At 39.2% G+C, this 110,079-nt stretch overlaps 1 protein-coding gene and 1 pseudogene across 13 annotated transcripts; one reads left to right on the top strand and one right to left on the bottom strand.

Annotated features, from left to right (window-relative positions):
- Positions 1-308: 308 nt before the first annotated feature.
- CFAP206 (cilia and flagella associated protein 206) lies at positions 309-75,731 on the bottom strand. 13 transcript variants are annotated; one of them, XR_010116017.1, is made up of 14 exons: positions 75,518-75,724; positions 64,011-64,123; positions 63,290-63,373; positions 60,061-60,151; positions 58,052-58,240; positions 57,105-57,263; positions 55,519-55,727; positions 40,798-40,917; positions 38,599-38,797; positions 36,249-36,389; positions 32,407-32,600; positions 5,746-5,889; positions 2,318-2,608; positions 309-622 (listed from the first exon to the last, which is right to left on the bottom strand). XR_010116017.1 is itself a non-coding variant. In XM_063619116.1 (13 exons), exons 1-13 carry the CDS (start codon positions 75,678-75,680, stop codon positions 2,378-2,380), a joined length of 2,034 nt encoding a protein of 677 aa, XP_063475186.1. In that variant the 5' UTR covers positions 75,681-75,725; the 3' UTR covers positions 2,161-2,377. The 13 variants fall into 13 exon arrangements, 12 of the variants coding, with proteins under 12 accessions (XP_063475186.1, XP_063475178.1, XP_055113935.1 ...); XM_063619116.1 differs by lacking the exon at positions 309-622 and having other exon boundaries at positions 2,161-2,608; positions 36,249-36,386; positions 75,518-75,725; XM_063619108.1 differs by lacking the exon at positions 309-622 and having other exon boundaries at positions 2,161-2,608.
- Positions 15,638-22,799, top strand: LOC129463781 (hsc70-interacting protein-like; annotated as a pseudogene).
- Positions 75,732-110,079: the final 34,348 nt, after the last annotated feature.

The following is a 110,079-nucleotide window of genomic DNA, read 5'->3' as shown; positions in this document are numbered from 1 at the left end:
TTAAGCAACTGAGGCAAAGGCTGGGGGGAAGAGGAGGCCAGATGACAGGATCAGATTTATGCATGAGAAAACATCCTGATGAACCATATAAAAAAATGGAGACAGCAGTGACCCAGGCAGTAAGACAAAGTCCTGCAGGGGAGGTGAGAATAGGAAGACATGAATCTCAATGACAATTCAGGTCAAATGAACAGGGCTTGAAGGCTAGTAAAGTGTAGGGGGAGAAAGACAGGATGTTTTTAACTTATGCTACTGAGTAAGGCAGTGATGCCTTTGAAAATAGAAGAAAATAAAGAGAAAGAAACAAGTTTGGCAGAGAAAGTTATTTTGATCTGTGACCTGCTGAAATGGGGGTGACCATCAGACATTAAATTCAGCATATGGTTGGAAATCTTCAGAAGGACAGGGCTTGAATAGATGGTGGAGGTCCAGGGAGAGGATGAGTTTTCCATTGGATGTAGCTCCCTTTATTCAGTTGTACTTACCAGGTGACTGTCTGATATTAAGATTGGCTTTTCAAATTGGATTTGGTATTTTTATTCACTTGGCCATTCTACTTCCAAGCCTTAACTTGATAAGCCCAAATTGCAGGTTACAGCCATTCTTTTCTGTGTTTAGGAATCTTGCGGAATCAAATAAGGGTTAATTGAACAGATAAAATGACATTCCTGAATTTGTAAATTTTAGTATCACCCCACTCCTCCAGGCCCTGCCTTAACAGCTAGCCAGTCTATCTTAAACATCATTTGTAAACTAAAAGGTATGAAAATCACAAAACCTTAGAAGTAGGTTTGTTTGAAGTTTACATGCAGAAAATGGGTTTCAAAGCATATTCATAGTATAAATCACATTTAAGCAGCCAGGTGCGGTGGCTCACACCTGTAATCCCAGCACTTTGGCAGGCCAAGGTGGGCAGATCACTTGAGGTCAGGAGTTCAAGACAAGCCTGGCCAACATGGCAAAACCCCATCTCTACTAAAAATACAAAAATTGGCCGGGCGTGATAGTGCACGCCTGTAATCCCAGCTACTTGGGAGGCTGAGGCAGGAGAATCGCTTGAACCCAGGAGGCAGAGATTCCAGTGAGCCGAGATTGCACCACTGCACTCCAGCCTGGGCAACAGAGCAAGACTCCATCTCAAAAACAAACAAACAAAAACATTTAAGCTACACAGAAAGCAAATTATACAAATGCCTTAGTAAAAAGTCACCTGAGCAGAAAAAATATGCCAAATACAAATGACCTCCTAGCTACTAAAGCAAGATAAACAGCCCTTCCTAGAAGCTTTATTATCCGTGAATAATATTAGAAGTATGTAAGAGAGTAATAAAACCACAGTTCTAAAATATAGCTATCAGTAATTCATGGGAGCTTTAAACACAACTGCCTATGCAGTCAGGCAAATAAGGCAAAGCAGTGACGTGGGAGGCCCATGAGGCAGCAGGAACTAGATTAGACAATGGAGGATTGAAAGTGCCTGCGTTATGAATGGGCAAAGCTACTACTTGCAGGAATGCTGGCCAAGTGTTAGCAGATATTCTGATTTCTTCTTTTTTTGAAGGGCCAGAAATACAGATTTTATGTCAAATTTCTACATTTTGAAAAACATCATGTGAGGTGGGCATGGTGGCTCATGCCTATAATCCCATCCCTTTGGGAGGCCGAGGCAAAAGGATCGATTGAGTCCATTAGTTTGAGACCTGCCAGGGCAACATGATGAAACTCTGTCTCTACAGAAAATTGTTTTAAAAATTAGTCAGGTGTGGTTACACACGCCTGTGGTCCCAGCTACTCAGGAGGCTGAGGTAGGATTGCTTTAGCCCAGGAGGTCGAGGCTGCAGTGAGCTGTGATTGTACCACTGCATTCCAGCCTAGGTGACAGCGCAAGACCCTGTCTCAAAAAAAGAAAAGAAGGAAAGAAAAAAACATCATGTGGACCTTTGCTCCAATTGTTCCAAATTAGTAAGGTTTTGTTACATATCAATTTAATCTATGTTAACATTTAATAGCTAACAAAGCTGAAAATATTGATTAGGTTTTAAGTTTGTAATGTTTAACATTAAATATGGTTTAGAAATAGACTTCTATTCCAGTAATAATCATATTTATGTCTACATGTTATCATAATTTCAATGTTAATGCTGACAAATTTTTCTAACAAATAAAAGATAAATGGACAGTTTTATTTTTCAATTTTAACAGAATGAAAAATGTGTTACAGAAAACAGTTTGATAAAATATGGGAACCCAATAAACAGTCACACAACCAATGAATGTGCCACCCCTACAAAATTAATTTGTATAGATGTTAATATACCTTTAAGTACTTGCTATTGTTCATAACTGAGTAGCACCTATTTAAAAACGTTGTCTGTAATTAGGTTTCATCCACATCTCTAGTTAAGTTCACCTTGACCTCATTGGTGATTTCGCTCTTTCCTCCACGAAGACCAGCCAAGTAAATCTGAGGCCTGGGCACCCCAGTGCTGTCTTCCCTCATGGACTGGGTGCTAGTGTCCTTTGGACGGTACACCTGGGAACAATTTTCTCTTCTCAAGTGACTAAGATCAGTTTGTACTGAGTGAGTAACTTTCTGGCGCAAATTAGCCTAAAGAGAAAGAGAATACAGGAATTAACATTTCTCTAAAGAACAAATAACATAAAATATTATCAGATACCAGTTAATATCTGCCTATTTGTGTCTTCAATCCACAAGAAATTAATTCCATAACATAGCATTTTTTCTATAAAACATTGCAAAATCTAGAACATAATAGAAAATTAAATATCCCATACCAAGATGTAGAAAAATATGTAAAATGTTGAAAATTGACCTCAAAAAACATACAGATTCAAAATTACAGTGAACTCAACCAGTTATTTGTTAACATAATCTAATTCCTTCATTATTATACTTTGAGATTCATATAACTTGGATTTTTCCACTATACTTGGTTTTTTTTGACAAAAGTTTAAGATTTATACAGTATTATCTTTTAAAAATGGACTTCACCCTAGATTTTTAACATAAAAGGGTCTGATGCTTTCCATCTGTATTTTACAGTATTCTACATTTTGCTTACTCCCTTTATAGATTACTAGTAAACATGAAGTTAAACAGATTACTCAGGCTGGGAAGCAAGGAGGAGCTTATAAAAAGAAGAATAAGGTTGCTGCGGTTATAGTAAAGACCAAGAAAAAACTTAAAAGGCATTATAGCATGTGAGTGAAGAAGGCGACACCTGGAATTAGAGGAAACATTTCAGAATTTGAGATACTGCAGGTGACTGAGAACCGAAACTACTTCCCAACACCCAGGTTATTGTCCACATTAATATGACTTTGCTATTCCATTGTCTTCATTAGCATAATTTTACCATTCCTAGAGACTCTTGCCTAAGCAAATAACTTGATTGCTTATTTCAGTACTACCTGAAAGATGTGTCAACTCTTCAGTAGTAAGCATCAAAACACAGTTTCAGTCCTAAGAGTCTGCATCCCTTGCCTCAAAAAATCTTCTTGCTATTCCCACCAATGCTGGACTGCTTTTTCATGATCCTTACCCAATCCGATTCAAACCCTCCATCCTACCCCCAGTCCACCTCAGTCATTGGAAGACCTGCCTTAGCAAACTTCAAATTCTCAATCAATTCTGACTTTGCAGTTCCTCTTCTGAGACACTGCCAAAGCACTGTTGAGGTGGTGTTTTCCCTTATGGCTGTAAGCAATAAACTCAGCTTTGTCTTATCCACAGGTTGGGTAGGTGGCACTTGGGGAGCTGGCATTCAATATAATACAGTTCTAGGGAATAATAAGGCCCAAGGTGAGAGTCAGAATTAAGTGGAGATTGAGGAATGGGAAGAGAGGGCTCAGTCAGTATGAAGTTCAGACCCCTGAATACTCCATTCTCTTAACATTTCCAGTCCATACCTATGCTGCCACCTCTATCCCTCCTATCCTATCCAGCCATCACTTCCCTCCTCCTCTTTGCCTATTTGTATCTCAAAAGCAACCTAAAATGTCACCTATGTTAATTTAGTAGAATTTTCATTTCACTTCTGTTACACCACTTACAAGGAGGTACCACTTACAAGGAGGTACTGAAATAATTTTAGGCCGGGCGCCGTGGCTCACGCTTGTAATCCCAGCACTTTGGGAGGCCGAGCGGGCGGATCACGAGGTCAGGAGATCAAGACCACGGTGAAACCCCGTCTCTACTAAAAATACAAAAAAATTAGCCGGGCGTGGTGGCGGGCGCCTGTAGTCCCAGCTACTCGGAGAGGCTGAGGCAGGAGAATGGCGTGAACCCGGGAGGCGGAGCTTGCAGTGAGCCGAGATTGCGCCACTGCACTCCAGCCTGGGCGACAGAGCGAGACTCCGTCTCAAAAAAAAAAAAAAAAGAAATATTTTTAATGTAACAATATCACTTGCTAGAACAAAGTAGTGGGATATATATGTTACCCAATAAGTCTGATGAACTCAAGTGAGTTTAGTAGATAATAGAAAATAATATGGGAGTTGGGCATTTCGTGAACTACAGAAGAGTAACTGATAGGAAGGAATGCTAATGGAACAATGATCTGGAAGATACATGGGAAAACTGATCCTTCCTCATGCCAGGGAACTGAAAAGCTGCCACCAGAGTGAGTAGCAAAGGAAATAATGTGGTCAGTGGGACCGAATACACACATGGACTGAATATACAAATGGACAAAGGCTAGACCATATATGACAATAGAACTCTTTGACTTGCAGCTTCTACATCAACCAGTCAGGGAAGCCAGTCTCAACCTCTGTAGCTGTAGCAATTGACCCAGAATGTTGAGGACTTAGCCAACTTCTCCATTTTTTGGCCCCTTCTCCCCCAGCTCAGGACCAACCAGAGAAACCTAGATATGCTCACCAAACCAATTGCATAAAATGCCCTGCTTCTAGTTAGCCTGCTTCCAGCTTTCTCATATTAACAAACTACAATCAGAACATCTGAAGGCTTCCCCCTTTTCTGACTACGAGGCTTTCTCACTCCCCTGCATGCTTTGAATCTACCAAACACAAGTGACAGTGTCTGACTCCCTTGCTATAGCAAGCTCTAAATAAATAGCCTCCCTTTGTTCTCATTTGGGTAGGCATTGTTTATTTCCACACCTGATTTCAGTTAAAGAGATGGATAAAATATACTAAAAAGGGGCTACAGACATAAAAGATTTTATTTTTTCCACACTATAAATATTTATTGTTTAAAATGACAAGATACCATAAAGGGGATGGTGGGAGGAATTTCACTGAGTTGGACAGGGATGAGAGTTTCAAAGACAGGCTTTAAGGGTAGGTATCTATATTGTAATTAAGGTGACTGAGAATCAGAAGGATGAGAGTGCCCAGGGTCTGGAGATAATATGTTGTTAAGGGGAAAATATCTATGCTTTAATAGAAAAGGTCCAAAAAATCAAAAAGAAAAAGAATGGTATACCTTAAGTCATTAAAGGAAGTTGGGAGTGCTTTAAATACTAGCACCAAGCTTTAAAATGGATGATAGACAAATAGATAGATATCATCATTGTTCTATATATGCTTACAATTAGAAAACAATCTTATAATGTAAACCTAGCAAGTTATAAATTATGATATTTTTGTTAGCAAAGAACTCTGTATAAAACTCATTATTTTATATCAATAACTTAATTTACCAACAACAGATTAAAATTCCCCAACATATAAATAATTTTAGAAAGTATTGTTACAAACCAATTTTATAGCTTTTCTTCTTAATTCCCATTCATTCCACTCATATGATCTCACAGTTGTTGGTGGCAGTATGTGTGTATCCGTCTGTGTGCTACTTTCACATTTTGTAATTGGTTTTATATAATGTTTGTCAGCATCTCTCATCTAAAGAGGTGGAGTTTTGTAATTAGTGCTTGTAAAAAGTAAACATTATTTACTGATAACTAAAATATTTAGCTAAAACTGACAAAACACTTAAAAAACAATAATTTTTGGACATGGAATATACTTGTAAATACCAATAAAGAAAACACATAATTAATGAGCTGAATATAATTGTTTTTCTGGGAATTATGGCTTCGAGATTTTGTTAATGTAGGGGATGTTTTCTTTTAATTTTTATTTTAGATTCAAGGGGACACATGTGCAGGTTTGTTACAAGGGTATATTGCACAATGCTGAGATTTGAGGTAGGATTGAACCCATCACCCAAGTAGTGACCACAGTACCCAATAGTTCATTTTTCAGCCTATGCCCCCCTCCCACTCTTTCCACTGTTGCAGTCTCCAGTGTCTACTGGTCCCATCTTTATGTCCATGTGTACCCAATTTTTAGCTCCCACTTATAAATGATAACATGCAGTGCTTGGTTTTCTGTAGGACGTGTATTTTGGAAGGAGAAAACATCCCTCATTCCCAAGTCAAATATCCCTCCCCACTTTGCACAACTGATAATATAAGTAAATACCTGTTGAAAATGGATAGAAATTGGCCAGGCGCGGTGGCTCACGCTTGTAATCCCAGCACTTTGGGAGGCCGAGGCGGGCGGATCACGAGGTCAGGAGATCGAGACCATGGTGAAACTCCGTCTCTACCAAAAATACAAAAAATTAGCCGGGCGTGGTGGCGGGCGCCTGTAGTCCCAGCTATTCGGAGAGGCTGAGGCAGGAGAATGGCGTGAGCCCAGGAGGCGGAGCTTGCAGTGAGCCGAGATCGCGCCACTGCACTCCAGCCTGGGTGACAGAGCAAGACTCCGTCTCAAAAAAAAAAAAAAAAAAAGAAAAAAAGAAAATGGATAGAAATTAAAAATAGCTTTATTAGGTAAAAATCACATCTATTTGAACTATCAAAACCTGTTTAAGACATATGTTGAACTCAAGCTATGCATACATAGCAGGTTATTATCCAAGGTTTTTGCTTTGTTTTTAGTTGAATATACTGATTTTCTTTTGGGGGAACCCAATATTAAGAATTCACTAATTCCAGGCTAAACAAGACATGATGGTGCTGGACATGACATTGTTGACGTTGTTGGAGGGAGTGGTAGAGGTTTAAGGAACTTAGGTCACAGTAAAAAGGAGGGAGAAGATATTCTTTCCAAACAACAGATAATCACTGAGTGTCTAACATTTGATATGATATAATTTCTGACTATAAAATTGTCTTATGATATAGTTAGGTAGATTTTTAAAATGCTAAAAAGATAGTTAACAATACTGTACCATACAAGTAAATGGCAAGTAAATAATTAGACAGTAAGGACTACATGAAAAAGACAGGGATAAAATCATTTCTACAGATATTAAAGGTCACTGAAGGACAGATGGGAATTAAATATCCAGAAAGACAGGAAAAAAACAAGACCAGGTGTATAGGAAAAAATTACGCTTTAGTGGAAAACTAGGCATTATCCACATACGACATACCTTTCCAGTCGTCTGATTCTAGCCTTTCACTGTCCTTGGGCTATCTTTCAACTCTGTAAGTTATAAATGAGTGATAGCAAGACCAAATAATTTCTGTCTGTAGACATGCACAGTCTATCCTGTCTGTAGAAGTTCAACTGACTTCCCTTTCCCCATGTGGAAAAATCAGTGTTGCCTCCATTTACACATTCATTTGAATATTCCTGATCTATAAATGTGTCTGTTCTTAGAGTTCTCTTTTGAACTGGTTATAACATCTACCTGGTCCCCTCATTGACTAATGAATAGATTACTCTTAACACATGTTCACTTTTACATCTGCATATCTGCATGACAATAATTTTACCCATTTTTGAAAACCATCTTTTAACAAATAGAAGACTAGGTCATATAGAACAAGTTTTTTAAGACCAGTATATAACTCACAATTTTTCTGACAGAGAGGTCATGGAGGGAATTAGTAGAAATAGAAGGATAAAATGACATGTATGCCTTGAACACCAGTCCCCAAAATTGAATTTCATCTTACAGACAAAAAACAGAAGAGTTTTGAATTCAGAGTAACATGAATGGCATTTTCTAATTTGCAGAAAAATTATTAAAATTTTCTATTGTAAATTTTCCCCTCATAATTTTTCAAAGTAATTGACTCCTGCAATCGTTCGTTCTAAATTAGAATTTTGTATAACATCTAATTAAGCAAAAAATTACATGTATTAAACTTAAGATAGCAACATTTATAATACTCATCAAAATGAATTATCAGCTCCAGGAACTCTACAATTTGAACAAATTTGAGAACTACTGACTTGGTAAACTTAATTTGGTGGTATTTTTTAATTTTTATGGGTACGTAGTAGGTGTACATAATTATCAGGTTAGATGAGATATTTTGATACAGGCATACAATGTGTAATAATCACATTGGGTAAATGGGGTGTCCATCACCTCAGTCATCATGTCTTCATGTTATGAATATTCCAATTGTACTCTTTCAGCTATTCTGAAATGTACAACAAATTACTGCTGACTGTACTCACCCTGTTGTGCTATCAAATACTAGATCTTACTCCTTTTATTTAACTATATTTTTGTACCCATTAACCATCCCCATTTCTCACTCCCCACAGCTACCTTTCCCAGCCCTCTGGTAACCATCATTCTGCTATCTCCATTTCAATTAGTTTAGTTTTTAGCTCCCACAAAGGAGTGAGGACATATGAAGTTTGTCTTTCTGTGCCTGGCTTATTTCACTGAAAATAATATTCTCCAGGTCCATCCATGTTTTTGCAAATGACAAGATCTCCTTTTTTATAGCTGAATAAGTACTCTATTATGTATTATGTACCACATTTTCTTTATCCAGTTGTCTTTGATAGATACATGGGTTGCTTCCAAATCTTGGCTACTGTGGATAGTGCTGTAATAAATATGGGAGTGCAGATATCTCTTTGATATACTGATTTCCTTTCTTTTGGGTATATACCTAGCAGTGGGATTGCAGGATCACATGGTATTTCTGTATAGTTTTTTTAGGAAGTTCTATACTGTTCTCCATAGTGGCTTACTAATTTACATTCCCACCAACAGTGTACTAGGGTTCCCTTTCTCCATATCCTCACCAGCATTCGTTATTGTCCGCCTTTTTGATATAAGCCATTTTAACTGGGGGGGGATGATATCTCATTATAGTTTTGATTTGCATTTCCCTGATGATCAGTGATGTTGAGCACCTTTTCATATATCTATTTGCCATTTGTATATCTTCTTTTGAGAAATGTCTATCCAGATCTTTTGCCCATTTTTCAGTTGGATTACTAGATTCTTTCCCAATTGAGTTGTTTGAGCTCCTTATATATTCTGGTTATTAGTCCATTATCAGATGGATAGTTTGCAAATACTTTCTCCCATTCTGTGAGTTGTCTCTTCACTTTGTTGTTTCCTTTGCTGTGCAGAAGCTTTTTAACTTGATGTGATCACATTTGTCCATTTTTGCTTTGGTTGTCTGTGCTGGTAGGAAATGACCAAAAAAATCTTTGCCCAGTCCAATCTCCTGGAGTTTCCCCAGTGTTTTCCTGTAGTATTAATAGTTTCATAGTTTGAGGTCTCAGATTTAAGTCTTTAATCCACTTTGATTTGATTCTTGTATATGGCGAGAGATAGGGTCTAGTTTCATTCTTCTGCACATGGATATCCAGTTTTCCCCGCACCATTTATTGAAGAGACTGTCATTTCCCCAATGTATATTCTTGGCACCTTTGTTTAAAATGAGTTCACAGTAGATGTATGGATTTATTTCTGGGTTATCTATTCTGTTCCATTGGTCTATGTGTCTTGTTTTTATGCCAGTACCATGCTATTTTGCTTACTATAGCTCTGTAGTATAATTTGAAGTTAGGTAATGTGATTCCTCCAGTTTTGTTCTTTTTGCTTAGGATGGCTTTGGCTATTCAAGGTCTTTTGTGGTTCCATATAAGTTGTAAGGTTATTTTTTCTATTTCTTACAGAATGTCATTGGTATTTTGATAGGGATTGCATTGAATCTGTAGATGCTTGAGTAGTATGCACATTTTAACAATATTAATTTTTCCAATCCATTAATATGTTGCTTTGTGTCCTCTTCAATTTCTTTTTTTTTTTTTTGAGACACTGTCTCACTCTGTTGCCCAGGCTGGAGTGCAGTGGCACGATCTCAGCTCACTGCAAGCTCTGCCTCCTGGGTTCACGCCATTCTCCTGCCTCAGCCTCCTGAGTAGCTGGGACAACAGGCACCTGCCACCACGCCTGGCTAATTTTTTTGTATTTTTAGTAGAGATGGGTTTTCACTGTGTTAGCCAGGATGGTTTCGATCTCCTGACCTCGTGATCCATCTGCCTCAGCCTCCCAAAGTGCTGGGATTACAGGTGTGAGCCACTGCGTTCAGCCAACTTCAATTTCTTTCATCAATGTTTTATAGTTATCTTCATAGAGATCTTTCACTTCTTTGGTTAAGTTTATTCCTAGGTATTTAATTTTATTTGTAGCTATTGAAAATGGGATTACTTTCTTGATTTTTTCAGATTCTTTGCTTTTGGCATACAGAAATGCTACGGATTTTTGTATGTTGATTTTGTATTCTGCAACTTTACTGTATTTGTTTATCAGTTGTATTAGTTTTTTGGTGGAGTCTTAAGGTTTTTCCAAATGTAAGATCATATCATCTGCAAACAAGCATAATTTAACTTCTTCCTTTCCAAGGTGGATGCCTTCATTTCTATTGTCTGATTGCTCTAGCTAGGAATTCCAGTACTATGTTAAATAACAGTGTTAAAAGTGGGCATATTTGTCTTGTTCCAGATCTCAGAGGAAAGGCTTTCATTTTTCCCATTCAGTATGATACTACCTCTGTGTCTGCTGTATATGGCTTTTATTGTGTTGAAGTATATTCCTTCTATACCCAGTTTTTTTGAGGTTTTTTAATCATAGAATGATGCTGAATTTTATCCAATGCTTTTTCAGCATAAATTAAAATGGTCATATGGTTTTTGTCCTTCATTCTGCTGACATGATGTATCACATTGATTTGCATATGTTGAACTATCCTTGCATCTATGGGATGAATCCCACTTGGTCATAATGAAAGACCTTTTTAATGTGTTGTTGAATTCAGTTTGTTAGTATTTTGTTAAGGATTTCACATCAATGTTCACCAGCAATACTGACCTCTAGTTTTCTTTTTTTGATGTGTCTTTGTCTGGTTTTGGTATCAGCATAATACTTGCCTTGTAGAATGAGTTTGGAAGTATTCCCTCTTCCTCTACTTTTTGAAAGAGTTTGAGTAGGACTGATATTCATTCTTCTTTAAATGTTTGGTAGAATTCAGCAGTGAAGCCACTGGGTCTCCGGCTTTTCTTTGCTGGGAGACCTTTTATTAAGGGTTTCATCTCCTTACTTGCTATTGATCTATTCAGGTTTTGTGTTTCTTCATGGTTCAATCTTGGTAGGTTTGATATGTCTATGAATTTACTTCTTCTGGGTTTTCCAATTTATTGGCATGTAGTTGCTAATAGTAGCCTCTAATGGTCTTTTGAATTATTGTGATATCAGTTGTAATGTCTCCTTTTTTATCTTTGATTTTCTTTGGGTCTTCTCTCATGTTTTCCTAGCCTGGCTAAACTATTGACTAACAATTTGTCTATTTTGTTTATCTTTTCTTAAAAAAAGTACCTTTTCATTTTATTGATCTTTTATATTTTTTTCATTTCAATTACATTTATTTCTGCTCTGATCTTTATTATTTCTTTTCATCTACTAATTTTGGGTGTGGTTTGCTCTTGCTTTTCTAGTTTTTTAAGATGCATGCTTGGGTTTTTTATTTGATGTCTTTCTACTGTTTTCATGTAGATGGTTATTGCTATAAGCTTCTCTCTCAGTACTGCTTTTGTGTTTCCACCTTTATTGTTTCAAGAAATTTTTAAATTTCCTTCTTAATTCCTCCGTTGACCCACTGGTCATTAAGGAGTGTATTGTTTAATTTCTATGTGTTTATATGGTTTCCAAAGTTCCAGTCTGGGTGCGGTGGCTCACACCTGTAATCCCAGCACTTTTCGAGGTTGAAGCAGGTGGATCACTTGAGGTCAGGAGCTCAAGTCCAGCCTGGCCAACATGGCAAAACCCAGTCTCTACAAAAATACAAAAATTAGCCGAGCATGGTGGTGCATGCCTGTAATCCCAGCTACTTGGGAGGCTGAGGCAGGAGAATCACTTGAACCCGGGAAGCGGAGGTTACAGTGAGCAGAGATCATGCCACTAAAGTCCAGGCTGGGCGACAGAGGGAGACTCCATAAAAAAAAATAATAATAAATAAATAAATTAAATTAAATTAAAAAGTTCCTCTTGTTATTGATTTTTAGGGTGTTTTTGTTTTTGTTTTTGTTTTTTGTTTTTGAGACGGAGTCTCATTCTGTCACCCAGGCTGGTGTGCAGTGGCACGATCTCAGCTCACTGCAGCCTCTGCCTCCCAGGTTCAAGCAATTCTCCTGCCTCAGCCTCCTGAGTAGCTAGGATTACAGGCATGCACCACCACACCTGGCTATTTTTATATTTTTTTAGTAGAGACAGGGTTTCACCATGTTGGCCAGGCTGGTCTCAAACTCCTGACCTCATGATCTGCCTGCCTCGGCCTCCTAAAGTGCTGGGATTACAGCATGAGCCACCACACCCAGCCAATTTCTAGTTTTATTCCATTGTGATTAGAGAAGCTACTGATATGATTTCAATTTTTTGATATTTTTAAGGTTTCTTTTGTGGCCTAACATATGGTCTTATCCTTGAGACTGATCCATGTGCTAAGGAGAAGAATATGTATTCTGTTGCCTTTGGACAAAATGTTCTGTAAGTATTTGGTCAATTTGGCCTACACTGCAGATTAAGCCTGATGTTTCTTTGCTGGTTTTCTGTCCGGAAGATATATCCAATGCTGAAAGTGGGATGTTGAAGTCTCCAGCTATTATTGTTTTGGAGTCTATTTTGCTCTTTAGCTCTAATATTTGTTTTATATGTCTGGATACTCCAGTGTTGGGTGCATATATATTAATAACTATTACATCCTCTTGCTGAATTGATACATTTATCATATAATGATCTTCTCTGTGTCTTTTTATAGTTTTTATCTTAAAATCTATTTTATCTGATACAAGTATGGCCACTCCTGCTCTTTTTTGGTTTTCATTTGCATGGAATAACTTTTTTCATCCCTTCATTTTCAGTCTATGTTTGTCTTTATAGGTGAAGTGCATTTCTTGTAGGCAGCAGATCATTGGGTCTTGTTTTTTTAAATCCATTCAGCTACTCTGTCTTTTGATTGGAGAATTGTTTAGTCCATTTAATTCAGTGTTATGGATAAGTAAGGGTTTATTATTGCCATTTTGTGATTTGCTTTCTCATTGTTTTGTGGTCTTCTCTTTCTTCCTTCCTTCCTGTCTTCCTTTTTGTGAAAGTGATTTTCTTTGGTGGTATGTTTCAATTTCTTACTTTATATTTTTGTGTATCTATTGTAGATTTTTAAATTCGAGGTTACCAAGAGGCTTGCAAGTAACATCTTATAACCCATTATTTTAAACTGATAACAACTTAACTCTGATTGCAAAAACAAGCAAAGAAAAAACTGATAAAAACTCTACACTTTTTCATCCCCCACTCTGCCACTGCCGCTTCTTAACTTTTTGTTGTTTCTATTTAAATCTTATTATACTATGTCTTTAAAAGTTGTTGTAGTTACTATTTTTGATAGGTTATTCTTTTAGTCTTCCTACTCGAGATATGAATAGTTTACACACCACAATTACAGTGTTATAACATTTTGTATTTGTCTGTGTAGTTACTATTTATGAGTTTTGTGCCTTCAGATGATTTGTTATTGCTTGTTAATATCATTTTCTTTCAGATTGAAGAACTCCCTTTAACTTTTCTTATAGAACAGGTCTGGTGATGAAATCCCTCAGCTTTTGTTTGTCTGGGAAAGTCTTTATTTCTCCTTCATGTTTGAAGGATATTTTCATCAGATATATACTATTCTAGGATAAAAATTTTTTTTTTTCCTTCAGCACTTCAAGTATGTCATGCCATTCTCTCCTGGCCTGTAAAGTTTCCACAGAGAAATCTGCTGCCAGATGTATTGGAGCTCCTTTATATGTTATTTCTTTCTTTTCTCTTGCTGCTTTTAGGATCCATTATCCTTGACCTTTAGGAGTTCGATTATTAAATTTCTTGAGGTAGTATTTGGGTTAAATCTGCTTGGTGTTTTATAACCTTCTTATACTTGAATTTTGATATTTTTCTCTAGGTTTGGGAAATTCTTTGTTAATATTTCTTTGAATAAACTTTCTACTCCTATCTCTTCTCTACCTTCTCAAGGTCAATAACTCTTAGATTTGTCCTTTTGAGGCTATTTTTTAGATCCTGTAAATGTGCCTCATTATTTTTTATTCTTTCTTCTTTTGACTCCTCTGACTATGTATTTTCAAATAGCCTGTCTTCAAGCTCACCAATTGTTTCTTCTGCTTGGTCAAGTATTTATTGAGAGACGTTGATACATTCTTTGATTTGTCAGATTTTTCAGATCCAGAATTTCTTGTTTTTAATTATTTCAATCTCTTTGTTAAATTTGATGGGATTCTCAGTTCCTTCTCTGCATTATCTTGGATTTCATTGAGCTTCCTCAAAACAGCTATTTTGAATTCTCTGTCTGAAAGGCCAGGCCACATATCTCTGTCACTCCGGAATTGGTCCCTGGTGCCTTATTTAGTTTGTTTGGTGAGGTCATGTTTTCCTGGATGGTCTTGATGCTTCTGGATGTTTGTCAATGTCTGGGCATTGACAAGTTAGGTATTTATTCTAATCTTAGCAATCTGGGTTTGTTTGTACCTGTCCTTCTTGAGAAGGCTTTCCAGGTATTCAAAGGGAATTGAGTGCTGTGATCTATGACTTTGGTCATTGCAGCCATATGTGTATCGGGGGCACCCCAAGCCCACTAACACTGTGACTGTTGCAGACTCATAGAGGTACTGCCTTGGTGGTCTTGGGTAAGATGTGGGAGAATTCCCTGGAATACTAGGCAGAGGCTCTTGTTCTCCTCCCTTTCTCCCAAGCAAACAAAATCTCTCCATGTTGCGCCAACTGGAGTGGGAGGAGAGGTGCTGCAAGCACCCCCTTGGACACCACCACTTGGGCTGTGCTGGGTCACACCTGAAGCCAGCAGAGTACTGGGTTTTGGTACTGTGGCAACTATTTTCTGGCTACTGCTGTTGTTTATTCAAGGCTCAAGGGCTCTTTAGTCAGCAAGTGATAAATCTTGCCAGGACCGGGCCTCCTGTTTCAGGGAAGCGGATTTTTTTTTTGAGATGGAGTCTCGCTCTGTCGCCCAGGCTGGAGTGCAGTGGCGTTATCTCGGCTCACTGCAAGCTCCGCCAGGGAAGCGGATTTCTTACTGGCCCAGGACAGATCTAGAAATGCCCTTCAGGAGCTAAGGCCCAGAATCAGGAACTGTAGGAGTTTGCTTTGTGCTTTATTATACTGTGACTGAGCTGGTACCCAAGTTGCAAGATAAAGCCGTTTTTACTATCCCTCTCCTTTCCTCAAGCAGAAAGAGTCTCTCCTTGTGGCCACCATAGCTATGAATGTGCTGGATCACACCTGAAGCCAGCATGTACTGGGTCTTGCCCAAAGCCCATGGTGACTGCTGCCTGGCTACCATTGATAATTATTCAAAACCCAAGGGCTCTTTGGTCAGCAGGTGGTGAATTCTGCCAAAACTGGGTCCATGCCTTCAGGGCAATGGGTTCCCTTCTGGCCCAGGGTGGGTCTAGAAATGTCATCCACAAACTATGGCCTGGAATTGGGGCTTCAGGACTCTGCTTGGAGCTTTATTTTACTGTGGCTGAGCTGGTATCCAAATAGCAAGACAAAGTCCTCTGTACTCTTCCCTTTCCTCCCAGAACTCCAAGCTGCACTGCCTGGAGTTGGGAAAGGGGTAATGCAAGCACTCCCTTGTCTACCGTAGCTGGTGTCTCACTGGGTCACATGCACCCAAGTCCACTGGCTCTGAGCACAGCATGGCACCAGGACTTGCCCAGGAACTGTAGTCTGTGTGGCCTAGACTGCCTTTCAAGTTTATCAGGACCCTAGTACACTATAGCCCATGATACTGGGGCTAGCCAGAACTCAGGTTCCAACTGCTGAGCTGGACAATTCCCTTCTGGCTAGGGCTGGTCTAAATGCTCCCGCCATGGGCACTGGCCGAATTCTACCCTGTACTGCTTTATGCTATGACAGAGCAGCACTGAATTCCAATGCAAGGTCCTAACAATCACTTTGCTCTCCCTCCACCAAGTACACAGATTCTCTATCTGTGTCACGTGGCCGCTACTGGGGCATGCGGGGAGGGGTAGTATAGGCAATTAAAGACTGTCTTTCCTACCCTCTTCAGTACCTCTTTCCTTGATGTGACGTTTAAAAAAGGTACTGTGATTGCTCTCCTGATTTTTAGTTCTTTTATGAAGGTGCTTTCTTGTGTAGATACTTGTTCGATTTGATGTTCCTGCGGGGGAATGATCACTGGAGGGTTCTATTCTGCCATCTTGCTCTGCCTCTCAATCTGGTGGTAATTTGAAGGGTGAAACATACCTTTTTTTTTTTTTTTTTGCCATAAGTAGCTTTGAGACTTTTTGTAGTAAGTGGCTATATCATAGCTCCAGAATTACACACACACACACACACACACACACACATTTTCATTTATTCAAAGGAAATATATACACACATTTATAAAGAAATGGTACATTAAAAAGTCACATGATACTACCCGAAGTGATCCACAAATTCAACGCAATCCCTATCATAATACTAATGACATTCTTCAAGAAATAGGAAAACAATCCTAAAATTCATATGGAAGCACAAAAGACCCAGACTAGCCAAGCAATCCTGAGCAAAGAGAACAAACCTGGAGGCATCACACTACCTGACTTCAAAATATGCTACAAAGCTATAGTAACCAAAAGAGCATGGTATTGGCATAAAAACACAGAGACTAATAGAATAGAATACAGAACCCAGAAATAAATCCACACATTTACAGCCAACTGATTTTCAACAAAGGTGCCAAAAGCACACACTGGAGAAAGGACAGTCTCCTCAATAAATGGTACTTGGAAAATTGGATATCCATATGCAGAAGAATGAAACTAGACCTCTATCTCTCACCATATGTAAAAATTGACTCAAAATGAAGACTTAAATATAAGAATCAAAATTATGAAACTACTGGAAGAAAACAGGAGAATGCTTCAGGGCATTGGTCTGGGCAAAGATCTTTTGGATAAGATCTCAAAAGCCCAGGCAACAAAAGCAAAAATAGACAAATGGGATTATATCAAACTAAAAAGCTTCTGCACAGCAAAAGAAACAATCAACAGAGAAAAGAGACAACCTACAGAATGGGAGAAAATATTTGCAAACTATCCATTAAGGGATGAATATCCAGAACTTACAAGGAACTCAGCTCAGCAAAAACACAACAAAAACAACAAATAATCCAAATTTAAAATGGGCAAATGATCCGAAGAGACATTTCTTAGAATAAAACATACAAATGGCCAACAGATATGTAAGAAAATGCTCAATGTCACTAATCATCAGGGAAATGCACAATCAGCTATCATCTCATTCCAGTTAAAATGCCTGTTATAAAAAAGAAAACAACAAATGCTGGTGAGGACGTAGAGAAAGGGAACTCACTTTTTTTTTTTTTTTTTTTTTTTGAGATGGAGTCTCTGTCACCCAGGCTGGAGTGCAGTGGCGTGATCTCGGCTCACTGCAAGTTCCGCCTCCTGGGTTCACACCATTCTCCTGCCTCAGCCTCCCAAGTAGCTGGGACTACAGGCACCTGCCACCACACCTGGCTAATTTTTTGTATTTTTTAGTAGAGACGGGGTTTCACCATGTTAGCCAGGATGGTCTCAATGTCCTGACCTCATAATCTGCCCACCTCGGCCTCCCAAAGTGCTGGGATTACAGGTGTGAGCCACCGCACCCGGCCCGGGAAAGGGAACTCATACACTTTTTATGGAAATGCAAGTTTGATGGGAATGCAAGCCATTATGGAAAATAGTATGAAGGCTCCTCAAAAAGACTAAAAATAGAAATACCATATGATCCAGTAATCCCACTGCTGGGCATATATCCAAAGGAAAGGAAATTAGTATGTCAAAGAGATATCTGCACTCCTATGTTTATCACAGTACTACTCACAATAGTCAAGATATGGAAAAAACCTAAGTGTCCACCAACAGGAGAATAAAGAAAATGTGGTATATTTACACAATAGAATATCATTCAACCATAAAAATGAATGAAATCCTGTCATTTACAGCAACATGGATTGAACTGGATGACATTATGTTAAATGAAATAAGCAAGGCACAGAAAGACAAATACCACGTTTCACTCATGTAGGAGCTAAAAATGTTGATCCCATAGATCATGCCCATATAAGTAGGGAGTAGAATAGTGGTTACCAGAGGCTGGGAAGGGGAGTGGATGGGGAGAGGTTAGCTAATGGGGACAAAATTACAGTTAGATAGGAGGAATAAGTTCTAGTGTTCTAGGGCACAGTAGGGCAACTATAGTTAACAAAAATTTATTTTATATTTCAAAGTAGCCAGAGGAGAGGATTCTGAATGTTCCCAACACAAAGAAATAGTAAACATTTGAGGTGATGGATATGCTAATTACCCTGATTTGATCATAATATATTATATACATGTATCAAAATATTACATGTACCCCACAAATACATACATTTATTATGTATCAATAAAAATTTTTAAAAATTAAGGGCAAATGAAAACTCAAGTTAAAAAGAGATTCTAAAGCCAAGCACAGTGGCGTGTGGCTATAGTCCCAGCTAAATGGGAGGCCAAGGCAGGAGGATTGCTTGAAGCAGGAGTTTGAGGCTGCAGTGGGCTATGATCACACAAGACCAAACATCGCATGTTCTCACTCATAAGTGGGAGTTGAACAATGAGAACACATGGACACAGGGAGGGGAACACCACATGCTGGTGCCTGTCGAGGGTTGGGGGACTAGGGGAGGGATAGCATTAAGAGAAACACATAACGTATATAACAGGTTGATAGGTGCAGCAAACCACCATGGCACATGTATTCCTATTTAACAAACCTGCACATTCTGCACATGTATCCCAGAACAGTATAATAATAATAATAATAATAATAATAATAATAATAATGAAAATCTAGAAGAAATGGATAAATTCCTGGACACGTACACCCTCCCAAGACTGAACCAGGAAGAAGTTGGATCCTGAATAGACTAATAACGAGTTCTGAAATTGAGGCAGTTATAAATAGCCTACCAACCAAAAAAAGCCCAGGACCAGACAGATTTCCAGATGAATTCTACCAGAGGTACAAGGAGAAACTGGTACCATTTCTTCTGATATTCTTCCGAACAATGGAAAAGGAAGGACTGCTCCCTAACTCATTTTTTGAGGCAGTATCATCCTGATGCCAAAACCTGGCAGAGATACAACAAAAATAAAAAACTACAGGCCAATATCCCTGATGAACATTGATGTAAAAATCCTCAGTGCAATCCTGATGCAAACTGAATCCAGCAGCTCATCAAAAAGCTTATCCTCCATGATCAAGTTGGCTTCATCCCCAGGATTCAAGGCTGGTTCAGTATACGCAAATCGATAAACATAATTCATCACATAAACAGAACAAAAGACAAAAAACACATAATTATTTCAATAGACACAGAAAAGGCATTCCGTAGAATTCAACATCTCTTCATGTTAAAAACTCTCAATAAACTAGGTATTGATGGAACATACCTCAAAATAATAAGAGCCATTTATGACAAACACACAGCCAATACACTGAATGGGCAAAAGCTAGAAGCATTCCCCTTGAAAACTGGCACAAGACAAGGATGCCCTCTCTCACCACTCCTATTCAACACAGTACTGGTAGTTCTGGACAGGGCAGACAGGCAAGAGAAAGAAATAAAGGATATTCAAATAGGAAGAGAGGAAGTAAAACTGTCTGTTTCCAGATGACATGATCCTCTATCTAGAAAACCCCACTGTCTTAGCCCAAAAGCTTCTTAAGGTAATAAGCAACTTCAGCAGAGTCTCAGGATACAAAATCAATGTGCAAAAATCACAAGCATTCCTATACACCAACAACAGGCAAGCAGAGAGCCAAATCATGATATGAACTTCCATTCACAATTACCACAAAGAGAATAAAATACCTAGAAATACAGCTAACAAAGGAAGTGAAGGACTTCTTCAAGGAGAACTATAAACCACTGCTCAAGGAAATCAGAGAAGACACAAACGAATGGAAAAACATTCCATTCTCATTAATAGGAAGAATCAATATTGTGAAAATGGCCATACTGCCCAAAGTAACTTATACCTTCAATGGTATTCCCATTAAACTACCATTGACGTACTTCACAGATTAGAAAAACTACTTTAAAATTCATATGGAGCCAAAAAAGAGCCCATATAGTCAAGACAATCCTAAGCAAAAAGAACAGAGCTGGAGGCATCATGCTACCCAACTTCAAACTATACTGCAACCTACAGTAACCAAAACAGCATGGTACTGGTACAAAAACAGACACATAGACCAATGGAACAGAATAGAGAACTCAGAAATAAAACTGCACATCTACAACCATATGATCTTTGACAACCAATGGGGAAAGGATGGCCTATTTAATAAATGGTGCTGGAAGAACTGGCTAGCCATATGCAGAAAATTGAAACTGGACCCCTTCCTTACACCTTATACAAAAATTAACTTAAGATGGATTAAAGACTTAAATGTAAAACCCAAAACTATAAAACTATAAAAACCCTAAAGGAAAATCTAGGCAATACCATTCAGGACATACACATGGGCAAAGATTTCATGACAAAAATGTCAAAAGCAACAGCAACAAAAGCAAAAACTGATGAATGGGATCCAATTAAACTAAAGGGCTTCTGCACAGCAAAAGAAACTATCATCAGAGTGAATAGAGAGCCTACAGAATGGGAGAAAATTTTTATAATCTATCCATCTGATAAAGGTCTGATATCCAGAATCTATAAGGAACTTAAACAAATTTGCAAGAAAAAAACAAACAACCCCATTAAAAAGTGGGCAAAGGACATGAACAGACACTTATCAAAAGACGACATTCATGCAACCAACAAACATATGAAAAAAAGCTCAACATCATTGATCATTAGAGAAATGCAAATCAAAACCACAATGAGATATAATCTCATGCCTGTCAGAATGGCAATTATTAAAAAGTGAAGAAACAACAGATGCTGGTGAGGCTGTGAAGAAATAGCAATGCTTTTATACTGTTGGTGGGAGTGTAAATTAGTTCAACCATTGCAGAAGACAGTGTGGTGATTTCTCAAAGACTTAGAACCAGAAATACCATTTGACCCAGCAATCCCATTACTGGGTATATACCCAAAGGAATATAAATTATTCTGTTATAAAGATACATGCATGTGTATGTTCACTGCAGCACTATTCACAATAGCAAAGACATGGAATCAACCTAAGTGCCCATCAATGGTTAACTGGATAAAGAAAATGTGGTACATATACACCATGGAATAATATGCAGCTATAAAAAGGAATGAGATCATGTCCTTTGCAGGGACATGGATGGAGCTGGAAGACATTATCCTCAACAAACTAACGCAGGAACAGAAAAACAAACATCACGCGTTCTCACTTGTAAGTGGGAGCTGAACAATGAGAAAACATAGACACAAAGAGGGGAACAACACACAGTGGGGCTTGTTCAACAAGGAGGGGCAAGGAGAAGGAGAGCATCAGGAAAAATAGCTAATGCATGCTGCGCTTAATACTTAGGTAATGGGTTGATAGGGGCAGCAAACCACCACAGCACACATTTACCTGTGTAATAAACCTGCATGTCCTGCACATGTATCCTGGAACTTAAAATTTAAAAAGTAATAATAAAATAAATTTTAAAAATAAAAAAGAAAGGGGAGATGAAAATGCAGAGATAACAGATGATGGATCAGGCAGATGATAAGAAAGTGGCTGCCATCGAAGCCCTAAATGATGGTGAACCACAGAAAGCCATTGACTTATTCACAGTTGCCTTCAAGCTGAATCCTCTCTTGACCATTCTGTATGCCAAAGAGAGCCAGTGTCTTCAACAAATGACAGAAGCCAAATGCTGCCATCTGATATTGTAACAGAGCCATTGAAATAAATCCTGATTCAGCCCAGCCTTACAAGTGGTGAGCCTTACAAGTGGTTTTCACACACAGACTTCTGGGCCATTGGGAAGAAGCAGCCCATGATCTTGCCCCTTGTCTGTAAATTGGATTATGAAGATGCTAGCACAATGCTGAAAGAAGTTCAACCTAGGGCCTAGAAAATTGCAGAACATCAGAGGAAGTATGAGCAAAAACATGAAGAGTGAGCGATCAAAGAAAAAATAGTTGAAAAGGCTCAAAAAGAGCATGAGAGAGCCCAGAGGGATCAGGAACTCAGTAGGCTCTCTTTTCCAGCTGGCTTTCCTGTGGGAAGGCCTGTTAATGTTCACGGAGGAATGCCTGGAATGGCACGAACGCCTGAACTCAATGACATTCTTAGTGACCCAGAGGTTCTTGCAGCCATGCAGGGTCCAGATGTTATGGTGGCCTTCTAGGATGTGGCCTAGAACCCAGCAAGTACGTCAAAATACCAGTACAGTAGAAACGTTACGAATCTCATTAGTAAATTGTCAGCCAAATTTGGAGGTCAAGCGTAATGCCCTTCTGATAAATAAAGCCCTTGGTGAAGGAAACGCAACCTGGACCACCTAATGGATGTCGCAACAATACAAACCAGTGTACCTCTGACCTTCTCATCAAGAGAACTGGGGTGCTTTGAGGATAATCCCTACCCCTCCACCCCAAATGCAGCTGAAGCATTTTACAGTGGTTTGCCATTAGGGTATCCATCCAGATAATGTTTTCCTACTAGGAATTACAAATTTTAAACAGTTTTTAAACCTTAAAAATATTTAAAACAAATTATAAAAGTCTCTTGATTCTTTTTAAAAATTAGATATCGATAATAGCTTTGCATTGCAAAATGGAAACTCTTTGTGAGTAAACTAACAAACATAAATAACCTATAATCTAAAGAAGAAATGCTAAAGAGAATTAGAAAATATTCAGAACCGAACTATGATGAAAATAACTATGTTTAAAAGTATGCTGCAGAAACATGGATGCAGCTGGAGGCCATTATCCTGAGCAAATTAATGCAGGAACAGAAAACCAAATACCACATGTTCTCACTCATAAGTAGGAGCTAAACACTGGGTACTCATGGACATCAAGATGGCAACAACAGATACTGGGGGCTACTAGAGTGGGGAGAGAGAGAGGAGGGCAAGGGCTGAAAAACTGTTGGGTACTATGCTCACTACCTGGGTGACAAGATCAGTCATACCTCAAACCTCGGCTTCATGCAATATACCCATGTAACAAACCTGCACATTTGTACCCTGAATCTAAAATAAAGGTTGTAATTATTTTTTAAAAACTTATGTGACATACAACTCTCATAGTATAGTAAAAAGGAAATTTATTGCATTAAGTTAAAAAGAAAGGCTAAAAACTAATGAGCTAAGCATCTATCTTTAAAAGTTAGAAAACAGAATAAAATGAAGGAACTAGATAAAGGAAAATAATAAAGATCAGAGAAGAAAATATAAAATGAAAGCACTCATGAAATAGGGTCAATAAAGTCAAATGCTGATTCTTTAAAAAGACTGAGAAACTAGTGCTCTGGCAAGATTAATCAAAATAAAAAGAGAGAAGACTCAAATAAACAATATCTGGAGTTTAAAAGACAGCATAAGATAATGTACAGATTAAACAAATAGTAAAAGGATATTGTGAAATCTTCATGAGAATAAGTTTAAAAACTTAGATGATTTGAATAAATTCCTAGAAAAATACAACTTATTGAATCTGATACAAAAGAAATAAACTACCTGGAAAAAATTCCTGTAATCACAAAAGTAGTTAAACTTATAGTTTAATTTAGCATAGTTATAATGTTTCCAACCAAAGAAACCCAGAGAGCTTTATCAGCATACCTTACCAGATAATTCCAATTATGCATAAATTCTTTCAGAGAAAAGAAAATATAAAACATTCATACACATTTATAAGACATGTATAACTTTCACATCAAAACAACGGACAGCAAAAGAAAGGAAATGCATAGGTTAATTGCACTGAGGAATATAAATGTAAAACTTCTAAAGAGAAATTAAAAAGATGAATTCAAGAATGTATTTTTTAAATAAATAAAATAAAACATACCAGGTTGGATTGATCCCAGGAATGCAAAGTTGGCTTAATTGTAGAAATAATACAATTCACCACATTAGCAGATTGAAGGATAAAGGCCAAATGATCATCTCAAAAGATGCAGAAACAGTATTTGATACAATTCAATAACTATTCATATAAAAAACTCTCAGCAAATGAGATTAGAGAGGAAACCCTTAACCTAATAAAACAAAATCCACAAAAAGCTACAATGAACACTGCAATTATGAAATATCAGAAATATTATTTGGGGGGATAAGAAGACAAAGTTGCCCAATTTCGCTACCTCTATTTGATACTATACTAGAGTTGCTTGTCAATGTAGTAAGATAAGACAAAAGTAAAGAGTATAATGACATCTACAGTCCTCCACAGTATGTACTGCAACATTAGCTAGTGCTCACTCTACTCTCTAATGGTGAAACAACAGACTACAGGAGACTGAACTGTATCTGCCTCTATTTCCAGTCTCAAGTTCAACTTTTACTTACCAAAAAAAGAAAGAAAGAAAAAGCCAGGAAGAGTTTTTAATCCTTAAAAAATATCAATATAAAATTATAGCAAAAAAAGGAACGGGAATGTAACACATCCTGAACAAGTTGCAGCAGCAGCAGCAGCAGAAAAAGGTATTTCATTTAGTTGATTTACTGTGGTTGTTGATTGTTCTCTAGTCTCACAATGATGGAAGTTGTACAGTTTTTCAATGGGCCCTAGAAGCTGCTGGAGGTCCTCCTGGCAGCAACCCGATGCAAACCAAAAATCTGGAAATCTTTTCACTACTCCAAGATCTGAGGGTGACATATTTTGGAAGGATCTGCAATGTTCCATCGTAAGTGTGACAAAAACTGACAAACAGGAAGCTTATGTACTCAGTGACAGTAGCATGTTTATCTCCAAGAGACGTTTTATTTGGAAGACATATGGGACCAACTTTTGCTGAAAGCACTAGTTCCCCTGTTGAAGCTTGCTAGGGATGACACCGGATTTGGCTCAATGAAAAGCTTCTCTTATTCGCCTGAAATTTCATGAAGGCTTCTCACCAAGTGTGCCCACACCAGAATTTCCAGGAAGAAACCGTTTCTTAATGTAATTTTCCAAGTGGAACAGCATATTGTATGGAATGTGTGAATTCTGACCGTTGGTACTTGTATATACTTTGGATTTCCCAGAGAATCTGGCAAGCAAACAGATTAAACCCTGGAAATTCTGATAGTGAGCTTGACCAAGCAGTTATGAATCAGTCCTACACGAAAGATGGCATCACTACAAAGGATGTCACTCATGAGAGTGGAAATAGTGACCTCATACTAGGTTCTGCCACACTGTTAAATCCTTGTGGGTATTTAATCAATGGAATGAAATCGGATGGAATTTACCACACTATTCACATCACTCCAGAAACAGAAGTTTTTACGTTAGCTTCAAAACCACCTTAAGTCAAACCTTCTATGATGACCTGATTGGGAAAGTTGTGGAAGTCTTTCATGCAGGAAAAGTTTTTACCACTTTGCTGGTAAATCAGTTTTAAATGTCACACACTACTTTCTTTGCCCCTAGAATATGGAAGGTTTTAAATGTCCTGATTGCCAGAGTACTATGTTCAATGATTAAAATTTTGTTTTAACCAGTTTTGCTAAGAAGCGGCCAACAGCAGAGCTGATTAAGAAAAATGAAGAAAAATGAAAAATAAGAACACACATAGAAGGGTGGTGGTTGCTTTCTAGAGATTGATACACTAGGGCCAGGCTTTCTGTAACCACCACCTCGTCATTGTAAAAAGCCCCACATGTACTATAGTTTAATCATTTTGAATTTTATGCATTAGTATATCAAAGAGCTACATACTATATCTTCCATGAATACTCTCTTCCTTGTTTAAGTATTCTGTACCACTCTTGCTGTGAAAATGGAGTGCTTGTAGAAAAAACAAACAAACCTTTTACTATATGAAACTTTGTAACACTTGTGAAAGCAATTCAGCTTGGTTTAGGCATAGTGTAATATTTCTCCAAGTACCACCCAAAATTCCCTACAGAACTTTCATCCTCATTAGGTGCTGGCCTCAGCCTTACCACTGGACACATTACATTGCTGCCAGAATTTTACATCCAATTTACCTCCATTTTCTAGATATTCTCTACTTATGTTATCAAAACCAATTTCTACTTCATACAGATGCTTTCTGCAATAGCAATTAAAATTTTCCATCTATGAGTTGAGTCTTAAGAAAATGATTGCAATTATTCATTTTGCATATTACGATTTTAACATTATTGCTCCCTGCATTTGCAGTCCTCTGATTTATTTCTTCACCATGATGCCCCTGCTCCCCACAACGACACTCACTTCGTGTAATAAAGCAATATAGCGTTAAAAAAAATACAAAGTCTAGGGGAAAGAATTATTATTTGCATATATTGTGATGACCCACATTAAGAAAAAAAAACTAACAGACTCTAAATATCAATAGACTCTCAAATATCAATTATTAGAATTAGTAAGGGAGTTTATTAAGGTTGCTGAATATACAATCAATATGCAGAAATTAAACTGCATTTCCATAATATAAGCAATAATGAACTAAAATTCAATCCTAAGCATCAACAGCATTTAAAATAGCAACAAAAAATATAAAGTCCCTACAAATAAATCTAACCAAAAAAATGTGAAATTCCTTGATACGAAATATTATAAAACTACATTGATGCTTTGGATATGGAGACTCAATGTTGTAAAAATATCCATCTTTCTCACACTAACCTATATATACAAGGCAATTTCAACAGAATTCCTTCAAGGGTTTTTAATGGAACTTCATTATGTACTTCTCAAATTTATAAAAGTAAAGAGTCTAGTACAGACAAGACTTTTCAGAGAAGAAAGAATGTGAAAACTTACTCTACCAGATATCAAGACTTATAAAGCTATTGAAGATATCAGTACAGGAATTTTTTTAAAATTGAATAACTGAACATAATAGAGAGTGCAAAAATAAGCCTGTGGTTATTGATAAGACACTGTAGATCAGTGAGGAAAGGACAGACTATTAAACAAATGGTCTACGACAATTTCACCACAAATGGGAAAAAAATAAAATTGGATCTTTACCTCCCACCACAAACAAAAATAAAATCCAAGTGGACTAAAGGCTCTACATAATAGACAAAACATATTTCTTTTAAAAAAACGTAAGAATATTTTTGTGATCTCAGAATACATAAGAACTTAAGACATGAAGAAAAAATAATGACAAATTACACATTAAAATGAAAGACTTGTTCATCAAGAGACACCACAAAAAGAATGAAAACATAAGCTACAAACTAAGAAAACATATCTTCAAAACATATATTTAACAAAGAATTCATATCCAAAATATAATTTTGAAAAAACACTTCCTGCAAATCACTAAGATAAAGAGAAATCAACTAACAGAAAATTGGGCAAAATGAGGTCATTTCACAGAAATATATTATTTAGGAATACATATATGAATGGCAAAAACTCAACTACTATTTTAGAAACAGGTAGAGAATAAAATATAACTAAATCCATCAAGTTTTATGAAGGCATAATTAATGAAACTACTATAGGAAAAAACACTATGCAAATGGTATTTTTATTTATTTATTTTTTTGAGACGGAGTCTCGCTCTGTTACCCAGGCTGGAGTGCAGTGGCGCAATCTCGGCTCACTGCAAGCTCCGCCTCCCGGGTTCACGCCATTTTCCTGCCTCAGCCTCTCCGAGTAGCTGGGACTACAGGCGCCCGCCACCACGCCCGGCTAATTTTTTGTATTTTTAGTAGAGACGGGGTTTCATTGTGGTCTCGATCTCCTGACCTCGTGATCTGCCCGCCTCGGCCTCCCAAAATGCTGGGATTACAAGTGTGAGCCACTGTGCCCGGCCTGCAAATGGTATTTTTATTGATGGGACAATCCAATATAATAAGTATATAAATTCCCCCACAAATTATTTCATTAGTTTAATGCAATTCCAGTTAAAATTCCAGTAAGATTTTTTGGGGAAACAGCAAATTCATTAAGAAACTTACATGGAAAATTTTGAAAACTAAAAGGCAAAGAAGAGAGCTTCCTTATCAGATAATAAAATATATTACAAAGCAATAGTAATTAAAGCAGTGTGGTATTAGGATAGAGATGATAAATAGACCAATGCAACATAATAGAAAGCCTAGAAACAAACCTATTTCATATGAAAGTTGTTAATACAATAGAGGTGCATTGTATTTTGTGGGAAATACATTTACATTATTTAGTAAATCGTGTTAGGAAAACTGGCTTACTACAGGAAGAAAAATAAAATTAGAATCCTTTATTATCTCCAAATAGACTAAAGATCTCAATTTAAAAAATAAATTGTGTGAAAGTTGTCAGAATCAAAATGGTGTCACTTGTGTTAAAAACTCTGACAAATAGAGCCAGGGACGGCCATGAAAGAAGGGCTTTTGTGGCAAATCGGCCATGAAGGAAGGGTTCTCGTGGCAAATCCCTGATAAAAATAATCACAAAAGACTCTCCAAAAAACACAATCCTGCACAAAGGCCACCACAACCTTACACAGAAAAAATGTTTCTGTGATGACATCTGCCCAGCAACTGCCTGTCCAACCAAGCCAAGGATAATGATCCTTTTTTTTTTTTTTTTTTTTTTTTTGAGACAGAGTCTCACTCTGTTGCCAGGCCAGGCTGGAGTGGTGTGATCTCAGCTCACTGCAACCTCTGACTCCCTGGTTCAAGCGATTCTCCTGCCTCAGCCTCCCGAGTAGCTGGGAATACAGGCATGTGCCACGACACCCAGCTAATTTTTGTATTTTTAGCAGAGACAGGTTTTCATCATGTTGGCCAGGATGGTCTCGAACTCCTGACCTTGTGATCCACTCGCCTCAGCCTCCCAAAGTGCTGGGATTACAGGTGTGAGCCACCACACCCGGCCAGGATAATTATCTTAAACAATTATGTAATCCTCCTACTTTTTCCCTTAACAGACTTTGTCTTTCTTTACCTCTCTTAATACACACATGGTTTACTATGGCAAGTGTATTCCCATTGCAGTGCCTGGTCCTGAACAAATATCATTTCCTTTTAGAGAGTATCTGTTATTTAGATAGACAATTTAAAAAGAAGAAAATGGGCTGGATGTGGTGGCTCACACGTTTAATCCCAGCACTTTGGGAGGTTGAGGCAAGAGGATTGCTTGAGCCTAGGAGTTCAAGACCAGCCTGAGCAACAAAGTGAGGCACTGTCTCTAGAAAAACTAAAAAAAAAAAAAAAAAAAAAAAAAAAAATTAGCCAGGCATGGTTGGTGCATGCCTGTGGTCTCAGCTACACAAAAGCCCAAGGCAAGAGGATTGCTTGAACCCAGGAGGTAAATGCTGTAGTGAGCCATGTTCATGTCATTGCACTCCAGCCTGGGCTACAGAGTGAGCCTCTGTCTCAAAAAAATAAAAATAAAATGTGAAAGAATCATCTTAGGACAGAGGAGAATTTCTAAAATAAGATTTCAAAAAAGCACAATCTTTAAAGGAGAAAATTAATAGATATGACTACATTAAAATTAAAGATGTGTCTTCAATGAAGGATTCGACTTATAAAGTTAACGGAGGTGTCAGGCTGGGAAAAGACATTTGCAACTTTTATAACTTATAAAGGATTAATATTTAGAATAGACAAGGAACTGCCAGTCAACAACTTAAAAACAGAAACAGAAATGGAAAAAAAAACTGGCAAAAGTTATAAATATGCAACGTACAGAAGGGGAAACCTGAACAGATAAATAAGAAGAAATGTTAAACTTCACTATCAGAAAAATGCACAATAAAACAGTAATAACAGCCCGGTGCGGTGGCTCACCCCTGTAATCCCAGCACTTTAGGAGGCCGAGGCAGGTGGATCACAAGGTCAGGAGTTCAAGACCAGCCTGACCAAGATGGTGAAACCCCATCTCTACTAAAAATACAAAAATTATCCAGGCGTGTTGGCGGATGCCTGTAATCCCAGCTACTCAGGAGGCTGAGGCAGAGAACTGCTTGAACCTGGGAGGCGGAGGTTGCAGTGAGCTGATACCGCACCACTGCATTCCAGCCTGTGCAACAGAGCAAGACTCTGACTCAGAAAAAAAAAAAATAAGTACCATTTTAAATTCATCAAATTGGCAAATATTACAAACTGAGGTATTAACAAGTCCTCGCAGGATTATGGGTAACTGACAAGCGTGATAATGAAGTTAAATTGGTACATTTTCTGAGTAACTTTTTAGTGGAAACAAAAATTGTAGGCCTACCTACTATTTGGCTCACATACAGAAAGGCACTGTAGACAAGACCAATCTCTCATCACAACAGTAGGAACCTAGAAGGCTCTGCAGGATAGCTTCATTGGAAAGGGGAGCTGGAGTGCTACATCAACGATGTCATCACGATGTCAGAATAACACAATGTCAGAACACAGCACATCACGATGTCAGAATAACAGCACCAACTGAGCTGTCCATGGTCCTGACTGCCATACTCCCCCCACCCTCCTCAGATGACTTAATCCTTAGCTTGTTTCTGGTCTTCCTGCCCGTGTGTTCAGACCATCCTCTGTGCTCCACTGTCACCAGCCCAACAGTCCTCTCACTAATTATGGCTTGGATCCCTGCTAGCCAGGTCAGTGGCACAAAGCCCACCTGCTTTATAGTTAAAATGTTGATAAAAATAGCAAACAAGTCCGGGTGTGATGGCTCACACCTGTAATCCCAGCACTTTGGGAGGCCAAGGTGGGTGGATCACCTAAGGTCAGGAGTTTGAGACCAGCCTTGCCAACATGGTGAAACCCTATCTCTACTAAAACTACAAAAATTAGCCAGGTGTGCCTGTAGTTCCAGCTACTCAGAAGGTTGAGACACGAGAATTGCTTGAACCTGGGAGGTGAAAGTTGCAGTGAGCCGAGATCGCGCCACTGCACTCCAGCCTGGGCAACAGAGCAAAGACTTGGCAAAAAAAAAAAAAAGGAAACAATAGACATTTTAAACCATGTATTTCAAAATGTTTTCATTTTAGTGAGTTTAAAAGAGAGGAATTCAACAAGAGAGAGGCGAGACAGAAAGACCACTTAAGAGATGAACAACAGGCTGGGCATGGTGGCTCATGCCTATAATCCCAAAACTTTCGGATGCCAAGGCGGGAGGATAACTTGAAGCCACAAGTTTGAGACCAGCCCGGGCAACATGGCGAGACCCTATCTCTATAAAAAAGAAGTTTTTTTAAAAAATTAGCCAGGCATGGTGGCACTTGCCTGTGTCCCAGCTACTTGAGAGACTGAGGCAAGACGATCCCTTGAACCCAGGAGTTGGAAGCTACAGTGAGCTATGATTGTGCCACTGCTCTCCATCCTGGGTGACAGTGTGAGACCTTGCCTCTAAAAAGAACAAAAAAAGAGATGAACAATGAAAATGAGAGACAAAGAGGAAGAACGTGTGAATATACAGCATTCAAATGTGAGTTCCAAACCGGTAGAGATTTTTATCTGTTTTGTTTCATGAAATCCCTTATGCCAAGAATAATTACTGACACACAATAAGTGGCTTACTAAATAAGATGAATGAATTAATTAATAGGCACAGACATACAAGAAACCCACCTTGAGATCCATTCTGTGGCCTTTCAGACTACTACAATTTAAACCTGTTAAATAGTTTTGCAGCTGAGTATAAGTTACTATCTGTGTTATCTGTGTTGAGATCCTCCAATTTTAGATACAGAAATATACTGCAGCTTCAATTATTTATAAGTCAATGAAGTCTTTCTGATTCAGATTTTCCCCATTTCCTAATTCATCAATTTGACTCCATATCCTGTTTTCATTATTCTTTATTGATTCAATTAGTTTTCATCTTCAGATGTGAATCCCTTTCAGACAACCTGTAAAGACCCTCATCTGACTGGGAAGCATTCTACAACAAAATATAACTTTTAAATTAACTATATTTTTAAATGTCATAAATTCGTAAAATATTGATCCTGCTTACCTGAGAATATGGAATAAGTGTTTCAAACTGTTGATGAAGTTCCAATAGCTGAATTAACTCTGTATTTTTTTTGGCCTTTTCTCTAACTATATCAATATAATGTTCAGGATTTTCTGCAAATGAATATGCAGCATCTTTACTATTGAATGTGTAATATTTTTCTTTATATTTTAAAATTCCAATTGCTGGATTTCCTGAAAATAAAAAAAGAATTAGATATGAAATGTCTTGATCACTTATGAAATATTGTTATTCTGGCCAGGCACGGTGGCTCACGCCTGTAATTCCAGCACTTTGGGAGGCCAAATCAGGCAGACCACCTGAGGTCAGGAGTTCAAGAGCAGCCTGACCAACAAGGTGAAACCCCGTCTCTACTAAAAATACTAAAATTAGATGGGCATGGTGGTGTGCGCCTGTAATCCCAGCTACTCAGGGGGCTGAGGTAGGAGAATAGCTTGAACCTGGGAGGCAGAGGTTGCAGTGAGCTGAGATCGTGCCATTGCACTCTAGCCTGAGTGACAGAGCAAGACTGTCTCAAAAAGAAAAAGAAAAATTGTTACTCTGTGTTTGTAACATACCATAGAGCCATTCCTCATCCACTCCAAGTTTTTTTTTTTTTGAGACTGTGTCCCACTCTTATCAACCTGGCTGGAATGCAGTGGCGCAGTCTCAGCTCACTGCAGAATCAACATCCCAGGCTCAAGGGATCCTCCTGCCTTACCCTCCCAAGTAGCTGGGACTACAGGCATGTGTCCCTCAACCTAGCTAACCTTTTTTGTAGAGATGGGGTTTCACCACGTCACCCAGGCTGGTCTCGAACTCCTGGACTCAAGCGATCTGCTCACCTCGGCCTCCCAAAGTGCTGGGATTACAGGCATGAGCCACTGTTCCTGGCCCTTCTACTCCTTTTTTTTTTTTTTTTTTTGAGACAAAGTCTTGCTCTGTCACCCAGGCTGGAGTCCAGTGGCGTGATCTCAGCTCGCTGCAACCTCTGCCTCCTGGGTTCAAGCAATTCTCCTGTCTCAGCCTCCTGAGTAGCTGGGATTACAGGTGTGCACCACCACACGCGGCTAATTTTTGTATTTTTAATAGAGACGGGGTTTCACCAAATTGGTCAGGCTGGTCTTGAACTCCTGACCTCAGGTGATCCACCCACCTTGGCTTCCCAAAGTGCTGGGATTACAGGCATGAGCCACCATGCCCAGCCCCTTCCACTCCATTTTTAACATATCACTTATGCTTTTATTTTGCTAAAATGTTATAATTAGCATTTTAATTTATACATTTTTTAAATGATATGTGAAATCCATACTAATTATATTTTTATGTTAAAGTATGATTTTAAACTGTATTTTATGTAAAAATACCTTCCACTATTCAGATATAATAATTTAAAAAATCTTTTATGAAAAGCCACTTACTCATCTGGCAGATTTTTCAAAGCTACTTCAACTAACTATTGCAAGGACTATGTTTAAAATAACCCAGTAAGAACTACAAAAATGGGACATCTTTTCCAAAATGCAAATTTGCATATTAGCAAATATTTTTCACTGTAAAAAGATACTACATAGATAGTTAAATATCCACATAGTTTGTGGAAGTTGTATTAGAAAGAGTAACACTATCTTATTCATTTATTCTTTCATTTATCCAACAAATAGTTATTGACCATGTTCTTGGTGCTAAGGCTATAGAAGATAACAAATTCCCTGCTCTCAAAAAATCACAAATATATCATAGGCCACAGAGTGACAAGTGCTACATGAAAAAAATAATAAAGCACGTTAAATACATAGTAAAAGGAAGAAGTGTGCAATTGATATTTTAAATTGAGTGATTAGGGAAGGCTGAATAAAATGAGGCAGCAAGGCGATTAGCAACCTGGGAGGCAGAGTTTTCCAAGTAGAGTGCAAAGGCTCTGAGGTGAAAGTGGGCTTCAACTGTTCAACAACAGCAAGAAAGCAAGTGCCACTGGAGTGGAGCAAATGAGGGAAAGCGTGGTAGGCAATGAAGTCAATGAAGTCATCGGAAAAGGATCCTAACTGGTAAGTGCCAGTGTTACCCTGGGATTTAAGGCATGTGGTCTCCACTCCTGAATGGAAGAAGGGAAGTTCTACAGAATACATCTGAGGTAATGCAGGTTGCTGCTGCCCAGAAAATAATGAAGTAGAAATAATGTAGTAAGCAGAAATCGTCAGAATTCACTTATTCGGAGAGGAATATGAAACTCATGGCCCCACAAGCTCTTCTACTTTTCTACTTTGCCCTCTTTCTTCTTAGACCCAGAGTTGGGAGACCCTGGAAGGGACCATACAGACCTCCTGGTTGATCCTTTTCATTTTCCTGAGGAGAAACTGAGGTCCACAGAAGGTGTGAGATTTCATAAAGGTTACCTAGTTCACTAAGGACACAGGACAGGCTCTTCTGAACCCTAGCCCATAGCTTTTCCAACCACATCGTGCTTCCTCTGCCATCACCCCACATCCGTGTTTTTCCTTTCCCTTCTTATTTGTGTGAAACAGGGAAGGAAGGAAGGAATGGAGAGGGGGAGGCAGGAGGGGAGGGAGAGAGGGAGGGAGGAGAAAAAAAAGGAAACTATCTACAATCCACTGCATTTTACTTCTGCATGGCTCTTGATTGTTTTCTCCCCAGTATAAGTGACCCTCACTGGGCCTCAGAATATTACTCTCAATTTCCCACAGTAAACATTTTGTTATTCCCATTATCAAAAATGTAATAACATTTTTTAAATGAGCCAATTTTGTGTTCTCTCTAGCCTGTATACACACAATCCCAATAGTTATTTTTAATGAAAAAATACCCAATTGTGAAACATAACAAAAGAAATAAAGAAAAAAATAATGAAGAAAGAAGAAAAATAAGGTTAATGGTGTAAAGTAAATTAAGACACAATCTTGTCACACTGTTTTCATTCTAGCCCTGGCAGGCTTTTTCTTATTCACAATTCACACAGCACTTTTTGGATGATAATTTCTTTCATCTCTATCTCTGATTTATTCTTTATTTTGGAGAAGCTATAATAATATATACATCATAGAGAAATTTTACTTAATATTAGCCATTTCCTTATAGGCATCTAACAGAGAAATCCTATCTATGCCAGTGAAATATAACTGCAAAGTAACAAAGAATATTTTTTAACAAACATGTCCAATAAGTGTTGCTCTTTCAGTAATTACTTTGGAAGATGATATATTTTTAGTAATGTTGTGTAACATTTGTTTTGAGACAAAATCTCACTTTGTTGCCCAGCTGAAGTGCAGTGGAGTGATCTCAGCTCACTGCAATCTCTGCCTCCCGGGTTCAAGTGATTCTCCTGCCTCAGCCTCCCAAGTAGCTGGGACTACAGGCATGTGCCACCACGCCTGGCTAATTTTTGTATTTTTACTAAAGACAGGGTTTCACCATGTTGGCCAGGCTGATCTCCAACTCCTGACCTCAAGTGATCCACCCGCCTTGGCCTCCCAAAGTGCTGGGATTACAGGCATGAGCCACCGCATGCAGCCAATGTTGTGTAACATTTCTAGAATTCTTCATTGGCCATATGAGTCATCCCCTTGGTCAATGGTACTGCAGCATCCATATTTCATAACACATATACACTTTCCATTACTAATCACTTACAATTTCTTGCTTATGTCAATCTACCAGAGCACCTCCAAAATAAAGACTTTGTCTGGATCATCTTTGTAGATCCTTTGTTAGTTCACCATTAGATTCCATAAAGTTTTTAAAGTGAATATTCAAGTGACAATGACAGAACTCCATATAAAGAAAAAATTGGGGAAAGGAGAGCAGTCTCATTTCCAATGATATACCTGGAAGGAGAAGACCATCTGTTGCAGCAAACGTGTAAGCACAAAATCCCCGATATTGAATTAACAGTTTATCAAAATTTGCTGTTGTTTCTGGGAAAAGCCATTCTAGTTTTCTGAAATCTGCCACATTTACTCTATCTTCTAAAATAAAGGAGAAGAAGAAAAGCTTTAATTCAGTGAGAAGGTTAAATTTCCAAAATAAATCAGCAGTAGCTCATTCTAAACATTACCTTTTTATTGCTTTGTACTTTTCCCGATGGGCAAAAACTTGATATTCACAAAACCAGATTTATGAGGAAGTCTATTCAAGCAAAGAAGTACAAATGACCTCAGTGACATATAATGTCACATAAGTTTCTGGGGCAAACTTGGAGGTAGGACTTTGCTCCAGAATGAAGAACAGAAAGGAGAGGCCATTTCTGACAAGCATGCTCTGCTGCTGAGAGAAAAGCTGACTGGGGCACTTCCGAAAGTGTGTGGTGCTTCCTGCTGCAGAGTAAATAACCCAAGGAGGTGAGCAGAATAGACTGGCTGCTATGTGACCCAGAAAGAGATAGATTGACCTCATTCAATGTAGTGTTGTTCTTAATAATATGCTAGGTGGCATTAATATGATGCTTATAAACTAGGACTATTGCTTCTTGAAACAACAGAGAAGGTTCTGAGCAGACAGTCAAGAAAATGTTACCTGATTTTGATAACAAGGTGTGTAATCTTTGTTCTTTATATTTTTAAAAATTCTTCCTACTGTTGGTTAGCTTACCTATTTACATTTGATAAGCAAACTGAATAAATTTTTACACAAATAATACCATGTATTTTAAAACATTGTTCCTGAAGTTTCTTAGCTTTCACAATCCCACGTACACTTCTGTGCCTGGTTCTAAACCCAAAAAGCAGGCATCACAAATGATCTTGTGGCTACCACTAAAAGTAAATGCATAATTTAGAGAAAATAAATTCTCTCTCTTTTTTTCCTGATATGCCTGAAAGCCTCTAATAATGACAATATGTGGCAGGTGTAAATGAAATTCTTTTAGAAGAACACTGGCTTGACCAATTCACTGGAGCAGTAATTTAATAGTGTTCTAGTGAATAAAAAGTTCTGACGTATGGTAGAAAATGACCCATCTAAATCTAAGAAGTTGCAGGTAAACAGTCTTGCCAATATGGTTGGCTTAATATACACTGCTGGAGCTACTTTAACTTTTCAATTTCATTTAATATTTGCTTACATATGCTGCTTTAATGAAATGAAATGAGTAATAAAAAACTTGAACTGAAAGGATATATTTTAGTTTCTGATTTAGTTTTCAGTTTTTATGTATTCTAATAGTTTAGGAAATCACTGCTATATTTTTATTTTTCATCTTAAAAAATAGAATTTGAAAAGAAAATTCATAGAGTAAATTATTAATTTCATTTTCTGGAAAAACTCTCTTTTTATGCAACATCAACATCTCAAGTCCCAGGCTCTTTTTTGGCATTCCTCATAAATGTTAAAGTGTCTTTAGCGAAGATAGAAGGGTCTAAAATGGTTTAAAGTTTATTGATAAAGATTGTTTTTCTGTAAGAATCAATGCATCTTCTAAAGGACCTAAATAAGCTCAATTAATTTTACAGGGATAACATTTATTGGTTTGTAAATTCCCAACTTGAATCTGAGGTAGATATATAACAAATAACATTCTAAAGAAATGGAGCTTTATTTGCAACAAAATAGCAAGGATTAATATTCTTTTCTCCAACAAATAGTAATAAAATTACTAGGACTGCAATAGAAACACATCTGCACAAAAAATGATTGTTAACCAAAACATGAACAGTAATACTAGGAATGGTTATTGCTGGATAGTAAGTTATTCAGTTTACATTTTTTCTGTTTTCCACATCTCCTCTCATGAACATTAGTGCTTTTTTTTTTTTTTTTTTTGATATGGAGTCTCACTCTATCACCCAGGCTAGAGTGCAATGGCACAATCTTGGCTCACTGCAACCTCTGCCCCTCTGGGTTCAAGTGATTCTCCTGCCTTAGCCTCCCCGGTAGCTGGGATTACAGGCGCCCGCCACCATGCCCGGCTAATTTTTGTATTTTTAGTAGAGACAGAGTTTTGCCATGTTGGCCAGGTTGGTTTCGAACTCCTGGCCTCAGGTGATCCACCCACCTCGGCCCCCCAAAGTGCTGGGATTACAGGCGTGAGCCACCATACCCGGCCCTCATTAGTACTTTATAATCAAGAAAAATATTTAATGCTGTATCAGAAAGATATGAAATTTTTAGAACAAAAGAGTGACTTTATTCTAGAGGTAATTTTAAAAAGAAGAGGAAATAATGGATGATTTTCATTACCCATGTGTTCTTTCATTCTACACACATCAGTTTTCACAGTCACTCCATTAAGATGACATTGCATCACTCTCTCAGGGAAGTATAGTTCGTGAGCACCCAAGAATGGCTGAATGTGAGTGAATAAATTACTGAGGATACCAATCACAATAGTTTCGTCTTGCAAGCTGGTCCACAGAGTAGAAAGTGCAATGAAGATAGGCTGAGGAAGAGAAAAAAATATATTCAAAATGCAACTGTGTAATAAAATTATAAATCACTGTACTCTTTAAGATAAATACAATTGTCATTTGTAAAGAAGTTAATTCTCCCTAAGCAAAAGTCCTACGAACTTAGACAGTAGACTTTAGATAGAAATTTAACTCATAAATTATGAGAAAATAAACTTGCATTTTATTTCAAAGCATTTTATTTTAGTATGATTATTATAAAGTTAGTTTACTTTAAAAAGCCAAACACATGTGATAACCTAAGAAAGATTTGTGAACTCTTCATCTCAAAAAACCAAGGGAAAAATGTCTTAAGAAAAAAAAAAATAGGGCCAGGCACAGAAGCTCATGCCTGTAATCCCAGCATTTTGGGAGGCTAAGGTGGGCGGATCACCTGAGGTCAGGAGTTCAAGACCAGCCTGGCCAACATGGCGAAACCCCGTCTCTACTAAAAATACAAAAATTAGCCGGGCGTGGTGGTGGGCACCTATAATCCCAGCTACGCAGGAGGCTGAGGCAGGAGAATCGCTTGAACCCAGGAGGCGGAGGTTGCAGTGAGTTGAGATCAGGCCATTGCACTCCAGCCTGGGCAACAAGAGCAAAACTAAAAAAAACAAGAGCAAAAATAAAAAAAAAAAAAATAGGAGGGTGGAGCAAGATGGCAAAATAGAAAGTTCCCCCCACGCACCCTGCAAGGACACCAAGTTAACACCTATTTATACAGAAAAAAACACCTTCATAAGTACCAAAAATCAGATGCTGAAGATGTGTTTAGAGGAGAATGAACACAAAAGTGTCACTGAAGACCATTTTTTTGTTTGTTTTCCTGACTGATCATCTAATAAAATATAACAATATTAAGAAAGTAAAAAATAAATTAAAAAGCTAAATATAACTCATTATAATTAGATTTTTTTCTGGCCCAATCATTGCTCAAAAGAACCTGGAAAGTATAGAGATATATCTTGGGCCATGTTTTGTGAGCTGCAAGTTAAAGATTTTAGGCCAGTGAGATATGTTTCTTATTCATATTAAAGGTCACTGACTTACAGAACAAATGAAAAAATCAATAAGGCCCCACATCTAAGTTAAACAATTTAGCCTTTTGTTTCTTGGTTTTTAAACCAAATACTGGGGATGACTTCAGTAAGTTATTACAGCCTCATATCCTCTATAATAATACTTCATATAGGCCGGGCGCGTTGGCTCATGCCTGTAATCCCAGCACTTTGGGAGGCCGAGGCGGGCAGATCACCAGGTCAGGAGATCGAGACCATCCTGGCTAACACAGTGAAATCCCATCCCTACTAAAAATACAAAAAAAAAATTAGCTGGGCATGGTGGCGGGCGCCTGTAGTCCCAGCTACTTGGGAAGCTGAGCTAGGAGAATGGCATGAACCCAGGAGGCGGAGCTTGCAGTAAGCCGAAATCTCGCCACTGCACTCCAGCCTGGGCGACAAAGCGAGACTCCATCTCAAATACATACATACATACATACATACATACATAAAATACTGCATATACATTTTATACCTCCTTATCCAGATAAGGTTTGCCAGGTTTGTCCATAAAATGGTGCAGATAATCAGAAAATCAATATAAGTGAAGGCCTGGTAAACAAAGTGATTATTATCTGTCTTTTCAGAAAGGTCACAAGTTACATAATCTCTGTACTGGAGGCAATTTCTGACCAGCTACTATGAACACATTTTCAACCACAGTACAATGATTATTTCTGTTGTCACAGCCAATACTGATTTGGTTATCATACTACACAGTTGCAGTTCCTTCAGTAGCAGTTGCTTCTGTAGGGGAATTCTCTCATCCAACTTACAGCATACTATTATGGCAAAGTAACCATAAAGAACAGGATCAACTTATACAAAACATTATATTTTTAGAAATTAAATATAATTATAATGACTTGCGATCCAATATTATAGGGCTCAAAAGGAAATTCACCTTAAGGTCAAAGTTTATGACAAATACTTACAAAGACTTGTGATGTTGGGACCGCTATCTTTGATTTTATAGTCATTTTTAGTTGTTCCAGATGGGCTCCTAACTGTTTTGTCATCATTTCCACTTCTTGAGCACCAGTAATTATATCTGACTGTGAAAACAACATAATTTGCATTAATATTTTTATAATTATACTATAAAAATCATATGTGTTTCAGACCATACCTGCTTCCCACATCCTCTGAAAGTAGGCTCAATGACAGCAAGCAGTCTGTTCTCCGCAAGATCCTCAACACCTAGAACAGTACCAGCATATGTATGGGGCTCCCAAGATATTTGTGAAATGGATGAATCTTTTGAAATACAATAGATATAATTTTTCTTAAATGTATACAGGTATTCTTAGATTTAAATATAATTGCATTCTTGAGAAATGGATCCTCAAGAATCTGTTTTTGTATAGCTGTTATTTTCCTATTCCTCAATGATAAAATTAATTAGGGGTTCCTCTGAAAATTATGTTGATAACAAGATTTAATAAAATCACATTGAGAAAAACCTGTTAGGAGTGAGCCAGCAGGGCACTGCAGGTTGGCAAGCTAGTGAGATCTCACCTGTGATGTATGCCATATGGTTTAGGGGATATTCTTGAAGACCCTGTCATAGAGTTCATCACTGAAATGACTCACAAGGCAATGTGACTTGGAAGACAAGGTTGAGTACAAGTTTACAATATTGTTTTCTTGATTTGAAGGGACCCAAGGAAGTTTGCTAGGGTTGAAGACTTGATTACTATGAATGCAGAACTGAAATGAACTGGCAACCATTTGACAAAGTAAACTATGGATCTTGACACCTTTTGTACTTTCTGAAACTTCATTATCGTCTGGGGGAAGTACATATATTAACTGTATATTTTCTATAGTAAAGTCCTGATAGATATCAAGCCATGTAAATGAAAGATGGAGAAACACAAAGTTTTCAGCTTTTATTTTCATGCCTTCAATTTTACGGTGATCTTTGAGCCTTTAATCGCCTGTCTTTACATAATAAGCATACTTGAAATACTTCTTGGGTTTCAACGATCACACCTAATAAGTTAAGGTACCTTGTACTTTATTTCTTTCTGACCATTTATTTCTTTCTGACTTTTGACTATCTAAAGGATGAAGTAGTATTTATATGTTAGCTATATTTGTGCCATTGTAAGCTATACTGTAGCTATTTATTATGCAAGATCTAAAAGACATCTTTGACTTTATGATAACTAAGACATGCTTCATGTATCCTAAAGTTTTTAGACAACAGTAAACTGAAAGGTTATTAAAGGTAGTGAACTGGTTTGTGATCCTTCTAAGGAGATGATATAGAAAAATACGGTTCTTTGTAAGAATTTTCATCTGTCTTAAAAGATAATTTGTCTTAATATTCTTTTCTTCATATAACAAGAGTGATTATTTTTCAAGAAACTAAAAATTTCATGTGAATGCTTGTTGGAAGGCATTTTTGATTTAAAACCTTCTGAGGCTTATAAAATACCATCTGTTAAGTTTTAGGAGAACTCATTTTCCCATATCAGATTAAATCTTCTCAGAATAAATGCTTTCAGTAGCAAGAATAGTTTTAAAAGTTGATGACAGGATAAGCACTTGGGATAGTATTCTATTAATATATTTGTAAGTACTTGTTCATTGTGGAAATGTGTACTTGATTAAAACATACATGGCTATGGAAACTGCTTTTGCAGTTCAGGATATATAGGTTTGTGTGTATTTAGCTTATTGTAAAGCCCTTAGCTTAAAATAAGGATTAAAATTACATTTAAATAGATCACTGAATGTTATTCTTTGTGAAACTGAACTTTTCATGTGACACAAACATTATAAATCAACACTTGGGAAACTTTTACTTTCTTAATCTATTGATACAAGGAATAAAGTATGAAAAAATAAAAAAATCACATTGAAGAATGCAGAAAATCTTAAAAGTCACAGCATTGAAAGAAAAACAATATATCTGGTACAACAATCATGGTCTGAAAATAAGTTTCTAAACACTGAATTTCAAATAATTATATTTGGCCAAGCATGGTGGCTCACGCCTGTAATCCCAGCACTTTGGGAGGCTGAGGCAGGTGGATCATGAGGTCAGGAGATCAACACCATCCTGGCTAACATGGTGAAACCCCATCTCTACTAAAAATACAAAAAATTAGCCAGGCGTGGTGGCACGCGCCTGTAGTCCCAGCTACTCGGGAGGCTGAGGCAGGAGAATCACTTGAACTCGGGAGCGGAGGTTACAGTGGGCCAAGATCGAGCCACTGCACTCCAGCTTGGGCAACAGAGCAAGACTCCATCTCAAAAAAAAAAAAAAGAAATAATTATATTTATTCTTACTATGGGCTAAGCACCACATTAAATACTTACAAATACAAAAAGGGATAAGTACAAATGAGAAAATCAAAGAATAGTAAGGTAAGTAAATTGTCTAAGTATATGCAGCTAATAAGGGGTAGCATCATGGTGGATCCCAAACCATCTGGGCCCCACAGCCCAGCTCTTAACCACTATACCGTGTTGCCCAAGATGTCACCAGAAATGGTTGTGGTGTGGGTTTATCAGTATAGCATAAAAGAACGACATCTATCTGAAGAGAAAAAGGTGCATCTGAATTCTCAGACATTTATATGTAGCCTAATTATATGCTTTCTAGACTCTTTTAAATGACAAAAATAATTACTTCACGAGTACTATCAACTATTATCATTGTATTACAACTAACAAATTTTTATTCATAAATGTAACATGTATCCTGTTTTAATTTTACCCATACTGCTGTTTAAGCATTACTCCTCCTCCTGCTTTATTCTTCCATACACTATTATCTATTATATCAAATAGGTCTCTTGTCTACCCTCATAGAGTTTTTTCCCCCTTGCTTGTTAAGTTTTGTTTTAGGAATCAATATGAAAATGCAGTCTTTAAAGTCTTTTAAGATTTGTACAACAGCAACAAGAAACAGGAATACATTTGCATATGTTCTCCAAAATAAAAGTTGCGGTTAGGTTAGAGGGTGGAGCCAAGATGGCCGAATAGGAACAGCTCCGGTCTCCAGCTCCCAGCCCCAGCGACACAGAAGACGGGTGATTTCTGCATTTCTGCTTGAGGTACCGGTTTCATCTCACTAGGGAGTGCCTAACAGTGGGTTCAGGACAGTCGGCGAAGCGCACTGTGCGCGAGCCGAAGCAGGGCGAGGCATTGCCTCACTCGGGAAGCGCAAGGGGTCAGGGAGTTCCCTTCCCTAGTCAAAGAAAGGGGAAACAGACGGCACCTGGAATATCGGGTCAGTCCCGTCCTAATACTGCGCTTTTCCAACGGGCCTGGAAAACGGCACACTGGGAGATTGTGTCCCGCACCTGGCTCGGAGGGTCCTATGCCCACAGAGTCTTGCTGATTGCTAGCACAGCAGTCTGAGATCACGCTGCAAGGCAGCAACGAGGCTGGGGGAGGGGCGCCCGCCATTGCCCAGGCTTGCTTAGGTAAACAAAGCAGCCAGGAAGCTCGAACTGGGTGGAGCCCACCACAGCTCAAGGAGGCCTGCCTGCCTCTGTAGGCTCCACCTCTGGGGGCAGGGCACAGACAACTAAAAACTCAGCGAGAACCTCCACAGCCTTAAATGTCCCTGTCTGACTGACAGCTTTGAAGAGAGTAGTGGTTCTCCCAGCACGCAGCTGGAGATCTGAGAACGGACAGACTGCCTCCTAAAGTGGGTCCCTCACCCCTGAGCAGCCTAACTGGGAGGCACCCCCCCAGTAGGGACAGACTGACACCTCATTCAACTGGGTACTCCTCTGAGACAAAACTTTCAGAGGAACTATCAGACAGCTGAATTTGTGGTCTCACGAAAATCCGCTGTTCTGCAGCCACCGGTGCTGACACCCAGCCAAACAGGGTCTGGAGTGGACCTCTAGTAAACTCCAACAGACCTGCAGCTGAGGGTCTTGTCTGGTAGAAGGAAAATTAACAAACAGAAAGGACATCCACACCAAAAACCCATCTGTACATCATCATCATCGAAGACAAAAAGTAGACAAAACCACAAAGATGGGGAAAAAACAGACCAAAAAAACTGGAAACTCTAAAAAACAGAGCACCTCTCCTCCTCCAAAGGAACGCAGTTCCTCACCAGCAACGGAACAAAGCTGGATGGAGGATGACTTTGATGAGTTGAGAGAAGAAGGCTTCAGACGATCAAACTACTCTGAGCTACGAGAGGAAATTCAAAACAATAGCAAAGAAGTTAAAAACTTTGAAAAAAAATTAGAAGAATGGATAACTAGAATAACCAATGGAGAGAAGGGCTTAAAGGAGATGATGGCGCTGAAAGCCAAGTTTCGAGAACTACGCGAAGAATGCAGAAGCCTCAGTAGCAGATGCGATCAACTGGAAGAAAGGGTATCGCTGATAGAAGATGAAATGAATGAAATGAAGAGAGAAGGGAAGTTTAGAGAAAAAAGAATAAAAAGAAATGAACAAAGCCTCCAAGAAATTTGGGACTATGTGAAAAGACCAAACCTACGTCTGATTGGTGTACCTGAAAATGATGGGGAGAATGGAACCAAGTTGGAAAACACTCTGCAAGATATTATCCAGGAGAACTTCCCCAATCTAGCAAGGCAGGCCAGCATTCAGATTCAGGAAATACAGAGAACGCCACAAAGATACTCCTCGAGAAGGGCAACTCCAAGACACATAATTGTCAGATTCACCAAAGTTGAAATGAAGGAAAAAATGTTAAGGGCAGCCAGAGAGAAAGGTCGGGTTACCCACAAAGGGAAGCCCATCAGACTAACAGCTGATCTCTCAGCAGAAACTCTACAAGCCAGAAGAGAGTGGGGGCCGATATTCAACATTCTTAAAGAAAAGAATTTTCAACCCAGAATTTCCTATCCCGCCAAACTAAGCTTCATAAGTGAAGGAGAAATAAAATACTTTACAGACAAGCAAACGCTGAGTGATTTTGTCACCACCAGGCCTGCCCTAAAAGAGCTCCTGAAGGAAGCACTAAACATGGAAAGGAACAACCGGTACCAGCCCCTGCAAAAACATGCCAAATTGTAAAGACCATCGAGGCTAGGAAGAAACTATAGCAACTAACGAGCAAAATAACCAACTAACATCATAATGACAGGATCAGATTCACACATAACAATATTAACGTTTAATGTAAATGGGCTAAATGCTCCAATCAAAAGACACAGACTGGCAAACTGGATAAGGAGTCAGGACCCATCAGTGTGCTGTATTCAGGAAACCCATCTCACGTGCAGAGACACACATAGACTCAAAATAAAGGGATGGAGGAAGATCTATCAAGCAACTGGAAAACAAAAACAGGCAGGGGTTGCAATCCTAGTCTCTGATAAAATAGACTTTAAACCAACAAAGATCAAAAGAGACAAAGAAGGCCATTACATAATGGTAAAGGGATCAATTCAACAAGAAGAGCTAACTATCCTAAATATATATGCACCCAACACAGGAGCACCCAGATTCATAAAGCAAGTCCTCAGTGACCTACAAAGGGACTTAAACTCCCACACAATAATAATGGGAGATTTTAACACCCCACTGTCAGCATTAGACAGATCAACGAGACAGAAAGTTAACAAGGATATCCAGGAATTGAACTCAGCTCTACATAAAGTGGACCTAATAGACATCTACAGAACTCTCCACCCCAAATCAACAGAATATACATTTTTTTCAGCACCACACCACACCTATTCCAAAATTGACCACATAGTTGGAAGTAAAGCTCTTCTCAGCAAATGTAAAAGAACAGAGATTATAACAAACTGTCTCTCAGACCACAGTGCAATCAAACTAGAACTCAGGATTAAGAAACTCAGTCAAAACCGCTCAACTACATGGAAACTGAACAACCTGCTCCTGAATGACTATTGGGTACATAATGAAATGAAGGCAGAAATAAAGATGTTCTTTGAAACCAACGAGAACAAAGACACAACATACCAGAATCTCTGGGACACGTTCAAAGCAGTGTGTAGAGGGAAATTTATAGCACTAAATGCCCACAAGAGAAAGCAGGAAAGATCCAAAATTGACACTCTAACATCACAATTAAAAGAACTAGAAAAGCAAGAGCAAACACATTCAAAAGCTAGCAGAAGGCTAGAAATAACTAAAATCAGAGCAGAACTGAAGGAAATAGAGACACAAAAAACCCTTCAAAAAATTAATGAATCCAGGAGCTGGTTTTTTGAAAAGATCAACAAAATTGATGGACTGCTAGCAAGACTAATAAAGAAGAAAAGAGAGAAGAATCAAATAGATGCAATAAAAAACGAAAAAGGGGATATCACCACCGATCTACCATCAGAGAATACTACAAACACCTCTATGCAAATAAACTAGAAAATCTAGAAGAAATGGATAAATTCCTCGACAAATACACCCTCCCAAGACTAAACCAGGAAGAAGTTGAATCTCTGAATAGACCAATAACAGGTTCTGAAATTGTGGCAATAATCAATAGCTTACCAACCAAAAAGAGTCCAGGACCTGATGGATTCACAGCTGAATTCTACCAGAGGTACAAGGAGGAACTGGTACCATTCCTTCTGAAACTATTCCAATTGATAGAAAAAGAGGGAATCCTGCCTAACACATTTTACGAAGCCAGCATCGTCCTGATACCAAAACCTGGCAGAGACATAACCAAAAAAGAGAATTTCAGACCAATATCCTTGATGAACATTGATGCAAAAATCCTCAATAAAATACTGGCAAACCGAATCCAGCAGCACATCAAAAAGCTTATCCACCATGATCAAGTGGGCTTCATCCCTGGGATGCAAGGCTGGTTCAACATACGCAAATCAATAAATGTAATCCAGCATATAAACAGAACCAAAGACAAAAACCACATGATTATCTCAATAGATGCAGAAAAGGTCTTTGACAAAATTCAACAACCCTTCATGCTAAAAACTCTCAATAAATTAGGTATTGATGGGACATATCTCAAAATAATAAGAGCTATCTACGACAAACCCACAGCCAATATCATACTGAATGGGCAAAAACTGGAAGCATTCCCTCTGAAAACTGGCACAAGACAGGGATGCCCTCTCTCACCGCTCCTATTCAACATAGTGCTGGAAGTTCTGGCCAGAGCAATCAGGCAGGAGAAGGAAATAAAGGGTATTCAATTAGGAAAAGAGGAAGTCAAATTGTCCCTGTTTGCAGATGACATGATTGTATATCTAGAAAACCCCATTGTCTCAGCCCAAAATCTCCTTAAGCTGATTAGCAACTTCAGCAAAGTCTCAGGATACAAAATTAATGTACAAAAATCACAAGCATTCTTGTACACCAATAACAGACAAACAGAGAGCCAAATCATGAGTGAACTCCCATTCACAATTGCTTCAAAGAGAATAAAATACCTAGGAATCCAACTTACAAGGGATGTGAAGGACCTCTTCAAGGAGAACTACAAACCACTGCTCAATGAAATAAAAGAGGATACAAACAAATGGAAGAACATTCCATGCTCATGGGTTGGAAGAATCAATATCGTGAAAATGGCCATACTGCCCAAGGTAATTTATAGATTCAATGCCATCCCCATCAAGCTACCAATGACTTTCTTCACAGAATTGGAAAAAACTACTTTAAAGTTCATATGGAACCAAAAAAGAGCCCGCATCACCAAGTCAATCCTAAGCCAAAAGAACAAAGCTGGAGGCATCACGCTACCTGACTTTAAACTGTACTACAAGGCTACAGTAACCAAAACAGCATGGTACTGGTACCACAACAGAGACAAAGATCAATGGAACAGAACAGAGCCCTCAGAAATGATGCCGCATAGCTACAACTATCTGATCTTTGACAAACCTGACAAAAACAAGAAATGGGGAAAGGATTCCCTATTTAATAAATGGTGCTGGGAAAACTGGCTAGCCATATGTAGAAAGCTGCAACTGGATCCCTTCCTTACACCTTATACAAAAATTAATTCAAGATGGATTAAAGACTTATATGTTAGACCTAAAACCATTAAAATCCTACAAGAAAACCTAGGCAATACCATTCAGGACATAGGCGTGGGCAAGGACTTCATGTCTAAAACACCAAAAGCAATGGCAACAAAAGCCAAAATCGACAAATGGGATCTCATTAAACTAAAGAGCTTCTGCACAGCAAAAGAAACTATCATCAGAGTGAACAGGCAACCTACACAATGGGAGAAAATTTTTGAAACCTACTCATCTGACAAAGGGCTAATATCCAGAATCTACAATGAACTCAAACAAATTTACAAGAAAAAAACAAACAACCCCATCAAAAAGTGGGCAGAGGACATGAACAGACACTTCTCAAAAGAAGACATTTATGCAGCCAAAAAACACATGAAGAAATGCTCCTCATCACTGGCCATCAGAGAAATGCAAATCAAAACCACAGTGAGATACCATCTCACACCAGTTAGAATGGCCATCATTAAAAAATCAGGAAACAACAGGTGCTGGAGAGGATGTGGAGAAATAGGAACACTTTTACACTGTTGGTGGGACTGTAAACTAGTTCAACCATTGTGGAAGTCAGTGTGGCGATTCCTCAGGGATCTAGAACTAGAAATACCATTTGACCCAGCCATCCCATTACTGGGTATATACCCAAAGGACTATAAATCATGCTGCTATAAAGACACATGCACACGTATGTTTATTGCGGCACTATTCACAATAGCAAAGAGTTGGAACCAACCCAAATGTCCAACAACGATAGACTGGATTAAGAAAATGTGGCACATATACACCATGGAATACTATGCAGCCATAAAAAATGATGAGTTCGTGTCCTTTGTAGGGACATGGATGAAACTGGAAACCATCATTCTCAGTAAACTATCGCAAGGACAAAAAACCAAACACCGCATGTTCTCACTCATAGGTGGGAATTGAACAATGAGAACTCATGGACACAGGAAGGGGAACATCACGCTCCGGGGACTGTTGTGAGGTGGGGGCAGGGGGGAGGGACAGCATGAGGAGATACACCTAATGCTAAATGACGAGTTAATGGGTGCAGGAAATCAACATGGCACATGGATACATATGTAACAAACCTGCACATTGTGCACATGTACCCTAAAACCCTAAAGTATAATAAAAAAAAAACAAAAAACAAAAAACAAAATAAAAGTTGCATTTGACATGCAATACTTATTAAAACCTACAATTAAAAATATCCTAAGGCTGGGCCGGGTGCGGTGGCTCACGCCTGTAATCCCAGTACTTTGGGAGGCCGAGGCGGATGGATCACAAGGTCAAGGGATAAGAGACCTTCCTGGCTAACACGGTGAAACCCCGTCTCTACTAAAAATACAAAAAATTAGCGGGGCGTGGTGGCGGGTGCCTGTAGTCCCAGCTACTCGGGAGGCTGAGGCAGGAGAGTGGCGTGAACCCGGGAGGCGGAGCTTGCAGTGAGCGGAGATCATGCCACTGCACTCCAGCCTAGGTGACAGAGCCAGACTCCGTCTCAAAAAAAAAAAGAAAAAGAAAAAATAATAAAAAAAAATATTCTAAGGCTGGGCACAGTGGCTCACGCCTGTAATCCCAGCACTTTGGGAGGCCGAGGCAGGCGGATCACTTGAGGCCAGGAATTCGAGACCAGCCTGGCCAAGATGGTGAAACCCCGTCTCTACTAAAAATACAAAAAAATTAGCCAGGCGTAGTGGCGCGTGTCTGTAGTCCCAGCTACTAAGAAGGCTGAGGTAGAAGAATCACTTGAACCCCGGAGACAGAGGTAAACCGAGATTGCACCACTGCACTCCAGCCTGGGTGACAGGGCGAGACCCTGTCTGAAAAAGAAAAAAAAAAAAATCCTCTAGACCCCTCCCCCAAGCTGTATTTGCAGGATCCATTCAGAGTAGGCACACAGAGCTGCTTGCTTTTTTTCTAATAATGTCCTAGAAATTACTCTATTCACATTTTACTAAAAAGAATTTATTCACAATCATCTAGAGTTTTTTTTTTGTTTTTTTTTTTTTTGAGACAGAGTCTCATTCTGTGGCCCAGGCTAGAGTGCAGTGGCACAATCTCGGCCCACTGCAGCCTCTACCCTCCGAGTTCAAGCGATTCTCCTCCCTCAGCCTCCCGAGTAGCTGGGATTACAGGCGCCTGCCACTGCACCCGGCTAATTTTTTGTATTTTTAGTAGAGACGGGGTTTCACCATCTTGGTCAGGCTGGTCTTGAACTCCTGACCTCATGATGAACCCGCCTTCGCCTCCCAAACTGCTGGGATTACAGGCGTGAGCCACTGCACCCAGTCTTTTTTTTTTTTTTTTTTTTTTGAGATGGAATTTCACTCTTGTTTTCCAAGCTGGAGTGCAATGGTGCAATCTCAGCTCACTGCCTCCCGGGTTCAAGCAATTCTCCTGCCTCAGCCTCCCAAGTAGCTGGGATTACAGGCTTGCACCACCATGCCTGGCTAATTTTTTGTGTTTTTAGTAGAAATGGGGTTTCACCATGTTAGCCAGGCTGGTCTCGAACTCCTGACCTCAGGTGATCCGCCCGCCTCAGCCTCCCAAAGTGCTGGGATCACAGGCATGAGCCACCACGCCTGGCCCATCTAGAGTTTTTAATTATAATATTAGTTCTCTAAAAATGCTATCACTTAAAAAAAATTTATCATAACATTCAAATGTTTGGCAAAAGCATGTGATCCCAGCATATTTCTTTGTCTTCTTCCCCTTCCCCCTACCTTTTAAACACTTTTTATAAGTTCCTCATACTTTCTTCCATGGACAATTTTCAACAAGTCTAGTCAAACTTATAGAAGCAGAAATTAGAATGGAATCTCTGATGTTTAATGTTCTTATTACAACAGAAATAAAATATAATAAAACAAGCACAAATTCCACCTAACTGATTTTTTTACTTGCCTTATCAAGAAAAATCAAGAAGCCCTGTGTTGCCTGTCTGTGAGTGGGCCCTGCAAAAATAGCTTGGGGGGAAGTAACTCTACAAAAATCTTGACTTACAGGTTTTAACAAATGTGCTGTCAAACGCAACTCTTACTTGCACAATAACATGCAGCTTTCTCTCTTTGGTGTCTGCCTTGCACTTTAAAAGCCCATGGAGGATGGAATTTTATTCTCTCAGTTAAGAGTCAACAAAACTACGATCATCGCTCCCTTTTCTTTTCTAGAATATTTCAATGTGTTCACTGCAGCAGATAAAGGCCTGATTAAAATAAAATAATTCACTATCGGCCGGGCGCGGTGGCTCACGCCTGTAATCCCAGCACTTTGGGAGGCCAAGGCGGGCGGATCACAAGGTCAGGAGATTGAGACCATCCTGGCTAACGCAGTGAAACCCCGTCTCTACTAAAAATACAAAAAAAATTAGCCGGGCATAGTGGTAGGCGCCTGTAGTCCCAGCTACTCGGGAGGCTGAGCCAGGAGAATGGCGTGAACCCGGGAGGCAGAGCTTGCAGTGAGCAGATAACGCACCACTGCACTCCAGCCTGGGCGACAGAGCAAGACTCCATCTCAAAAAAAAGAGAAAAAAAATTATTCACTATCTTACCCAGGCTATATATTGGATTTTTTTTTTTTTTTTTTTGAGACAGTGTCTCACTCTGTCACCCAGGCTGGAATGCAGTGGCACAATCTTGGCTCACTGCAACCTCTGTCTCCTGGGTTCAAGCGATTCTCCTGCCTCAGCCTACTGAATAGCTGGGATTACAGGCACCCACCACCATGCCTGGCTAATTTTTGTATTTTTAGTAGAGACGGGGTTTCACCATGTTGGCCAGGCTGGTCTCGAACTTCTGACCTCAGGTGATCAGCCTGCCTCGGCCTCCCAGAGTGCTGGGATGACAGGCGTGAGCCACTGCGCTCAGCCTATATTGGATTTTTAAAATGTTCACATAAACTGAAACTTTGACCAGAGAATTTTTAAAAATCAAAATTGCTACTTTAAAATTTTTAAGTAGTATCTGTTCAAATAATGTGACTTTAAAAAGAATATTCATAGATTTTAATATAGGAAAAATCTTGGCTAATTTTAAATTGATACAGTTTATAATCGAGATAATACTGATTAAACGAATATCCATTTCATAATAATCAACCTTAATTGTCACTAAGACTGATGCGGAAGGATTGAATAGTTTAAAAATAAAACAAAACAAAACAAGAAAAGACTCTGAGCAGAGAATCAGAAAGTTAAGAAAACTCATCCTGATCCTGACTAAAGTCAGTACAAAATGGCCATAAAGAGCACTTGGATAAGAAAATTAACTTTCTCAACAACATGAGCAGCAAGGAGCTTGGAAATGAGATACTGTATGGAAAAATAAAAGCTCTTCAGCTTGCTCCACTAGACAAGTGAAATCACAGCTGTTCAGCTAAGGCCCTAACAATGATGATGATGATAATCATAAACAACATCAGCACCACTTTATTGAGCCGTTGCACCAGGCACTATGCTGCCTTATCTACATGGTGAAGACTATGAATAACCCCATTTTACAGATATGGAAACCAAGGCACAGGGAAGTTAAGCAGCTTCTTTAGGGACACAGATTTAGTAAGTGGTAAAGTCATAATTGGAATTCATGTAGTCTGGTTGCAAAGGCCACACTCATCATTTCTACACTTTATTCACTGTCCTCTCCAGCTGTGAGAAGTAGAACCCCAATGAGAATTTAAGACTTAGTTGGTGGATTCATGATTGAAAGCTATGAGAAGATTCTATATAATGAATGACATCTTCCGCAACATCCTTACAGTTGTGTGACAGTTTCTCAAGGTTCTTTCTTATAATATCGCCTCTGAATGCAGGTGACAAATGTGAATGTGAAGTCCTACTCCTGTGGACTCACATGCACTTCAAAATAAATTGATTACAAAATCCCCGTAGTAGCTGACTAGTTAACATAAGGCTGATGGCCACAAGGTAATGTAAAGGGAAATATCTACCCCAAGTGAGTGACTTGGTTTTTATTATTATTTATTTATTCTTTTTAGAGATGGGTTCTTCCTTGGCTACCCAAGCTGGAGTGCAGTGGCATAGCCAAAGCTTACTGTATCCTCAAGCTCCTGGGCTCAAGCAATTCTCCTACCTCAGCCTCCCAAGTAGCTGGGATTATAGGTTAGTACCACCATGCTTGGCTAATTTTATTTTTTGTAGAGACAGGGTCTCGTAATGTTGCCCAGGCTGGTCTTGAATTCCTGGACTGAAGCAGTTCTCTAATCTCAGCCTCCCGGCTAGGATCCTTCCTTCTGAAGACAATTAGATAGGCTAGTTGTGAGGACAACCCCTAGTTTGAATGAAGTCATGTCATCAGGACAGCTAGGTAAGGAGAGAGGACAGACCAAGTGCATCCAATAGTAGTACCAAGTCATTAAAATACAAGTTAAAAAGAAGAGGTGGTCAGAATACATCCTATTCTATCCCTCAAGAAATTAGCATTCACTCATACAAAAGACAGTTCCACTAACCGAGAGTCTCAGAGTTACTGGAAAACAGAGGTGGTGTAAAAGTAAATGGTGACGAGTGGGAACATAACTTGCCATCATGCAGTAATTAACAGACTGTGTTCCTTACAACCCTAGAGTGTTACGGGGATATCCCTTAGTGAAAAGGTCCTCCAGTCCCTTTATGTAGATATCTGTTTTATATTTGTAAGATTCTGAGTAAGTTTATCTGACAGAAAGGGCACTGGTACTTTTTAAAAAGGTTATAACCACCACTTTACCATATTTTCCAACTCTCTAGGGATACTGTTTGGCTTGTTCATTAGATCTAAAAACACCAGATATAAAAATGTTATCTGGCTAGGTGTGGTGGCTTATGCCTGTTACCCCAGCACTTTGGGAAGCTGAGGTAGGAGGATTGCTTGAGGCCAGATGTGCAAGACCAGCCTGGACAACATAGCAAGACTCCAATCTATATTTAAAAAAAAACAAAACAAAAAAAAAAACATTTTTTTGAGTCAGGGTCAGGGTCTCCTTCTGTCACCCATGTCAGAGTGCAGTGGTGTGATCTTGGCTCACTGCAACCTCTGCCTCCCAGGCTCAAGTGATCCTCCCAACCTCAGCCTCTTGAGTAGCTGGGAATACAGGCACATGTCACTGTGCCCTGCTAAGTTTTGTACTTTTTGTAGAGACGGGGTTTTGCCATGTTGGCCAGGCTCAACTCTTGAACCTTGGGTTTTGAATTCTTGGGCTCAAGTGATCTGCCCACCTTTGCCTCCCAAAGTGCTAGGATTACGGACACGAGCCACTCTGCCTGGCCTACAAAAAACCTTTAAAAAAATCTTTTCTACCAGTTGTTACAGTGAGAACAAATAGTTACACAAAAATTATTTGAAAGGCAACTACCTGCCAAAAAATGTTAGATACTTGCTCTGAACTAAAATAAACATAGTATTACTTACATACACACCACTGTTTAACTACAGCATGCTAACAATCATATTATCAAGTACCAAAGAAAAAATACAAATTCAATTTCTACCAAAATATTTTCATTAAAATCAAAACCCAACTTTTCTGTTTCTATTTTGATTCCTAACCCTACCAAAGCAATATAAACCGAGCAGTTATTAAGGTTGTCTCCTTAATTAGTGACCTGGTTCTACCTGATGTGGCCTTATATAAAGAGACTGTGTTATATGGAAAGGGTCAGATCTTATGAACTTAACTCACCAAAATGATTTGAAGGAAGACCTCATATTGTCGTATATTATATAGCGCTTCTTTTAACATATATGGCTGAAGTTCGGTCCTCATGAGTGGGTCGTTGGCTGCCTTCTCAAGGATGGCTGTGTAGCGGTATACCTGGCTCCGGGCAGTCTCAAGCTGGGAGTCAATATGCTGCATGGTGGCTGGGATTGCTACATGGAGAACAGCTGGCACTGTTTGTAAGCGTATAAAAAGGAAGCCATAAAGGAGACTGAAAACAATTAAGGAGAAGAAGCCTAGAAAGTAGTTACATTTTAAGCATTAAGTTAGGGATTTTTTCCCCAATCAAATTAGTAATAAAGAGGCATGTGTTACTTGGGTCCCACAACATAAAGAAAAGAATCTAGGCGGGGGGCGGTGGCTCACGCCTGTAATCCTAGCACTTTGGGAGGCCGAGGTGGGCAGATCACGAGGTCAAGAGATCGAGACCATCCTGGCCAACATGGTGAAACCCTGTCTCTACTAAAAACACAAAAATTAGCTGAGCGTGGTGGCACGCGCCTGTAATCCCAGCACAGGAGAATTACTTGAACCCGGGAGGCGGAGGTTGCAGTGAGCTGAGATCACGCCACTGCACTCCAATCTGGGCGACAAGAGCGAAACTCCATCTCAAAAAAAAAAAAAAAAAAAAGAATCTAAAGTTCAAACAAAAGATATTATCAGAATGATAACCGTTATAGTAGGTCAGCTTTTGCCACTAAATATAGAAGAGTTTAGAGAATGGGCAGAGTTTGGTATTATGTGTTGTTAACCACGTGCTTCCAGAAAAGCCACTGACCCTTCCTTTTGTATATCTTCTTTTCTAGTTATTTAAACAACAACAACAAAAAGGAATGTTTGTTAAGAAACTCATCTGGATGGTGAAAAATGACAGAATAGTCTAGCAAGGAAGGGCCATTTATGAAAATGGAAATTTGACTTTTTAGAAGTTTTTAAAAGAGAAAAAATTACCCTTTTATACTAGATTAGTGATTTGGTGAAAGACAATAACACCTTATCAGTGGGCCTACGGGAGTACTAAATTTCATAAGGAAGTTACTTCTACTGGTAGGTACTTTATTAAATATTTCATAAGTACTTTCAAACTTATAAAGAATGCATTAAGGATATAACCACAAAGTAGATGCCCCTGAATTTAGAGATCTGAAATATCTCCTTGTGGTTCTTTTCATTCCATTAACTGCACCAAGAACTGTTTTCAGGAAGATTTTTATTTTTTAAATAACTAAATTGTACTCCCTTTTGATTACTGACTTGCAGTAATGAACACAAAGCCCCGCTGAACTGGGAGGTTAGCTTTGAGCAGGACCCTTCATTGCTTTCACTGATTCACTTTCTCCTACTAGCTTCATGGTACATAAAATGTAAAGTCTTGCCCCAGCAAAAGTAAAAATCACTACACATTATAAACAGTAGTTATTCTTAAGGAAACAGTAAAAAATGCAAATCTTAAATTTAAGAATGCCAGTGGTGTGTTATTATTTTCCTCACTGTGCAAGTTAAATTTTAAACATACATAACCTTTAGAATTAACCTAATGATATACCTACAATCATCAATGCCTTCTCCTCCTTTTCCACAGTCTCTGTTAAATAAACGAATTCCAGTAACAATCATGGTGAGTTCTTTCAGCTGGCGTTCTTTGTCCTTCTTAGAAAGAGTTAGAAATGTCCCAAGCTCTGCCTGAGGGAAAACACTTTGTAGAGCAGCTAAAATAAACCAGAAAAAAAAAGGAAAACAAAATGATAGAATAAAGATATTAGAAGTTAAATAAGGTTTTTCTTTAGCAGCAAATTAAGGGTCTGAGTTACTTATATGATTCTTTAAATTACTGATACCTGATTATAGAATACATAATAAAATTTATCACACATCAAAGCTGGATTACTGAGAGTTATGCCATTGCCTCATGTCCATTTTTAATAATTAAGCATCCAGCAGTAACTTTTTGGCAATGGGCATGAAAACAAACTTTCTAATTAGGGATCTGAGCCAAAAAATGGATGCTTTAAAATAATTATGGAAGAAAGCCATAGGAGAGCTAGACATTTTTCCTATTCCTCATTTTAAAGGATGAAAGAGGGCAAAGATTTCCTAAGGATAAAACGGTGCCCCTTTCCATCCATTTTAAATGACAGACTCAATTTCTTTCATCAATATGAAATATCCCTTTCCAGCTTTTCCATTTACTCAATCAACCTGGTACCCTCAATCCTACTATCAATGTTTCTCTAATGAGATGTAATAGGCGCCTAGATATGTGCAGCTCTAGGAAAATTAGCGATATTTCACCTTCTAGAGGTGCTACTTGAGTTTTAGAACCGATACACAGTGTAAAAAGAGACCGGGTACATTTTAACTCATTTGTGCTGATTTTTTTTTTTTTTTCAGATAAAAAGGGAACTTCAATCTTTGTCACTTCCAATTTAACATATTTTATAAAATACAATAATCATATATTTTCACTTATGAAATGGAAATTGGTTATACTTTTTACCTGTTACCTCTCTGACAGTCTTGATGTCTGTAGGGGATCCAAGGCCAGAGCGGAGTAACACATAGCTAATAATCTTCCGGTAGAGGCTTTCCAATTCTTCTTTAGCACATGCTCTGTTATCTGTAATTTCTCTGGTAACAGAGCCTAATCTAGACTCTAGGACCCGGTGATGTTCTTCGAGAAATTCCACTAAAATTGCCAAATAACAATGTTCCATATATTTAATTTTTAGAATTCTTCCCACATAAGAACTAGAGAAAAACCGGATTGGATATGGCAATTCTACTTCAGGAAAACAAGTAATTTCTTAAGCTGTAATAATGAAATAAAAAACAGTGGCCAGCATGTAGCCTCAAGACAAAAATCCAGTAGGGAAGATTTATTACAGTGACTTAAATGGAATACTTTGTCAAAACACCTAAGACTTTAAACAGCCAAACTAAACAGGAGATATCAGAAAAGGCTAAAACCTCCCAATTAAGCAGAAAATAAAAAAGACCATTTCTACAACATATATATTATATATTTTAATTTTAATACTATATGAAAAATAAATATATACATATTATATATTTATGCTATATGTAAGCACATGTAGTATACTATACATATGCATATATAGTAGCAGAAATATATACATAGTATATATGTTCCTTTCAGTTATGTGTATTTTTATTTCAGTTCTAGATAAATTTCCTCTGAAAAGCATTATTGATAATATGATGTTGCATGGAGAACTGTATCCCTCCTCATTCCTCCTGTGATATGCTGAGGGATAGGCTTCACTTTGGCAGGACACTATGTTCACTGAGTTGTTGCAAGTACAATTCTGCAATGACTCTATAAGACAACCCATTTTACTATTACAAGGGCAATAATTAACATATCCACCACGCACAGTTTATACCTATATTCTTGCCACAAAACCAACTGAGAACTTTTTGCAAATTAAAAATATATTTAAATAACAAATTTAAAAATCTATAGGTTAAATTTTATTATATGACATTTTTTGCTTTAAAATTTCACTATTAAGCAAAAACGCAAGATACATACTTTTACATAGGTAGCATAACTGAAACTAATAAAGAGAAAAATCACCAAATTGTTAATAATGATTGTACTATATAGTAGAGGTAGAGGTAGTCCACAGAGAAATAGACTTGTTTTATATAGCAGGAGCAGAGGCAGTCCATAGAGAATTACATTTTCCTTTTTCTTTTGTTTCCAACTTGTCTTTGATGTATGCATTAAATTATTTACATAATGAGCCAGGCGTGGTGGCTCACACTGATAATCCCAGCACTTTGGGAGTCCAAGGCGCAGACAGATCACTTGAGGCCTGGATTTCAACACCAGCCTGGGCAACATGGCGAAATCCTGTCTCTACTAAGAATACAAAAATTAGCTGGGCATAGTGGCACACACCTATAGTCCCAGCTACTCGGGAGGCTGAGGTGGGAGAATTGCTTCAGCCTGGGAGTCAGAGATTGCAGTGATGTGTGGATCGTGCCACTGCACTACCGCCTAGGTGACAGGGCAAGACTCTGTCTCAAAAGAAAAAAAAATGTACGTATTGAAAAGCTTTCTAAACTTACACTCCCCATCGTTCATTTCTGAATAGTTACATAATGTAGGTAATTATAATGAGATAATAACATAAACCAGGAACAAGAAAATCTACAAATTAAAAACTTTTAACTTCAATGGGCTGGTTGTTTGAATTCCTAATTATTATGTATTAGTGCCATAAAGGTTAAAAGACAAAAGACTTGGAAACAATAATTATGAGCATAATAATTGGAATTCACTTTCAACACTCACAAAGGCCAATGGTTTTTTTTTTCATTTAGCATTTCTAACATTGTTATATTTCTCAAAGTTGATTGCCAAAAATTAAATTGTTAAATTGATTAAACTATTAAATTCATTGTCAACCAAATGAAGCCCTTCTTAGCTGAAATACAGTATGAAATTTTTTAAGTATAAAAATAGGTAGTATACATTACCTCGATTTGTATAATTCATATCAAAGTAGACTTGCATCTTAATAGTGTCCAGGGATGGATTTTTAGTATCCAATAGCCGAGTCATACAAAGCTAGAAAAGAATGTCCCATGAATACTTCTAGTTATAGTTTTTGAGACAGTCAAGTATTTCCTAAAGTTATTTTCAAAAATAAAGGGAAAAGCAGTGGTTCCTGATATTGATTCACCAGCAAACCCTTTTATTATTTTTTTTTCTCCTTGAGGACTTCAGGCTTTATAGTTTATTTAACCAATAACTTTTTTTTATTTTTATAGATTTAGGGGGTACAAGTGTCATTTTGTTACATGGATATATTGCGTGTAGTGGTGAAGCCTGGGCTTTTAGGGCAGCTAACACCTGAATAGTGGACATTGTACCCATTAAGTGATTTCTCATCCCTCACTCCCCTCTCACCCTCCCAAGTCTCCAATATCTACTGTTCCACTCTCTACATCCCTGGGTACATATTATTGAGCTCCCACTTATAAGTGAGAACATGTGGTATTTTACTTTCTGAGTTATTTCACTTAAGATAGTAGCCTCCAGTTCCATCCATGTTGCCACAAGACATGATTTCATTGTTTTTTATGGCTCAATAGAACTCCATTGTGTGTATGTGTGAATACATTTTCTTTATCCAATCATCTGTTGATGGACACTTATGTTGATTCCATATCTTTACTACCAATAACATTTGTTAAGTAATAAGTTATTTCCCTTGAGTTAACCAATAATCATCATGCCCAGGTGCCTAGTAGTCTAGTTGAAGGCAAGAAACCTGATGTTTTGGTTAGTTTCTAGTCTTAATGTGGGTAAATGTTCCACAAAGCTTATATTCCAGTCTAAAACTCTTGTAGAGTTCCTCATTACTATTTATTTGTGCCTTGAACAACACTCCTCATTTTATTTTATAAAAAGCTGCTGCAGCTGGTGCGGTGGCTCACACCCGTAATCCCAGAACTTTGGGAGGCGGAGGTGGGCAGATCACCCGAAGTCAGGAGTTCGAGACTAGCCTGGTCAACATGGTGAAACCCGCCTCTACTAAAAATACAACAATTAGCCAGGTATGGTGGCACACACCTGTAGTCCCAGCTACTCGGGAGGCTGAGACAGGAGAATCACTTGAGAACCTGGGAGGTGGACATGGCAATGAGCCAAGATCGTGCCACCGCACTCCAGCTTGAGGGACAGAGCAAGACTCTGTCTCAAAAAATAAAATAGAATTAAATTAAATTAAATTAAAATTAAAAAGCTGCTGCAACTACCCCCCCTCTCTTCACAAAATTTCTCTGGTTCTACCCTTGATATTTCTTTTCCTGGTCTGTTTTCTCCTATGAGCCCCCACATAGATGGCTCATTCCCTTCTCTGCCTTGCCTCTTTAGACTGAATATCAACCTCAGTTTTTCTTTCCTTCTCTCATCTCTACTCGTCACCTCCCTCCCCCACTTCCTTCACTGCTCACCCTGTAGGCTGAATATACTGCAGCTGGCAGGCACTTGGCAGCATCACTCTCAACCCATCTCCCTGAGCACCAGCCCTGCTTTCCTGGGAGGAGGGAGGGGAGAATGCAAGACTGAGGATTGTACACTGTGTCTTTGCAGAAGCCTGTGCACCTGGATCCCTCCACATAGAGAAGTACTGTTCTAAAATGCACACTTAAAAAAATAGCTCATCCACGTGATTTTTAGTTGAGAAAAAAATTGTCACTTGAATATAACATACGTTGTTAGTTTATGTACCTGTCATATTAAAAGTATATTGACTTGATTCTTTCCAACTTAGTTGAGTTGAGGGATTGGGGGGAATGGAAAACTCTTCTTGGGTCATGACAAGGAGAACAACTTATTTTCTGCCCCTCCTTGATTCTCTTCCACGGCTTTCCAATAAAATTTCTGACTGTCACAATCACTTCCCCTATTGCTAAGAACAAGCTTTATACCATCTTTTCTCTGCATCCTCACCAATATCTGTTATGTTTTTACTTTTTAAAGACATTCTAACTGGTGTAAGATTGTATCTCATTGTCAGAATAGAAAATCCAGACATAAAGCCACATACCTGCAGTCAGGTGATCTTTGACAAAGTCAATAGAAACATACACTGGAGAAATGACATCCTATTCAATAAATGGTGCTGGGAAAATTGGATTACCATATGCAGAAGAATGAAACCGATCCCAATGTCTCACCATATACAAAAATTAACAACTCAAGATTGATTAAAGTCTTAAATGTAAGACTGAAACTATAAAAATAACAGAAAAAAACCTAGGGCTGGACATTGGCCTATGCAAAGAATTCATGACTTAAAAGTAAATGCAACAGAAATAGACAAATTGGATTTAAATAAACTAAAAAGATTCTACACATCAAAATGAATAATCAACAGAGTGAAAAGACAACCTGCAGAATGGGAGAAAATATGTACAAACTATGCATCTGACAAGGGACTAATATTCAGGATCTACGAGGAACTCAAACAATTCGACAACAACAAAGAACCCCATTATAAAGTGGGCAAAGGCCATGAATAGACATTTTTCAAAAGAAGACATACAAATGGCCAAAAAGCATGAAAAAAATGCTCAACATCACTCAGCATTAGAGAAATGCAAATTAATTTAGTTCTATTTAACTTCACAGTATATGACAAACCAGTTAATGTTTGCAATGTAAGAGATTAATAACAAGGTTTCACCAAAATACTGTAGCAGATGCTGCTACCTGCCCAATTTCCCTGCCCTTCCTTCCTTCCTAACAGAGCCTCAATTTGGACTGGGGCAAGGATTTATTCATCTAAGAAAGAAAAAAGAAGTGAATGTCCCTGGGTCACTTACAATATCATTCTGGTCAATAAATGTAAGTAGATGGGAGGGATTCTGGGAAAATTATTATTTTCTGGATAGAAGGTGATAGACCCAATTGGCACACATTTTTTGCCCTTTGTCTTTCCCCCTTCTTTCTGCCTAGAGGTAGGGTAGCTATCTTTTGACCACCAGATGACCATATTGCAAGGATGATGTGCCCCAGGAAGCCAGGAAGAATGGTCTATGTCTCTCCAGACTTTGTGTTATGAGAAAAATACCTCGTGTGTACTATTATTTTGTGGGCTTTTGTTTCATGCAGCTGAAGGCAATAATGACTAATACAAATATTGTATTTACAACTGAGAATAAGTAATTGCAAATTTGAGGACTGTTGGGTAATCACCTTAACAAGATTCTGCACATCACTTTTCATGAGGGTTCTATCCATGTTAAAGCCATTACTTGGATTCAGGACAACAGCTTTCACCTGGAAAAAAGTAGCAACGAGTCCATTAAGTAGGAAAGAATCCATTAAGCAATTTTATTTCACATTATTAGTTTAATATATTTCCATTTTTTAAACAACTACCTCTTGATTACGTTGGGGTTGGTTTTTCAACTATTTTTCTTATTACTGAACTCATCAGTACCCTTGTTAGAGGTTGAAGAAAGGAAGCGACAAACATCAAACTTGAATATGGTGCTAGAAAAGTTATATGGGGAAATAAGTTGAAAGCAATGGCTAGGTTTTCAATTGGGAAACTATGGTATATTTTATTGTATTTTTATTGTGTATTGTTAACCAAAAGCGAGAACAGAGAAACCACAGCAATGAGTAATTTTTAACAACGGCAAACAAAAATACACGTCAAAAAATTCCCACACAGGAGAACATTACTGATGTTTCCAAAACTCATCAAGGTCTTCTAAATGTCTCTATAAATCTAGAACTCACATGCTCTATAAACTTTTTAAAAATGTTTTCACTAACTTGTCCAATTATCTCGTTACGTTTCAACTGAAAAACATTTATGAAATCCTCACAGAATTTAAAGGGGAAAATGGACACCACATCTTAAAAAACCTCTTAATAAAGTTGTAATCACAAAAATATTTCTTCTTACCATAAAAGCAATCAGAGTTTCAGAAACAATCTCTCCATGGGCTGCACATTCTTGTCCTATTTCTCGTATAATACTCCTTATAACACTTTCGGCCTGAGTTGGAGGCATTCTGGCTAAATAAAACAACAATTTTTTTTAAAAAAAACTTGGTTTTATGCAAATTTATTTTTTTCCTCTTTTGATTTCTGCAATATTGTATTTGTAAAGAGTCATAATATCATCTATTAGCTTATTAGCATTTTTATTAGTATCTAGGCCTCTCCTGTTTTTCATTATTTTTAAAAATGAAGGACTTTATTGAAGACAGACGATGATTGGGATTTCAAATAATTGAAACATTTGATAAATAACATTTTCAATTATTTAAATTATGGTCACTAAACATATATTCCTATCATGATATTCTTAATTAAAAAAAAAAAAAAGGCTAAGCAGGCTGGGCGCGATGGCTCACGCCTGTAATCCCAGCATTTTGGGAGGCCAAGGCAGGCGAATCATCTGAGGTCGGGAGTTCGAGACCAGCCTGACCAACTTGGAGAAACCTCGTCTCTACTAAAAATACCAAATTAGCCGGGAGCGGTGGCACACGCCTGTAATCCCAGCTACTTGGGAGGCTGAGGCAGGAGAATCGTTTGAACTCGGGAGGCGGAGGTTGCGGTGCCACTGCACTCCAGCCTGGGCAACAGGAGCGAAACAGCGTCTCAAAAAAAAAAAAAAAAAAAAAGGCTAAGCAGTATTTGTAGGGGAGGGAGGTAAAATCAATGAGAAACGCAAGAGTACAGCTTGAAAGAGGAAATGCTCATTCCACCACATTCATTAAATGACCCTTCGTAACTGTACTAGAATCTTCGAAAACAATTCTTGCTCAGATCATTAAAATGATCTTTTCCGCACATCTAAAATAGAGTTCAGACGCTCGATAAAAGACATAAAAGCAAAAACCAAAACATAAGAGTTGTGCATCATGGAAAAAAAATGAACTTCCGGTTATTAATTCCACTTATAAGGAAAAAGTGGTAGGTTTTGATCGAGTTTTCTGATTTTCCTGAATATTGGTAACTAAGCACAATGGAAGTTGGCATGTAGAGTACAACAAAGGCAATATCAGGTAGATAAAGCCAACTCCTCAGCATTATTAGCTTTCCGATGCATGGGTACGAAGCACTAGGCATTTTGTCCAGTGAAACCAGATTGACTGGATTCCATCGTGACCCGACCACTGTCTAGCTGTGAGACCTTGGGCACTTGCTTCACTTCTTTCCAGAGGTGTGAGGACTAAATTAGTCCTATGTATTTAGTGGTTACAACAGTGTGCGGCTTAAGGGAATCGCTTAAAACAGCTTAGAATCAGTACTCCAAGATCGCAGGCAGCGCATACGCAAGTGCCAGTCAGTGGGAGAGTCCGTCCGGCTCCGGATCTGTGTGCGCATGCGCGCCGCTGCTGGGTCGCTAGGGATGCGGCTCAGCACCTTCCCCGCACCCACCCTCCAATTACTAAGTCTCCCGGGGTCCGGCTTCTGGAGTAGCCAGTGGAGCGGAACAGAAGCGGGAGGCCTCAGGCACCCGCGCAATGGCTAGAGGGCAGCCCTGCAGCCCTGGGGTGGCGCCTCCGGCAGGAATGGACCGCTGTTCCAGCTCTGCGGCGGCGCAGCCTAAAGGATCGAGACTGAGAGCTAAGTCTCGACGAGGCAGGACGCGGTCCTTCAGGTGCCCGGGCTCCGCGAGGCGCCCCACGCCCGCCGCCTGGCGGGGTACGCCTCCGGGTCAAGGGCGCGGAGCCCCGAGTAGGCTGACCTGGATCGGAATCGACAGCATGAGCCGTGTCTGTCTGCTTCTGTCTTGGCGCCCTCACCGCGACAGTCGGGGCAGTTGGGCGCTCGTAGCAACAGCTGCGTAACCATGGAGACGGAAGGCTCCGAACCAGAGGGGGCGGGGCCAGGTGGGGGTGGGGCGGGGTCCCACTTTGAGGGTCTTTCCCCCAAAAGATGGGCTGGAAAAACTTTAAAAACAAAGGAATTTCAGGCAGAGACATCTTAACCTCCGTGGTTAAGACTGAAACATAAGTTCTCGTAAATAAGGATATTAACTTGCTAGCGTGGGAACGATGAGGCGTCTTTGAAAACGGAGTGGGGGAGAGAGAGGAGCCAGTTGGAGATGCTGGGAAAACGGAAGGGCTGTATCCTGGGCAAATAGAGTTCTTGTAAAAGTATCTAGTTTTAAAAAACAAAAGTAAAAAGTATCGAGGTTTTATTTCATGTCCCTTTGTTCAAAGGAAGTCTGTAACAGAACGCTCCAAGATGCCCAAAGAGAAAACTGCTCATTCAAGAAGCACATGGTAAGAACACATTAGTGTCCGAGTCAAAATAATGAGGTTTTATCCCTTAACGATAATATCGTTAGGCCCACCTTCAGACGTGAAAGTGTGAGAAAGGATTAAATATTCATTAGAAGGAGAACATCAAACAACAAGGTTTTATTTTTAAACAGTAATTTTTCTCAAACTGCAAACAAATATGCAGAATATGCTTTGCTTAAGGACATTCCCTGATTACTAGGAAATGAATCAACACAAAAACTCAAGAATACACATCATAAGATAACACAGTTTTATTTCCGCCTTCTAGAAAATGTTCCCGGAATGTGGATGAAGCTTGTGTAAAAATAGATGTTCAGAGTAACAAGATTTATAATAGCACAACCTTAGAAATCTAAACACGATATTTAAGTAAAATCTCAGGCAGGTATTTAAAATTATGTTAACAAAAACCTTATGTTTGTCTTATATTTTTTAAAAGTCAAATGCAAAATTTTTATCTAATATGACTTAAACTATACTGACATACATATAATGCACAAAAAGTGTATGTCAATTTTTCAAAATCACAGCAAGCAATTAGATCTAAGGATGGAATTATAGGTAAATTACTTTTATTTCTTTATACTTTTCTGTTTTTTCTAGATTTTTCCATAATGAATATATATTGTCTTATGATCTATAAAACAAAATTTAAAAATACCAGAGAGATGAGACTGGCTATTTGTAGAGAATGAGCCCAATTTAGATATACAAATATACTATAAGTATACAAGGTAAAGCAACCAAAGGAAGGTGAGATAGCAAAATTTTAACAGTGGTTGTAACTTTGTAATGGCTTATGGCTGATTTGTCTTCTTTATACTTTAAGATAGCTACCAAAACGTCTTCCATGAGCATATATTATATATTAGAATATTAAATATTTTTTAAGATGGTAAGAATAATACCATCATATTAAGTATAGTTTTAAACTAATGGGCAAATCCTGGCACAAATACTCCCTGAGTATGTTTGATAATTCCTACTTACTGTCAATGTTTTCTTCTCTTTTTATTACTAATTTAACCCTGTGTTGGGAATGACAGTGTTCTCTTTAAAAAAAAAAATCTCTCAACCTCTTCCTCAGTGAGAGTGGCCTGTGACATGGTCTGGCCAATGAGATGTAAGTATAATCACTGGATGAGGTGTCAGGGAAAGCACTTCCATTTTATGTCTTTTGCCTTTCCTTTTCTTTCTACTTGAAAGGAGAATATGCTGGCTGAAGCTCCAGCAGCCTTGTTGTGAACATAAACATGAGGGTCACATCTTAAGGACGGTGGAACAAAAATGAAAAAGGAACCTGAGTTCCCGGTAATGTCGTGGAACAGCCCTATCAGCTTCTTGACTGGCTATCTCCAGACTTTGCATGAGAGAAGATAAACCCCTATTTTATTAAGCTACTGTTATTTGGGTTTTCCGCTACATTCAACCAAACTGAATCCCTGACTGCAACAATGGGTATGACTTTGGAAGTATTATTTAGCGTTTTGTGCTACATTGAATTATTCTCCCTAATCCTTCATGCCTCTTAGCATCCATACCTTTGTCATGGACTTTGGTGGAGTATACTTCCCCAATCCTTGATTTTGAATTTAGCTATGTGACTTGCTTTGGCTAAAGTGTTGTGGTGAAGCAACAGTGTGCCAAATCAGATCCAAGGTCTTAAGAGACCCCATATTTCTGCTTTCTCTCTTGTGCCTGTATCATTGCCATGAGAAGTACATACCCTAGCAAGCTCTTTGGTCCCAGAATGACATGCATATGGCACAGAATTGCCTGAACCGATCTTTTAGTAAGATGCAGAGATGCCCACCTGGGGCCCAGCCTAGATCAGCCAAACTCCAGTCAACCTGTAGACGTGTGATAATGAATGAGTATTGTTTTAAACCACTGAGTTTTGGAGTGGCTTATTATACAGTGTAAGTGTGGAAAGAGTTCATTTATAAACCTTTCAGTGATCTAAATTTCTCATTTATAAAACAGAGAAAACAATGGTATCTATCTCATGGAGTTGTGAGAGTAAAATGAGATAGCCCTCATGAAGCACACAGCATCTGACATAGATAAAAGGATTCATAAATTTTAGATACTAGTATTTTATGACCTTTATCATGGTTATTATTGACAACATCAACTATGACAATATATTTTATACTCCCATGGTTTATTGGACTTCTAGTCTTTGTAGAACTAATTGTTCCTAGTTTTAACATGGCAGCAATGGCATTTAATTAAAGAACATGGAGGAACCAGACAGAGTGCATCCAGAGAATGATAAGAAAAATTTTGTCAGAATAAGATAGAGAGAATTGGATATATTTACCTTAAGAAAAAGAAGGTATGAGAACTCTTCTCAGTTTTGTTAAAAGAGAAACCAAGCTTTATGTTGTTTCAGAACACGAGATTACAAATCTACATAAAACAGTCTTAAAATAGAATTGTGATGGAAGTCATCCTAGAAGAAGTGAACCTCATTTTATCAAATGTTTTTTATCTAAAAGCTAAAAGATTGCCTTTAAGAATATTGTAGAATTAATTTCTTCTGATTAAGTGGCTTTAATATGTCACAAACTGTTCAACTTTTAAAGAGAGAGTTAAATATTTTTCCTTTTCCTAAGGCTTTAAGAAGTTTTAAGCTCAAATGGGTTGAGTTCTTAGCATGTTTAATAATTTTTTATTGAGCTGGGTATGGTGGCTCACGCCTGTAATCCCAGCACTTTGGGAGGCCGAGGTGAGTGGATCGCCTGAGGTCAGGAGTTTGAGACTAGCCTGGCCAACATAGTGAAACACCATCTCCACTAAAAATTCAAAAAATTAGCTGGGCGTGGTGGCGGGCACCTGTTATCCCAGCTGCTTGGGAGGCTGAGGCAGGAGAATTGCTTGAACCCGGGAGGTGGAGGTTGCAGTGAGCCGAGAGATCGCGCCATTGCACACCAGCTTGGACAACAAGAGCGAAACTCCATCTCAAAAACAAACAACAACAAAAAATAATTATTTTTTATTGACTACTGGACGTTGAAATTGCATCCTTGTTGAGTGTCTGAATTGTCCCCCTTTGGGAAGGGTTGTGCTTTTTTTTTTTCAGCCAGTTATTTGTGAATGAGTTTGATTCATTTGAGGACTGTTTTTAAGCTTTATTAGGGTAGGTCTAGAGTAGTCTTCATTCCAGGAATAATTTGGCCCTACTACTAATTAATAACTGCTCAGAGGTCTTCAATGAATTCCTTGGTTTTCACTGAGGACTCTTCACTCTGGCTAGTCAGAGCTCAAATGTCATCTCATCCTCTGTGAGCTCTAAGAATTATTTAGCTTATACTCCCTGGTCATTCTGTACTTGACTGCGTGGATTATCAATTCATACATGAACAGCCAAGTACTTAGCAAAGTCTCAGATTTATGAGTTTTTAAATTCTATTTATTTATTTATTCGTATAGCTTCATCCTTTCCAAAACTCCGCCCTTCAATTTCCACATCTGTGAACTCTGATCTCTGTCTCCTCAACTCAATAAAGTCCCTAGACAGTGGGTTTACCTTTCTATGCCCAGGATCTGGAAACTGCCTCCAGGCAGAAATTTGGGGGCAATAATAGCAAACAGTTGTTTTATATATTTTGCCCAGTTTTCTAGTTGTTTGTGGCAGGAAGTTAAGTCCAGTCCTTGTTATTCCATCATGGTCAGAAGTGGAACCTTGGGTAACCTTGGAGAGAGGCTAATAGGAAATAATCATCTGGGAGGGTAGAAGAGTGGACTTACTAGGAAATTTCAGTAACTTTCAGTAATTACTGGGAAGTAATGAATGTGCATCTGACTGTCAGGATCATGAATTTAAAGTGAAAGCATTTGCCATGTTAAGTGCTTTTCTCTGGAAATTATTCAGCAGCTCAGGAGCAAGCATGATCTTGAAGAATAAATGATTGGCTTGACCAGGAACTAGTGTATTGCCAGACTAGCATTATCATGCTAGACCATGAATTTAAACCAATGTAGAGCAACAAAAGCAATTTACCAGTTTTTTTGTTTCTTTGTTTGTTGTGAGACAGAGTCTCACTCTGTCACCCAGGCTAGCGTGCAGTGGCACAATCTCAGCTCACTGCAACCTCCGCCTCCTAGGTTCAAGTGATTCTCTTGCCTCAGCCTCCCGAGTAGCTGGGACTACAGGCATGTGCCACCACGCCCAGCTAATTTTTGTATTTTTAGTAGAGACAGGGTTTCACCCTGTTGGCCAGGCTGGTCTTGAACTCCTAACATCAAGTGATCTGCCCGCCTTGGCCTCCCAAAGTGCTGGGATTACAGGCATGAGCCACTGGCCCAGCCAGCAGTTCTTTAGATATTGTAAAGACCTAAGCTAAATTTTTCAATTGCTAACAAAGATAGATAATTAACATTTGAAAGAGTACTTTGGAGCTTACAAAGCTATTTCACAGATAGATAACTCATCTGTTCCTTAAAACAGCCTCATGAGAATGAACATTATTATTTCATTTTACAGATATAGAAATCAATATTCAGAGAGCAAGAGACTTGCCCAAGACTGCAAAGCTACTAAGTTACGGAGCCATCTTAAGTCTTATTGCTCTTTTAAGTACTTAAAATGAGGGGAACTCTTTTAAACTTCTGAAAAGTTCTAGACTCTTTTTCCCAAAAAATTCATAGAGCCCCTAATTTTATATATAATTTCAGATAATTCACAGATTCCCTGAAGTTCATGCAAGTGGCAGTGTACTCTTGGTTTAAAATTTCTAATTTTTTCAGCACTGTAAGACAGAGTGGGAAAAAAAAGAAAAAATTTCTAGTTTTTAACTTGCAACTAGATGGTAGTTATATGGGTATTCACTTTATAATTTTTTTCAACTGTATAGATATACACATATATACACATATACACATACATATATATACATATATACACATACACATACATATATACATATATACACATACACATACATATATGTACATATATACACATATACACAGGTATATGTACATATATACACATATACACATACATATATGTACATATATACACATATGTATATATGTATATATAAATATATATGTTACATTGCTTTTCTGTGTATGTTTTATAATAAAATATAAAGGCTCAATAATATAAAACTCCTCTACTTTTAGTTGTGCTTTGTCAATGTTAAGCATTAAAACAGAGCTGTATTTCTAAGAAAATCTCAAAAGTTAAAAAAAATTGCGTTATTCCCTTCGTTTTCATTGTCTTTCTCCATTATTATCCATATGCTTCACAACAGCTCTCCTTTTTTAAAAAAACACAATCTGTATATTACATGTAGCGCATCGATTTTGAAACTCTGAAAGTCAGAGTCCTGGAATTAGCTGACAATCTCCTTTTCCAGTTTATCTTTCCATCTCCACAAAAAGGCTTGATAATGGAGAGGGAAGTTGAGTTTTCAGGACAATAATGACAGAGAAATTATGGAACAAGCAAGACAATGCAAGTCACCCTTATTTCTGTTTCTCTTAGGATAAGCATGAGCTATTTTCATGTATTTTTCCATATCCTTTTAGTCAGGAGGATCACAAGATTATTCCTTAACCGTCTTCTTCATAGAGATTCTTTTTCAGATGTTACTTACATGGGCATAGATACGAAAAGGCAGAAAAAAAAAGCAGATAGTTTCGTTTCCTGACAAACATAGCATAGCTTCCTGAGTTCAAGGGTCCTGTCTAACCCTTAAAAATCTACTTTTCTTTGTATTATCAAGAATCTTTTTCTTTTTTTCTTCTCTTTTTTTTTTTTTTTTTTTTGAGACGGAGTCTCGCTCTGTCACCCAGGCTGAAGTGCAGTGGCGCGATCTCGGCTCACTGCAAGCTCCGCCTCCCGGGTTCACGCCATTCTCCTGCCTCAGCCTCTCCGAGTAGCTGGGACTACAGGCGCCCGCCACCACGCCCGGCTAATTTTTTTTTGTATTTTTAGTAGAGACGGGGTTTCACCGTGGTCTCGATCTCCTGACCTCGTGATCCGCCCTCCTCGGCCTCCCAAAGTGCTGGGATTACAAGCGTGAGCCACCGCGCCCGGCCTTCTTCTCTTTTTTAAGAGACAGATTCTTTCTCTGTTGCCCAGGCTGGAGTGCAGTGGTATGATCATAGCTCACTGCAGCCTTGCACTCCTGGGGTCAAGGGATCCCCCTGCCTCAGCCTCCTGAGTAGCTGAGACTACATGTATGCACCACCACACCTGGTGAATTTTTAAATTTTTTGTAGAGACAAAGTCTTGCTACATTGCTCAGGCTGATCTCCAACTCCTCGGCTCAAATGATCCTCCCACCTTGGCCTCCCAAAGTGCTGGGGATTATAGGCATGAGCCACAGCACCTGGCCAAGAATCTTTAAAGGTAAGATGAATGATGAAAGAAGGCCTTAATTCTTCATTTTCCATCTCTTTCTCCATCGCATGAATCAGTCGCTGGAGAAATAAGGGACCTTAACATCACATTTTCACAATCTAAATCAGGGAGGGTAATTGAAGCACTTAAGGAAGATAAAAAAGCATAGGACTTTTTTATATATTACAAAAGAAATCAAAATTATAAGAGCACAAAAATGAAAAAAAAATCAGTGAATTCTATTATAATCATTAAGCTTCTATAAAAAGTGGTGGCAATAGTGGTTCTTCTTTCTTAGAATTATAAACCAGGTGCAACTTCATACGCATACCACATGGTCCTAATTAGGAAAGCAGGATTGAAAGCATCAAAATCTTTGCTACTGTAGCATGTGTGGCAATGATTCTCAACTCTAGAGAGTGAAAGACAGCATATCAGCAATGCATTGGCAGCCCACCATGAGCAACTCTGATATATACTACTGATCTATTTTATATGTGTGGAAAATGTCACTGTGTAGCTTTTTTAAAGGTGAATATCTCCCTGTCTTTTGCTCACCCACCCTCGCACCCATCTACCCAATCCTTAACTGATTACCAAGTCTTTATTCACTTCTCTTGAGCCAGCTTGCTTTCTCCATTCCCACTTCACCCACCTTCATTAAAGCAACTGTCTTTTCTTGCTTAGATGACTGCAATAAACAACTAACTGAGCTCCCTGCCTCCAGTGTTGTACTCCCCAATTATTTGCCTATACTCATCTTGCAAAAATAGAAATCTGATCGTGTCATTCCCTGCTCGACACCTTATAAAGGTTTCTCAATGGTCTTTGGGTAACTCCGGACTTCCTGGCATGGTATACGAAGCCCTTAATGTCAATCTCAGCTCTCACACTGCCTCTCCTCTCCCGACAGAACGCACTGTTGCCATTCTCTGGCCATGTTGCATTAACTTCCAGTTTTTTCTGGCCTCCAGACCTTTGCCTAGAGGTTACTCCCTCTGTCTCTGAATGTCCCCTTTCCTCCTCATCTGATTAATTCCTCCATGTCTTCATAAGCCATCTGTCCTATGAAACTTTCTCTGACCTGCGATATTGGGTTTAGGGTCCTAAACTTTCACCTCTAACTAGTTCCAAAACATTTTCACCAACCCAAAAAGAAACTTCATACTTATTAAGCAGTAACTCCCCATTTCTCCATTCCCCCACTGCTTACACCTGACAAAGCTCTCAATACTCTATGGAAGTCTATTTTCCTGTCTGTCTCTCCCACTAGACCATAGCTATTTGAAGATAGGGAACATACCCTGTTGAGTTCCCGACACCTAAGAAGAGAGCCTGGGATGTAATAGACACAGTTGACCATTTGGGTTAAAGAGGTGAGTATAGAAGTGAGTGGGTTAAAAAGGGGGCGGGGGGAGATTTTTAAACATCTTTAAATTAATGTCTTTACTAAAGGGTTAGAATGATTTCAGAGGGAAATTACGATTTTGAAGGGAAAAGAAAAGACATTGAAATTACAGGTTTCAGAAGAAGAGCTTCCTCTGACTCCAGCTTTGGCTTTCCTGCCTTAGGATCCCCAAGCTACCCCCAAGCACCCTTGTATGCATTCCTCAGGAAGAGGGATGTTGTTCTCAGTCTTTTCCTCTTCCCTCTGTGCCTCAAACTAGGCAGCTTCCAATGGTGCCTTGGGCTTCAGAAGGTGGTCACTGAGCTGACCTCTAGGCTTGCAGGCTTCCTGGCAGAGCAGAAGATGGAGGTGGGTATGGGGAGTGGTGACTGGGCTCCAGTTTGAATTTCATCTTTATGATTCCCTCCCACTATGGGAAGCATTACAGCATGAATCTCAAGGACAAATTTTAATTTGGGATAGCCTAAATCCTTATTAAAGTCATACTATTTTCTCAATCATCAAGAAAACTGTCTTTTTCTATAGTCCATAAGTCCTCAATTTTGTGAGGAGGAATTTTTTTTTTTTTTTTTTTTTGAGACAGAGTCTCACTCTGTTGCCCAGGCTGGAGTGCAGTGGTACAATCTCACTGCAACCTCCATCTCCCAGGTTCCAGTGATTCTCGTGTCTCAGCCTCCCAAGTAGCTGGGATTACAGGCACATGCCACCATGCCCGGCTAATTTTCGTATTTTCAGTACAGACAGGGTTTCACCATATTGCCCAGGCTGGTCTCAAACTCCTGGCCTCAAGTGATCCCCTGCCTCGCCCTCCCAAAGTGCTGAGATTACAGGCATGAGCCACCGCGCACAGCTAAGAAGGAAGTTTTTGGATCTCCTTCCACCTTTGCTGAAATTCTAAAAAAGCTGCATTCCACTTTTAGCAGCTGTTTTCTTATGGCTGAATAAATGCCAGAGACGCCATCAGATTATCTTAATTCAGTTGTCTCTCAGTCGAGAAGGGCTGAACTGTCAGTTTCCTCTTGGCACAATGCAAGTAGAAAGATAGTAAAAAGTGACCAGGTGCAGTGGCTCATGCCTGTAATCCCAGCACTTTGGGAGGCCTAGGTGGGTGGATCACCTGAGGTCAGGAGTTCGAGACCAACCCAGCCAACATACAGAAACCCCATCTGTACTAAAAATACAAAAACTAGCCAGGCGTGGTGGCACATGCCTGTAATCCCAGCTACTCAGGAGGCTGAGGCAGGAGAATCACTTGAACCTGGGAGGCGGAGGTTGGGGTGAGCCGAGATCACACCACTGCACTCCAGCCTGGGAGACAGAGCACGAGACTCCATCTCAAAAAAAAAAAAAGAAAAGAAAAAGAAAGAAAGATAGTAATAACTCACCTGAATTTCTCATCAGCACTTCAGGATCATGATCTCTAACACTCATTTTCTCTCTGTCACACTCACGGTTGGGGTGCAGCCCCAGCTGAGGTCTGAGGACAGTGGGTGGATGTGGGGCATGGAGCTGGAAGAACACTGGAGCAACAGCAGGTAAATGAGACATGGCTTTATTCAGCAGCCCCTTCACAGAGTCAGTGTTACATTTATACACTACACAAACACTAGTGGCTGAGAGCCAGGTAGGGAGCTTCTCTATGTTGTGTCTACATGGCTGTGATTATATAAGACACGGGACTGTGCGCTTGCACCCCAATCCCGCTGAGTCATCTAGGCTGTTTACCTCAGCCTATTCCTGCTGCCCTATGCCTGCTTGGCTACAGCACAGCCATGTTCCTTACACTCTCCAAACCTGTCCCACTCTCTGCATTCTTTATGGGATGAATTGGCATTGATTTAATAGCTGGCTCAAACCTGATCCCATTTCCCCCACTCCCTCTCCCCTCACACTCAGACCTGTCACTAAGCCTGTCCAGCCCTTCTCAGCAAGTCTCACATCCATTTCCTTCCCTAATTACTAATGCTGTCACTCAGGCAGGTTATGGGAATCTCCTAACTGTATTATCTGCTTCCAGGCTGGGGCACTTCCACAGGCAAAGCTGATAATATTACTGCCTGTGTACAGCCCTTTCTGCAGACCACAGAAGGCCCTGCAGAAGAAAATTCAGTCCTCCTCAATGGGATGCAAGACCCTCCTGCAACTGGCCTCTATTTATCTCTAAACCTGCACTGTTCAATATGGTAGCCACTAACTGATGAAGCTCTTTAAATTTAAATTAGCTAGAATTAAATGAAAGTTAATATTCAATTCTTCAGTTGTACTAGCCAAATGTGGCTAGAGGCTACCATATTGGACAGTGACAATATAGAATATTTCCATCATTGTAGAAAATTCTGTTGGATACTTACCTTACCCCTACTGCACCTGAACTCAAATTTTCAAACGATCCACACCTTTGAGCATACTGTGCTTTAGCTGAGGCAACCTACTTTAATTGGATTACTTACCTTGCCGACTATGCCCTTCAAAACACAGATCAAATGTCATCCTATTCAGAGAAGCCTTTCCAACCAAGCCTCCCACTCTTGTGCAAGTGATCACTTCCTCATTTGGATGCCCATTGCACTCTCTGCAGACTTCTACCATAACGCCCCTAACACTCCATGTCACGTAGTGTTCATGTCTGTTTCCCTTTACTACAGTGTGAGCCTGGGCTGGGGGCAGGAACCCAATCTTATTCATTTTTCTAGCCCCAGCTCTAGACTAATGCCTGACATACAGGATATGCTAAGAACTAGTTTTGTGAATGAATAAATATTACCAGTAAATATTCTAAGGTCAAGATTTTATCAGACTTCAGAAACAAGAGAATGCCCCAATTTAAATGCCTCACTGACAGGTAAAAACTTTGAAGAGGAAATATATTTTCAGAATGATCATCAAAATACTGGATATGCTCTTTTAAGTCGCAATCTCATGCTAGAGTTGTGTTCCATTTACAACTAACCCACGAGAGGCATGACAATTGGAGTGGAAAATTGAGATGGTTTGACAGGTATAGCGAGGTGTGGCTGACTGCACACGAAGGAAATTCTGACTTCAGCAATTATTAGATACACACCTACGACATTAAAAGCATGAAGACTTGGCTAGTCAATTCAAATATTAAGTGTCTAGGCTTAAAAATAGTTTACTGGGACATTTTCCATTATTAAAATAACACATGCTCTTTATGAAAATTTGGGAGTACAAATCTGCCACCCATAGGTTCATTAACAAAGGATTAATATTGTTAACATGTTCATGTAATGACTCACTTTATCTACATTCTTACCATATCTTATGTTACTCCTTTACAGTCAACAATACAACACAGGCATTTTTATATCTTATTATGGGCTGTATTTTTAATAGCTGTATAATACGCAATTGAGTGGATGTGTCATAATTTACTGAAGTATTCCCACTATTATGTAGTATATTTTCAAGTTTTCACCATTATAAATAACACTGGAGTTATTTGAGTATAAGAATTTTTTGTATTGCATGTAATTTATTCAGAGATTCCCAGATGTGAAATATCTGAGTTTTTAAATATCTACTTCATTTGCCACTTTATTCCTAGTACCTAGAACAATGCCTATCCCATGGTAGGTATTTTATTAATAATTGTTGAATGAATATGAGATGTTAATTAACTGGAAAAAAGCTGGCTTGATATGTAGACACCAAAAGCATGTCATAGGCATGTCTTGTGACAGGTTCCAGGGAAGACTTTGTCCTTACTTTTAAAAAAATTAATAAATTTTATTTTTTAGAGCAATTTTAGGTTCACAGCAGTATTGAGTAGAAAGTACAAAGTTCCCGTCTATCCCTATCCCCACACACCTAACCTCCCCGGCTACTGACATCCTGCACCACGGTGGCACATATGTTATAATTGATGAACCTATCATTATCACCTGAAGTCTATAGTTTAGGATTCACTCTTGGTGCTGTGGAATCTATGGGTTGGGACAAATGTATAATGACAGGTATCCACCATTACAGTATCATACAGAATAGTTTTACTGTTATAAAAATCCTCTGTGCTCTATCATCCCTCCCTTCCCCCTAATCCCTGGCAATCACTATCTTTTTACTGGAGTACAATTGTTGAACCACATGGTAAGACTATGTTTAGTTTTGTAAGAAACTGCCAAACTGCTTTCCAAAGTGGCTATACCATTCTGCATTCCCACATGTCAGCAGAGAAAAAGAATTCCAGTTTCTTCACATCCTTGGCAGCATTTGTTGTTGTAAATGTATTGTTTTGTCCGTCCTATAGGTGTGTAGTAGTATGTTATTGTTATTTTAATTTGCAATTCCCTAATGACATATGATGTTGAACACCTTTTCATATGCTTAATTGCCATCTATATATCTCCTTTAGTGAGATACCTGTTGAAATTTTTTGCTCATTTTAAAAGTTGGGTTGTTTGTTTCATATTGTTTAGTTTTAAAGGTTCTTTGTATGATTTGGTTAACAGTCCTTTATCCCATTGTGTTTTGCAAAAATGTTATCCAAGTCTGTGGCTTGTGTTTTCATTCTCTTAACAAGGTATTTTGCAGTGCAGAAGTTTTCAATTTTCATGAAGCCCACTCTATCCATTTTTTCTTTTATGGATGATGCTTTTGGTATTCTATTAAAAAGTCATCAAATTCAAGGTCATGTAGTTTTTTTCTGTTGTATCCTATAGGTTTTATAATTTTGTGTTTTACATTTAGGTCTGTTATCATTTTGAGTTAATTTTTGTGAAGGGTATGGAGTTTGTGTCTACATTTTTTTTCTTTTTTTCTTTTTTGCTTCTGGATGTCCTGTTGTGCCATCCCCTTTTGTTGAAAATATTATCGTTTCTCCTTTGGAGTGCCTTTGCACCTTTTTCAAAAGAATTGCCTATGTCCGTGTGGGTCTATGGACTCCTTATTCTGTTCTACTGATCTATTTATTTATTCTTTGGCTTATACCACACTGTCTGGTAGCTTTTTAGTAAGCCTTGAAGTCAGGTAGTATCAGTAGGTACACTTACTTTTCATGTCTTTTCCCTCTCTTACTATTCTAATTAAAACTTCCAGTTCAATTTTGAATAGTAGCAGTAGTAATACTTAGTTCCACTAGCTTAAAATAAATGCTTGCATTACCCCTTTAAGTATGATGTTTGCTGAAAATGAAAAAATAAATATCATTTTTCTGGTTAAGGACATCCCTTGCTCTTTCTTTCTTTCTTTTTTTTTGAGACAGAATCTCACTTTGTCACCAGGCTGGAGTGCAGTGGCACGATCTCGGCTCACTGCAACCTCTGCCTCCTGGGTTCAAGCGATTCTCCTGCCTCAGCCTCCCAAGTAGCTGGGACTAAAGGCGTGTGCCACCACATCTGGCTAATTTTTTGTATTTTTAGTAGAGATGGGGTTTCATCGTGTTAGCCAGGATGGTCTCATCTCCTGACCTCGTGATCCGCCCACCTCAGCCTCCCAAAGTGCTGGGATTACAGGCATGAGGTACCACGCCCAGCCAAAAATTTTCATTTTAACAAGCATTCCAGGTTATTCTAGTTCAGGTGGTCCAGGGGTACACTCTTTGCAAAAGTAGCTAATCTAAAATATCATGTGCAGCAAGCACTTTTCCATTTTTCAATATTATATACAAATTCTGTCTTTGATTCTCATGGACAATGATACACGTGTGCATTAGGCATTTAAAAAAATAGGTTATCCCTGTCAGCAACTTAGTAATAAAAATGACTTGAAGTAGCAAAAATGAGAGCATAGTTTATTGATACTTATAAAATTTGTAATCAATATCAGTGTTGCAGACTAATTTTTATGATCTGATTGTAATTTAGTCACATGTGATTGAAATCTGCAGTGGCCCAGATTTGCTCCATTTGTAGACTTTCTCTAACAGTACCCCAGAATGGAGGATTCTAGCAAACCTCAGATCGATAAGGAGTAACAGGATGGGACAATGGGTCGAACTGGCCAGAACGGAGCTGAGATTACCAGCTGTAGAATTTCACCAGGTCCACTTGACGGAAAGAGAGAGACTAACTGGTACTACTACTTATTTCTGATACTGAGTGAAATGAAGCTGACGTCTGTGGAGTCTAAATATCAAGGAATGGTAAAATGAAAAGGTTCCTGGTGGGTTATCCATGCCATTACTAAAGTTGTAGCATAATTTTGTAGTAGTTAGAAGTCCAGATTGTGATGTCCATAGCATGTATGAACGAGGTACTGTTAAAGCTGAATGCCAATCTTTATGAGAGAAGTTGAGGGAACGTGTACTGCCAAGTATCTGACCTTCACTCCCAGAATAATAATCAGATTGTCATCCTCAAGAGGTAAGCATAGTTCCTAAGAAGGAAGAAAGTTCCTTCTGCTGCATTAATGTCATCTTTCATACAAAAATCAATACGAAGAATTGCCTCCATGTTCAGCCTCAGTGACATACAGTATGTGACAATTACTCAAGTGACTTAAATGATTTCCTATACAGACCACAGTGCCACTTTTCTTACGTATATGTAAGGGAGCCACCTACTGTCAAAACAGGATCTTACAGCTACAAATTCTCCCATTGCCCCACCCCCCAACTATACAACTGCATAAACTTAGCTGCAATAATTTAGATGAGAATTTTGCAGAATTCAAGAAACTGACATAAAATAATTTTGGGGGTGGGAAGGAAGAATCCACACTGCCCTGTGTCCTTTACAAGTTGGAAAATACTCATTCAGCACTTACCTGTTACGCATTGCAAGTCTCAAAGAGAATCCTGGTATGCTGGAATTAGTATGGCAGTTTGTAGTAACAAATGCCCCTGCCAATTTCCTTGTTAGTATTTTTGGTAATTCTATTTATTCCTGAACATGTCTTTGCCTGTCTCTAGCTTACCTAGCCTGCAAACTCAGCTAAGTCTTACATCCCCCATGAAGACTCTGCATATCTCCAGCCTGTTGCAGTCTCTCCTGCTTGGATCTCTGTTGCTCTGCTTCATCCCGGAGGCACACTCCTGTGGGTACTTCCTCATACACACACTGCCTCGTGGTGATAGATAGCAATAGCTAGCATTTACCATATGTCAGCACTGTTGGACCACTTTCCTTCTATTAACTCATTTAATTCCCATATTAAGTCGATGAGATGATTACTGTTCTAATCCCCTTTTTAAAAGAAGAAACTGAGGCCTAGAGAGGTTTAAAAAAACTTGCCCAAGGTCCTTAAGGTTATTAAGCAGTAGTGTCAAGATTTAAACCCACCTATCTGCATTTCCAGCTTATTTGCAAGCACTTGGTGGACAAGAACTATGTTCTAAAATTCTTTTGAAGTTCCTACATTGCCTAGCCTAGTGCTCTGATCTTAGGGACTGATGTTCATAGTTTTACTACAGTTTACTAATTTTCCAGGAAATCAGAAGACCCAAGGAAGAAGGCAGTTTTCCCCCCATTAATCAGGCTGATAAAAAACAAGTTTGGCAAGATACTGCAGCAATAATAGGGAACTTATGTTAACCATGTATTATAAGGCTGGCACTGTGCTAAGCATTTTTATATATTATTTAATTCTTACAATAAGCCTTTTCAGAGAAGTACTATTATATATATCTTATAGATGTGAACGCTAAACACAGAGAGGTGAAGTAACTTGCCTAAGGTTCCACAGATTCTAGCCTATGTCTAACCTATGTGCTATCATCTTGCACCTACTGTGTGAGAATGCTTATTTACGGCCGGGCACAGTGACTCACGCCTGTAATCCCAGCACTTTGGGAGGCCGAGGTGGGCAGATCACCTGAGGTCAGGAGTTCGAGACCAGCCTGACCAACATGGAGAAATCCAGTCTTTACTAAAAATACAAAATTAGCCAGGCATGGTGGCGCATGCCTGTAATCCCAGCTACTCGGGAGGCCGAGGCAGGAGAATCACCTGAACCTGGGAGGTGGAGGTTTGCGGTGAGCTGAGATCGCGCCATTGCACTCCAGCCTGGGCAACAAGAACAAAACTCCGTCACAAACAAACAAACAAACAAACAAAAAGCTTATTTACAAGGGGATTTAGAAATTGCAGTGAATACACCATGAGGAAGATGGCCTTCTCTCATAGAACAATGACTCCTAATTTTGTAGGATTGGTAGAGGAGGGCGAATGTCCACAGATGGATTGCATATTCCCAACTATTGATGTCTCTTTCCCTTGGGGATCTCATGAGTTACTGCTGCCATCACAGAACTGACCTCATGGGGGAAATACTCCCAAACCCACAGCAACCCTGAGGCAAGGCTGGAACATTTAAAACAGGATTTACTAAAGTCCAGGGTAATAGGACAAGTACATAACATAGAGCACCATAATCTGGTTACAAGATGTGGCTCGCTCTCCAAGGCTTGAACAAAATAAATATTTTTGACCCTCTTTCCTGCAGTGGCTCCATTCTTATGTTTATGACAGAAGAGCAATCACCTGGCACCTTTCTCTTCAAAGTCAAGCCCCTAGAGAGCTGGGTGCAGGAGGAGTGGAAGTTTCCAGTGGTGTGAGAATTTCTATTTCCTTTGTCAAGGCCTGGAGCTTGTACATATGATGGACATTGTAGATGACCACTCTCTTGGGGATGCCTCCCCCTTCAGCTACTAGCTCCAGGAATGAGACCTGCTCTTAAGCCGTGCTCCTTGCTATGGTCTGAATGTTTGCATCTTCCCAAAATGCACATGTTGAAACCTAATCCCCAAGGTGATGGTTTTAGGAAGTAGGGTCTTTGGGAGATGATTAGGTCAGGATGGCTGAGCCTTCATGAGTGGGATTGGTACCCTTATAAAAGAGACCCCAGGCTGGGCACAGTGGCTCACACTTGTAATCGCAGCACTTTGGGAGGCTGAGGCGGGAGGATCACTTGAGGTCAGGAGTTCAAGACCAGTCTGGCCAACATGGTGTCTCTACTAAAAAATTCAAAAATTAGCTGGACGTGGTGGTGGGTGCCTGTAGTCCCAGCTACTCGGGAGGCTGAGGCAGGAGAATCCCTTGAACCCGGGGGGTAGAGGTTGCAGTGAGCCGAGCTCATGCCACTGCACTCCAGCCTGGGTGACAAAGTGAGACTCCGTCTCCAAATAAATAAATGAATAAATAAATAAATAAGGCCCCAGAGAGCTGCCTTGCCCCTTCTACCATGTAAAGACACAGCAAGAAGAAGCCATCTATGAATCAGAAAGTGGGCCCTCATCAGACACCAAATCGGTGCCTCGATCTTAAACTTCTCCAGAACTGTAAGAAATACATTTCTGTTCTTTATAAGCTACTCAGTTTATGTTATTTTGTTATAGCAGCTGAAACAGATTAAGACATACCTCAAACGGACTCAAATGTCTAACTAGTCTATATAACATATTTACATGTACAATAATAGGTACAAGTAATAGCTGTCCACAAACCAACTCCTTTGGTCAGGGTATCAAGAGATGAAAGGAATCCTTGCACCCAGATGTCTAAGAGTTCAAGAGAAGCCAATAGGGTGAAGGGGCTCTCACTAGGAGCTCATCCTGACAATGCCGTATGCATGTGCACATGGGCCTGTGAGTGTGGACGAGAAAGGTGGTACATGCATTTTTGTTTCAAGATACTGCCTTTTGGGGTGCTAGTGACTGGGAGATCACTGGGAAGACTGCACGTGGAGACAAAGTGGAGGACAGTGCCTTCGGGATCACTTCCACTGGTGCTGCCTCCAAACCTGTCTGCCTACTGGTGCCAAGAGCCTGACTACCTTGCGGAGACCCAGACCCATGCTTGTAGGAGCTCAAAGGCTATTCACTGATTTATATTAAGTGCTTGATTGATGTTTTTATTTTTATTTTAAAAAATAAACTATTTCTTTATCAGGCAACAATCCTTTACCTAGAAATTTCTTTTCTGGAGCTTGCCTTGGGTATCAGTTTAGTCTTTGCCCTCTACTGAATCCTCAGCTCAGCTAGCCTTAAAATATAAAGATTCTTACATGCTCCAGCAATGTCTTCTGATATGGCACACACCAAAAGTATAAGGCATTATAGAGTCAGTGGTCATTGGTGAGAAGAGATGAAACAGTTTGTTCCACTTGAAAAATATTTCCTCCCTGATCATGTTATGCCAATCATAAACATGGATATCAGTGATATCTCCAATAGAGTAACATTCCATAAACCAGCCCCTGCCTGTTTCTGTATGGCTTGCAAGCTAAGGATGATTTTTTAAAATTATTAAATAGTTAAACAAAATTGAAAGAACAATAATATTTTATGAAATGTGAAAGTTATATGAAATCCAAATTTCAAAGTCTATAATAAAGTTTTATTGGAACACAGTCATGCTCATTCATGTATGTATCATCTCAGGCTGCCTTTGCTATATAATGGCAGAATTGAGTAGTTTTGACAAAGACTGTGTGGCCCACAAACCCTAAAATACTTCCTATCCGGTCCTTCACAGAAAAAGTTTGCCAGCCCCTGACATAGTGTAACAGACTCTCTTACGTTGATGCATATTCCATGTCTTTATCCTTTTCTCAAATGATCTCAGTGGTCTTATTTTACAGATGTAGAAACGAAAAGCTCAAAAAGGGTAGAAATAGTCTGAATGATACAGAGCCTGAACTGAAGCCCTTGGCCAGATTACTTCAGCTCACTTAGCTTTAGCTACATCACTTATAAAAAAAAAAAAAAAAAAAAAATAGTGTTGACCTCATACAGTTGTGGTAGAGATGAAAAGAAATAAGACTAAGGGGCTTAGTGCTGTGTATGGCATGCCATAAGTGCTTACTAAACATAGCTATTTTTATTAACTAATAATATTATTACTATTAAAACTCAGATCTTCTGTTTCAGCCCAGTACCCTTTTCACTACACTAAATAGCACACCTCTTTCCCACACTGAAGAAAAAAAACAGGAACAGGTTATATAATCATTGATTTTAAAGTATTATTGGTGTTTTATCAAGACTAAAGGTGGTTTTCATTCACTCCCAAGACATCTGATCCACTCAGATCCTCACGTTTCTACCAAGGTGACATCCATCAAAATGGCCACAGATGATCCTTTGGGAGATGGATGTACCTTACTTAGGAAGGCCTTATAGCCATTTTATCTCTTCTGCTCTGTAAAATGAAGATAAGAATGTTCATCCTGTGTAACTGGAAGCTCAAATAAGATGACAGATATGAAGGCACTTTAAAAGTGAAGTGACACCGGGTGCGGTGGCTCACGCCTTTGGGAGGCTGAGGCGGGTGGATCATGAGGTCAGGAGATGGAGACCATCTTGGCTAACACAGTAAAACCCCGTCTCTACTGAAAATACAAAAAATTAGCTGGGCGTGGCGGCAGACACCTGTAGTCCCAGCTACTTGGGAGGCTGAGGCAGGAGAATGGTGTGAACCTGGCAGATAGAGCTTGCAGTGAGCCGAGATTGTGCCACTGCACTCCAGCCTGGGCGACAGAGCAAGACTCCATATCAAAAAAAATAATAAATAAAATAAAAATATAAAAAATAAAAGTGAAGTGTCCTTGCAGTAAAATTATATATGTAGAAAGCCTTTTGCAAAAGTAGATAATTCCTAAGATCATTATTCATTCATAGGCTGTTGAGAGTCTTATCACCATGTGAATCATGGCCTAAATAAAACCTTTAGGTTCTCTTTATTCTACAAATCTTGCTTTATAGAGGAGCAAGCAGTATTCAGCTCAAAACGGTAGAGAATGTGCCAGTGATGGAATATGGGAGAAAGCTGTCAGAGAGGGAAGTGAACAAATGAGAAACCTTGGGAAGCTTCCTGCTAGCTGTATGCTTGAGCATTGCCACCCCCATGTCTCTCTCCTATGAGCCCTCTCTGTGGCCCTCCAGCTGCCTTCCTTTCTTGCCCATTTCCCTTTTTCCTCTTGTGTTTCCTATTTCCTTCTTCCATCTTCCTGCTCCCACTGCACCCTTCTTTTCCTCCCTCACTTTGGCCTGCAGGATATTACAGGTTGAGCATCCTTACGCTGAAAGTCAAAGCAAAGGCCCACAACATAGTTTATTTAGCATCCCCAAAGGAAAAAAGACCTTCCCAGCCCCTTTCAGCTGCAATATATCTTTTCTGTGCATACCAGATATGTATGTCATATTTTTACTAAGTAGTTATGTATAAATAAGTATATGAAAATGACTATGAGCAGCGTATAATTTATTTATTTTTTGGGGGGGGGACAGAATCTCACTCTGTCGCCCAGGCTGGAGTGCAATGGTGCGATCTCCACTCACTGCAACCTCTGCCTCCTGTGTTCAAGCAATTCCCCTGCCTCAGCCTCTCATCGTAGCTGGGATTACAGGTGTGCACCACCAGACCCGGCTAATTTTTATAATTTTAGTAGAGATGGGGTTTCGCCATGTTGGCCTCAAACTCCTGGTCTCAAGCAACCCACCTGCCTTGGCCTCCCAAAGTGCTGGGATTATAGGCATGAGCCACCGTAGCCGGCCTGAGCATATAATTTCAGAGTCAGAAATGATGGTGATGCCAAACAACCACAGGTTGTCCAATGGTTGGCGGAGGTAGTGATGCTTTTCCTTTCTGATGGCTCAATGTATACAAACTTCGTTTCATGCACAAAATTATTTAAAATATTGACAAAATTACCTTCAGCCTATGTGTATAAGGTATATGTGAAACATAAATAAATTTTGTGTTTAGACTTAGGTCCCGTCCCCAAGATATCTCATTATTATATGCAAATATTCCAAAAGCCAAAAAAATCTGAAATCTGAAACACTTCTGGTCCCAAGGATTTTGGATAAGGTATATTCAACCTGAATTTATTATAGTTTCTATATGGATAAAACATTTCTGTTCCATGTCCTTAATGTCATATTATTCTTCTACTCATGTAAATTGTTTCATGTTACTTGAGAAGAAATAATTAAATAAAAAGGACTATTATTTGCAAAGCTTTTTCATATATTATTTCATTAATCTTTCAGTTCTCTCAAACATTTGAAAACAGTTCCAAATTACAACAATGGACAAAATAACAAAAAGCTTTCATTCCCCCCGCCCCCTGCTTTTTTTTCTTAATAGGCAAGTATCTCTTGACTAAACAAAGAGCTTCCTGCATTGTGGATTTGCAGTATCACTTGGTTGATTTAGTTCTCTATTTCTGATTTTACTGTGGACATCTCTCTGGTCCATTTTGAAGGTGTTCGTGATCATGTTGCCTGGCAAATAAATTCCTAATTCTTTTTTGGTTTGTTTGTTTGTTTTTAAGAGACAGGGTCTGGCTCTGTCCTCCAGGCTGGAGTGCAGTGGCTAGAACATGGCTCACTGCAGCCTTGAGCTCCTGGGCTCGAGCGATCTTTCTGCTTTGGCTTCCCAAGTTGCTGGGATTACAGGCATGAACCAGTGTGCTAGGCCTGTTTCCTAATTCTCTAGCATGGTATTGGAGAGCCTCCATGATTAACCCATGACCTCTCTTTCCAGTTTTATTTCTCACAGCCCCCTTTTATGTATCGCTCAAAATTACATTTTCCTAACTGTACACTTCCTTATACATTTATCTCTGCTTAGATTACCCCATCTTCTCACCAAATCTGTCCGTTGAAACTGGACTGGTCCTTCAAGTCCCAGGTCAAAACTAGCCATTATGTTTCTCTGAACTCACACAGTCCTTTGTTAATACCTCTATTGGGGCATTCCCCAATTTGGCATTGTGCTGTTATTATTATTATTTTTTAAATTTTCTAGTAAGTGCTTTTATTTGCCACCACACATAATGCTACAATGAGCATCCTGTATGCATACTTTTTTTTTCTTTTTTTTTAAAATTATTATACTTTAGGTTTTAGGGTACATGTGCACAATGTGCAGGTTTGTTACATATGTATCCATGTGCCATGTTGATTTCCTGCCCCCATTAACTCGTCATTTAGCATTAGGTATATCTCCTAATGCTGTCCCTCCCCCCTCCCCCCACCCCACAACAGTCCCCAGAGTGTGATGTTCCCCTTCCTGTGTCCATGAGTTCTCATTGTTCAATTCCCACCTATGAGTGAGAACATGCGGTGTTTGGTTTTTGGTCCTTGCGATAGTTTACTGAGAATGATGTTTTCCAGTTTCATCCATGTCCCTACAAAGGACATGAACTCATCATTTTTTATGGCTGCATAGTATTCCATGGTGTATACGTGCCACATTTTCTTAATCTAGTCTATCGTTGTTGGAAATTTGGGTTGGTTCCAACTCTTTGCTATTCTGAATAGTGCCGCAATAAACATACGTGTGCATGTGTCTTTATAGCAGCATGATTTATAGTCCTTTGGGTATATACCCAGTAATGGGATGGCTGGGTCAAATGGTATTTCTAGTTCTAGATCCCTGAGGAATCGCCACACTGACTTCCACAATGGTTGAACTAGTTTACAGTCCCACCAACAGTGTAAAAGTGTTCCTATTTCTCCACATCCTCTCCAGCACCTGTTGTTTCCTGACTTTTTAATGATGGCCATTCTAACAGGTGTGAGATGGTATCTCACTGTGGTTTTGATTTGCATTTCTCTGATGGCCAGTGATGATGAGCATTTCTTCATGTGTTTTTTGGCTGCATAAATGTCTTCTTTTGAGAAGCGTCTGTTCATGTCCTTTGCCCACTTTTTGATGGGGTTGTTTGTTTTTTTCTTGTAAATTTGTTTGAGTTCATTGTAGATTCTGGATATTAGCCCTTTGTCAGATGAGGAGGTTGCAAAAATTTTCTCCCATTCTGTAGGTTGCCTGTTCGCTCTGATGGTAGTTTCTTTTGCTGTGCAGAAGTTCTTTACTTTAATTACATCCCATTTGTCAATTTTGGCTTTTGTTGCCATTGCTTTTGGTGATTTTAGACATGAAGTCCTTGCCCACGCCTATGTCCTGAATGGTATTGCCTAGGTTTTCTTGTAGGATTTTAATGGTTTTAGGTCTAACATTTAAGTCTTTAATCTATCTTGAATTAATTTTTGTATAAAGTGTAAGGAAGGGATCCAGTTTCAGCTTTCTACATATGGCTAGCCAGTTTTCCCAGCACCATTTATTAAATAGGGAATCCTTTCCCCATTGCTTGTTTTTGTCAGGTTTGTCAAAGATCAGATAGTTGTAGATATGCGGCACCATTTCTGAGGGCTCTGTTCTGTTCCATTGATCTATGTCTCTGTTGTGGTACCAGTACCATGCTGTTTTGGTTACTGTAGCCTTGTAGTATAGTTTGAAGTCAGGTAGCGTGATGCCTCCAGCTTTGTTCTTTTGGCTTAGGATTGACTTGGCGATGCGGGCTCTTTTTTGGTTCCATATGAACTTTAAAGTAGTTTTTTCCAATTATGTGAAGAAAGTCATTGGTAGCTTGATGGGGATGGCATTGAATCTATAAACTACCTTGGGCAGTATGGCCATTTTCACGATATTGATTCTTCCAACCCATGAGCATGGAATGTTCTTCCATTTGTTTGTATCCTCTTTTATTTCATTGAGCAGTGGTTTGTAGTTCTCCTTGAAGAGGTCCTTCACATCCCTTGTAAGTTGGATTCCTAGGTATTTTATTCTCTTTGAAGCAATTGTAAATGGGAGTTCACTCATGATTTGGCTCTCTGTTTGTCTGTGATTGGTGTACAAGAATGCTTGTGATTTTTGTACATTGATTTTGTATCCTGAGACTTTGCTGAAGTTGCTTATCAGCTTAAGGAGATTTTGGGCTGAGACAATGGGGTTTTCTAGATATACAATCATGTCATCTGCAAACAGGGACAATTTGACTTCCTCTTTTCCTAATTGAATACCCTTTATTGCCTTCTCCTGCCTGATTGCTCTGGCCAGAACTTCCAGCACTATGTTGAATAGGAGCGGTGAGAGAGGGCATCCCTGTCTTGTGCCAGTTTTCAGAGGGAATGCTTCCAGTTTTTGACCATTCAGTATGATATTGGCTGTGGGTTTGTCATAGATAGCTCTTATTATTTTGAGATACATCCCATCAATACCTAATTTATTGAGAGTTTTTAGCATGAAGGTTGTTGAATTTTGTCAAAGACCTTTTCTGCATCTATTGAGATAATCATGTGGTTTTTGTCTTTGGTTCTGTTTATATGCTGGATTACATTTATTGATTTGCATATGTTGAACCAGCCTTGAATCCCAGGGATGAAGCCCACTTGATCATGGTGGATAAGCTTTTTGATGTGCTGCTGGATTCGGTTTGCCAGTATTTTATTGAGGATTTTTGCATCAATGTTCATCAAGGATATTGGTCTGAAATTCTCTTTTTTGGTTATGCCTCTGCCAGGCTTTGGTATCAGGACGATGCTGGCCTCATAAAATGTGTTAGGGAGGATTCCCTCTTTTTCTATCGATTGGAATAGTTTCAGAAGGAATGGTACCAGTTCCTCCTTGTACCTCTAGTAGAATTCGGCTGTGAATCCATCAGGTCCTGGGCTCTTTTTGGTTGGTAAGCTATTGATTATTGCCACAATTTCAGAACCTGTTATTGGTCTATTCAGAGATTCAACTTCTTCCTGGTTTAAGTCTTGGGAGGGTGTATTTGTTGAGGAATTTATCCATTTCTTCTAGATTTTCTAGTTTATTTGCATAGAGGTGTTTGTAGTATTCTCTGATGGTAGATTGTATTTCTGTGGGATCGGTGTATGCATACTTTTATGTATCCTTGCTAGTATTGTACAAAACAGATTCCTAGATGTGGAATTGTTAAGTCAAGGGATCTGTTAAGATTTTTTTTCTCTGTTCTTTCTTTCCTTCTGTCTGTCTTTCTTTCTTTTTTTTTTTTTTTTTTACTTTTGCTTTAAGTTCTGGGATACATGTGCAGAACATGCAGGTTTGTTACATAGGTATACATGTGCCGTGGTGCTGTTATTATTATTGTTTATGAACCTATCATCTCCTACTACTGTCTGATATGTCTCTGTAGGCCCCATGGCCCTAGCAAAATGACTACACATAGTAAGTTTTTCCATGAATGCTTAGGGATGACTGAGCCTACTGTCTCCAGCCTAACTTCCCTATTTAAGAGCTGAAAAAATCAGATTTTTGAAAAGTTTCATTCCATTTAAGAGTTAAACCATTTTTCTTATTTAGTGCCAGATTTTATCTTAGCATATATGACATGATATTGGATACACCACAGTTCCGTTTCTTTACCTACAAATCATAGTTCTGGGAAAATGAAAAATGTCTGCTGTAGGCACTTATTCAAGTACTGCAGTCATGTGCGGACTGGGCAAAAATGACTCGGAATCTGACGGTGACCTAGGACAGCTTCAGGCTTTACATGACCTAACACATGACCTCAAGGCTGGCTTTCCATTTAAATGCCAGTAGTCCAAAAACACTTTGAATTATTTCTCTGCAGTGGGTCATAAAACGTGACATTAATGTTATAGAAAAAAATTACATTTGAATCCATTTGTAGCTGAAAGAGAATATGGTTGGTGGTATTCTTAGGAAGAGCTCTTCTCTCAAAGAAAATAGGAATAGGTATAATCATTGATTTTAAAATGTTTTGTTATTGGTGCTAAGATGTCTTAGATCGAGACATCTCATTGATTAGTGTTGCCAAGTGACATCATACGGGGCACTTATGGTCCTTCAGGAGATAGGTGTCACTCAGGGAAAAAAGCAGTATATTTTCAGCTCATATTTTTTAGCAACATATGAAGTTAATTTTGTTAAAATTCAAAAGCCATTTCCCCTTATGGCTACCGTTTCTTCCTTTTTCAGGTTCAGAAAATTTCCCCCAAACTCAGACTTTTTCATATTCCTGTTAAAGATTGTTATAACCTCTCCTTATGACCTTTTATAAAATGGCAATCCTTCATTCCTCTGATAAGACTTTTTATATTTAAATGGAAAGAAATTTATATGGTAGCCAAAATGCTAAATGGAATTTATGTAAAAGAGAAATCAGCGAAGCAAGCTAAGTGTGGCCTTGGCCTTGGGATTACATGTGCAGATGTGACCATGGTTGAGGAGAATAGCATTGTCATCTTTCCTATCTACTCAATCACCTTTCCCTCTGCAGGGAATCTCAGAGTGTCCTGATAGTACTCCTGGTGATATCTAAGCACAAATGCAAGTGTGATGGTTGTTAGAATCAAAATGGAATTGCTAAAGTTAAGAAAACCCTGACAGATAGAGCCAGGAAGGCCACAAAGAGAGGGTTCTCATCCGTGTACGTCTGGTAACAAAAACTGTCACAAAAAACTGCAAAACCCACAACCTTGCACAAAGGCCATTGCCACCTTATATAAAAAGTACCTCTGCAAGGACACCTGTCCCACTACTGCGTGTCCAACATCACCCCTGTTGTTGATCTTTGTAGCCACGGATAATTATTTCAAAACAATGATGTAATCCTCCTCATTTTTTTCCTTTAAAAACCTTTGTCTTTCTTTACCTCCTGAACACACACATAGTTTACTATGGTATGCATACTGACATTGCAATGCTCTATCTTTAAATAAATATCCTTTCTTTTAGAGAGTCTGTCTCTGGTTGTTATTTAGGCTGACACAGTATTCCTAAAACAGGGTCCTTGATGCTATCCTTTTAAGTAAAAATGAGGGTAAGTATTCAATAAATATTCCTCAAGCTGAGTTCCTGGTTTTTCAGGAGGGATGAAGCATAGGTTAAATCTCAGAAGTACCACCTGTGAGTAAAATAGGTTGATTGATTATTTATTAAAAACCATGCCTGAGGTCTTCCTTTTCTTCAGTTTCAACACCTTCGCTCTGCCTGATCCCTCTCAACTCTTGCCCTCCCTTTGCATAGGTAAATAGCCAGATGCACATTTAAGTTTTATCACAGCATGAGGGGCATTTTTGACGAAAATCATATGTTTGAGATAATTTAGAAGCTCACCTAATAGAGTTTGCTGGAGATTTTTGGAGCTGTAACACCAAACTATTTCTTCCAGGTGCTCCATATCATCACTCACTGTTTTTATCAATGAATAGTTTTAGGTTTTCAAGGCCAGTCAGTTTCTCTGAGGCACTCTGTCTGTAATTCTTGCAGTTGCACACCAGAGTAGTGGAGTCTGACAGAGAACACAGGTTTGTATCGTTTTTTCTTTTTTTTCTTGAGATAGAGTCTCACTCTTGTCGCCCAGGCTGGAGAGCAGTGGCGCAATCTTGGCTCACTGCAACCTCCGCCTTCCGGGTTCAAGCCATTCTTCTGCCTCAGCCTCCTGAGGAGGTGGGACTATAGGCACCCGCCACCACGCCTGGCTAATTTTTGTATTTCTGGTAGAGATGGGGTTTTGCCATATTGGCCAGGCTGGTCTCGAACTCCTGACCTCCAGTGATCCGCCCTTGTTGGCCTCCCAAAGTGCTGGGATTACCACTGTGAGCCACCGTGCCCAGCCTCATATAGATTTCTTATTCCTATTACAGAAATTCTTAAACTTTCTTGGTTCCCAGCATCTTTAGTGTTTCAGTAGTTTTTTTCATGGAAACTCTAGGCCAAAAGAAGTACCTAATTGTTCTGGACCCAGGCCAAAGCAAGTGCCTAATGGGTCTAAACAACTTAATAACGGCAGTTTGCATGGTAGCTGGCAAATGTCACTGTGTTTCCCTTGAAATTTAAAAATGTCCAGCTGCCTCCCTGTGAGTTCACTACAGTGCCCTGGGGCAACTGGTGTAGAGTTCGGGAGCACCATCTTTATGTTTTAGGGCAGTTAGCAAACATTCCTATTCTAATTCATGTATGGTGTCCTTATGAAAAATAAAAATTGCTATGATTTCATGTCTCTCTAGAAAATAAAACGGTGACATATGTCAACATGGATAGATCAAAATGCAATGTTAGGTAAAAAAAGGCAAGTTGCAGAATAACATGTAGAAAAGAATAGCTTTTATTTAAAATTTATATCTTATTTATGCTGGAAGGTTGCACACTCTCTCTAGGAGAGTGGTTATCTCTATGGAGGAGAAAGAATGGGACTGGAAGGAGAATAAAGAAGACCTACATTTTATCTGCACCATTTTAGATGTGTTATTAAAATATGCAAGGCAAACATGAACAAAGGTTGATATTTGTTAATTCTGGGTGGTGAGCCATAGGTGCTTCTCATACTAGTCTTTGGACTTTCCTATATTAAAAAATTTTTTCAACCCGGAAAGTATTGAGCAAGAACTAAAAGGGTAGATCAAGTATTAGTTTTCTTTTCTACATGTGGTCAACCCTTATAGATATTTAATTTAGTTTGGGGTCATAAAATAATTCTGAATTTTTTTCTGGGGTCAGAAATAGCCAGATGATGCACTACATACTATGTATTCAAAAACTCCAGGTGCTGTGTTTTACAAAACCAGCTGCTTGCTAATCCTAATAAGGTGTAACTTTTGCAACTAATTAGTTCCAAAAGGCCGATTTAGATTTACATTCAGATTCAACACATTATCATGTTGAAGAAGAGACCACATCGTGCAGGTTTTTTACAAATTTCAGTAAAGGCAGGTGCAGTGGCTCACGCCTGTAATACCAACACATTGGGAGGCTGAGGTGGGCAGATCACCTGAGGTCAGGAGTTCGAGACCACTCTGGCCAACATGGTGAAACCCCCATCTCTACTAAAAATACAAAAATTAGCCGGGTGTGGTGGCACACGCCTGTAATCCCAGCTACTTGGGAGTCTGAGGCAGGAGAATCGCTTGAACCCAGGGGGTTGAGGTTGCAGTGAGCCGAGATCGTGCCATTGTACTCCAGCCTGGGTGATAGAGAGAGACTCCATTAAAAAAAAAATATTCAGTATCTTATATATGGTAGGTATTCAATGAATGCCTTTGGAATTAGTAAAATTAATTTATCTTTACTTAGCATTTTTTAAAAAATTAACAATAAAAAACCATTAAGCCACAGCTTTGTGGCAGCTTTATAATGTGGCTTGTAATTTTTATTATTTTTCAAATGTTATTTTAATTTTAAACTATAATATGTTCATATGGTTCAAAATTAAAAGGTTTAAATTGATATGCCATGAAAAATAAGACTCCATTTAACCCTCAGTCTCCAGCCACTCGGTTCTCTGAGAGGTAACCAAAGTTACCAGTTTTTGTGCCTATGTTTAGAAAAGAGGCATTATATATATACTTATATATGTATTTTATATATATTATATATATGCACATTAATATATATACATAAACAAATATAAAAATTTGTTTTTAAGATAGTAAATACATGTCATATTCACGGCTCTAAATACCATCTACAGATGACGCTGATTAGACAATCATTTGGATGTCTAATAAATATTTCAAATTTTATTTGAAACAAACATATTTCAAATTTTATTTGAAACAAACATATTTCAAATTTTATTTGAAACAAACATATTTCAAATAAGCTCCACCTGTAGCTTGCGCATTCAGCTGATAGCAACCCCGGCCTTCGGGTTGTTCAGGCGCACTTGACTCCTGTCTTTCTTTCACGCTAACATCTAGTCTGTCAGGAAAGTCTGTTGATGACTTTGAAACATTTCCAGAATCTGACCACTGCTCACCACCTCCTCTCCTGTCACCTAGTCCTGGCCACCAGCATCCCTCACAGGGACCACTGCCTCACCACACTCTCTGCTTCCACCTTGTCTCTCACAGTCCGTTCTCCACCAAGCAGAGAGAGAGATCCTTTTAAATTGTAAGTCATAAATGCCACTCCTCTCAAAACCCTACAATAGGCCCAGTGCAGTGGCTCACACCTGTAATCCTAGCACTTTGGGAGGCCGAGGCAGGTGGAACGCTTGAGCCCAGGAGTTAGAGACCAGCCTGGGCAACATGGCGAAACCATCTCTACAAAAAATACAAAAATTAGCCGGTCATGATGGCGCCTGCCTATAGTCCCTGCTGAGGTGGGAGGATGCCTTGAGCCTGGGAGGTGGAAGTTGCAGTGAGCCGAGATCGCACCACTGCACACCAGCCTGGGCGACAGGGCAAGACCCTGTTTCAAAAACAAAAAGTAGGCCGGGCACAGTGGCTCACGCCTGTAATCCCAGCACTTTGGGAGGCCGAGGTTGGTGGATCGCTTGAGCCTGTGAGTTTAAGACAAGCCCAGCCAACATGGCAAAACCCTGTCTCTACTAAAAATACAAAAAATTAGCCGGGTGTGGTGGTGTGCGCCTGTAGTCCCAGCTACTCGGGAGGCTGAGGCACGAGAATCGCTTGAGCCCGAGAGGCAGAGGCTGCAGTAAGCCAAGATGACACCACTGCACTCTAGCCTGGTGAGGTGACAGAGCGAAACTCTGTCTCAAAAACAAACAAACAAAAACAAAAACAAAAACAAAAGCAAAACCCTATAATTGTTTGCTTTTACTCAGAATACACGTCAAAGTCCTGCACTGATGAAGTCCTGCATGTACGCCCTGCATTGATCTGCCTGCTTTATCTTCCTTACCTTCATGCTCTCTTTCTGGCTCACTCTGCTCAGCTTTGCTGGCCTCTTCTGTTCCCTGCATTCACCAGACACACTCTTGCCTTAGGACCTTTTCTAGCTCTCTCTGCCTGCAACTCTCTTCTCCCAGATCCTCTTTTGGCTAACTCTCTCATCTCCTTCAAGTCTTTGTTCAAATCTTGCCTTCTGAGACCCAACCTGACCACATTTTTTTTTTTTTTTTTTAAACGGAGTCTTGCCCTGTCACCAGGCTGGAGTGCAGTGGGGCAATCTCAGCTCATTGCAACATCTGCCTCCCGGGTTCAAGTGATTCACCTGCCTCAGCCTCCTGAGTAGCTGGGACTACAGGCGCATGCCACCATGCCCAGCTAATTTTTGTATTTTTAGTAGAGACAGGGTTTCACCATGTTGGCCAGGATAGTCTCGATCTCTTGACCTCATGATCTGCCTGCCTCGGCCTCCCAAAGTGCTGGGATTACAGGCGTGAGCCACTGTGCCCGGCCGACCACAATATTTAATGGTGTCTCTTCCCCACAGGCAGCCCCTGGATCTCCCATGGCCTGCTCTACTTTTTCTTTTAATCATAGAACTTACCAGTTTCCAATATACTATATATTGTTCATGTTTGTTACTTATTGGCTGTCTCCCTTAACAAAGTGTAAGCTCCACTATAGTTGAGACCTTTGACTACTTTACTTATAGATTTATCCCAAGTGTCTAGTGTGATGCTTGACACATAGCGGATGCTCAAAGGTATTTGTTGGATATGTGAATGAATACATAAATTATACTCTGCATATTGTTTTGTGTCTTGTTTTCACTTAATGATATATTTATTCACACGAGGTATCTTGAAAATCTTGGAAATTTCTTATTAGCACATTGTCTTCGTCTATTTAGTGCTGCTATAACAGAATACCTGAGGCTGGGTAATTTATTTTAAAAAAGAGATTCCTTTGGCTTACAATTATGGTAGCTGGAAAGTTCAAGATTGGGCAGCTGCGTCTGGTGAGGGCCTCGTCTGCTTCAACTTGTGGCAGAAAGTGGAGAAGAGAGGGCATGGGCAAAGAGATCACATGGTGAGAGAGGAAGCAGAAGACAGAAACCAAACTGAGGAAGCCAGACTTTTAACAACCTGCTCTCTCTGGTGCTAATCAATTCCCGGGAGAGGAAGAGCTCACTCATTCCCATGGGAGGGTGTTAATCTATTTTTGGGAGTCCTTCCCCATGACCCAAATACCTCCTACTGGTCCCCGCTCCTCAACACCCTCACATTGGGGATCAAATTCTTTCTCTTTCTTTCTTTCTTTCTTTCTTCTTTCTTTCTTTCTTTCTTCTTTCTTTCTTTCTTTCTTTCTTTCTTTCTTTCTTTCTTTTTCTTTCTTTCTTTCTTCTTTCTCTTTCTTTCTTTCTTTCTTTCTTTCTTCTTTCTTTCTTTCTCTTCTTTCTTTCTTTCTTTCTTTCTTTCTTTTTCTTTCTTCTTCTTTCTTTCTTTCTTTCTTTCTTTCTTTCTTCTTTCTTTCTTCTTTCCTTTCTTTCTTTCTTTCTTTCTTTCTTTCTTTCCTTCTTTCTCTTTCTTTCTCTTTCTTTCTTTCTTTCTTTCTTTCTTTCTTTCTTTCTCTCTCTCTCTCTCTCTCTATCTCTCTTTTCAAGGTCTGGCTCTGCTGGAAGTGCACTGGCATGATCTTGGCTCACTGCAACCTCCGTCTTCCAGGCTTAAGCCATCCTCCCACATCAACCTCCCAAGTAGACGAGACTACAGGCATGTGCCACCACCCCAGCTAATTTTTGTATTTTTTTGTAGAGATGGGGTTTCACCATGTTGCCCAGGCTGTTCTCAAACACCTGAGCTCAAGTGATCCACCTGCCTCGGCCTCCCAAAATGTTAGGACTATGGGTCTGAGCCACCGTGCCCGGCCTGGGGATCAAATTTCAATATGAATGTTGAAGGGGACAAACCACATCCAAACCATAGTACACATACTTTTTTTCTCCTTTTTTTTTTTTTTTTTTTTTTTGTAGAGACAGGATATCCCTATGTTAGTCAGGCTAGTCTTCTCAAACTCCTGGGCTCAAGCAATCCTCCCACTTCAGCCTTCCAAAGTGCTGGGATCATAGGCATGAGCCATTGTACCCAGCCCATTCTCTTTTTTTAATAGAAGCTTATTATTCCACTGGAAAGCTGTATCATAATTTATGTAACCAGTTATATTTAGATTGTTTAGTCCTTTTTTTTTTTAACAAATAATACCATAATGACAATCTAGTCCATATGTTATTCCACATGTGTAAGAATATCTGTAGGATAAATTCCCGGAAGTGGAATTTCTGGGGCAAAAGATATATATGCCAAAGATATTGCCAACTTGAATTCCATACTTTCACCAACACAGTTTTATAATTTTATTATTTTTGCCAATCTCATAGATTTTAAAAAGTCTTCTCAGTGCAGTTTTAATTTGCATTTATTTTGAGTGATTGAAAAATCTTTCCTATATTTCAATGATGTTTAATTATTTTTATATTTTCTATGTAAAATTTTAATCTACTTTCCTATAGGGTTGTTAATCTATTTCTTATTGATGCTTAAGAGTTCCTTATATAGTCAAGAAATAAGCCCTTTGTCTGTGATAGGAGATGCAAATATTTTTCTCAGGTTTGTGGTTTATCTTTTGACCTTGCCGGTAGTTTTTCTTTCTTCTGTTTTTTAAAAATGTCTTTTACAGTAACATTCCACTGAAGCCTATGATTTTTGACCTAGAAGCTTTAAACAAATTTTTATGAAGTTGAAGTCATCAATTTTTTATTAATACTGTTTCACCCCTGGGTTTTGTGTTAAAAATAGAAGGTCTTCCTCAATCTGATTTATGTAAAAATTCTTACATGACTTCTTTTCATACTTTTGCAGTTTTATTTTTACTTGTAAACTTTGATCTACTTGGAATATATTTTGATGTGAGAGAGGATTCAATAATATTTCACCTCAATAACTCTCCAGTTGCCTTCAAACCATTAACTGAATGTCATGTTTTTTTCCACTACTTTGAAATGCCATTGTATTAGTTTGTTTTCTGTTGCTTATAACAGAATACCTGAAACTGGGTAATTTATAAAGGAAAGGAATTTATGTCTTACAGTTTGGGAGGCTGAGAAGTCCAAGTTTGAGGGGCCACAGCAGGTGAGAGCCTTCTTGCTGGTGGAGGGAGGGGGTTCTCTACAGATCCCAGGTGGTACAGGGCTTCACAATAGCAAGTGGGCTGAATGTGCTGAGTATGCTAGCTCAGATCGTTCTTCCTGTCCTTTTTTTTTTTTTTTTTTTTTGAGATGGAGTGTCATTCTGTCACCCAGACTGGAGTGCAGTGAGGCGATCTCAGCTCACTGCAACCTCCACCTCCTCAGTTCAAGCGATTCTCCTGCCTCAGCCTCCCAAGTAGCTGGGATTACAGTGGGATTACAGGTGTGGATCACCATGCCCAGCTAATTTTTGTATTTTTAGTAGAGACGGGGTTTCTCTATGTTGGCCAGGCTGATATCAAACTCCTGACCTCAAGTGATCCACCCGCCTCAGCCTCTCAAAGTTCTGGTATTACAAATGTGAGCCACCGTGCCCAGCCCCAATCTCCTCTTAAAGGCCTCACCCTTCAATGCTATCACATTGGGGATTAAGTTGCCAACACATGAAATCCGAGGGACACATACAAACCACAGCAGCGATCTTTGTCATACACTAAATTAATAAATGCATAAGTGCATTGGTATCTGTTTCTGGAAATTCTATTCTGTGCCATTGATTCTTGTGTCTGTGTATTCATGCCCCACAACTACTGCTTCCGTTTCTATTGGTCTATAGTGAAAAGGCTAGTGCTCTATCATTGCATTTATTGTCAGAATGTCTCCAGATATTCTTGATGCTTATTTTTTAACCTGAAATTTATAATCAGCTAGTTTAGTACCTTGCAAACAATAATATCTATACCAAAAACAAGATAGAGACAGAGACTAAGACCAACAACAGCAATAACCACAATACTGTGGTATTTTGTGGGCTCCTATTATATTCATACTCTTCAGCTGCAATCTTAGCTATTGCTTTTAGCATATTTTAATCACGAGAAACAAAGTCTATTTCTGTTTTGTCTCTGAATCCCTCCCTCCCTCCATTCCTTCCTTCCTGCCTCCCTCCCTTTCTTTCTTTTTTTCTTTCTCCCAGGCTGGAGTGCAGTGACGGTCTCGGCTCAGCGCAACCTCCACATCCTGGGTTCAAGTGATTCTCCTGTCCCAGCCTCCCAAGTAGCTGGGATTACAGGCCTGGGTCACCATGCCCAGCTAATTTGTGTATTTTTAGTAGAGATGGGGTTTCGCCATGTTGGCCAGGCTGGTCTTGAACTCCTGACCTCAAGCAATCCACCTGCATTGGCCTCCCAAAGTGCTGGGATTACAGGCGTGAGCCACCATGCCCAGCCAATTCTTTTTCTTTCTTTCTTTCTTTCTTCTTTCTTTCTTTTCTTTCTTTCTTTCTTTCTTTCTTTCTTTCTTTCTTTCTTTCTTTCTTTCTTTCTTTCTTTCTTTTTTCTTTCTTTCTTTCTTTCTTTCTTTCTTTCTTTCTTTCTTTCTTCTTTCTTTCTTTCTTTCTTTCTTTTTTTGAGACAGTGTCTCGCTCTGTCCCCCAAACTGGAGTTCAGTGGCAGGATTTCGGCTCACTGCAACCTCCCCTGCCTGAACTCAAGCCATCCTCCCACTTCAGCCTTCCCAGTAGCTGGGGTTACAGGCGCTTGCCACCACAGGCTAGCTGTTTTTTTATTTTTTGTAGAATCAGGGTTTTGTCATGTTGCTCAGGCTGGTCTCAAACTCCTAGGTTCAGGCAATCCAGCTGCCTTAGTCTCCCAAAGTGCTGGGATTACAGGTATAAATGACCGCCCCCAGCCCAAATTAATTCTTTCTGAATCAACTTCTGGTTGTGGCTGCTATCTTAGTTTCACCTCCATCATTGGTTTGGACTGTTGTTCTGGGTTCTGTGCTTCAGCAATCCTGATATCCTTCTATTCACTTTTTTCCTTCTCAGTTCATGCTATAGCATAATTTAAAGCAGTTCGTTCAAAATCATAATTATAAAGGACTTACCAGAATATACCTTTCATTCACTTCTTTTAGGTAGAATTCTTATATTCTTGAAACAATCTTTCAGTCATTTCAATTCAAACTGTAGTTTGTGATTCTAACCTTTACATTTTTAAGTATGCTTTCCACTTGAGTTCTTTAAGATTTAGACAAACGACTGGTTTCTATGCAACCACGCAGGTGAAGGGCATGTTCTATCTTGCAGCTTTCCATTCCTTAGCAATGTGCTTCCATCTGTAGTCAATAAATATACTCCACAGGGAAAAAGAGAAAAACATGAATTGAGTAAAAGAATTCTTACATTAAATGTCAGCAGGCATTTTATAAGATTAATTTTTTAAGCTAAAATAAAATTTCTACCCACCATTGACTAAATATATTTTAAAGCCTACAAGCATAGATAGACTATAATTCACAGACATCTACATGAATACATAAAAGACTGAAGAAACCAAATATGATAAAATTGTCACATTAAAAAAATTAGAATAAAGGCCTGTAGAATCTGCATGAGAAATGCAGAACTATATCTGTCTTGTGGGGTTGAAAAATAATAACCAACAGTTGGTGTACAGATGCTCCTTGACTTATGGTGGGATCAAGTCCTGATAAATTCATTATAAGTTGAAATTATTGTAAGTTAAAAACGCATTTAATACCTAATCCACTGAACATCACGGCTCAGCCTAGCCTACCTTGAAGGTGTTCAGAACACTTCCGTTAGTCTGCAGTTGGGCAAAATCCTCTAATACAAAGCCTATTTTGTAATAAAGTGTTGAATATCTCAGGTAATTTATTGACTATTTTACTGAAAGTGAAGAACAAAATGGTTGTATGAGTTCTACGGAATGCATATTGCCTTTTCACCATTGTAAAGTTTAAAAATTTTAGTGTGAACCATTGTAAGTCAGGTACACTGCTGAGCTTTCTATTGAATCCATGTCATGACCCTGTGGACCAGGTGCAATTATTATCCTCATTTTGTAAGTGAAGAAACCTGAGGCTTAATAAGCAATTTGTGAAAGCCAGCCACTTACCAACTGGTAGACCAAGATTCATACTTAAGCAGCCCAATCCCAGGCCACTATACTGCTACTATGCAGAAATGAAGAGCTAAAATGGGAGTGTATGAAGGATTTCTTTCTGTATGGTGCAATTATGATTTTTTTTTTCTTTTGAGATGGAGTTTCACTCTTGTCACCCAGGTTGGAGTGCAATGGCATGATCTTGGCTCACTGTAACCTCCACCTCCCAGGTTCAAGCTATTCTCCCACCCCAGCCTCCCGAGTAGCTGATATTGCAAGCATGCACCACCACACCCGGCTAACTTTTGTATTTTTAGTAAAGACAAGGTTTCACCACGTTGGCCAGGCTGGTCTTGAACTCCTGACCTCAGGTGATCCACCCACCTCAGCCTCCCAAAGTGCTGGGATTACAGGTGTGAGCCAGCACTCCCAGCCTATGAATGATTTTTTGAAATCAGCTTTATTAGGTTTAATAGACATAAAATTCACCAATATTGAGCACACAATTAGATGCATCTCGAAAGTATACAGTAGTGTAATCATCACTGAAGTCATAATATAGAACATTTCCGTCATCCCAGAAATTCCCATGCCCCGTCACAGTCGGCTTCTCTCCCATACTCTCTGACTCTTGGCAACCACTCATTGCTCTCTTTTCTGTCATGAGAGTTTTGCATCTTTTAAAATTTTATATAAATTGAGTTATATGGTAGTAGCTTTTTGAGGATGAATTTTTTAATTGACATAATGCTTTTGAGGTTTATGATGTTGTCACATGTATGTTATTGACTTTTAAAAAAGATACAGGGTCTTGCTCTGTTGCCCAGGTTGCAGTGCAGTGGCACAATCACAGCTCTTACTGCAGCCTCAAACTCCTGGGCTCAACAATTCTCCTGCCTCAGCCTCCCAAGTAGCTAGGACTACAGGCATGCACCATCACATCTGGCTATTTTTTTTTTTAGTAGAGATAGGGTCTCACTCTATTGCCAAGGCTGGTCATAACTCCTGGCCACAAGCAATCCTCCAGACTTGGCCTGTTATTCTTTTTTATTGTTGAGTAATATTCCATTGCATGGGCATGCCACAATTTATTTATTCACCAATTGATGGGCATTTGGGCTGTTTCCAATTTGGGACAATTATAAATAAGGCTGCTATGAGCATTTGTATACAAGTCCTTGTATGGACATATGTTTTAATTTCTCTTGAGTAAAATCATACTAGAAATATGACTTCTAGATTATATGACAAGCAATACAAAATGACTTCGTAGGTGAAAATGAGGATAGTATGCAAATAATTGCCTTTTGTTAACTAATCCCATGAGCCTACAAAACCATATTAATATAAAAGGACATCTTTTATTTCAGTTAATTATTTAATGATCACCTCTTTTCTTTCATTTATTTGTAATTAAAGGATACTAAATTACTTTTTAATTATCCAGAAATCAAGGGATAAAATGCAAAACAAAATGTCAAATTTCTTTTTTTTTGAGACGGAGACTCACTCTGTCACCCAGGCTGGAGTGCAGTGGCACGATCTTGGCTCACTGCAAGCTCCGCCTCCTGGGTTCACACCATTCTCCTGCCTCAGCCTCCTGAGTAGCTGGGACTACAGGCGCCTGCCACCACGCCTGGCTAATTTTTTTGTGTTTTTAGTAGAGATGGGTTTTTACTGTGTTAGCCAGGATGGTCTCAATCTCCTGGCCTTGTGATCTGCCCACCTTGGCCTCCCAAAGTGCTGGGATTACAGGCATGAGCCACCGCACCTGGCCAAAATGTCAAATTTCTGGGTAGACCTTGACCCTCTTGAGATCCCTGGAACTGGTGACCACAACTTTAGGATTTTTTTTCTTTATATCTCCCAAGGCCCTTCCCAAAGAGTCTGGAATTGTCTTTGCACTCCAAAGAACCCAGAGACAATATTTCGTCAGGTACAAACCTATTGTCTTGAACCAATAGAGGAAACAACCATTATCCTGACCATCTGAAATCTTGAGAAGAACAAACATGTGAGAACTAGGAAAATTTGTCTTTGACACTGTAGAATCCACTTTGTACGCTGAAATCAAATTTTCAATCAAGCCATTCCTTCACTAATGTGGAGAGGACTTAGCACTAAGCAAGAAGATCAGTTAGGCTAGAAGGCTGCTGATTCTAAGTGTTGGCACCCAGCAGTATAGTATAATATCAATTATTAAGTGGTGCTACATGCCCATTATTGTTTTTTCTCCAGCCCTCAAACATAATGATATGGTTTGGCTCTGTGTTCCCACCCAAATATCACCTTGAATTGTAAAAATCCCCACATGGTCGTAGGAGGGACCCAGTGGGAGGTAATTGAATCATGGGGGCAGATTTTTCCCATGCTGTTCTTATGATAGTGAATAAGTCTCATAAGATCTGATAGTTTTATGAAGGGGAGGTCCCCTGCACATGCCCTTTTTTCTGCCATCATGTAAAGACGTGCCTTTGCGTCTCCTTTGCCTTCCACCATGATTGTGAGGCCTCCTCAGCCATGTAGAACTGTGAGTCCAGTAAACCTCTTTCCTTTGTAAATTACCCAGTCTCAGGTATGTCTTTATTAGCAGTGTGAGAACAGACTAATACTCATAACAAGTGTGTTCACTGTCTTTCTATCCACTTCACTGAGTTCTCTAATTGTAAGGGCTACTCCTTATTTTATGTACCATGAACACAAGCATCTTCACCTGACATATGGTAGTTTGCTTCTTGATGCATGTTGAATAAACAAAGTCAATAATTAATATCTCATACATCTAATTAAAAGCTGCAACATAAAATTAAAAACTGTAATTTAATTAAGAATGACATCTATAGAATTACCTAATTCTATTATGTAACTAAATAATAGTCTTTAAAATAGACAAATGATACAAATAGCACCACTTGGGGACACTGAGTTGGGGTGAGGGGATGAGGTATACCTGTGCAGCATACAGTGGTATATCAAGAATAATGCCTGGCCTTGGGGTTCAGTTTGGGTCCTCAGCAGAGGAAGTCCTTTATGGTCTTAAAGCCGTAAAGTAGGTAAGATGGAAAGTTCCTAAGGTAAATAAAAAATATCACATATGGTTAAGAGTAAGGCAGACAGATGGGCTTGAATTCTGAATTTGCTACTTCCCAGCTTACTGAGCTTAGGGAAAAACATTTAGCCTCTTTGTTCCTTAGTTTCTTTATCTGTAGAACGGGAGTTATAATTGTTCTCATGTCATACAGTTGTTGCAAGGATTAAATGAGTTAATATAGTATATGATAAATACCTAGAGTGCTTTGTCCATGTAAGTACAGAATACATGTTAGCTTTTACAAGATATACAGAACAATATAGAGCTAGAAGTACAGTAGGATATTTGGGGATGGTATCCATCATTTTCCAGCTGTGTGACCCTAGGTAAGTTAATCTTGATAAACTTTAATTTCCTCCTGTATAAAGTGAGAATAATTAATTCTTACCTCTGAGGATTGTTGACAGAGTTGCAGACAATGTGTATAAAGCCAGTGCCTGATGTGAAGATTCAACAAATAGGAGCTATACTGTCCCCTTTTTTATCCCTAAGAATGTAAAATTTAAGACCTAACATGCAGTTGCTCTATATTAAGGGATACTTTTAACTTTATTCAACTCAATATAAAAGTGTTTCTATTTAGAACTAACTAGGGAAAAAAGAATAATTTTCAATCCCACAATTTAAACTCAGTTGGAAATAGTTGGTTCTGCAATTTTCAAACAGAGTGGCAGAAAATGGAACCAGGCAGAATACTACCCTCAAGTGCCTGAATGCCTTTATCTGGTGGCTGTGATGCAGCGGTTGAATAATGCAGGTGGAGCATTCACATGCTGTCTGGCTTACTATTAGCAGATAACAAATGGCAGTGCTTTTTTTCCTTCCTTTTCTAAGTGATCCCAGCCAAGCACAAATAAAACTTTATTAGAAGTAGCAGAGTGTCTAAATCTTCAATCTGTAAATGAATCTAATTTTTGACAAATAGTGTCTACATGATGTCAGTGGAAATAAGGCCCCTAAAGCTAAAATATGCACGCTTTATTTTTATTTTTTTGAGACAGGGTCTCATTCTGTTGCTGGTGTAGTTTGGCTGTGTCCCCACCCAAATCCCATCTTGAATTGTAGTTCCCATAATTCCCACGTGTTGTGGGAGGGACCTGGTGGGGGATAATTTAATCATGGGGGCCGTTTCCCACATACTGTTCTCATGGTAGTGAATAAGTCTCACAAGATCTGAGGGTTTTATAAGGGAAATCCCTTTTACTTGGTTCTCAATTCTCTCTTGTCTGCTGCCACGTAAGATGTGCTTTTTGCCTTTCACCTTCCACCATGATTGTGAGGTCTCCCAGCTAGGTGGAACTGTGAGTCAATTAAACCTCTTTTTCTTTATAAATTATCATCTCAGGTAAGCCTTTATCAACAGCATGAAAATGGACTAATACAGTATATTGGTACTAGGTAGTGGGGTACTGCTCTAAAGATACCCAAAAATATGGAAGCAACTTTGGAACTGGGGAACAGGCAGAGGTTGGAACAGTTTGGAGGGCTCAGAAGAAGATAGGAAAATGTGGGAATGTTTGGAACTTCCTAGACACTTGTTGAATGGCTTTAATCAAAATGCTGATAATGATATGGACAATGAAATCCAGGGTGAGATGGTCTCAAATAAAGAAAAGGAACTTGTTGGGAACTGGAGTAAAACTATGTTTTAGCAGAGACTGGTGGCATTGTGCCCCTGCCCTGGAGATCTGTGGAACTTTGAACTTGAGGGAGATGATTTAGGGTATCTGGTGGAATTTCTAAGCAGCAAAGCATTCAAGATGTGACTTGGGTGCTGTTAAAAGCATTCAGTTTTAAAAGGGAAACAGAGCATAAAAGTTTGGAAAATGTGCAGCCTGACAATGAGATAGAAAAGAAAACCCATTTTCTGAGAAGAAATTCAAGCCTGCTGCAGAAACTTGCATAAATAACAAGGAACCAAATGTTAATCTCCAAGACAATGGGGAAAATGTCTGCAGGGCATGTCTCTGGAGATCTTTGTGGAGCCCCTCCCATCACAGGCTTGGAGTTCTAGGAGGAATAAACGGTTTTGTGGTCTGGGCCCAGGGATCCCCCTGCTCTGTGCAGCCTAGGGCCTTGGTGCCCTGCTTCCCAGCCACTCCAGCCGTGGCTAAAAGGGGCCAAGGTATACCTCAGGGCATGGCTTCAGAGGATGCAAGCCCCAAGCCCTGGCAGCTTTCACATGGTGTTGAGTCTGTGGGTGCACAGAAATCAAGAATTGAGGTTTGGGAACCTTCACCTAGATTTCAGAGGATGTATGGAAATGCCTGGATGTCCAGGCAGAAGTTTGCTGCAGGGGCAGGGCCCTCATGGAAAACCTCTGCTAGGGCAGTGCAGAAGGGAAATGTGGAGTTGAAGCCCCCACACACAGAGTCCTCACTGGGGCACTGCCCAGTGGAGCTGTGAGAAGAGGGCCACCATCCTCCAGACCCCAGAATTGTAAATCCACCCACAGCTTGCATTGTGTACCTGGAAAAGCTGCAGATGCTCAACATCAGCCTATGAAAGCAGCCAGGAGGGGGGCTATACCCTGCAAAGCCACAGGGGCTGAACTGCCAAAGGCCATGGGAGCCCACCTCTTATATCAGTGTGACCTGGATGTGAGACATGCAGTCAAAGATGATTTTGGAGCTTTAAGATTTGACTGCCCCACTGGATTTTGGAATTGCATGGAGCCTATAGCCCCTTTGTTTTGGCCAATTTCTCCCATTTGGAATGGCTGTATTTACCCAATGGCTGTACCCCCATTGTATCTAGGAATTAACTAACTTGCTTCTGATTTTATGGGCTCATAGGCGGAATGGACTTGCCTTGTCTCAGATGAGACTTTGGACTGTGGACTTTTGAGTTAATGCTGAAATAAGACTTTGGGAGACTGTTGGGAAGGCATGATTGGTTTTGAAATGTGAGGACACGAGATTTGGGAGGGGCCAGGGGCAGAACGATATGGTTTGGCTGTGTTCCCACCCAAATCTCATCTTGAATTGTAGCTCCCATAATTCCCACATATTGTGGGAGGAAACTGGTGGGAGATAATTGAACCACGGGGGCGGTTTCCTCTATACTGTTCTCATGGTAATGAGTAAGTCTCATGAGATCTGACAGTTTTATAAGGGAAACCCCTTTTACTTGGTTCCCAATTCTCTCTTATCTGCTGCCATATAAGATGTGCCTTTTGCCTTCCGCTATGATTGTAAGGCCTCCCCAGCCACGTGGAACTGTGACTACATGAAACCTCTTTTTCTTTATAAATTACCCACTCTTGGGTATGTCTTTATCAGCAGTGTGAAAACAGACAAATACAGTTGTCCAAGCTGGAGTGCAGTGGCAGGATCATGGCTCACTGTAGCCTCAACCTCCCAGGCTCAATCAATCCTCCCACCTCAGCCTCTTGAGTAGCTGGGACTACAGGTGCACACCATCACACTCAGTTAGTTTTTTGTACTTTTTGTAAAGACGGGGTTTCACCATGTTGCCTAGGCTAGCCTTGAACTCCTGGGCTCAAGCAATCTGCCCACCTCAGCCTCCTAAAGCACTGGGATTACAGGCGTGAGCCACCATGCCTGGCCTAAAACACACAAGCTTTAAATAAGTCAGATGAAATCAGAGTTGGAGAAAAAAACCATCAGAGTGACTTCTTGGTAACATAAAAGTCCAGTGATTACTAAACTGCCCAACTCCTTGTGCTTTGTGACTAGGATGGAGGCTTCTCCATCTGTCCGAGTGATGCTATATATCTGTTTCGTGGTGCACACGTTCCTTTACTCCAAAAAGAAAGTTCAGGTCTTAATAGCATAAATTCCAGAAAATTAAACTGCAGTAATTTCTTAGAGTCCTCAGTCTTAGAGGCCTTCCCAGATGGCCTCCAGGAGTTAACACAGCTTCCTAATTACCAGAAACCATGTGAACTGCATGCACTCTTACTGTACAGGTAGCATCTAAGACAACTAAGAAAAATGGACTTCTTTTAAGTTCTCTTTAAAGTAACTCTCCAAAATGTTTACAACTTTAATAATTTATATGGGGCATAGTATCTAAGATCTATAAAGGCCTCTCTAGGTATTGTACTCAAAGGAAACAGTATCCAGAGAGTTATTGTTCTCTTGTCAAATTATGCTAAAAATTGGTTCACTCGGGGAATCTTTTAAAAAATAGTCTGACTTAATCTCTGTCTCAGTCAAGTTTCACTAGAAAACCAGGCGTGAGGGTCCCAATGAGATTTCAAAAACATAACTCACTTCCAATTTTCACTTGACTTTGCTATTCTCATCTTGCTACAGGCAATTAGTCTCTCTCCAGAACCCTGAGGGCAAATCTGTCTTTCCTGACAT

Source organism: Symphalangus syndactylus, chromosome 2, assembly GCF_028878055.3.
Source record: "Symphalangus syndactylus isolate Jambi chromosome 2, NHGRI_mSymSyn1-v2.1_pri, whole genome shotgun sequence".
NCBI lineage: Eukaryota > Metazoa > Chordata > Mammalia > Primates > Hylobatidae > Symphalangus > Symphalangus syndactylus.
Note: the sequence above shows the minus strand (reverse complement) of the source record. Positions and strands in the feature narration are given on the sequence as shown.

What these genes read in the sequence shown, in the direction of transcription:
- CFAP206 (XM_063619108.1), bottom strand. Translation starts at nt 75,680, where the DNA reads ATGTCTCATTTACCTGCTGTTGCTCCAGTGTTCTTCCAGCTCCATGCC. An exon ending in TATGAATTATACAAATCGAG is followed by an intron (nt 58,241 to 60,060) that starts GTAATGTATACT and finishes TGGCAATTTTAG; the next exon opens with TGGAATTTCTCGAAGAACAT. An exon ending in TCTTCCTTCAAATCATTTTG is followed by an intron (nt 40,918 to 55,518) that starts GTGAGTTAAGTT and finishes TTGTTTTCACAG; the next exon opens with TCAGATATAATTACTGGTGC.